Here is a 144179-nt window from a genome sequence, read left to right on the forward strand (position 1 = left end):
TAACATTTCTCTTTTGTAAGGAGGGAGAGCAACTCTTCTGAGATCTTCCAGGGACCTTCTAGAAAATCTCAAAGTTAGTTTGAGATCAAAAAAGACTTCACTTAGAATTTGATTTTGGGAGGTATGTCAAAAAATGTCAAAATGTTTAAGACAATTGATCAAACAGGATCACAGGTCACTGTGAAACAACAGTTAGTTATTCATTCAACCAAAGTAACAATTAAAAGAGTTCAAGGGGCTTCCTAGGTGGCACAGTGGTTGAGAATCCGCCTGCCAATGTAGGGGGCATGGGTTCGATCCCTGCTCCAGGAAGATCCCCCGTGCCGCGGAGCAACTAAGCCCATGCGCCACAACTACTGAGCCTGCGCTTTAGAGCCCGTGAGCCACAACTACTGAGCCCATGTGCTGCAACTATTGAAGCCCACACGCCTAGAGCCCGTGCTCCACAACAAGAGAAGCCACGGCAATGAGGAGCCCACGCACCACAACAAAGAGTAGCCCCCACTCACCACAACTAAAAAGAAAGCCCACACACAGCAAAAAAAAAAAAAAAAAAAGAAAATGACCCAACACAGCCAATAAAATAAATAAATAAGTAAATTTAAAAATAACAAAAAAAAATATTAAAAAAAAAAAGTGTTCAAAGGCAAATCCAGAAAGTTATATACAGTTGAGCCTTGAACAACATAGAAGCACAATCCTCTGTGCAGTCAAAAACCCACATGTAACTTTACAGCTGGCCCTCCAAATCCGAGGTTCTGTATCCTTGGATCCAATCAATCTTGGATTGTGTAGTACCCATCCATTGAAAAATATCTAAGTATAAGTGGACCCATGCAGTTCAAGCCCATGTCATTCAAAGGTCAACTGTAGTTGTAAAAAAAACCCTAGCTTTTTTAATAGAGAAGGCTCAGTTTTCTTAAGTAATCAGACTTGATAAAGACAACATGAGGGGGACTTCCCTGGTGGTGCAGTGGTTAAGACTCTATGTTCCCAATGCAGGGGGCCTGGTTTTGGTCCCTGGTCAGGGAACTAGATCCCACATGAATGCTGCAACTAAGAGTGCACATGCCACAACTAAGGAGCCCTTAAGCCACAACTAAGACCCAGTGCAACCAAATAAATAAATATTAAAAAAAAAAAGACAACGTGAAGCACAAGAAATTATTTTCATAAACAACAGAATCTTTGTTTTCTAGGCAGACTACTTAAAAAGTAAAGAAAAACCTTTCACAATCTTATCAAGAGCAGACTAAGAGTCTAATAAAACTTTGTCCTTTTAGCAGATGAAATAACATTATTTTAGTTTTACATAAGTACACTATTTTTTATTTTTTAATTAATTAATTTATTTATTGGCTGCATTGGGTATTCATTTCTACATGCAGGCTTTCTCTAGTTGAGGAGAGCTGGGGCCACTCTTTGTTGTGGTGTGGTGGCTTCTCTTGTTGCAGAGCACAGGTTCTAGGCTTTCAGGCTTCAGTAGTTGTGGCTAGCAGGCTCAGTAGTTGCAGTGCACAGGCTTAGTAGCTCACTGCATGTGGGATCTTCCCTGACCAGCACTCGATCCCATGTCCCCTGCATTGGCAGGTGGATTCTTAACCACTGAGCCACCAGAGAAGTCCCCTACACTATTTTTTCTTTAACAGACAATAAACAGCATATATTTAGAATGTACACTTTGGTATCCCAACCTCCCAATTCATTCCCCCCCAACCCTCCCTGCTTTCCCCACTTGGTGTCCATAGTTTGTTCTCTACATCTGGGTCTCTATTTCTGCCTTGCAAACCAGTTGATTTGTACCATTTTTCTATATTCCACATATATGTGTCAATATACGATATTTGTTTTTCTCTTTCTGGCTCACTTCACTCTGTATGACAGTCTCTAGGTCCATCCATGTCTCTACAAATGTTCCAGTTTGTCTACTAACTTTGGGCTTTGTTTGCTCTTCTTTCTCAAATTTCTTTAGGTATAAGGTTAGATTGTTTATTTGGGATTTTTCTTGTTTCTTGAGGTAGGATTGTATTGCTATAACTTCCCTCTTAGAACAGCCTTTGCTGCATCCCATAGGTTTTGGATCATTGTGTTTTCATTGTCATTTGTCTCTAGGTATTTTTGGATTTCCTCTTTGATTTCTTCAGTGATCTCTTGGTTATTTAGTAGCGTATTGTTTAGCCTCGATGTGTTTGTGTTTTTTACAGTTTTTTTCCTGTAATTGATTTCTAATCTCATAGCATTGTGGTTGGAAAAGATGCTTGATATGATTTCAATTTTCTTGAATTTACCAATGCTTGGTTTATCACCCAAAATGTGGTCTATCCTGGAGAATGTTCCATGTGCACTTGAGAAGAACGTGTAATCTGCTGTTTCTGGATGTAATATCCTATAGATATCTATTAAATCAAGCTGAAATATTGTGTCATGTAAAGCTTGTGTTTCCTTCTTAATATTCTGTCTGGATGATCTGTCCATTGGTGTAAGTGGGGTGTTAAAGTCCCCCACTATGATTGTGTTACTGTTGATTTCCTCTTTCATAGTTGTTAGCATCTGCCTTATGTATTGAGGTGCTCCTATATTGCGTGCATATATATTTATAATTTTTATCTCCTCTTCTTGGATGGATCCCTTGATCTTTATGTAATGTTCTTTCTTGTCTCTTGTAACATTTTTTATTTTAAAGTCTATTTTATCTGATATGAGTATTGCTACTCCAGCTTTCTTTTGATTTCCATTTGCATGGAATATCTTTTTCCATCCCCTCACTTTCAGTCTGCATGTGTCCCTTGGTCTGAAGTGGGTCTCTTGTAGACAGCATATATATGGGTCTTGTTTTTGTATCCATTGAGCCAGTCTGTGTCTTCTGGTTGGTATATTTAGTCCATTTACATTCAAGGTAATTATCAACATGTATGTTCCTATTACCATGTTCTTAACTGTTTTGTTGTTGTTGTTTTTGTAGGTCCTTTTCTTCTCTTATGTTTCCTGCTTAGAGAAGTTCCTTTAGCATTTGTTGTGGGGCTGGTTTGGTGGTGCTGAATTCTTTTAGCTGTTGCTTGTCTGTAAAGCTTTTGATTTCTCCCTTGAACCTGAATGAGATCCTTGTTGGGTAGAATATTCTTGGTTGTAGGTTCTTCCCTTTCATCACTTGAAATATATTGTGCCACTCCCTTCTGGCTTGCAGAGTTTCTGCTAAGAAATCAGCTGTTAACCTTATGGGAGTTCCCTTGTATGTTATTTGTCATTTTTCCCTTGTTGCTTTTAGTAACTTTTCTGTCTTTAATTTTTGTCAATTTGACTACTATATGTCTTGGAGTGTTTCTCCTTGGCTTTATCCTGCCTGGGACTCTCTGCACTTCCTGGACTTGGGTAGCTGTTTCCTTTCCCATGTTAGGGAAGCTTTCAACTATAATCTCTCCCAATATTTTCTCGGGTCCTTTCTCTCTCTCTTCTCCTTCTGAGACCCCTATGATGTGAATGTTGGTGCATTTAACATTTGTCCCAGGGGTCTCTTAGGCTGTCTTCAGTTCTTTTCATTCTTTTTTCTTTATTCTTTTCTGCATCAGTGATTATCACCATTCTGTCTTCCAGGTCACTTATTCGCCCTTCTGCCTCAGTTAATCTGTTATTGGTTCCTTCTAGTGTATTTTTCATTTCAGTTATTGTATTGCCTATCTCTGTTTGTTTGCTCTTTAATTTTTCTAGGTCTTTGGTAAACTTTTTGATCTTTGCATCCAGTCTTTTTTCAAAGTCCTGGATCATCTTCACCATCATTATTCTGAATTCTTTTTCTGTAAGGGTGCCTATCTCCTCTTCATTTCATTGTTTTTCTGGGGTTTTAGCCTGTCCCTTCATCTGGTACAAAGTCCTCTGCTTTTTTCATTTTCTCTGTCTTTCTGTGGCTGTGGTTTTCAGTTCCACAAGATGAAATACTGCTGATACTGCTTGATACTGCTGTTTGCCCTCTTGTGGAGGAAGCTATCTAGGAGGCTCATGGGTGCTTCCTGATGGGAGGGACTGATGGTGGGTAGGGCTGGGTGGGCAGAGCTCAGTAAGACTTTAATCAGCTTATCTGCCAATGGCTGGGTTCCCACCCTGTTGGTCATTTGGCCTGAGGCCACCTAGCACTGGGGCCCACAGGCTCTTTGGTGAGGCTAATGGCAGACTCTGGGAGGGCTCAGGCCAATGAGCACTTCCCAGAACCCCTGCTGCCAGTGCCCCTGTCTCCTCAGTGAGCCGCAGCTGCCCCCCACCTCTGCAGGCAACCCTCCAACACCAGCAGGTAGGTCTGGTTCAGTCTCTTATGGGGTCACTGCTCCTTCCCCCTGGGTCCTGGTGTGCATACTACTTTTTGTGTACCCTCCAAGAGTGGAGTCTCTGTTTCCCCCAGTCCTGTGGAGGTCCTGCAATCAAATCCCACTGGCTTTCAGTCTGATTCTCTGGGGATTCCTCCTCCTGTTGCTGGACCCCCAGGTTGGGAAGCCTGACGTGGGGCTCAGAACCCTCACTTTAGTGGGTGGACTTTTGCAGTATAACTGTTCTCCCGTCTGTGAGTCACCCACCCAGCATTTATGGGATTTGATTTTAATGCTATTTCGCCATTCCTACCATCTCATTGTGGCTTCTCCTTTGTCTCTGGATGTGGAGTGTCTTTTTTGGTGAGTTCCAGTGTCTTTCCGTTGATGATTGTTCAGCAGTTAGTTGTAATTCCTGTGCTCTTGCAAGAGGCAGTGAGCGCACGTCCTCCTACTCCACCATCTTGATCCTATCCGCCCCCTACACTATTTATTAAAGCTTATTTTTTAAAAATCCTTATATAATATATCTATTCAATTTTAACCAGCTTTGACCTCATATAAACATCCTGCAATTTTCTATATCCATTTATGTTATGTTTTTCCTTTTCTTATTCTGGAACAAGCAGTCATTTTATTTTAGACAACATTTTTCTCTTTTCCTTTAACAAAAACACATCCTATATTCCTTGTATACTCTTCATATGAAAATATATCCCATTTTCTTCCCAAATGTTGTATATAACTTGTTTCCCTTTGCTCTTATTGTTACTAGTAGTTCTATTTTTACATATTGATTATAAATTTTAACTATTACTATTCTTTAATTCCCACTGAAAACTAGGAAGCAGGCAGTGGTGAACTGTCTATCACATATTAATATCCTGTAGTAAATTAGCAAATGTATAAATACAGTCATTCCTCCATATCCTCAGGGTGTTTGTTCCAGCACTTCCATGGATACCAAAATCAGCAGATGCTCAAGTCCCTTATATAAAAAGATGTATGTTTGTGTGTAACCTACACACATTCTCCTATATATTTTAAATCATCTCTAAACTACCTATGATATAACTACCTAATACAATGTAAATGCTATGTAAATAGTTGCCAGCATGTGGCAAATTCAAGTTTTGTTTTTTGGAAATTTCTGGAAATTTTTTTCAACCCACAGTTAGTTGAATACATGGATGCAGAACCCAAGGATACACAGGGCCAACTGTACATAATTATAAAAATTTATACTTTTTAAAGACATGTTTTTCATAGCATACTTTTTTTAATGTGGCAAATGACATATTTATTAACAGACCCAGATATCCCTTGTCTCTCTATGAAAATTAAAAAGCCAAAAGTAGATAAACTTATCTTTATGTTTAGTGACCAGCATCTCAGTATACTATCTTATTTGGATATGACCTAGATATTCAAAGTATATCCATTATTTAGTTATACTTAGTATAAACTATTATCTTACTTAAATTTGTTTAAATTATTTATTCTTAACAATTATGCATAGATTAGACATCAAACAGCTAACCATCATCTTTTTTTAAGAGAATTTATTTTTCTATGGCTTTCATTTATTTATTTATTTAAGAAGGAATTCTTTTTAATTAATTGGCTGCATTAAGTCTTCATTGTTGCACACGGGCTTTCTCTAGTTGTGGCAAGTGGGGGCTACTCTCCCTTGCGATGCTCGGGCTTCTCATTGTAGTGGTTTCTCTTGCTGTGGAGCATGGGCTCTACGCATGCAGGCTTCAGTAGCTGTGGCATTGGGCCTCAGTAGTTGTGGCTCTCAGGATTTAGAGCATAGGCTCAGTAGTTGTGGCACACAGGCTTAGTTGCTCCATGGCATGTGGGATCCTCCTGGACTAGGGATCGAGCCCATGTCCCCTGCCTTCGCAGGCAGATTCTTAACCACTGTGCCACCAGAGAAGCCCCCAATATCCTGTAATAACCTATAACTGAATCATTTTTGCAGTACACCTGAAACATATATCAACTACACTTCAATTTTTTTTTTTAATTTGGTTGTGCTGGTCTTAGTTGTGGCATGCATGTGTGATCTAGTTCCCTGACCAGGGATCAATCCAGGGCTCCCTGCATTGGGAGCGCAGAGTCCCAAACACTGCACCACCAGGGAAGTCCCATACACTTCAATTTAAAAAAATAAATAAATAAATAAACAAACAAACAAAAAGAACCAGCTACTTTGGGCAGGGGGTGGAGGGATATATTTCCAGCTCTTGCTTTTAGCATTCACTAAGAATCCCCATTTCACCAGCCTCTTGTGTCTCCACTGAGGGCTGTTTCAGACAGACATTGTGAGAGCAGTTGGCCTGACTGTGGTGGAAGTAAGGATGGGAAGCTTGAAAACAGCAACTACAATATTTGATCTCACTCAGTCTTCACATTCACGTATTGATGAGGCTCTGCATCCGTCCAAACTTGGAGGCCTCAAGGAGCTAGCATTTGAATGAGAAAACCATAAAACTATCAGTCCTGGTCATCTCTTTATCAACACCCAGCCCAAAGCAATCATACCCAGAAGCCAATGGCATCCACAATTAAGGAAAATTGTCTCCAAACTCAACTAACAAGGTCAAAGACAAAGGCAAGTGTTTTTCGTAAAATCTTTTCAGCCCAACCTCTGACACTTAGGGAGAACAGCATCTAGCAGCTACCAATAGAAGCTTAGCTTCTGATATTCTTTCTGGCCCCTCTGTGGATTTTTCTTATCTCATCCACATGTTTCTTCAAGCTTTTACTGTAAAGAAAAAAAAATATTCGGAAAACCACCCAAAACAAATATGCAGCTTAGGATAAACACCCCCACATAGGCCATGACATAGCTTTGCTGCAGCCCGGGGATGCCCTCCAGGCCGCTCTCCCTTCCCAGGAAGGAGGCAGAAGTATCCTGGTGTCCCACTGGCTCAGGGACTGCTTGCAAGGGCAGGGGATGCTCCTCTTATCCCCCTGGGCCCTCCAGGGGCCCAGCGTCCTCATCCTTCTTCCCACTGGACACACCAAGAAAGGAGGATGCCATCCACTGTTAGAACAAACATGATTTGGGGGCTCAGTGCACCCATGCAGCCAGCACCATCCTGACACACTCGCAGAGGGCATATCTCGGGGTCTGGTGAGGAAAAGGAGTCTGATGGCTCTTGGAGGCAGTGAGATGGCCTCAAACCAGCCTTAGAATAACAGACATTGGTAGGGCAATGGCTACAAAACTAAAAATATGTGGTTCCAAACTCACTGCCTTTAACTTATGCAGGAATGAGAGTTACTAACCTAGTGCGACAAACAGACTCTGACAACAGTTGCCTGTGGGCTGTCTCCAAGCCCAATCTGGATCTCTGCCAGGGCTCCCACTGGCTGAGACCATGCCCCAAAGTTAGGAGACGCCTCACTTCCTTCATCTTCTAAGCCTGAAGGTAGGTTTTTTTGGAAGACACTCAACCAGCTGTTCTTAAATTGATAAGGGGCTTAAGCTGCCCATATGTTGTTTATGGAGGGATACTATTTGACACATTTTTATCCCAAATTGCAGCTGTTGTAAACCACACTCCTTTTTTTTAAAAAAAAAAAAAGAGAGAGAAATCACATGCATCTGCTTTTTGTTTTGTTTGTATGATGAGCCTTGCAATTGCTACAAGTGCCAGCTAAGACAGTGTCATGGTTAGACAGTAAATGCTGCAAAAGCTGCTGCCCCCTGCTGGGGGCCATGGTCTCTGTGGGGACATTTTTCCAGCTGAGCCACCTTTACAAACTTGCCTATTTCAAAGCCATATCCAAACACATTCAACAAGGTCGCCAGAGAGAGCAGCTCAGAGATGATATCACCCCTAATTAGCAGCCGAGAGAGGAGGGCATGAAAAACAGGATGATGCAGGTACAGGGAAAAAAAGATGCTTGAAATAATTTCTATCTTATTAAATTGTCGAGGCTTGTTTTTTGACCTAGTATGTGTTCTATCCCAGAGAGTGTTCCATGAGTGCTTGAAAATAATGTTTACTCTTTCTGGGTTGGTTTTTTTTCTTTTTCTTTTTTTTCTTTTTTTTTTTTTGGATGTAGTGTCCTGCAGATATCAATTAAGTCCAATTAGTCTATTTTGTCATTTAAGATCTCTGTTGTCTTATTGATTTTCTGTCTGGAAGATCTGTTCATTGATGTCAGTGTTCAAGTCTTCTATTCTTGCATTCCTGTCAGTTTCTCCCTTTATATTTGTTAGTATCCATATCATTTATTTAGGTACTCCTGTGTTGGGTTCATATATGTTAATGAGTATAATATCTTCTTCTTATGTTGATCCCTTTATCATTATATAATGTCCTTCTTTGTTTTTCTTTATGGACTTTGTTTTAAAGTCTATTTTGTCTGATATGAGTATTGCTACCTCAGCTTTCTTGTCATTTCTATTTGCATGAAATATCTTTTGCCATCCCCTAACTTTCAATCTGTGCATGTCTTTCACCCTGAAGTGAGTCTCTTATAGGCAACATATTATAGGTTCCTGTTTGTTTGTTTTTTTTTAATCCAATCTGCCATTCTGTCTTTTGATCAGGGTATTTAGTCCATTGACACAAAGTGATTATTGATAGGTATATACTTATTGCCATTTTCTTTTTTCTTTTTTATTTATTTATTTATTTATTTATTTATTGGCTGCATTGGGTCTTTGTTGCTGCACATGGGCTTTCTCTAGTTGCAGAGAGCAGGGCTACTCTTCATTGTGGTGTGCAGGCTTCTCATTGCGGTGGCTTCTCATTTTGTGGAGCACAGGCTCTAGGCATGCAGGCTTCAGTAGTTGCAGCACATGGGCTCAACAGTTGTGGCTCACAGGCTCTAGAACACAGGCTCAGTAGTTGTGACACACGGGCTTAGTTGCTCCAAGGCATGTGGGATCTTCCCAGAGTAGGGCTTGAACCTGTGTCCCCCGAATTGGCAGGCAGTTTCCCAACCACCGAGCACCTGGGGAGCCCTGCCATTTTAAACCTTGTTTTCCAGTTGATTTTGTAGTTCTTCTACAAAATTCATTTTTTGTTTTCCCTTTTGTAGTTTAATGGTTTTCTTTTTTATTATGCTTGAGTTCCTTTTTGGTTTTTGTGAATCTACTGTAGTATGTTTTTGATTTGTGGTTATCCTTATTTTCAAGTATGTTGGCCCTTAACTATATCTACCTGCTTTAGACTAATAATACAAGTTCAAACAAATTCTATATTTTTTTATTCCCCTCTCACATTTTTGTGATTTTGATGCCCTATTTTACATCGTCACATTCCTCCTTTTGCTGTTAATTGTAGTTAAAATTGCTTTTACAAAAAAAAATTTTTTTTTTTGAATCTGTGTACTAGATTACTTAAGTGATCTTCAATCCTTTTATAAATTTGCCTTTCCTATTGTGGTTTTCCCTTTCCTATAGATTCTTGCTTCTTTTCTATTTAGAGAAGACATTTCAATATTTCTTTTAGGGTAAGTTTAAGGTTGTTGTATTCTTTTAGCTTTTGCTTGTCCGAGAAATTCTTTATTGCTCTTTCTATTCTAAATGATTATCTTCCTGGGTAGAATATCTTTGGTTGCAGGTTTTTACCTTTTAGGACATTGACTATATCATGCTACTCCCTTTTAGCCTGCAAAATTTCTGCAAGGCAATCAGCTGATAGCCTTATGGGGGGCCCTTGTAACTGACTCTTTGTTTTTCTCCTGCTGCCTTTAGAATCCTCTCTTTAACTTTTGCCATTTTAATTATAATATTTATGTCTTGGTATAGGTCTGTTTGGGTTCATCTTGTTTGGGACCTTCTGTGCTTCCTGTACTTGGATATCTGTTTCATTTTTTTTTTAAGAACTTTTATTGAGATATAATTGAGATACAATAAACTGCATATATTTAAAGTGTACATTTTGATATTTTTTTCTTATTAGTAATGTATATATGGTAATCCCAATCTCCCAATTCATCCCACTCCAACCCCTCTCCCTCCACTTTCCCCTCCTGGTGTCCATATGTTTGTTCTCTATATCTGTGTCTCTATTTCCGCCTTGCAAACCAGTTGATCTGTACCATTTTTCTAGATTCATATATATGCGTTACTATATGATATTTGTTTTTCTCTTTCTGACTTACTTCACTCTGTATGACAGTCTCTAGTTCCATCCATGTCTCTAGAAATGTCCCAATTTTGCTCCTTTTTATGGCTGAGTAATATTCCATTGTATATACGTACTACATCTTCTTTATCCACTCACCTGTTGGTGGATATTTAGGTTGCTTCCATGATGTTTCCTTCTTTAAGTTTGGGAAGTTTTCAGCCATAATTTCTTCAAATACATTTTTGATCCCTTTCTCTCTCTCTTCTCCTTATGGAACCCCTATTATGTGTAGGTTTGCATGCTTTATATTATCCCATAGATTGCACATGTTGCTTTCATTTGTTTTTCATTTGTCTTTCTGTGTGCTGTTCTGACTGGGTGATTTCCATTATTCTGTCTTCCAGATCACTTATTTGTTCTTCTGTGTTATTTAGTTTCCTATTCACAGATTCAAGATTGGTTTTTATCTCAGCAATTGAGTTGTCTAATTTTGATTGGTTCCTTTTTATAGTTTGTAGTTCCTTGTTACAGTGATCTGCATTTCTATCAATAATCTATTTCCTTTAGCATTTTTATTTCCTGCTTTTTGAACTTGAGGTCTAGTAGACTTGTGAGGTCTGTTTCATTATTTGTTCTTTCATAGGATTTCTCTTATTCTCTTAATTGGTAATGTTTCCTCTGCTTTTTAATTTTACTTAACTTTCTCTGCCTCTATGACTTTAGGAGAAACGATTATCTACTGTGGTCTTGAAGGGGTGTTTTTATATGGGAGCATCCCTGTGTGGACTGTGTGAGTCCAATATTTTTGGTATGGATGCCAGCCACATCTTTTCTCAGTGTGTGCTGGCCATTATCCCCTTGATAATGGGTGTAATTGGTGTTGTGGTGTCCAGAGTCAGCACCGGGTGTTGGACCAGGCCTCCTCTTTGCTCCATGGCCATCACAGTCCTGCTGGGGTGGGCTCTGCTCCCTAGCTATTGGAGTAGAAGCCCTAAGGCTTGGGTTCAATAAGGCTCCATTGCCCTTGATTGCATGCTCTGTCCCAAAGGAGATGAGTGCTGAAGCTGGTGAGGTCCCTGTGGTCACAGTGAACCTATTCACCCCCTGCCCTGTGCAGCAGTGCATGGTTCTGCCCAGAAGCAGCCCAAGGTCATGTCCCTTTCTCCATTGTCCTCATCCTAGACCTAGTGCTAGGCTGGTGCTAGGGGCTGGAGCACTGTGGCTGCAGGAAATGAGGTGGTTGTGCTGCCACCTGGGACCTGGGCTGCCTCTATGGCAGGCCTCTCCCAGGACCTGTTCAGCCCAGACCTGGCTCCAAGCTGTGGTGTGTGTGTGTTGGGCGGGGGGCGGGGCGGCGCTCTGTGGAACCAGAGCACTCCCGGCAGGAAGGAACTGCTGCATATTCCTCCCCAGGGGCTGTCCTCCCAAGACATATGTTTCTGTGGCACCACCCATTGTGCATGCCAGCAAACTCTGCCACTGCTGGACATGTGCCCCAGTGTGCTTGTTCTGACAACGGGCTCCAATAGGGGACCACACCCACAATTCGTGTGCTGGCATCGGGCTCCGAGGTTTGCATCATATCACACCCCAGGCTCTCCAGGCTGTCTGTGCAGCTAGACCAAGTCTCCCAGGCCTGTCCACCCGAGATTCAGTGCCTAGCTGCTGCTGGTACTGAATAGCCCCACCTGGTATGCATTTTGGGCTGGGGAGTGTGGCAAGGTGGAAGCCCATCTCTCTCCGCCCTGATTGCTAGCAAGGTGGCACATGTGCACTCCTTGAGAGCAGAGTCCAGATCCCTCCAGCCCCTCTGTCTGTCCCAGTGGACCTCCCAGCAGGCAAGGCAGGTCCCCAGGATGAGTGCCTGTCTGTGTGGACTTTCCCTCCTATGTCCTTATCCTCTTACTCAGGGTCCTACTCTCCCTCAGAAAGACTTGAGTCCTTGGGACAGAACCAGGAGCGGACATGATGCCTGGGACTGCAGCACCCATTATGCTATCAGACTATAGGTAAAGTCAATCATGGAGGAAAGCAGAGGTGGTCCTGGTGTACGATATCTCATCACCGCTCCCCTTCTAAGAACCTTCCGTTATGGGAGATAGTCCATTCTTGTGTGAGCTGATGTTTTCTATCTCTGTTGCAGAAAACACCCTATATGGTGCTTTGTCTAAAATTTCTATCTTGTGTAAGCTATTATGCCAGATACTTTCCCTACTGAACATGATGGAATCACAGGCAGACCAGTCTGTTCAGAATCATCATTCGACAGGTGGGTCTAGTCAGACCTGAAGCACCTTCGCCCCTTCCTGGTTCACTCTGGTGGGGGTCACACCCATTCCCTATGACAGCCCCTTAAAGACAACCCTACAGGGGTAATCAGCCCACTTTAAAGGTGGAGATCTGAAGCCTGACCACTACGCCCTGAGCGACAGGGCATGAAGGCAGAGCTGAGTCCTTCGTTAGGACATGAAGAGAAATCAAACGATTTCTTGCTAAGAGATGACTAGTTTCCAGTGAGAGATCTAGAGTTCCTCATGTCCATACAGTAACCGTTGGCTCGAGGTGCCCGTGCCTGCTCTCTCCACAGACTCCCCAGCTACAGGATCCTTCAAGCCTCTAAGAGCACATGGCGAATGGCTGGCACTCTCTGGGTGTCCTTTCCTTGTAACCCCTGCCACTGTCTCTCTCTCTCTTTCACACACACACACACACACACACACACACAAGGCTGCAACCTAGCTTCCCTGCATCCCCATGCCGTTCCCCACTTGTTTTGCCAGAACACAACAGACGTTCTTATGCGGTTATTTTGCTCACAGAGTGTCCACTAAAACATAGGTCTCACACACCCCTCCCCCTACCTTCCCTCCTGCAGAGCTTTGGTCCACAGGCAATGGCTCTGTCAGCTGGGAACACTGTTTTCAGAAGAAGCCAATGGGCAGCGCCATACACCTTTGTAACTACAAATGGAAATCCTTGAAACATCTTGAATGAAGTAACAAAATGCATGGAGGGCTCTCTGATAGATCACGAATCCATGGCATGAGGAAGTTGGAAAGCCTTTATCAACAAGAGCTGACCTTACAAAGAAGTCTGTAAGAGAATTAAAACAGAGAAATACAGTGTGTGTGTGTGTGTGTGTGTGTGTTAGAGAGAAGACACAGGACACAATCAGGTGTTGCTCTTGCTGGCCCCTTTCTGGCTTGGCCTGAGTACATTGATAGTGAGCATTAATTATATAGTGGCCTGAGATGGTTGTTGAGACCAGACTTCACCCTGCCTGACTATCCCATTTCGCCTACTTTACCAGCCTCACTGCCCACCCTCCAGTTTCTCTAACGTAACAAGACATGCGGTTTCTCACCCCAGGGCCTTTGCACGTGCTGTTTCCTCTGCCTCTCTTCAGTTCACTAACCCTCCTCCCCCTTCAGGCCTCTGCTTAAATGCCCTGTCCCAGCAAGTCCACCTTTAACCCCTGGGACCCCATCAGGCCAGGTTAACTCAGGTTGAGCATGCTTCACACTGTAACCAATTAGCATAGTTGTACATGCAGCACATCTTTTATCATATGTATACACACATAATGCTGCAGGATAGTTAGTGTTACTAGTAGTTTGAGTCCACCCTCCCCTGTGGGTTGCGAGCTTTGTGAGGAGGGGCCTGTGGCTCTCCTATTCAGATTTGGGACCTGGGTGGCTGGCATAAAACTTCCATAGGAGAAGAAGTAAAAGCCCACCCTGCCAATCGCTGGGCTGAGAGAGCAGCCCCGGAAGGCCAGCTGCAGAATTCGTAAGAAAAGCATTTCTCAAAGGAAGCTGTGCCCTGTCGTGAGAACGCCATCTGTGAGGAACTGCTGCTGTCCCCACGGAGAAGCTTGAGTCTCTAACATCCTAGGCTGAAAAAAATAAAAAAATAAAAATAAATAAAAAATAAAATAAAATCCTAGGCTGTCAGACACTTGCTGTTTGGAATGAAAGCTGTGAGAATTAAGCAGCCCAGGGTCCCCAATGGACTTGGGTCTCTGACTCAGGGATGCAACCAAGACATACAACCCAGGTGCACAGCTTCAAACCAGCGGTCTCTGGACACATGTTCTTTCCTTTCTTACTCTGCAGTTCCCAAGGAGACCCACACAGCTCTACAGGGCAAGCCTATCAACCCATAGTGTCATTCCAATTTCACCTAAACCCCGTCCTTTACAAATCCCAAGAAGACTCTATTGGAAAGATGCCCAAAGATGCCTTTGGTGAGCAATTGGCTCACTGCCACAGGTCAATGAACAGGAGGCTGGTTGGTCCCCGGAGGTCCTGGGCGAGAAGACACACTGATCTGGGACAGAGTGTGGCGCCTCCTGACGGCCTGTGTGTTGTCCACGTCCCCAGCGCATGGCCAGTAGCCCCAACGTAGTGGCCAGGGCTGCAGCCTCTATCTTCTCCAGGTTCAATCACAGACATTTAAAAAATTGAGATATAATTCACATACTGTAAAGTTTACCCTTCAAAAGTGAACTTTTAATTCAGTGGGGTTTTTTTTAGTATATTTACAAGATTGTGCAACCATCACCACTACCTAGTTCTACAACATTTTCATAGTCCAGAAAAGATCCCCAAGACCCACTGAACACTCCCCATCCCCACCCAGCCCCTGGCAACCTTTGATCTGCTTCCTGTCTCTTTAGATTTGCCTATTCTGAACATTTCATAGAAATGGAAACTTACGACGTGGGCTTTGTGTCCAGCTTCTTTCATTCAGTATGTTTTCAAGGTTCATCCAAGTTGTAGCACAGACCAGTATTTCATTCCTTTTCTAGCTGAATAATATTCCACTGTGTGGGTAGATTGTATTTTGCTTATCTAGTCATCAGTTGATAGACACTTGAGTTTCTTTCTTTCTTTCTTTCTTTCTTTCTTTCTTTCTTTCTTTCTTTCTTTCTTTTTTGGCTATTCTGAATAATGTAGCTATGAACATTTGTGTACACACTTTTGTGTGGAGACATGTTTTCATTTCTCTTGGGTGTAAACCCAGAAGTGGAAATGCTGGTTTGTGTGGTAACCCTGTTCACCACTTTGAGAAACTGCCAGACTTTTCCAAAGCAGCTGCACCCTTTGCATTCCCACCAGCAGTGAATGATGGTTCCAGTTTTTCCACATCTTCACCAACACTTATCTTTTTGACTAGAGCCATCTTAGTGGGTATGGAATGAGTGTGAATATTTTATTTTTGAGTAAATAGGTTTCCCCTCTCACTATCATACTGAAATTCAAACGTCCCTTTAAGAACACACAATCCTAAAGAAGATGTGGCACATATATACAATGGAATATTACTCAGCCATAAAAAGGAATGAAATTGAGTTATTTCTAATGAGGTGGATGGACCTAGAGTCTGTCATACAGAGTGAAGTAAGCCAGAAAGAGAAAAACAAATACCGTATGCTAACTCATATACATGGATACTAAAAAAATGGTACTGATGAACCCAGTGACAGGACAAGAATAAAGATGCAGATGCAGAGAACAGACTTGAGGACATGGGGTGGGGGGATGGGGCGAAGGGAAAGCTGGGACGAAGTGAGAGAGTAGCATTGACATGTATACACTACCGAATGTAAAATAGCTATGGGAAGCTGCTGCGTATCACAGGGAGATAAGCTTGGTAATGGGTGATGACTTAGAGGGCCAGGACAGGGACGGTGGGAGGGAGTCGCCAGAAGGAGGGGATATGGGGATATATGTATAAATACAGCTGATTCACTTTGGTGTAACTCAAAAACTGGCACAACAGTGTAAAGCAATTATATTCCAATAAAAAGCTTTAAAAAAAAAAAAAAGAACACACAATCCTGACACGTGTCCAAGCATCCTTCGTGCTGTGGCCTGAGAGCTATGGAGGTAGCAGATATGTGAAGCAGATCTAACCACTTCATACCTGCATTACCTTGGGCAAGTTATTTATCATCTTTCAGCCTGTTTCCATGTCTATAAAATGGAGACGCTAATGTCTGTTGGGAGGATTTAATGAGATAATATATGTAAAGTCTCTAGAAAACTGCCAGGCAAATAGTAAGCTATTGTGTTTCTCATTATCATTTTAATATAAATTGATACTACTGACCTTCTATTAGCAACAGGGTGACTTAATTTGTTAGAGCAAATTAGACCATAGTGATCCGCTGACCATCACTTGACCTAACCACGTGACCCACAACCCAGGGATGATCTCTAAACACAGCTGGCCAAGGTGGGTCTGAGGCCTCAGATATTTGTGGCTGACCTCAAAGTGTGGTGTTACAGGCTCCAACCAGCTGGGCAAGATGGGTATTGACCACTTAGGATGAAGCCCAAAGAATAAAACCTCACACCACGCATTCCCAATTGTTTGCCGTAGCCCTCTGGAACCTCTTTCCCGGGGCCTCCCTTTGCAACCCCAAGATTGGCCTGGAGGACTGTCCAGAAAACACGTTCAGGGCAAGCCAGGCTTTCCGAAGTCCTTTCAGTTTTCAGTCTCTGATTCTTCCCTCCTCAAGGCCAATTCATCCTATCTGTGGAGGTTTCTTACGCTCCCCCAGGCCTGGTGACCTGTTTCTCCAAAGTTGTAACTGCTCAGACCCTCTCGTGGGTGGTAAAGCGACAACTGCAGTTTATCCAACCAGCATGAGGGATGTCACAGTGTCACAAGCTCACTGGTCCTTTAAGGCTCAGTGCAGAGCAGAGGCGCCACCCATCTCGCCATCCTGTCTCACGAATCACGGGGGGCCTCTGTGATTCTTACTCACCTTGCCCAGGCTACATCCTCTCCCAGCGTCTGGGGCAGCTCAGGCAGCCCAGCGTCTCCAGATTTCTCTGTGGAGCCCTGTCCTTTACACACCAGGCTACTCTGAGGGCAGCAGGCCCCCCTGGAGCTGGTTAGAAATGCAGACTCTCAGGCCTCACCCTACACCCGCTGAATCAGAATCTGCCTTTTACTTTCCAGAAGAATCGTGCTCTCACCCCACTAGCTTCCAACCAACTGACAAATCTTAGAGCCACGCCCTGGGTAGCTGTTCTTTTCTTTTTTCTGTCCTGCTTTTTGTTTTTTGTTTTTTTTTTTTTTTTTTTTTTTTATTTTATTTTTTTTTTGGGGGTACACCAGGTTCAATCAACTGTTTTTATACACATATCCCCATATTCCCTCCCTTTCTTGACGCCCCCCCCTCGAGTCCCCCCCACCCTCCCTGCCCCAGTCCTCTAAGGCATCTTCCACCCTCGAGTTGGACTCCCTTTGTTATACAACAACTTCCCACTGACTATTTTACAGTTGGTAGTATATATATGTCTGTGCTACTCTCTCGCTTCTTCTCAGTTTCCCCTTCACCCCCCGCCCCCTCCCATACCTCGAGTTCTCCAGTCCATTCTCTGTATCTGCTTCCTTGTTCTTGTCACTGAGTTCATCAGTACCATTTTTAGATTCCGTATATGTGAGTTAGCATACAATATTTGTCCTTCTCTTTCTGACTTACTTCACTATGTATGACAGATTGTAGTTCCATCCACCTCATTACATATAGCTCCATCTCATCCCTTTTTATAGCTGAGTAATATTCCATTGTATATATATGCCACATCCTCTGTATCCATTCATTTGTTGATGGGCATTTAGGTTGCTTCCATGTCCTGGCCATTGTAAAGAGTGCTGCAATAAACATTATGGTACAAGTTTCTTTTGGGATTATGGTTTTCTTTGGGTATATGCCCAGGAGTGGGATGACTGGATCATATGGTAGTTCTATTTGTAGTTTTTTAAGGAACCTCCAAATTGTTTTCCATAGTGGCTGTACCAACTTACAGTCCCACCAACAGTGCAGGAGAGTTCCCTTTTCTCCACACCCTCTCCAACATTTGTTGTTTCTAGATGTTTTGATGATGGCCATTCTGACCGGTGTGAGGTGATACCTCATTGTGGCTTTGACTTGCATTTCTCTGATGATGAGTGATGTTGAGCATCTTTTCATGTGTTTGTTGGCCATCTGTATGTCTTCTTTGGAGAAATGTCTATTTAGGTCTTCTGCCCATTTGTGGATTGGGTTATTTGCTTTTTTGGTATGAAGCTGCATGAGCTGCTTGTATATTTTGGAGGTTAATCCTTTGTCCGTTGTTTCATAGGCAATTATTTTTTCCCATTCTGAGGGTTGCCTTTTAGTCTTGTTTATGGTTTCTTTTGCTGTGCAAAAGCTTTTAAGTTTCATGAGGTCCCATTCATTTATTCTTGATTTTATTTCCATGATTCTAGGAGGTGGGTCAAAAAGGATGTTGCTTTGATGTATGTCAAAGAGTGTTCTGCCTATGTTTTCCTCTAGGAGTTTTATAGTGTCTGGCCTTACATGTAGGTCTTTAATCCATTTGGAGTTTATTTTTGTGTATGGTGTTAGGAAGTGTTCTAATTTCATTCTTTTACATGTTGCTGTCCAATTGTCCCAGCACCACTTATTGAAGAGGCTGTCTTTTTTCCATTGTATACTCGTGCCTCCTTTGTCAAAGATAAGGTGCCCATATGTGTTTGGGCTTACTTCTGAGTTCTCTATTCTATTCCATTGATCTTCCTTTCTATTTTTGTGCCAGTACCATACTGTCTTGATCACTATGGCCTTGTAGTATAGTTTGAAGTCAGGAAGCCTGATTCCACCAACTCCATTTTTCCTTCTCAAGATTGCTTTGGCTATTCGGGGTCTTTTGCGTTTCCATACAAATCGTAAGATTTCTTGCTCTAGTTCTGTGAAAAATGCCATTGGTAATCTGATCGGGATTGCATTAAATCTGTAAATTGCTTTGGGTAGTACAGTCATTTTCACGATGTTGATTCTTCCAATCCAGGAACATGGTATGTCCCTCCATCTGTTTGTGTCGTCTTTGATTTCTTTCATCAATGTCTTAAAGTTTTCTGCATACAGATCTTTTGCCTCCTTAGGCAGGTTTATTCCTAGGTATTTGATTCTTTTGGTTGCAATGGTGAATGGGAGAGTTTCCTTCATTTCTCTTTCTGCTCTTCCGTTGTTAGTGTATAGGAATGCAAGAGATTTCTGTGCATTAATTTTGTATCCTGCTACTTTACTAAACTCATCAATGAGTGCTAGCAGTTTTCTGGTAGAGTCTTTAGGGTTTTCTATATATAGTATCATGTCATCTGCAAAGAGTGACAATTTTACTTCTTCTTTTCCAATTTGGATTCCTTTAATTTCTTTTTCTTCTCTGATTGCTGTGGCTAACACTTCCAAAACTATGTTGAATAACAGTGGTGAGAGTGGACACCCTTGTCTTGTTCCTGTTCTTAGAGGGAATTCTTCCAGTTTTTCCCCATTGAGAACAATGTTGGCTTTTGGTTTGTCATATATGGCTTTTATGATGTTGAGGTAATTTCCTTCTATGCCCATTTTCTGGAGAGCTTTTATCATAAATGGCTGTTGAACTTTGTCAAAAGCTTTTTCTGCATCTATTGAAATGATCATATGGTTTTTATCCTTCAATTTGTTGATATGATGTATCACGTTGATTGATTTGCGTATATTGAAGAATCCTTGCATCCCAGGGATAAACCCCACTTGATCGTGGTGTATGATTTTTTTAATGTGCTGTTGGAGTCTGTTAGCTAGTATTTTGTTGAGGATTTTTGCATCTATATTCATCAGTGATATTGGTCTGTAGTTTTCTTTTTTTGTGACATCTTTGCCTGGTTTTGGTATCAGGGTGATGGTAGCCTCATAGAATGAGTTTGGGAGTGCTCCGCCTTCTGCAATATTTTGGAAGAGTTTGAGAAGGATAGGTGTTAACTCTTCTCGAAATGTTTGATAGAATTCGCCTGTGAATCCATCTGGTCCTGGGCTTTTGTGTGTTGGGAGATTTTTAATCACTGCCTCAATTTCTGTACTTGTGATTGGTCTGTTCATGGTTTCTATTTCTTCCTGGTTCAGTCTTGGAAGATTGTATTTTTCTAAGAATGTATCCATTTCTTCCAGGTTATCCAATTGATTGGCATATAGTTGCTTGTAGTAGTCTCTCATGATGTTTTGTATTTCTGAGGTGTCCGTTGTGACTTCTCCTTTTTCATTTCTAATTCTGTTGATTTGCATCTTCTCCCTTTTTTTCTTGATGAGTCTGGCTAATGGTTTATCAATTTTGTTAATCTTCTCAAAGAACCAGCTTTTAGTTTTATTTATTTTTCTTATGGTTTCTTTCCTTTCTTTTTCATTTATTTCTGCTCTGATCTTTATGATTTCTTTCCTTCTGCTCGCTTTGGGGTTTCTTTGTTCTTCTTTCTCTAGTTGTTTGAGGTGTAAGGTTAGGTTGTTTATTCGATCATTTTCTTGTTTCTTAAGGTAGGACTGTATTGCTATAAACTTCCCTCTTAGAACTGCTTTTGCTGCGTCCCATAGGTTTTGGGTTGTTGTGTTTTCGTTGTCATTTGTTTCTAGATATTTTTTGATTTCCTCTTTGATTTCTGTAGTGATTCCTTGGTTGTTTAGGAGTGAATTGTTTAGCCTCCATGTGTTTGTATTTTTTGCAGTTTTTTTCCTGTAATTGATATCTAGTCTCATGGCGTTGTGGTCTGAGAAGATGCTTGATATGATTTCAATTTTCTTGAATTTGCTGAGGTTTGATTTGTGACCCAAGATGTGATCTATCCTGGAAAATGTTCCGTGTGCACTTGAGAAGAAAGTGTAGTCTGTCGTTTTTGGATGGAATGTCCTATAAATATCAGTTAAGTCAAGATGGTCTAATGTGTCATTTAAAGCTTGTGTGTCTTTATTTATTTTCTGTTTGGATGATCTGTCCATTGATGTAAGTGGGGTGTTCAAGTCTCCCACTATAATTGTGTTCCTGTCGATGTCCCCTTTTATAGCTGTTAGCATTTGCCTTATGTATTGAGGTGCTCCTATGTTGGGGGCATAGATATTTACCATTGTGATATGTTCTTCTTGGATGGATCCCTTGATCATTATGTAGTGCCCTTCCTTGTCTCTTTTAATAGTCTTTACTTTCAAGTCTAATTTGTCTGATATGAGTATTGCTACTCCAGCTTTCTTTTGACTTCCATTTGCATAGAATATCTTTTTCCATCCCTTCACTTTCAGTCTATATGTATCCCTTGGTCTGAAGTGGGTTTCTTGTAGGCAGCATATAGAAGGGTCTTGTTTTTGTATCCATTCAGCCAGTCTGTGTCTTTTGGTTGGAGCATTTAGTCCATTTACATTTAAAGTGATTATTGACATGTGTGTTCCAATGACCATTTTCTTCATTGTTTTGGGTTTGTATTTGTAGGTGTTTTCCTTTTCTTGTGTTTCCTACTTAGAGAAGTTCCTTTAGCACTTGTTGTAAGGCTGGTTTGGTGGTGCTGAATTCTCTTAACTTTTGCTTATCTGGAAAGCTTTTGATTTCTCCCTCAAATCTGAATGAGATTCTTGCTGGGTAGAGTATTCTTGGCTGTAGGTTTCTCTCTTTCAGGACTTTCAGTATATCCTGCCATTCCCTTCTGGCCTGCAGAGTTTCTGTAGAAAGGTCAGCTGTTATCCTGATGGGTTTTCCCTTATATGTTGTTTGTTGCTTTTCTCTTGCTGCTTTTAATATTTTTTCTTTGTGTTTAATTGTTGTTAGTTTGATTAATATGTGTCTTGGTGTATTTCTCCTTGGGTTTATTCTGTATGGGACTCTCTGTGCTTCTTGGACTTGGTTCATTATTTCCTTTCCCATGTTGGGGAAGTTTTCCACTAGAACCTCTTCAAATATTTTCTCAGACCCTTTCTTGTTTTCTTCTTCTTCTGGGATGCCTATAATTCGAATGTTGGTACGTTTAAGGTTATCACCGAGGTCTCTGAGGCTGTCTTCTAGTCTTTTTATTTTTTTATCTTTTTCCTGCTCTGTGGCGTTTATTTCTCCCATTCTATCTTCCAACTCACTTATTCGTTCTTCTGCCTCCGTCATTCTGCTGGTTATAGCATCTAGAGTATTTTTAATTTCAGTTATTTTGTTATCCATTGCTGTTTGTTTTTCTGAGTTCTTATGAACTGTTTCTTGTACTTTCTCTAATTTGTTATCGAGATTTTGTATCATTTTTACTATCATTACTCTAAATTCTTTTTCAGGCATTTTTCCTATTTCCTCCTCATTTATTTGGTCTTGTGGGTTTTTTTCCTGCTCCTTTGCCTGCATGGTGTTTCTTTGTTTCCTCATGGTTGTCCAAGCTTTTGGGGTTGCTTGTCCTGGTGATAGAGGTGTTTATAGAAGACTGTCCAAGCCTCAGACTAATGTCCAAGTATTGGATTAGACGAATATTCAGTACGTCTGAAGCCGGGTCCAGGAGCAACACGCTACAGTGCAAAGCGGGTGGCGAGGCAGGTCCTGGCCTGCTTTTTGTTTTTAATTTTTATTTATTTATTTATTTTTGCTGCATTGGGTCTTTGTTGCAGTACGCAGGCTTCTCATTGCGGCGGCTTCTCTTGATGCAGAGCACTGGCTCTAGGCTTGTGGGCTTCCATAGTTGCAGCATGCAGGCTCAGTAGTTGTGGCTCACAGGCTCTAGAGCACAGGCTCAGTAGTTGTGGTGCATGGGCTTAGTTGCTCCTCGGTATGTGGGATCTTCCCGGAGCAGGGATCAAACCCACGTCCCATGCATTGGCAGGTGGATTCTTAAATTTTTAATTGATTAATTAATTAATTAATTGGCTGCTTTGGGTCTTCGTTGCTGCACATAGGCTTTCTCTAGTTTCGGCAAGGGTGGGGCTAATCTTCATTGTGATGTGTAGGCTTCTCATCAAGGTGGCTTCTCTTGTTGTGGAGCACGGGCTCTAGGCATGCGGGTTTCAGTAGTTGTGGCCCACAGGCTCAATAGTTGTGGCTCACGGGCTTTGTTGCTCCGAGGTATGTGGGATCCTCCCAGAGCAGGGATTGAACCCATGTCCCTTGCTTTGGCAGGCAGACTCTTAACCACTGTGCCACCTGGGAAGTCCCTGTTCTTCTTAAACAGAGGCCTTTAGTCAGGAACATTCTGTCCTCTGGGTGCCTGGTCCTCACCAGCGTATCAGCCTGTGGCCCTCCACACTGGCCTCCTCACTGGCCTCCATGGCCAGCCTACTCTTCCTCCATCCGGGTTCTGGTCCCCAGTCCCCAGAGACAGGCCTCCGCTGCCTGTGTGCAGGCACACTCACCCGTGTACACTCACCTGCATGCACATACACTAACACGGCCCACATGTTCCCATGCTGCACACGCATACTTTACAGTAGGTGTGTACAGACGCATGCACATTTAAGCACATGCTCTCATACCCACTTGCACACGCAGAGACACACATGCACACTCGTGTGCATACTTACACACTTGTAAGCACACAAGACCCTGTTCGCAATCTCTGGGACCAGCAGACAGAGGGAAACATGAGTGATTCCAACACACATCAAGACTCTCTGTAAAACTTATGGGTAAAATACATGATCGTCTCTCCTAAGATCAGGAATTTTTCAGCCCGACCTTTGAGAGCCTGCTTGTAAATCTGTACATACTGAGAAACAGTCAGTGGTCTGAATGAATGAAGATCAGCTGCACGGCTGCTGACTGACATGGTCAGGTGATGATCACACTGGCAGGTGTGAGTTTGTGGAATGACAAGGAACCACCCCCTCTGCACTGCCCTCCAATAGGCAGGTGTCCACAACTGGAGAGGCCCTTGACCTCGAGGTCCGCCCATCATCTGTAAGATGCGACCACCCACCTATTTCAGTCCCTGCACAGGGTCCCTGCTGGCTCAGCAGCAGAAACTGAGGCTTTCACAGCTCACTGATCGAGGGCCCTTCACACCTGAACTGAAGCCCCACAAATGTCACACTGAACTTGCGGGGAGAAACGTGAAGGAGGCAGATGCCCACCTTTCTAAGGCATGGAATTTACTGTACACACCAACAAACACATAGTACTTACCTGTACAGTTTACAGAACAGCAATGCGCTGCACAACCGTCCATGGGAGGTTATGCTAGTGCCTCGTCTGCACTGTCTGCCACAGCAGCTACAGGCTATTGATATTACAATGAAAAAAAGTTAAAAATTCAGTTCCTCAGCCCCACAAACCACATTGTGGGTGCTCAGAAGCCACGTGCGGCTACCACATTGGGCAGCACAGACAGAACATCCCCCGAGGTTCTACTGGACAGCTTTGTCTTAGATGCTCAGTGCAAACTCGCCTTTCTATAGGACAGGTCTGATTCTTCCTACAAGATGCTCAAGTGGTCCCATCTGTAAAATGGGAGTGAAAATACTGCCTCACCTTCAGAAGTTATTGCAAGGATTTTATATCTCACACATGAAACACACAGAGAGCAACCAAGTTCCCGACACGTGGTGTTCTGTTGCCTGACAAATCTGAGTTAGTGCTTGTCTTAGTCCACTCAGGCTGCTGTAACAGAATACCAGATACGAGGTGGCTTAGAAACAAGAAATCTGCTCACAGTTCTGGAGGCTGTAAGTCCAAGATCAAGGCACCAGCAGGTTGGTGAGGACCTGCTTCCTGGTTCATAAATGGATGACTTACTGCTCTCCACCATCACATGGAGGAAAGGGCAACGGAGATCTCTAGGGTGTCTTTTGATGGCACTAGTCCCATCAGGGGGCTCCACGCTCATGATCTAGTCACCTCCCAAAGGTCCCACCTCCTAATACCATCACCTCGGGCATCAGGATTTAACAGGAGTTTTGCAGAGACACAGCCTATAGCACTATGGGCTCGAATTTCTGCCAAGTGCCTTCATGCAGGCACACATGGTTCTCCCTGGAGTCCTTATTTTGTCAGATGTCAATAAAATATCTCTACGTTGTTAAAGGACTCAGGAAATCTGAATCTGAAATGTTTGCAATATTTCTGTCCTACACAGGACATCTCTGTCTTGGCTTCTTCCAAGGTATTCTCCTGAAGTCCAAAGCCAGAGCCGCGTTACCCTGGTTGGGTCTGCGTTGGCTTATTACCCACTTGGAGAGGGTTTATCGCTCACCATGGTGTCGGTAGCCATCAGCAGATGAGGGAGTATGTGATAACTGAGGGTCCGTGACATCTCTCCGCCAGAGTCTTCCCCAAGCCACAGGTCGCCAGCTTCTCTTTCTAGGTCCCCCACCCACAAATCCAAACTACCTTTGGTTCTTGAGAGACTTTCATTCAAAGATTGACTGATAAATCTCATTTCTTAGTAGCAACCACCAAGCAACTGTATTTCTAAAGATTTCTTTAGGATCAACTACTAAATGTGAATTTTAAAGGACAATCTCAAATTATCACAGAGTGACTAGGAGAAGGGGATGCACTTCTGGAGGAGGCCTTCCAATCCATCACGGCTGTGGGCCCTCGAGGACGAGAGGGATGGAGGCAATGATTTATTCATTAACCATTAATCCATTGTTGTGACCGATTTTTCCAAAATAAAGACATTATTACCTAAGACAGATGTCTGGCTTTATTCTTTTGTACAGAGTTTAGACAAGAATATTGCTGATATTCAGAGAGATGAACACATCTACACAGAAGATTTTGCAATAAAGCAGTTTGGAAATGGCTACCATCCCAAGGCTTCTGCTGGGGCATAAAGGAAAGCACAGCCCAAGGCCGAGGCCACAGCTGCCAAGAGGACAGAGCTGGGTGTGGCCTGCTTGCCTCAAAGTCTTATGTTCTTATGCTGTGCCCTCACGGTCAAGGCTGGGGCTGGCACTGGCTGACCACTAACTCGTGAGTACAACATCCAGACTGAGGAAACACCAGGAGAGCTGGGGCAGCTTGCAAAGCACAGGCAAAATGCCCAAGGGGAATAGTGAGGTGTTCCCAGTTATGACTGCGAAGTGGAAATCCACTTGCGATGACAGCAGCTGGAATCTGATGTGGAGAAACCTCATAAAGTAGCACATGCAGAAGTCGTTAGGCAACAAAAATGCAACAAAAGCAAGGCAATCTCTCTAGCAAGGAGACTTGTGAAATACTCAGATTCTTACCTCAAATAGCTTCCAGCAGGAACTCCCAGCTTGGTCCTCTGGTCCTCAAATAATCTTCCCTCTCTGAAGTGTTTTATCTGTTCTTCCTTCAAAGTCCAGGCGCCTTAGGCAGGAAAGGGTTAGACATCCTGTCTGCGCCCTTCTCTCATTAGTGTGCCCACCTTTGCAGGGGCAGGAGGCAGCAATGAAGAAATGCACTGAGCTACACACGTGCTCTGGCAGCGGAAGACATGCCGCCTGCCCACCAGCCCCCTGCCCGCCAGCCCCCTGCTGGACTGTGATGAAACATATTCCCACGTGAATTTGCCCCGGTGTTGGACTGACTTGTAGGATTTCCTCCATAGCTACTTTTTCTCAAAAAATGCTTTCACAAAACTCCCTAGGACCACAAATGTACACGTGACTAACAGTCTCCTGTCCCTCACACCGCCACCTGTCTGCTCTGACACCTGCTCCAGCCAACGCAGGGTTCCAAAGCACATGCACTCAGGCGCGCACAAGCACAAGTTTGCAATCCACCGTGAGGTGGACTCTGGAAGGGTCCTCACCGCAGCGGGCTGACCTCTGATGGAGGGACTAGTAGTGAGACTCAAAGGGTGACAAGAAGGAGTTCTCAGCCCAGCCTGAGTGACCTGGCTCCACCTTCCCACTTGCCTCTGCTTTCTGAGGGCATGCTCAGCCCCACAGCACGTAAGATGTGTTTAATTCGCAAGCTAGCCTAAAGCAGAATATTTCTGGTAACAAGCCACTGGCAGTGAAAATAAAGTGTACAAGGTCTCATTCTCAGCTGCTTTTGCTTTCGGTATTCTTATCTTTTTGGTTTTGCTTTTTGGCTTTTCACGCTGCCTTCTGGACGCCTCTTCTGGTTCTGCCTTTTTCATAGGCCTACCCCCTCTTCCAGGTTGAAAACCTGCTCTCCAGGAGAATCACAGGCCCCACAGGCCACATGCAAGCAGTCCCCCAAAGCGCCTCTCAGCCTGCGCCAAGAGCTGCCTGGCTCAGCGAGTATCAACACTTGTAGATTTTTCTCTAGTTTTCTCGCCCTCCTTTCAGCCTTTCAACAAGAGGCTCCACTTGTGATGATGAACTTATGGTTCCCACCAGTTATTTTCCTAAACTGAGAAATCTTTAGTTTGTCACGACTTTAGCGCTGATGCTGTTACCCAGCACTTGACCCAGAGGACAAAGGCACGTGGCTCTCACAACCCTCTTGGCTATCTACCTCGTCCAAACGCAAGTCACAAACTGAAACACCCCGCTTTTGGTCTAGCCCCTGGCCCTCCGACTGGCTACTAAAGCAACACGCACGAGGCCATCAGAAATAAATTCCCAGGCAGGCAGCCCAAATTCAGAAACACAAACTCTCCCTCCCACCTTTCCTTCTTTTTAGAATTCAGATCTCATCTCAGCAGTCTTCTAAAAGCTTTATTTTGAGGTATAATTCACATATGTATCATAAATCACCTACTTTCAAGGAGTAATTTTTTAGTAAATTTAGTATGTGGTCATACAACCTTCACCACAATAACTTTAAACAGTTCCCTCAACCCAAAACAACTCCCAGTATCCACTGGCAGGTGGTCTCCATTTCCAGCCCCGGCCTCCAGCAACCAACCAGTAATCTACTATCTGTAGTTTTTCCTCTGTAGGAAATTTCACATAAATGGAATCATAGAATGTGTGGTATTTTCCATCTGGCTTCTTCCATTTTATGTTTCTGAGGTTCATCCATGTTGTAGCATGTACCATCCATGTAGCATGTTCCTTTTCCTGTCTTAGTGTTCCATTGTATGGATATATCAAATTGCGTTTATCCATCCACTGGTTGATGGTAATTTGGGGTATTTCCATTTGGGGGCTATTGTGAACAATGCCCTATAAACATCAGTTTACAAGTTTTCGATAGACATGTTTTCTCAATTCTCATGTGTATTTTCCTAGGAGACTAGGGTCTTATGGTAAATTTGTACTTAACTTAAGAAACTGCTAGACTCTTACCCAAAGGGGCTGCACCAATTTCTCCACATCTTCACCAACATCTGTCATTGCCTGTTACAGTTATTTTGGTACTGTTATTTGGTACAGTTCTTCTGGGTGGGAAGTGGCATCCGCATTTCCCTAAAGACTAAGGATGTTGAGCATCTTTTTGTATTTATTGGCCACCTGTAGATCTTCCTTCGAGAGATGTCTATTCAAACCCTTTGCACTTTTACTTGGATTGTCTTCTTGTTAAGAGTTCTTTGTATATTCTGAATACCAATCTTTTACCAATATGATTCATAAATGTTTTTTCCCCAGTCTGGTTTGTCTGCTCATTTTCTTAACAGTGGCTTATTACACACGAGTTTTAAATTTTAATGAAGTCTAACTTACAGACTTTACCTTTTATAGATTGTGCTTTTGGTGTCATACACAAGAAATCCTTTTTTTTTCTTTTATTTAAAATAAATTTATTTATTCATTTATTTATTTTTGGCTGCGTTGGGTCTTTGTTGTTGCGCATGGGCTTTCTCTAGTTTCGGCGAGTGGGGGCTACTCTATATTGTGGTGCACAGGCTTCTCATTGTGGTGGCTTCCCTTGTTGCAGAGCATGGCCTCTAGGCGCACAGGCTTCAGTAGTTGTAGCACGTTGGCTCAGGAGTTGTGGCTCAAGGGCTCTATAGCGCAGACTCAGTAGTTGTGGCACATGGACTTAGTTGCTCTGCATCATGTGGGGTCTTCTCAGACCAGGGCTTGAACCGTTTTCCCTCGCATTGGCAGGTAGATCCTTAACCACTGCACCACCAGGGAAGTCCCACAAGAAATCTTTGACAAACCATGAAGATTCTTGCCTATAATTTCTTCTAAATTCAATAGTTTTAGCTCTTACATTTAGGTCTTTGGTCCATTTTGAGTTAGCTTTTTTTATATTATAAAGGGTCAAAATTCATCTTCTTGCATAATGGATACCCAATCCTTCCAGCTTCATCTGTCGAAAGGGCAATATTTTCTCCACTGAATTGCCTTAGTACCTCTGAGGAAAACAGCTGGCCATGAATGTAAGGATTAATTTCAAGACTCTCAATTGTCTCACTGAAATAACTAGATGTAACTAGATATAGCTTCATTCCAATACCACGCTATCTTGATTATTGTAGGTTTATAGTTAAGTTTTGAAATCAGGAAGTGTGAGTTCTCCAAATTTGTTTTTATTTTTCAAAATTCTTATGACTATTCTGAATCCTTTTATATTTCCACAAAAATTTTAAGATCAGCTTAATTGCTGCAATGAAGCCTGCTGGAATTTTGACAGGAATTGCCATATTAATAGTGAATCTTCCAATCCATGAATGTGGAATATCTCTCCATTTATAAGATCTTCTGTGTACAATCTCACACTTTTATTAAACTTATTCCTAAGCATTGCATCCCTTTTGATGGAATTATTTTCAAGTTGGATAGTTCACTGCTATATTGCATGTAGAAATGCAATTGATTTTTTAATATAAATCTTCCATTTTACAACCTTGATGAATTTCTTAGCTTTAAGGTTTCCTGTGTGTATCACTTAAGATTTTCAACATAGAATCATCTAATCTGCAAATAAAGATAACTTTATTTCTTCCTTTTCCATATGGATGCTTTTTATTTTTTTCTTGCTTGACTGTAGGGCTAGATCTACAGTATAATGTTGAATAGAAGGAATGAAAGTGGACACTTTTGACATTCCTGACTTTAGGGGAGAAGGTTATTCTTTCACCATGAAGTATGATGTTAGCTGGTTTTTGTTGTTGTTTGTTTGTTTGTTTGCTTTTAATAGACGCCCTTTGTCAGGTTGAGAAAATTCACTTCTAGTTCACGTTTTTGAGAGTTTTTACCGTGAATAGTGTTATACTTTTTCAAATGCTTTCCCTCTGCCTTTTGAAATGACTCATGTCTTTTGTCCTTCCATCTATTGATATGGTGGAATACATTCATTGGCTTTCTGATATTAAATTTCACCTGGTCGCATACCTAAACCTTTCTAAATGTCATTGGATTTGTTGAAGATGCTTGTATCTATATATTTATAAGGGATACTGGTGTGTAATATTCTTGTGATGTTTTTGCCTGGCTTTGGTATCAGGATAATAGGGGGCTCAAAGCATAGAGTGAACTATTTTCCCTTCTATTTTCTGAGTCTCTGAAAGATTGGCTTTCTTTCTTTACATGTTTGATAGCATTCACCAGTGAAGCTATCTGGCCCTGGGTTTTGCTTCATGGGAGAAGTTTAGGTTATAGTTCAATCTCTCCACTTGTTATTGATTTAATGAAATTTTCTTTCTTTTTTTTAAATAAATTTCTTTGTTATTGGCTGTGTTGGGTCTTCATTGCTGCACATGGGCTTTCTCTAGTTGCAGAGAGTGGGGGCTACTCTTCATTGTGGTGCGCAGGCACCTCATTGCAGTGGCTTCAGTAGTTGCGGCACTTGGGCTCAACAGTTGTGGCTCAGGGCTCTAGAGTGCAGGCTCAACAGTTGTGGCACATGGGCTTAGTTGCTCCTCAGCGTGTGGGATCTTCCTGGAGCGGGGCTCAAACCCGTCACCCCTGCGTTGGCAGGCAGATTCTTAACCATTGAACCACCTAGGAAGTCCCTTTATTTCTTCTTGACAGAATGTTGGTAATTTGTGTCTTAAGGTTTGTCCATTTCACTTGAATTGTCCATATGTTGGCATAAAGTTGTTCACAATATTCCCTTACAATTCTTTTAATTTCTGTAAGATTGGTAGTTATGTGACCTGCTTCATTCCTGATGCTGGTAATTTTTTTTTATAAATTCATGTTTTAATTATTTTTTATTGGCTGTGTTGGGTCTTTGTTGCTATGTGCAGGCTTTCTCTAGCTGCGGCAAGCAGGGGCTACTCTTAATTGCAGTGGCTTCCCTTGTTGCGGAGCACGGGCACGAGGCACACGGACTTCAGTAGTTGTGGCACACAGGCTTAACAGTTGTGGCTCTCAGGCTCTAGAGCACAGGCTCAGTAGTTGTGGTGCACAGGCTTAGTTGCTCCGCATCATGTGGGATCTTCCCAGACCAGGGCTTGAACCCGTGTCCCCTGCATTGGCAGAAGGATTTTAACCACTGCACCACCAGAGAAGTAACTGATGTTGGTAATTTGTGTCTTCTTTCTTCCTTGGTCAGTGTAGAAGGTTTGCCAAACTTGATCTTTTCAAAGACCCAACAATTGCTCTCATTGATTTTTCTCTACTATTTTTTCTATTTCACTGATTTTCCATACTAATCCTTATTATTTCTTTCCTTTTGTTTGCTTTGGATTTATTCTTGCTATTCATTTTCTAGCTTTTTTAAGGTGGAATCTTAGACTATTGATTTGAGATCTTTTTAATATAAGTATTTACAGCTATACATTTCCCTCTGAGCATGGTTTAGCTGCATCCCATAAATTTTAATATCATGTTGTGATTAACACTTATTAGGAAGTGATATTCAAGTTTTTCTTTTACAAACACCTCTGTAATCATCACTTATTGCTTTTGCAAAAGTCCAACTCCCAGAAAGGTAATAAGCAATTTAATATAAAACATAGGTTGTTAGTTAACCAATTCAAGTTCTGTATTGCAGATTCTGAAAAGCAACATTGAGCACATTAAGATCTATCTATGCAAACAACCCAGTAATCAGGCAAATGTGAGCTATCTGGAAGTCAAACATGGATGCATTTGGTATTAAGCCACTGCATACACACACCCATGTCACCATTCAGACGGTTTGAAGACTGAGTACCAGCCTCTTAAAGACAAACAAAAATTCTGTGAAACACACAGCTAAAAAGTGGTTACTCAGAGAAATTCCAAGTGTACATGAATAATGAATTGTAATAAAATACTATTGTTCCTATAATAGTTTAATTAATAAGCATCTTCCAAAGATATAAAATGACATCAATCCATTTTTCCAAAGTTAAGTCAATGTGTGAAAGCATGAGAGCATCCTGCAGGTGAAAATCACTTTGACACAAAGTATGTCCCTGTCCTGCAAGTTCTGTTTTTTCTTTTTTTTTTTTAATTACTTAATTTATTAATTTATTGGTTGTGTTGGGCTTTCTCTAGTTGTGGCGAGCGGGGGCTACTCTTCATTGTGGTGCACAAGCTTCTCATTGCAGTGGCTTCTCTTGTGAAGCATGGGCTCCAGGTGTGCAGGTTTCAGTAGTTGTGGGCATGGGCTCAGCAGTTGTGGCACATGGGCTTCAGTAGTTGTGGCTTGCAGGCTCTGGAGCGCAGGCTCAGTAACTGTGGTGCATGGGCTTAGTTGCTCCATGGTATGTGGGGTCTTCCTGGACGAGGGATCAAACCCGTGTCCCCTGCATTGGCAGGCTGGTTCTTAACCACTGCGCCACCAGGGAAGTCCCCTTCTGTTTTGTTTTAAAACTATTACTGGGTATCCTTTCAGGAATAGAACAGAGGTAATCTAAAATGACTTGAGTTTTGTTTCTGATGAAACTATCAACATCATTTGAAGCCTGAGGGTTGTTTTCCATCAGAAAGTCATACCTAAACAGGCAACAGCAGACAAGGGTCACCTGCCTGAGGTCTGAGGTAGAACTAACACAGCCTGGCTCATGAATGGGCAAATCACAGGAATGTCACGTGCTGATAACCTGAGCAATCTGGGAAACACATTCACAGAACTCCAAACACAACAACTTTAATCATTTCCACACTTCCAAAGTCTTTTAAGGAAATAAGATTCTAATATTGACATAAAACAATCTGGAGGTTTAAAACAGCAAGATTTAAGTCAAGATCATTAGAAACAGAAAAGCATTTTCTCACCATCCCTGAGATACAGCCATTCAAATATGAAAATACAAAAAACTGCATGACTTTGAACTACCCCAAAATGATAGGTCTCAAATTTGGGTGTGCACGTTACTTAGAAGTAGGGAAGGAGTGCTTCTAATATCGCAGTTTGCTGAGCACCACGTTGGTCTGCGTGAAGCCCAGGAATCTGCATTTTTAACACTTTCACACAGATGATCATGTACCTGACCCTCACCCTGCCCTCTGACACTAGAATAAGATGGGTTGGCAGTAACAATTTCTCAGCCTTACTGAACGTTCTCAAAGACCACCCATTTCTGATGATGAACAAAATTAGCAAGCAATAAATTCCTATTTCTTAGCTCTCTAACCCCTTTCTGCTCCAGAGGAGTAATACCTTCATGGTGAATTACAAGCAGTGTCAATGAGGATAAGAGCTACAAAACCTCACCTTTTAAATACATAATCTTAACATAAATAACTGAATCTTGTGTAAAGGCTTATTTGGGCTCATGACAGACCACTAAAAGTGTGTTAACTGTTCGTAGGGCAAGGAAAATAAAAGCACGAAAAGACTGGGGACTAATCTGTATAAGAGAAAGTGGTCACGTCAGCCAACATTTCATTACAGTGCACGATGCCTGCTTAGCCACCAGCTCCAACAGGCAACCAGGGGCTAGGCAGCTGCTCTTTTCTCTGCAATCCTGGTCACCAGTGTAGTGATAAGGTGAAAGGGAGCAATTAGACCCTCACTGGTCTCCCCAGGCACCACTTAGAGAAAGATCGCCCACGTTGAAAACTGAAAATTGCTCCTAGCTGCCACGGCAAACCCCACCATCTTCATTGACAGCCATGTAGGACCAACTCTCGAGGCTGTAAATCCGGCACGGTCACTTGGGATTTGGATTTGACACTTCTGCGAACGTTTTCTTCTAGGGCCTCCTTACCATTCACAAAGGAGTGTAACTGAGACAGTAGTTACAGATCTTTGTGCAAAGAAAGCAGTTCTCCCACTGCCTCTCCTTCTAGGAAGCAGCCAGAAGTGGAGCTGGGGTGGAGGGGGTCGGGCAGCAGGGTCCTCGGGAGCAGGTGGACATCGTGACCTCTGAAGTTTGAGTGTCATCTCAGTGTTCAGCACAGGATACAATCATCTTCACCAGGGACTATACTTGCCACTGGCCATCAGGCCTGGGCTGCTCCCTGTACTTTACGGATGCCATGAGGGCTGACGGGTGACAGCAGCTACAGTCAGGTAGCCTGTGACACCCAATCTTGATGTTATGGACATGCGTGTAGGCAGTCAAAGAGGCCCTGGTGGAGGCCAGAACATCGTGGGTCTCTCTGCCCAAGCACTCAGCTTCTCAAGACATTCTGAAGGCACTCAGGAGCTGGCAGGCAGCCTGAAGTGGAGAGCCACTTAAAGATGGACTCGCAGGTGAACTTGAGATGGATCTGCTCAGAGTGATTCTTCTAATGCTTAAAGGTACCCTAGGGCACTGTATGAATTAGCTTACTCCTTTTTTCAATTATGTACTTTCATGTACTTCCCTTTTGGGGCATTTTCTGCTCAACGTCACTCAAATCAGAACTTTTTCAAGATACTCTGGATAGTACTTCCCAGGGAACTAGGTAGGACTTAACCATCTGAAAAAATTCATGACACAAGGGTCATAAAATCTTGCCTTCACAGATCATAAAAGGTAAATAATTCAATACAAAATTATATTAACATGATCCTGAAATAAGATACTCAATAAAGGTATGACAATTTTACTTAAGTGCAAAAGAATTTTGGTAACATGGTTAGTTATAAAAGGAACTTAATTTTCTTGGAAAAATGAACAATCAGCCTCAGAATAAAGGCTTCTCAAATAAATTTTCAAAAATTTCTAATTTACCTTCAGTTCAGTGCTGAATGAGCACATAAACCATTAAGTCGAACCTAGGCTGCTTTCCACAGTATAAGGAAAACATCAAAATACCTTGGTATACAAAAGTCCCATTTTAATAGTGTCTTTCCTCAAAATATTTAAAATGTTTTGAAATCCAACATATCCTACAATATCACACCAGAAACATAAAGCTGGTAAAGTAAGTCTTTTCTCCAAAGGAGGTAGAGATGCTAGTACAGAGCTAACCGTTAAGATGGGTGTCTAGCCAAAAATCACAACTTCACCCATTCCAACTTGAAATTGTAATCAGAACTGTTTTTAAACACTTAGGAAATAAATCACAAACAATTTTAGAGTATTCTCAATTATAAAGACACAGAAACTAGGTGGAAATGGTACTGGATTTTTCTGATAGTAATGGTAAACAAGTTGAGACTTAACCTTGCACTTCATGATAAAACTGTAAGATAAGGTGCATGTAAAACCTGAGAAGCAGCAGGTTTTATGACAACCCAACCAGGCGAGTCCTGACCACAGCCAAATGGAGCCTGCTGGAACGTGGAACACGAGTCTGTCCTGCTGCCTCACAGAAAGCCCCTCCATGGAGGAGGCAGGGCAGAAACAGCCCTGGTGGATTCCAACGTATCAAAGGTCTGTTGGCCAACGGTTGGCTGGGAGAATTTTGACTATAGACTGAGGATATGCTGAAATTTACATTTTGTTTTCTCTTCCTAAAAGCTACATCACACCACTCTTTGGTGTCACAGAGAACTAAAATGCTTAAATGGCAGTTGCAGGCTCCCCCACGGAGCACAGTGTAGCAGGGAGGACACCGGTTAAGAACAAACACCTTCATCAGCTGCATGTTCATCAGCCAAAGTAACTGTTGGTATAAGGCACCTCACTGAGCCAGGTGAGCAGTGGAAGCCTGCAGTGTAGTAATACTTAGAACAGACAAGAGCTTATTCCTATCTGAATTACCTTGCTAGTTTAAATGCAGTATAGACTGTCACTTATTCTGAGGCATTTTTGCAAAAACAAGTTACGCTTTCTTAACTGCTTTAAAAAAACAGAAAATCATAATATTATTCTGCATAAATAAATTAGAAGTTCAGAGATGTTAAAAAAAAATAACCATGCAAAGAAAAACTGAGCACAGAGAGGCTTTAAAATAGAGAACAGGGACCAGACTCTAAATACCTGCCCAGGGCTAATTCTATCAGGCCTTGTGAATTTATCCAGCCAAGTCCAGCTGCTGCACCGCACAGTACCCTCCAAAATCCCAAGTCATAACCACCATATAACTCATGTACTGGTGAATTTTAACCACACAACAGTGACAAGTTTAGGAGCTGTTTCAGTGAAATGCCTGAAGTGGCAATACATCATATCAGTTTACATTACCTGGAAAGAAAGAGCAATCTTCCACATGACACTTAACTTCAGTATTAAAGGATGGAGAAATTTTTTTAAAATTTGTTTATTATTGGCTGTGTTGGGTCTTTGTTGCTACGCGGGCTTTCTCTAGTTGTGGCGAGTGGCGGCTACTCTTCGTTGCAGTGCATGGGCTTCTTATTGCGGTGGCTTCTCTTGTTGCAGAGCACAGGCTCTAGGCGCATGGGTTTCAGTAGTTGCAACATGTGGGCTCAGTAGTTGTGGCTCACAGGCCCTAGAGTATAGGCTCAGTGGTTGTGGCACACGGACTTAATTGCTCCACAACGTGGGATCTTCCCAGACCAGCGATTGAACCAGTGTCCCCTACATTGGCAGGTGGATTCTTAACCACTGCGCCACCAGTGGTTAAGTCCCAAAGGATGGAGAATTTTCAAGGGCAAAATAACTATGTATACCTATTTTGTTCCATAAAATATTTTAGGTAGCTTATAAGATTATTTGTATATTTTCCACATTTACAAAATATACTAGAGGCAAATGTACATTTTTGCTACTATCTGGAGAGTATTAAAGCTGTTAGGTTACAACTGCCTTGTTTACAGATTATAATAAAGACTTGCAAAATAGCAATGTCTGAAATTCCACTCAACAAGTTTTGTTTTTTTTCCCCCACTCTTAAGAAGTTTTATTAAACCCTCACCTCCTTTAGAGGAAGGCACACCCTTGACAGTCTCCCAGGCGCTCCGTGGAAGAACACAGACAATGTCACAGTTACACACCAGCTGCCGGCTACCACGCTCTGACAATCTTGATGGTTATTTCTTTTGAGCACACGTGTAAATAAAATAAAATAAAATTCTGTTGCAATTTAAATAAAGCAGCTGGCTTTACTTAAGTGTGGGACCAATGTTAACCCTCCATACCATACATTAATTAATGATGGGATATCAAACATTAAGGTGAATTTTAATACCCACAAGTCACCCCCCACGGAAACAATCAATTTTTAAAACTTTTCCAAAGAGGGGCTGATTTCAGATTATATTAGAGAAAGAGCAATGTCGGTGATTAACGACAGTGAGTGCATCAAGGCCTCACCTGGGGGTGGGGGTGAGGACAGCGGGCATTACTCTCCTATCACACACGACAGCTACGTTTCCTTGGGTGTAACTGTCCTGCTTTAAAGATGCAACTTCCCTCTTAGGCAGCAAAACATTCTCAAAGTAGACTGCTGTTTAAATTACTCCAAATCAGGCCGCTGGCAAACTCTAGCACCACACTTTACAACAGCACTACGGAGTCAGTCCAGTGTTCATGACCCCTGCAACAACGTGAGAACAAGCAAAACGCAGGTGCAGACCTTTACTCATGAAGGTTACCATTATAGTCTACTTCTCAGTCACAATGAAATGGAAAACGTGGAACATCCCACTAACCTTTCAACAGTGTTTTGTTTTTTTTTTTGGGGGGGGGGGTACACCAAGTTCAATCATCTGTTTTTATACACATATCCCTGTATTCCCTCCCTTCCTTGACTCCCCCACCCCCCGAGTCCCCCCCACCCTCCCCGCCCCAGTCCTCTAAGGCATCTTCCATCCTCGAGTTGGATCAACAGTGTTTTTTACAACCATTTTTACATATGTTGGGAGATGCGTGTTCTGAAAAAATATAAAAATGGAAACCTTCCTGACTGACTTCATGTAAGTGAAACTATGTGAAACTAAAAGTATGATCTCGAAGATCATAAAGTCAAAGCAAAACACGGCAAGGCCTGCTATGACAGAGCTGCTATCTTTGTAAGGCGCTACCACCAATGAAATCCCAGCACCAAGGAGACTCGTCCCCTCTGAATCAGGCTCAGGTTTGCATCACGTGCACGTCCAGCATCATTGGAAACTCATCTTTTGAATGAATAGGGCATTCAAAATAGGAATGCATAGGACTCTCCCCAATCACAGATAAGGAAAAGAAGTTAAAAAGGCTAAATTTGCCTGAGATAACACCGATAGGAAGTGGGCGACTAGAACTCAGAGATTTGGCTCTTCTTTCTATGCTCTTTTTAGTATACTAAATTTATCCAACCCTTTTATGTAAAAATAGAGAATTAGTATTATTTTGAAAATAATGAGTCTGTCAAAAATAATGCCTTGCCAATAAGATTTCTTTTCTACTGTAAGCTTAACAGTAAGAAATTCCAACTAAATTTTAACATGGTGCTATGGACTGAATTGCATTACTCCAAAATTCATCTGTTGGAATCCTAACCCCTGGCAACTCATAATGTGACTATATTTGGAGATAGGGACCTTAAAAAAGCAGTTAAGGTTAAATGAGGTGGTTACAATGGACCCTAATCCAACGTGACTGATGGTCTTACAAGAGATCTGGACAGAGACACACAGAAGGAACACCATGTGAAGACGGAGGGAGAAGACAGCTGTCTGTAAGCCAAGGAGAGAGGCCTCAGGAGAAACCAGGCTGCTGACACCTTGATCATGGACTCTCAGCTTCTACAACTGAGCAAAAATAAATGTCTGTTGTTTAAGCTCCCCAGTCTGTGGTGTTTGTTACGGCAGTCTGAGCTGACTGATGTATAGAATATGAAGAGCAGTATTAGAAAACAATTCTTCAGTGTCTACCACATGTAATTGATCAGAGTGTGACCCTTTTTAAAACATATAATTATCAAATTTTACAAAAGGGTCAATGACAATGGTTGAGATTTATTTATATATATATATATTTTTTTTTAAAAAACAAATGTGTGCAAATTAAAGAGATATCTGGGAACTTCCTGGTGGTGCAGTGGCTAAGAATCCACCTGCCAATGTAGGAGACACAGATTTGATCCCTGGTCCAGGAAGATCCCACATGCCAGGGGGCAACTAAGCCCGTGCGCCACAACTACTTTGTCCACGTGCTCAACTACTGAAGCCTGAGCACCTAGAGCCCCTGCTCTGCAACAAAAGAAGCCACTGCAATGAGAAGCTCGCACACTGCAATGAAGAGTAGCCCCCGCTCGCCACAACTAGAGAAAGCCTGCACAAAGCAACTAATACCCAATGCAGCCAAAAATAAAAAAATAAATTAAAAAAAAAAAAAGAGAGAGAGAGACCTGGTAATGCACATCAGTTTCCTGTGCTCTCTGGGACCTCTACCCCACAAACTGCTCAGAAGCAGTAATTCTAGTTGTAGGACAATGCAGACTGTGATCTCCATCCCTTCAGACATGTTTTTCAGTCCTTAACATAGTGCCACCCCCCGCTGGACTGCTCTGAAAATGATCACAATCTTGTCCTTCTAGCATGACAAATCAGATTTGGGATAAATTAAGACAAATCCAGTGGTTGTAACTACTTGGCCACAGTATTACAGGGCAACTCGAAGCCAACACTGCCCAAATCAGGTCTCCCGTAAGTTAACAGACAGACAGACACACACACACACAGAGTAAACACAGTCCACAACCAAGTACAACTCTTGGGAAAAAAACCACGGTTATCAGGGACCACTCTCTTGTTTTTCTAGTGGGAATGCGCACAGTGCACAAGCAGTCGTGTCCAGATTTCTAACAAATCCTTTAGGAGACAAATTTAAGGCAAAAGCTTTAAGGCTACATTCACAATCTATATTTGAAGACAATCAGAATGCTGAATTTCAATCTTCAGTTGTTAACTCTTCATTTTAACGTCAAGGTTTTTAAAAGGTCTTCCTCCTGTCCTTTTCACATCATAACCTGCTTTGGTTCCAACATGAAGACACAGAACTTATGTGTGCCAGTCCTATAAAAGATTTTTAAGTAGTTTACATGGTACTTCAACCTCTTATGTTCCCCCCAGAGCATGAATTTTTGAAGTGTAAGCTGAAAGTAATGAATGAGGATGGAGACAAAAGTGGAAGCAGGAATGCGCCTACAAGTAAACACAGCAGCCTACCCACCTACTGTTAACAGCCAATGTAAAAAAAGAAATGCACTGAAAGGGCCCACGTTTCTGTGTCACCATTACCAGAGATGACAGGGGTCAACACGACACCTAGTCCAGTGCCCTCACGTAAATATTAAGCAGAAAGAATGCAATGTCATTTTTAGGCAAAATGATGTGCCAAAGCAATACCCAAAGACCATCTGCCATTGAGTTACCAAAACCTAAGAGTTTTATGGCCCATATAAGGGCAGAGACTATCTAAGAATGCCTGGAGAAAGTTTACAAACTCACCTAACTTCCTGAAATTCAGCAGCCTAAAAGCTTACTTTTATATATATATGACACAGGACTAATTAACTACTATAAAAATTAAGTAGGATCATAAGAAGTCCAGGTTTTATAAGCATATTAACTTAATGACACATTTAAAGTATCTTTGAAATATAAAACAGTACCTACATTCTTGTGATGGAAATTATTTAAATATTTCCAGCATAATTTTTCTCCAAATAGAAGACATTTATTTTTATGTCTTTTATTTATTAGTTATATTTTTTATAACTTTGGATTATAATTCTCACTTTTATAAAGGGAGATTTCTACATTCTAGTGACTATAAAACCTTTTATTACACAACTTGGAAATAAGAAAACAATTTTTGCTATCAATGTATGAAATAAGGTTACAAAAAATTATCCATAGAAATTATTGGATTATAGACTACTCAAATCAAATCACTCCACTGAAGAAATTTAATTCTGAGGCATGAATACAACAGCTTGGAGCCTGGGTACAACACTGAGGGTCTAAGTCCTGATGGTCTCTGTAATGCTGCACAAGGTACTCAACCCTCACCCCTTTTTCATCAGCACAACATGGAAAAATGTTGTGCCTTCCTCATAGGATTAAGAATTAAATGAAGCAACTTCCCTGGCAGTCCAGCGGTTAAAATTCCATGCTTCCACTGCAGGGGGTGTGGGTTTGATCCCTGGTTTTGAGGAACTAAGATCCTGCACGCAACGAAGCACGGCCAAAAAAAAAAAAAAGACTTAAATAATGGGTGGAAAGTGTTTGGCAAGGAACTTATTAGGCACTTTTATTAGTGCTTTATTAATGTCAAATGCTTTTTTTTTATTATCACAGAGCTGTGACTGTACCAAGTGAAGAAACAATGGAAAGCAAGTCCATCCCTGCAATCCTCCAATAGTTGTGACTGCTTCAGACCCAGTTCTTCAGTTTACAAACAACAGTCAGCAAATGCCAACCTTTCGACTAAGCTTGCCTTGTTATTTTTTGGGTAAATGTTTCCTGAGCTGTACCTTTGACACTGCAATGAGTGATTTAACTTCAGGAAGAAGACTGTAAGATTGCCCAGGGTGAAACACCTGCGCTTCCAGGTTCACCTCCTCCCTACACTTGTCTGCATATCCTCCCACCAGAGTCTGAGAGAGGGTCCTGCAACCTCTTGGCCATGGCCTCGGCAGTGGCCACTGCAGCTGCCATGCTAAGGCTCCACTCTGGCAGCAGGAAAAGCAACCTGCCCCGTCCTAACTTTAACCTTGGTATCCTTGGACCAAACAGGGAAATACAAAAAAATGAATCTAATTAAGGGCAGGCATACCATAAACTCTACTTTTCCCCCCCTCACTGATAAAATTATCCAGGAAGATAAAACACAGAATACATATAGTTCCAGGATTACCTACGTCTTTGTCCTTACTACTGAAAAAAATGGAGACTTTTCACTACAGAATTTCACTAGTTGGTATTTAATAAAAGCAATATATAATTATAGCAAGAAAAGATGTGAAAGTATAAAACATATTACTTAATTCTATTCAAAACAATTCTTTTAAGTTTAAAATGTTATGATAAATTGAAATTTCTCATTAATTGTTAATTACAAACTTTAATACTTTGGACTATATAATATATTGGGGCTACTGATTATTGCCTTTCTTTTCAGGTAATATTAATTATCATTCAAAAAAATCCTATTTCTTTCTGTTCCTATGTATATCTGACATTTACTTTTGGTGAAAAGAGGGAAAAAAGGTTACTTAAAATCTTCAAGTAAAAATACATGAAAAGACGCTCAACATCACTAATCATTAGAGAAATGCAAGTCAAAGCCACAATGAGGTATCACCTCATACCAGTCAGAATGACCATCATCACAAAATCTGGAAACAATAAATGTTGGAGAGGCTGTGGAGAAAAGGGAACTCTCCTGAACTGTTGGTGGGAATGTGTGCTGGTACAGCCACTATGGAAAACAGAGGTTCCTTAAAAAACAAAAAATGGAACTACCATATGATCCAGTAATCCCACTCCTGGGCATATACTCAGAGAAAACCATAATCCCAAAAGAAACATGTACCATAATGTTTATTGCAGCACTATTTACAATAGCCAGGACATGGAAGCAACCTAAATGCTCATCAACAGATGAATGGATAAAGAAGATGTGGCATATATATACAATGGAGTATTACTCAGCCATAAAAAGGAATGAAATGGAGCTATATGTAATGAGGTGGATGGACCTAGAGTCTGTCATACAGAGTGAAGTAAGCCAGAAAGAGAAAGACAAATACTGTATGCTAACTCATATATACGGAATCTAAAAAAAAAGTACTGATGAACCCAGTGACAGGGCAAGAATAAGGATGCAAATGCAGAGAATGGACTGGAGGACACGGGGTTGGGGGGGTGGGGGGGCGAAGGAGAAGCTGGGATGAAGTGAGAGAGTAGCATACACATATATACACTACCAACTGTAAAACAGATAGCTAGTGGGAAGTTGCTGTATAACAAAGGGAGATCAACTCGATGATGGGTGATGCCTTAGAGGGCCAGGACACGGAGGGTGGGAGGGAGTCACGGGAGGGAGGGGATATGGGGATATATGTATAAATACAGCTGATTCACTTTGGTGTACCTCAAAAACTGTTACAAGAGTGTAAAGCAATCATATTCCAATAAAGAGCTTAAAAAAAAAAAAACTTCAAAAACTTTTTCAGTAGCAGGTTTAACACATCACAATTTGCTCATAAGCACAAAATTTACAGTCAAAAGTTGCACATAAAGGGTTTATTTTAAATGTTTTAAGGATAGGATAGAGTTACATCATAATTATAAAAATTACTTACAGAATTAACAGATTTATATTGTTTATACTTCTAAATGCAGAGAACAGGGAACTGTCTACACATTGTATAAAATAAAATTAAAATTAAAAATGAATTCAAGCTTGAAAGATGAGGTCATTTACCTAGTTTTAAAATGCGAACACGAAGACCTCTGAACTATACACATTCGTTCGAACTGCACTAATGATGGAAAATACAAAAAGCGCAGCATTTCCAAGGAACCACAGACATTTCAATCATAATTATTTTCTGTTATAATAATTGTTCCTGTTTTGTCTTTGGAGAACTTTCTTTTCTTTTTTCTTTTTTTTTTAAGACAATCAGCTTAAGAATGTTTTCAGGCACTACAATTTGTGACAATCAAAACAGCCTTCTAATGGGTCCACAGCGTTCAGAGATTCAAGCCCAATGCACTTCGGGGTTTGGCACATAAAAACAATAGAAATGAAATCTGGTTTAGAAGCAACTGTGATTGTTTTAAGAATGCACAGTCCCTTCGAATGCTGCATGACATACACAACTGGAAAATCACCTTCTGTTGGCACTAACATTTGCTTCACCAGTGCATTTTTATCCTACAACCACTAAAACAGTACAGTTAAGCAAATATACAGAAACTGAAAACAAATAAAAACAAAGAAAACAAAAAACCTAAATATATTTAACATGCAATTTTCGTTAGTTACATTGAACATTCTACTTAGAATAGAGCATGCAAAAAAGGATGGTCTGCTTTTAAGGTTTTCCTTTGAAGCTTTACGTGGCAGCCAGACATCACACACGCACACACACGACACAATAATACTATAGCAGGTCAATGAGAAAGGCCGATACATTTTATACAGAGATTCATGTCTTGTGTTGTCACAAGTCCCATGATAATTTTGGAAATTAATGTTGTATTCCTAGAACAAGGAATCAACATTCCAATACCAGGAAAATGCAAGCAATGCATGCAGATCTGAAACATGAGCCTAAATGAAGCCTGAAATACTTGGCTGGGGAGCAGTTAGTCATGGCGTCAGGAAGTGTGGTTTAAGCCACCAAAAGAAAAAAGAATGGGGAAAAAAAAAGGAAGAACGACAACAAAAAACCCCTTCCCCTTCCTTCAATCCTAAAGGCAATAAATGGAACAATGATTAAAATAATGATAATAAATCACGGCACATTCATCTAGAGAGTGGCAGATCATGTGGTATTAAAAGTTGCTAAAGGTACTTGCAGAAAAACCACAATGCAAGTCATTAAGTAATGCCAGAAACGTTTCAACTGACCCAACCCTTAGGATACCTCCAAAGGACTTTGTTTTTCAGTCTAAAGTCACCGTGTCCTGTTCATGCAGTGCACGTTGGACAACTCACTCTCTGGGCCACATGTGTCCACTTGGGCTCGGGGAGCTGGGCTCAGCCTGGAGAGTCACATGCAGGATCTCCTACAAGAGCCACCAGAACAGGTGACAGATCTGTAGCATGACACTTGTTTCAAGCACATGAGGAACATCTAAGACATGGGTACTCACTGCATGGAGAAGCTCGCCCCTGACTGCCCTCTGTGAGGCACTGGGCACGTTGGAGAGAACTGGGGTACTGTATCTACATGGTGCGCGAGGTTACCATCCACCAGCACAACAAGGCACAGCCTTCCTGAAGGCGAAAATGGGCATCACACAAACCAGGCATGGCGCGGCCTTGACACTACAGAATCTCTTACATCAAGAACAGCCACGACAGAGGCCACACAGACAGACCTGGTGTTTGATTGCCAGCATATGCATTTAAGCTTTCTGCCCAAATCTTAGGTACGGTTTTCAATCTCCACAAGACTAGTTTCACAAACCATTTTTCTCCTAGCTTTCAAACTGCCAGGGATCATCCAAAGCGAAGGGACAGACTGACATTTTGCTGCTAAACGAACCACTTCTGCAGTTCTATTTTAGTTAAAACAACCTTGCAGGAAAGGATTCCATGGCTAAGGGCTGCTATCAGTCACACCCACAGGCCAGTGCAGGTGACTGACCTTGATGTGGCAGGATCCACCAAATGGAATGAATCCACACCAACAGCACACCATGAGTGAGTGCATACAGCACCAACAAAGGTGTCAGGAACTCACGCTGTTATCTGTCTAGACATTCTTTGACGGGAAAAGTCTTTTGACCATAATCATATATCAGCAATAATAGTAATAAAGGTATCCCAGAGAACTTGTTAAAAGGCAACAATGCCATTCTTAAACTTATATTTCTAATATAAAAGCACTATGTTCTTCCAGGAACTTACCAAATACACATAAACCACCGATATACTGTTGCCTTTTAAATCTGTGTACTAAAATTCAGATTACTAATTTGTACAAATAATGGACCAAATGTGCCATCCAACTGCATTACACTACGTGGACCAAGTACCTGGGCTTTGCTTAAAAAAAAGTATTCATGAAAAAAAATGTAAACAAAAAAATGTACAAAGCTTAGAATTAAAGGCAGCCTTTTACCCAGATTTCTAACTGTTTGTAAAATTCTAAAGTGGGTCATTAAATGTTCATAAGTAATTCACGTTTGAATCTACAGTTTAAAGCCTCCAGACTGAAATGGTGCTCTGAACTTCTGACTTTCAAAACAAGCTGAATGTCCCTATGTGCTTCCTGTGCCCAAATTTAATTTTAAATAAACAGCGGTAATATACTAAATGACTTGGGTCAAGCACTCCTGTTAAACTGGAGAAAATTATTTAACCTCCCACCCCAATCCACAAAGAAAGGACTGCCAATGAATGTGTGTGTGTGTGTGTGTGTGTGTGTCTGTGTGTGTACACACAGATCTATGTGTATGTATATATATATATTATATATGTATACACACAGATGTAGATAAGTAGATATAGATACATATATATCTCAAAAAAAGGCAATAACAAAAATATCAAACTATGCTTGCATTGTGGAAGCAGAATAAGAGTGTTAAGCGTGAAGGGGAAAGTGGATAAGATCTATTACAGTTTTAAATGACTATGATACTAGCTTAACTTTTACCAGACTTGCCTGTAACTCCCTTCCAAATAGACAGACTTCTTTTAAGAGGAAGGAGTTCCTTACACAAAATGCTTTGTGTTCACATAAATCTGTACTATTCAGAACAAAACCAGTTCTGCTGGCAGAGATTGTGGGTTCGCAGGGACATTTAAGCTTTCATTAAACTGGAAAGCAATCAAGTCTTTATGTCTACAAATTATACATTTAATAGTTCCACAAATTTGGCAAAGTTCGTAATGACATCTAGGATGTTTTCACCAAATCGTAGACATAAATATGGAAATCATCATCAAACTTGATGAAATAGACAGATGGTTTGGCTTCTACTTGATGAATGACCATGCCAGTCCTTTTAGAGCCATCTTCTTTGGCATATTCCACTTGTTTGCCTACCAGGCTGTCCACAACTTCTCCTGGTTCCCTTTCTGCTGGAGGTGAATCATCTGTATTTAAAAGGAGATAAAAGAAAAAAGAATTTAGAGTCAATTTTTAGATACACACCAACTCACACATCTATTTCAATAATTTTTAAAAATGTTCTTAATATCCTGAATTCATCTTGATTTTCTAGCCCAAGAGTCAGCAAACTTTTCCTTCAATGGCCTGACAATAAATATGTTAGTCTTGAAGCCATATGGTCTCTGTACCAACTACTCAGCTGTATCACTGTCACATGACAGCAGCCACAGATGATACATACATGAATGATGTGGTTATGTGCCAATAAAACTTAATTTACAAAAACAGTGTGCTGACCCCCAAGATCTAGATGTGTAAATGATTTTGAAAATCATAACCAGAAATTCCTTTGGCTCATGTTTAATTATAGCTATAATTACCTAAAGAGGCAAGGACTAAAAGAAGGAAAGGGTCAAGAAAAAAACTAAATACAGTTGACCCTTGAACAACAGGGGTTTGAACTGCATGGTTCCACTCACACAGGGATTTTTTTTTCCAATAGTAAATACACCATCTGCAGTTGGTTGACTCCACAGATGCAGAGGAACCACAGAAACGAATGCCTGCCCATAAGTTATATGCAGATTTTCAACTACACAGAGGATCAGTTCCCCCTTCAGTCTCCAAGCTGTTCAAGAGTCAACTGTAATTAGATAACTTCTTTCTTTTTTAAAAATTTTATTGAAGTATATATAGTTGATTTACAATGTTGTGTTTTTATAACTTCTTAAAAATAAGTTTGCATTACTTTGAAATAATTTCAAAGCAGATAATACCTATTGGGATTACTGAGAATGTGCTACACACTTAAAATACCTAAGTATTCCTGTCTTATCCTGTGAACCCTTAAAGCTTTTTATCCCTCAACTTTATTTCATCACACATGGTCCTCCTAACCCAGTTTCAAAATAAAAGAGATGTCCCATGCTACAAAAGTAGGTACTAAGTGAAATGCATCCTTAGACCAATTACAACTGAATCTCAGAGGATGGCAGAGGCACCTGTACTTTTTAAAAAGTCCCCAAGAAAATCTGAGTGTTGCAAAACACTTGCCCACTCCATGACCTAGCAAGAACTCTGTAAATTCTAGGAATACACATAAAATGAGAGCAAATCATCACTGCCAACAAGAAAGAAACCAAGTACAAAAAAGGTGGGCTGGGGATGGAGCTAGGCAGTTACAATTCCATTTTACGAAAGCCCTTAGAGGTCCTGAGTAACTCAAGCTTTTTTCCATGTAGTAATAGAGGGCCTTCAAGTAGGACACCCAGGTATCCTGCTTTGCCCAAGACAGTCCAGGCTTATGCCAGTCATCCTGGCACAATGGTTAGCAGTGCACCTTTGTAAATGCATCCTGGTTTGGACCATATCATGTATTATATTAACAAGTAGTTTGCCTCTTTGATTGTAATAAATTCTCTCACTGAATGACATAATCCGAAACCTGCTATTCCAATCTCACACAATACAAATAATGTTATTTGTATAATGTTATCAGTTCTTTAAAAAAGGAAAATAAAGAGGAAATCTAAGCTGAACTCTTCTTCAACAGTGCTCTTCCGTCAAGCAGCAGCATCATACCACACCACACTTTCGTGGCACCTCATGTACAAATAAATTCCAAATACATGACTGTCATACATTTTACAGTAACTATGAGTGAAGAAGCAAGGGACTTGGACTTCCTAGGTGGCGCAGTAGTTGAGAATCTGCCTGCCAATGCAGGGGACACAGGTTCGATCACTGCCCTAAGAAGACACCACATGCCATGGAGCAACTAAGCCTGTGCGCCACAACTATTGAGCCCATGTGCCACAACTACTGAAGCCTGCGTGCCTAGAGCCCGTGCTCTGCAACAACAGAAGCCAGCACAATGAGGAGCCTTTGCACCACAATAAAGAGTAGCCCCCGCTCACTGCAACTAGAGAAAGCCCAGGTGCAGCAACAAAGACCCAACCCAGCCAATAAATTAATTAATTAATTAAAATTTTTTTCTAAAAAAAAGAAGAAACAAGGGACTCAAACAGAGGCCACTGCAGAGCTCTTTGTATCAGAACATCATGACTGTTTCTAACAGCAAATAAACTTCCATGCCACTCGAAAGAAAGGAGTGAGAGAATAAAGACGTGGTCGGTACGGGCAATGATTTAATGTGCAAATGACCTCATACTTTATATTATCAAGTCAACAGTATTTGCTTTGGATAATTCTCTACAAAAAAGTTAAAAATTTCATATAGGTTGGAGAAATGCTTTTAAGAAATGCTCTCATAATTAAATTCCTGCCTATATAAACAATTTCCATTACACATTTATAACAAATATACATAAACTTAAAAAAAAAATCTAGGGCTTCCTAGGTGGCGCAGTGGTTAAGAATCCGCCTGCCAATGCAGGGGACACAGGTTCGATCCCTGCTCCAGGAAGATCCCACATGCCACGGAGCAACTAAGCCCGTGTGCCAAAAAAAAAAAAAAAAAAAAAAAAAATATATAAGAAGGTAGAAGTCACGGCCAAATGAGCACATGAGTAGGTTCACTGAGTGGCTTGTTCACAGGAAGAACTTAAAAAAATAAAATAAAATAAAGGGATAGAGATGATGTCACATTGCTAACATATCCAGTGTCTGTAGCCACATTTGTCTAGGGCCAGGAATTCATGCATTTGAGGAAAAGCTATAGAGTAGTTTAAAAAAATAAAGGCTTACCCAAAAGTGAAATTAAGAAAATAATTCTATTCACAATAGCATCAAAAAGAATAAAATACTTAGGGATACATTTAAGAAGTGCAAAACTTATACTCAGAAAACTACAAAACACTGTTGATAGAAATTAAAAAAGAAAAAAATCTCAATGAACAAGAAAACATCCCACGCCCATGGGTCAATGGCTTAACATTGTTAAGATGGCAATACTTCCCCACCAAACTCATCTAGAGAGTCCACACAATACCTAACAGAATCCCAGCTGACTTCTTTGCAGAAATTGACAAGCTGATTCTAAAATTCATACGAAACTGCAAAGAACAGCCAGAACAATTCTGAAAAAGAAGAAAGGAGGAAGATTCACACTTCTTGATTTTAAAACTTATTACAAAGCAGTGCAATCAAGTGTGGCACTGGCATAACTACAGATATATGGACAAATGGAATAGTAGTCAAAGTCCAAAAATATCCCTACACATCTACAGTCAAGTAATTTTTATTACAGGTGTCAAATCATTCAGTAGAAGAAAGAAGAGTCTTTTCCAAAATGGTACTCAGACAACTGGATTACCACATGCAAAAGAATGAAGTTGGACCTGACACCACATCATAAACAAAAATTAACTCAAAATGTATCAAAGATCCAAGAGTTAAAAGAATCCACATGTAAGAGCTAAAACTGTAAGACTCTTAGAAGAAAATATAGTGGTAAATCTTCATAACCTTGGATCTGGCAAAGGATTACTAAATATGACACCAAAAGCATGAGTAACAAAAGTAAAAATAAACTGGACTTCATCAAAATTAAAAACTTCTGTACTTCAAAGAATACTGTCAAGAAAGTGAAAAGACAACTCAGAGAAAGTATCTGCAAGTCATATATCTGACAAGAGACTTGTACCTAGACTACTGACTCTTAAAACTCAATAACAGAAAGACAATGCAATTGAAAAACAAGCAAAGGACGTGACTAGATATTTCTCCAAATAAGATACACAAATGGCCAATAACACAAAAAGATACTTGATGTCTTTAGTCATCAAAAAAAAATGAAAACTGAAAACTGCAATAAGATACCATTTCACTACCACTAGGATGGCTAGAATCAAAAAGTCAAGGATGTGGAGAAATCACAACCCTCACACACTGCTGGTGTGAATGGAAAATGATGCAACCACTTTGAAAATTAGTCTGGCAGTTGCCTAAATGATTCAACACAGAGGGACCACTATGCCTCATCAATTCCATTCCAAGGCATATACCCAAGAGAACTGAAAACAAATGACCACTCAGAAACTTGTGCACAAATGTTTATAGCAGAATTCTTCATAATAATCAAAAAGTAGAGAAAAATCCAAAAGTCCATCAACAGATTAATGAATAAACAGAGTATATCCATACAATGGAGTTGTATTTGGTCATTAAAAGAGATAGGTATGAACACATGCTACAACATGGATGAGCCTTGAAAACACTAAGCTGAGTGAAAGAAGTGAGTCACAAAGGACCCCATATAATATAGTCCATTCATATGAAAATCTAAAGTCCACAACAGGGAAAGTAAATTATTCATGGCAAAAGCGTGAAAAATTTCACAACCTACGCTTGGTGCATGACTAAAAGAATAATCACTTATCCCTAATCATTAGAATTTTTAAATGTATCTGCATAAGAGGTAATCAAGTATCTTGTTCTAAAATTCAAATTCCTTTTGAATTATCAAAAATAAAAGTTGTCAACCTATACTTACTAGAATCAGGCATAATGCGAAGGTCGCCTTCTTTATAATCATCTAAGAGCTGGTACATGTACAACACAGGATCTTTTTCATAGGTGATGTAAAACCATGTGTTCATTATAGGTGCGCGTGCTAAGACCATTCCCCTCCACTCGTCTTTAGAGCCATCCTCGGTCTCAAACATGTGCTCCACTGCTTTGCCAATCATTGTGTCGGCTAGGTGTGCATCACTGATTCGAGATGTTGCTGGGGACAAAAAAGCAAACATGGTTTACAAAGGGTTTTACTAAATATGCACTGTGAAGACTGAACTTACTCAAAGAAATGACTCTGAAATACAATATTAGGCATCAGAATCACCTAGTGGGCTTTACGAAGGACAACCACCAAACTCACATTGTTAGCCCAGCCCAGGGTGGATTCCATAGAATCAATATGACCCAAGTCAGTTACTGAGAATCCATTTTTCTTTTTCTGAATTCATCTGCTCTTGGTACCGTACCTAATTAAAACTTTTAGTTCTTTACTCAAGGTATAAAGTGTTTCTTGTTATTATTTAATAGATAATTATTTTAAACTATGAGATAATTACAGACTTACAGAAGAGTTCCAAAATTAGTATTGTTCCCATATACCCTTTACCCACCTTCCCTTTATATTAATATCTTATATAACCACTGATCACTTATTAACCTTTTCAAGGCATAGGTTTTTACTCTTGCCCCTACAATCTATTTTTTTACAGTAATCAGAGTGACATCTGTGGCAGTTATACCAGATTGCGTTGGTCATTTGCTCAAAATACTCTAGCACTTTTCTTTCATAATTTGAATAACACATGCTTCTCCAGATCCACAGCCCCTCAGCCATCACCCTCTGCCGGCCCTCTGCCTTCCTGTTCTGTCACATTCCTCTTGACTGTCTACACCCCAGCAACATGGGCATCTTTTCCTGGGATACCCTTCGGCTGACTACCGCCCCTACATCCTCAGGGGCTGGCTCTTCCTGAGCAGGTATCCTCCCAGAGGCTTTCCAGGACCACGCAGTGAAAACAGCCCCACCAATCAGTCACCTAACCAACTTTTATTTCTTAAAGACATTTACCACTATCTGCAGTTATCCTGTTTTACATGTTTATTTGCTTTTAGACGGCACAGTGATGAAAGCAGAGGCCTTTCCCATCTTGTTTCCAATACTGTGATCACAGGAGTTCAAAATTTGTCATATAAATTAATTATTTCAAAGGAAAGCAGGTTGTTCTAGATAGCCTGTGTGGTTAGGAATACAGACCTTGCTACTGATGGATCAATAGCCATCTGCAGCCCTGCTCTACATTCCTTAAAGACATAAGTGAAAAATTACAAGCTTCATTTTTTTTTTAATATTGGGGAAATTATGGAGGAACTACTGATTTTTAAGGTTTTTCCATTCCTCACATTTTAGACAATTATCTTAAAAAAATTAACACTTCTATCTTACAAGTGCTTCTATTTTTGTAAAAATTCAAAGGAACAAAAATTAGAATTTCTTGGTAAAGGTACGGCTATCCAATTTTATCAGGACACTGTAAACACACATGGTAGTTTTCTTTGCTTAGGTATGCAATAATCACCAAAAATGACAAAGAATTCCCAAGTGTGTATGACACTAAAGCAAAATCCCACTAGTTTCTTCATACCAGAAGAATTTAGCAAGAAATGTCTAGCTTTGAAAACGGGCACCTAGAATCTCATATCTGTTTCAGCATTCAATCGACTGTTGTATGTACTTTTGGTTGATGTATAAAATTACACAGATATGCTGTTGAAAAAGAGTATTTTATTAGTCTTTTCAGATAATTCTAGATAGTCTTTCTATGATACCACATCAAAACTCAACAAGTGACAACTTTCCTTAAAGGTTAATTGCAATGTAGAATCTGGAAGCATTATCAATAAAGTTCTGTCACACTATTAAATTAAAAGTCATTAGTCTCCAGAATACATAAAGAACTCCTACAACTCTACAACAAAACAACAACAAAAAAACCCCAAGTAACCCAATCAAAAACGTTGGCAAAGGATTTGAATAGACATTTCTGCAAAGAAGACATACGAATGGGCAAAAAGCATATGAAAAGATGCTCAACATCACTATCATCAGAGAAATGCAAGTCAAAACCAACAGAAAATAACAAATGTCAGTAAAGATGCAGAGAAATTGGAACCTTTGCACACTGTTGGTGAGACTAAAATGTTAACAGACACTACAGACAACAGTATGTATGTGGGCTCTTCAGAAAATTAAACACAAAACTACCATATAATTCAGGAATTCGACTTCTGGGTAAATACCCAGAAGAACTGAAAGCAGGGCTCAAAGAGCTATTTGTACACCCATGTTCATAGCAGCACTATTCACAACAGCCAAAAGGTAGAGGGAAACCAAGTGTCCAATCATGGATGAATGGGGAAAAAAATGTGGTATACACATGCAATGGAATATTATTCAGCCTTAGAAAGGCAAGAAATCCTGTCACATGCTACAACATGGATGAACCTTGAGGACATTATGCTAAGGGAAAGAATCTAGTCACAAAAAGACAAATACTACATGATTCTACTTATGATGTATCTAAAGTAATCAAATTCATAGAAACAGGATGGTGGGTGCCAGGGGCTGGGAGGAGGGAGAAACGAGGGGCTGTTGTTTAATGGGGACAGAATTACAGATTTGCAAAATGAGAAACTTCTGGAAATCTACTTCATAACAATGTGAATATACTCAACACCTCTGAACTGCACACTTAAAAATTATGGTAGTAAATCTAATGTCTTGTGTTTTTACCACAACAACAAAAATCTGTCAGCGTTTGAATGGATCTTTCACCAATATATCATTTGGTAACATCATGTATTGTTCACATAGAAATACTGTATTAGCTGAGTTACAAAGATCTTCCAAATAGTGGGAAACACCAGTGTATGACTGTGACCAGATGAGAGTGAAAAAGGCAAACTATATCTTAAGATTATTATGAAAATTAATTTTGACCTCAGAAGCCTCCAGAATGGGCTTCAGGGAACCTCAAGGGTCCCCAGACTACGCTTTGGGAATCAGTACTCTGTGACATCACATGCTTTTAGGTTGAGTGACTTACTTTTCTCTCCACCTTTAGCTTAAGAAAAACAAAGCTCTAACTTTACTGCCTGAAGCAAATTAGGAAAGACCATTATCGTCCTACACAGAACACAAATGAAGTCCAAATAATTTTTCAGGCTAAAATATCATAGGGAATACTACAATTAACTGTTAATTAAATTAGGCATGTAACATATTGCTGGTTTGCACACAGGCCTTTGGATTTCCTTTTTTAAGTTCTTTTTCTGTTTACAAAAGCAATCCATGTCTACTGTTGGAATTGAGATGGCCCCGAACTAGATAAAAAACATTAAGAAGCCCTTAAATCCCATCACCAGAGATACTTACACTTATATATTTTTGGATATTTTGGTTTGGTCAACTCATTTTTTGATAAAAAAAATCTTGATAAAGATAAAAAGTTTTTTCTGTTCTATGATGACAAAAGAACTAACACAGGTCATGTGGCAGAATGCAGTAAATTCCAAATAAGCTATAAGTCTTGCCCCTGAAGGGGTCAGAAACTAAAATTCTGGGTTAGAAAAAGAATGTATGATAATTATTGAGCACAAATAATTGATATAAAGGTGTGGGTAATATCTAAGCCTTGAAGAGATATTCTTCTTCAATGTTAGTTTCTAACGGGGGAAATGCACTGACGTCAAGATCAAGAGGAAAGAGGATATGCCTCACGAGGAAGAATGTGTTCAGATGCACTTAGACTAAAATGTTTAAAATGCCAAAGATTTACTATCACAATTAGTTATCTTTGGTTAAAAAAACAAATTTAAAGAAAGATTTCTGTGAAAACTGAACCATACTTATACAGGATGAATAAAGACAGCATTTGCTATCTAAAGTGAAAATTAAAAAATAACTTGCCGCTCTGGCAAATTAACTTTATGGGAAAGCATGTGTCCCAAGAACGCAATGGCAAAAACAAAGGGGGAAAGGGGACTAGGTAAGCTTCTTCCCTTCACAATCTGATCCCAAATTTCTATCCTCCAAGTGCAGATCTGCTGAGGCTGTATTTGTAAATGTATAGGCTTTTAAGGACAATTCCAAAAGCATAAACCAGATTCAGGCAATAGCAGCATCACTGTAATAATAAGAAAACATTTCAAAGTAAATATTCTGAAGGAAGTAACCTCAATTTGGGTATATTCTACCGATCTTAAAAATAAAATCATATTTTATTTTATCCTTAAAAATAAAGCCTGTCATTATTATTTAACTGACACCTTAAGCCTTAAGGAACCTAAGGTATGCAAGGCAAAACTGATTCGTATGACATTAAAAAAGCCATTCATTTCCCACAAACCTTGAACAAACAAACCCTTAAAAAGGTAGTATAATAAAGTTCACGATTTGGTTGCTTAACTTTTGGCTGAAGGTTCAATTGTCACTGATGTAATAATATACAATGATAAAAATACACTTCATATAAAGACTCTAAAAGAAACAGATGAAATTTTTCTTAGCTACTACAATCTGATAAGTACATTGAATATTTGCGCTAACGAGAAATACTCTTACCCATCTGAGTCCAGCTAAACAGTGAGCAAAATAATCATATTAGAAATTATTAGATAGTCAGCTTCTTGGGGAACAATTTTATACATGTTTATATCCCTCACAGTTCCCTGAACTGTGGTTTTAGAACATCTGCTGAGCAGTTTTTGTGCTTTTAAGTGACTGATTTAAATGTGTATGAGAAGTGCTTATGCTCCAATAAAAATAAAAATACCAATAATGCAAATAATCAAAAAAGCATCCATTTTAATAATCATTTTTTAAGCATATAATGCACAAATAGTAAAGAGAACTTACCAACTCTATCAGGGAGGACTTCAAGCGCAGAAACTCTTTCATCTTTATTAAGTTCTAGTCCATATACACAGTCAAATCCATCGTATTTTATAAGATACAAAGAAGGATTTACAGGCACCTGGTCCAGAACGGTTCCTTTCCACTGGGTGATGGGGCCATTCCCCTCTTTCCACCCATGCTGAATCCTGCAGCCTACGATGTTCCGCCGGGGCTGGGAAACAGGTTTGCTTGGCCCCACACTGCTCCGATGTTTTCTGTATTCACACATATATACACGTAAGGTATCATCTCAAAAGTAGGCACTCCTACCAACACAACTACCACTAGTTAGCATGCTCTCATCACAGATGATCCCGGTCCTGTGCTAGCTAATGTTGCCACACTTGGGGTTCAGGGGGCTCCAGGTAGCCATCTCCCAATCCCACAGCCATGCAGTGGTGGCTCACGAGGGGGGCCCTTCTCTAGCAATAGGAGCTTCTTGTGCACCCTAACTGTGGACAGGCCAAAAAACACAACTAGTCAGTAGCAACTTAGGTCTAAAATTAAGTATCAGTTTATCAGCTTTCTGAGTTTCCCTTAATTCAATCAACTCACAATTACCCAAATTAATCAAAGAAAGAAAAGGGCTGACTACATGAAATAATTGCACATGCATATGGCTTTATAAAATAGAAGTCCATGTCTCATCAAAAAGAAATGTATAACTACTCAATTTCACACATTCTAATGCCCGCATAATTTTGTCCCCACTGGCTTAAACAGTAAGAATAAACTAGACATTTAACTTTTTCTCAAACTGGAGCCCAGGTGGTTTATATCCATGTATTTATACCATCATTACTTCTTTAGAAAACACATAACCTTCAATACTTAAATCTGTGACAAATAATGTAATATTAAAAATTATTGAAGCAACATCAAACTACATTTTCTCAGTTATAAGCAACTGAAAAATCTACATACAATGTTTATAAATAATACACCTGGCTCTTGATATCAGGGGAAAAAATCTTCGTTTCATGTAGAAATCCAAAGACAAGGGACAAGACTTCACTTGAATGCAAGCTGGAGGCCAAAGCCATGCTGGCACGTGGATGCTGCTATATGCCAAGAATGAAAAAATTTAGAGAGCAGAAAAGAACCCACTCCCACACTTTTATGGGCATACAGCTCTTGTCCAGTAAACCACAAATAAAAGTGGCAAACAAATGGCATAAATGCAAATAAACTTTAAAAAACAAGTAATTTATTGTAGGCTGTAATATTTAAAACTACAATTGTATATATTTTAAGTAGACCAGCTTGGTAAACTTAGAGGGTTTGTGAAACAGAGAAACAGGTTATAGCAAACCATTAAAGCTGCCTCAACAAAGCCTAGAATCAGTTGATGGACGCAGTAAGATAGGGAACACCACTTGGGAAACACCTCAGAAGGAAAGCTTCTCCAGTCAGACTGTAAAAGGGTTCAAGAGGTTACATGCAGGACTGTGAGACCAAACGCTGTGTCTAACCCAGCCCTTAAGGCTGTGCAAACACCCAGCCAAAAGGCCTTCCAGGAAAGGCAGAGCCCTGCACTGAGGACACATGCTGAGAATAAAATCCTAAGTAGGATGAGAGCTGGGGGTAAAGGAAAGATGAAGTTCAGATTCTTATGAGGTGGGCCCAAAGAAGGCAGACATCAACAGGTATCACAGAGGAGACCATACAGAGAAGCTTTATCAAGTATGCCATGGGAGTACTAAAGATCTCTGCAGCAAGGACATCTGTCCTGAAAAACTCCTGCCCCCTTCTCCAGTGGTTAAGGATCTGCCTTCCAATGCAGGGGATGTGGGTTCGATCCCTGGTCAGGGAACCAAGATCCTGCATGTTGGCCACGTGCCACAGCTAGAGAAGCCTGTGTACCGCAATAAAGAGCCTGTGAGCCGCAATGAAGACCCAGCGCAGCCAAAATAAAAATAATAAAATAAAAAAAAAATGGTCTCAAGAGAGGATTGTGGTGGCACCAGTGGGCAATGGAGGCAAACCCAAAAATATGCCCACAAGGTAGATGGAAATTATCACCTAACATGATGTACAGAACACAGGCCATGAAAGAGGAACTTACATCAGAAACAGAAGAGCCCAGATGAGGGACAGCTACACAAGAGAAGATGTGAGAAAAATCAGAAAGTCAAGAAACAAGCAGCAATTTGAAAACTTTTCAGAAATGAAGTACATGGAAGAAACTGACACCATGGGGCATTTAAGGAAAATAGATAATAAATAAAAAAGAGACAGATGGTAACAGATATGAAATTCCAACTTCCATATAACAGAATCACCCAAAAGCTAAAATCAGAGGAACAGAAAGAGTATTAAAATAATTCAAGAAAAATATCCTGAAATAAAAGACTTAAATGTACAAATACACCCTTGGGAAAACTGACCCAGAACTACTGACACTAACACATTCCAGCAAAACAAACTTTAAAGAAAATAATATCTCCTGGGCATCTAAGCAAAAGAACAGCATCATGTGTAAGGAAGAGAAAATCACAATGTGACAGTGACACCACGTGCCACCAGATAAAAGAGTGACAAACTTAAGGTTCTCAGGAAAGAAAATGTGAGGTGAGGGTTTATAGGCAGCCAAGAATTCTATACTGACCTCCAAGATGAAACTGAACATATAAGAACTCGGGGGAATACTGTTCTCACATGCTTCCTGAAGAAGTTAACAGCTGGCCATCACGTCTATGGGTTCCACATTCTCAGATTCAACCAAATGTGCAGAGAAAAATTCCAAAGTTCCAAAAAGCAAAACCTGAATTTGCCACACGCAGGCAACAATTTACATATCATTTTTATTGTATTTACAACCATTTACATAGTATTTACACCATATTAGGTATTATGAGTAATCTGGAGATGATCTGAAGTATATGGGAGGATGTATGTGGGTTATGTGCAAATACTGTGCCATTTTACATAAGGTTCTTGAGCATCCGTGGATTTTGTATGGTATGAAGGGTCCTGGAACCCATCTCCCTTGGATACCAAGGGACAACTGTATAGGACAGAGTTTCACATAATCAAGAATGCTTGGGGACTTCCCTGGTGGTCCAGCGGCTAAGACTCCAGACTCCCAATGCAGGGGGCCTGGGTTTGATCCCTGGTGAGGGAACTAGATCCCACATGCCACAACTAAAGGTCCCACGTGCCACAACGAAGATCCTGCATGCAGCACAAAGATCCCAAGTACTGCAACTAAGACATGGCACAACTAAATAAATAAATATTAACCCCCCCTACTCCCGCCCCCCCCGCCCCCAAACGTGTGGAAAAGTTTCAGCACAGGGCTGATAGTAAGCAATGAACATCTCTTACTGCAGAACAAACACAGGGACAAGAGAAACAGAGTAGCATGTAACTATTACCTGCTCTGACAAGAGAGTTAACACCACTGTGAAAAGGGAGAAGAAGAAAGAATATGTGAAGCACAAGAAGCTCCCTAAACAAAAGAGTATTACTTGGAACAAAGTACCTTATATTAAATGAAGAAAGGACAGAAGCAAGAGCTAAACTCAATACTGTTCACAGTAAGGAACCAATCTACATAACCTAAAATAAATAAATTAATTTTAAAAGACTGCAGTATAAAACATAGTGGAGAGAAAAAACCTTAACAACATACTATAAAGTCTGTAACTTGTAACTACTAATAATACTCAAACCAAAAGAAAGTGAACCTTAAGACCTCTTCGTAATCCCTGAAAATGTGCCACTACATCCAACTGACCCTCTGTGGGGATATGGCTGGTGAAGGTGATTACATTCCTCCTTCAGAATACAGGAATCTTTTCTAGCATTACATTTTTCTTCAAATAGACAATTACCTATCTTCTTTTGATCTTTAGGCAAAAGTCCTTGTGATTCATCCTGTGTATAGGATCAGGCTTTCTTCACAGCAAAGGCAGAGGTTGGTTCCCAAAACTCACTGAAGAAAGAATTCAGTCATATGCACCATTTTGTAATTCACAAAGACATTCCATTATTGCTACTAAAATTATAAGCAAATACAGCATCTTCACCAGTGTGATGGTTAATTTTAATGTGTCAAGTTGGCTGGGCCACAGTACCCAGGTATCTAGTCAAACATTAGTCTAAATGTTTTCTGTGAAGGTCTTTTTCTACATGAAACTAACATGTAAATCAGCAGACAGATTGCCTTCCATAACATAGGTGAGCCTCATCCAATCAGTTGAGGGTATTAAGAAAGAATGTTCTTCCCACACAGAGGCAATTCTGCCTTCAGACTCAAGCAGCAGTATCAGCTCTTCCCTGGATCTCCAATCTCTCTATGCACACATTATTGGTGCTGCTTCTCTGGAAAACACTGACTACAAACAGAAAAGGTTCTACCCTAGATTCAGAGGCACGAAATTTTCTACTACCATGATTCTCAACAAAACCTTTGACAGCAGAAAAGGGCAACTGGAGGACTCAGAGCAGTGATCTCCTAGTTCAGTCACTCATCGTTTCTACACTCATTAGTGGCATTCTTCTGTAACCTACAGCTGCTTCTGAAGAGGGAGACGCTTGACGCTCTTTAATCACATGGCAGAACAAGCAGTTTTCATGCTGATCACCTCCAGTGGTAGTACACACAGCTCTCCTCTCTCTTCTGAACAACACAAGGGACCCAAATCCAGCCAGCAAGCAACCCTATTCAAAGTGGCTCCTATAATCCTTTAATTCTGAAGAAACACAATCCCTCCTTTTTGCATGGACTTTATTCCTTCACTTTCTTTAATCATTAACTTTTGCTGTGGTAAATAATATGCCTGAACTATTCTAACATTTTGCTTTATGTTTCTGTTTGCAATGCTTCATCTCATTTCCTCACCCCTTTCTTCTTCTATTTATAGAGCTAGGGTGAGCAAGGTTTCTTTACACCAAATAAAGCTTCTAAGGGAAGTTGTAGGAAGCTACAGATCTTATTTCTAGCCTTACAGCAATTACCTCTAACTTTCTAAATATCCTATTTAAATTCCCTGGCAGTCCAGTGGTTAGGACTCCACGCTTTCACTCCCAAGAGGTGCAGGTTTGATCCCTGGTCAGGGAACTTACCACAAGCTCCACAGCATGGCCAAAAAAATAAAAATAAATAAATATCCTATTTAAGCTTACAATTTTCTACTAAAATCCACAATTAATCAAAACCTATACTTTCCTTTCCCTGACCCAAGCAAGACTAAAAATAATAAAAAAAAATTCTGAGTAAAAGAAGGAAAAAATTTAAAAACAAACACCTTAGCACCTAGTAACCCCTTCCTGGCCACTTTCACCACACTGCTGAAATTCAATCTTTCTTTATCTTCCTACTATCTTAAAAATCATTTTTAAAAAAATTTCCTTATTTAGAAGTAAACAAGGAGGATTTTTGCTGCTTTTTGTGACAAATTTTTGCAACATTTTATTTGTTTTTCTCCTCATGTATTGGCTTGGCCAAAAAGTTTGTTCCAGTTTTTCCGTAAACCTAATATATTTTGGCCAACCCAATATATTTGGTCTTTCTAGGCATGTCCTCCAGTGAGTCAGAGAGGGTTCACAAATACAAACTCCAAATTCTTGCAAGCTTCAAAATATCATTTTGTTCTCCACCCCTGACTTGCCTAGGTATACAGGCAGGCTCAAATTCACCTTCCCCTCAGTACCTTTACTACAAAAAGGTATTTTCATTGTCTTCTGTCTTCCAGAGTTACATACAGATAACAGATGCCAATCTGATCCTTGCTCCTTTGAGGGCAACCTGTCTTCCTTTTCAAGCTGCTTTTAGAATTTTGTTACTGGGTTCTGAAGTGTCACCAGGACTTGTGACATGTGTTTCTAATTATCCCTCACTAGTCTCTTAAGTTAGGTAAAACAGGCTTGGATTTCAGCCTATCTATTGAATATTTTACATAATATTTTTAATTTCTATGAACTGATTATTTCTTTATCTTGAATGATTTTTTTTTAATGAACACACCTTCTGATATTTGCGGATAATTTTTATTTTTCCTTATTCCTTATGAACTTCTGGGTTCAGCCTTGTCTTCGTTGAGTCTGCTGCCGCCGCCTGAATAGCAACTTTCTTCACACTTGTAGATTCCTGGTTAGCTGTCCTGTTCTATGTAAGATTTCCTTTGGTGCGTCAGTATTCCTCAGGTGCCTGATGATTCTTGGTGTTCACATTTCAGATGCAAGGAAAGATTAAGTGGTATCTGTAGCTGAGATGTATTTCTTCAGGCCAAGCCAGGGTCCCTGGTGTCTGAGTATTAAGTACAGGTTCTGATAAAGCAGCCAGGATCCAGGGAACTGCGGAGCAGCCGAAACTGAGTGGAAACTTCAAGTCGAGGGAGATAAAGGTGAGCATCTACTGCCTAATGCATCTCGTTTCTCACCCACAGTGACTCAGGTGACTGCAGCCAGCCTTTGCTCTCCCTGGCCCAGACAGATTCTAGGGGTCTAGTTTGAACATTCAACCTTTTCAACTTTTTGGAGGTCTTCCTTTGCAGCTCAAAGTGGTTGAGAGTTCCTTGGCTTAGCTTAATTTTTATATAAATCTACTCCCATCTGCTGATATCTTGCAGAGATTTTTTCAGTGTTCTGGTCTGCTGTTAGAATGATCTTTCTATACCAATAACAAAAACTATAAGTTTAACGCAAATTTAAATGCAAATTAGTGAAGTACTATTTTTTGATCTGCTCATAAACACAACCCTCCTAGTGAACAATCTGGCAATCCATTGTCCCAGTGATTCCATGTCTAGGAGTTTATCAAAAGAAAACAGTGGACAAGCACAAAGTTACAGCTACAGTGATGTTCTGAAAGGTGTTCATACCAGGGAAAACTGGAAATAAAAGATGCTCAATAGGTCTCACTGATTCAATAAGTAATAGTACACCTATATGATTACATAACTACATAGCTATTAAAAACACAGAAAAAATATAAAGACATTTTATTTCTTGGCTTGTAGACACATCACTCCAATCTCTGTCTTCACACAGCCTTTTCCCCTATAGGTCTGTGTCCTAGCTTTCCTCTTCTTATAAAGACATCAGTCGTTAGATTGGGGGACCTCCCTAACCCAGTATGACCTCATCTTAACTTGATCACATCTGCAAAGACCCTATATCCAAACAAGATTACAGTCAGTTCCCAGGTGGACATGAATTTTGGAGGACAATGTTCAACTCAGTACATACAACCCTCACAGAGTGGTCACAAAGAATAAATAATGCTTCTAAAGCACTTAGTACAGTGCATGGCTGGGCACACAGTAGGACCACTACACACATGCGTGCACATACACACACACAATTATCCATACAGATATGCAGAGAAAAACTTTTAAAAACACACATTAAATTATAAACTCTGGATGATGACATTAAAGATAATTAAGTTGTCTTCCTCTGAATTTACCTGTGTTTTCAAATTTTTCTATGACTTAAGTATTTTACTTTTACAGGCAGATAAAACAATTTTCAATTACTCTTAAGTTAATGCAATGGATGTCCTAATTCTGCAAGAAACTATATATAAAAAGATTTACACATATTAGTGTTATCAATTCCAAATTTTATTTGTTGCCTTTTTCTAGTCAAGGGTAATTCTACTTTTAGAACATAATTTCACTAGTTCTAAAGGAAGAATTAAAGGGAGTTCTAATATAGATACAATTTCTGCCCAATTTATTTAATAAACAACTTAATTTGAAAAGACAGAGGCAAGAAAGAATGAATGGATGGGAGTTCCCTGGTGGTCCAGTGGTTGACACTCTGCACTTCCACTGCAGGGGGTGTGGGTTTGATTCCCAATCAGGGAACTAGGATCCCACATGCCGCAAGGCGACAGTGGCCAAAAATAATAAGAGCAGTACAAACAGGGAAGCAAGATTAACAATTTAAAGCAACTAATTTAATTTAAAATAAGAGTTCCTTGACTATGGTGATTTCGCCTTATGTTTTCCTGGATACATTATTTTTAACAGCCTCAGTCTCTGGTATTTTCTTGGGAAAAAATGTCTAAAATGTTCTTAACTATCATGTAAACAAATACCAAGACACTTCATTCAACTGAGCACATATGGAATTCTATAGCTAAGGGTAAATAAAGGGCTGCACTGTGTCAAGATCCAAACAGTTCAAGGATAAAAGTAGAGAAACAAGAATTAACATCTGTAACTTTCCTTGTTTCTTTATCACCAGAAACTATAAATAGCTTTTCTTATAGTTTCAATGGGAGAAAACGGTGACCAAGTACATAGCATCCAATCACCTTTCACTGCTATAATTTTGTGTACTAATTTCCAAACAACTTGACTTAGTTATCTGATGTGCTTTAGGATATCAGTTCTGATAATGGTTTAGGTCACTGCTTCTCAAACTCTGGCATGCTCTGAATCACCTACAGAGCTTCTGAAAAGAGATACCCAAGCCCTGCCCCAGACACTCTGGGCTCCATTCTGCAGGTCTGGAAAGGGACCAAAGACTTTCTAACAAGCTTCCAAGGGCTGCTGCTGCTACTGCTGCTGCTGCTGCTGACCGAGGCACCGTATCTTTGGTAGTAGAGCTGATCCAGAACAAACACTAATTTCTATACACCCATGTTTCCAAAAAGGTAAACAGAGTGCAGAAAACACTCTTGTACTTTGCTCAATAAAAAGTTCTGAAAGTACCATTCCAATTATTTGTCATCAAGAAAAGAATTCCTGAAAACAAACTAGTGGTTACCAGTAGCGGGGGCGGGGGTGCACGGATAAAATAGGGACAGGAGATTAAGAGGTACAAACTACTATGCATAAAATACATAAGCTATAAGGATATATTGTACAGCACAGGGAATACAGCCAATATTTTATAATAACTATAAACGGAGTATAATCTTTAAAACCTATGAATCATTATGTTGTACACCTAAAACATATAATATAAATCATCTATACCCCAATTTAAAGAAAATCTGTGTTGAAAGACCTTTCATCTTTTATCTAGACTCTCTCGACAGGGATGCCATGAATAAATACTAAATGAGACTACACACCAGAGACGCGAGGAGGAGGAGCAGCACAGTGACAGTCTTGGTCAGTGACTAGTATTGATGTCTTATAAAATGAAAGGAAAACATTCCCTGGAAATCCTCAGTTTAGTGTATAATAGCTCCCTCAATTTTCTAAATGTATATTAGTGGGAAATATACCAAAGTCCAGCCATACCTTCCAACAGTACCCTGAAATGTAAACCTATCTACTGTTTAAATTAAGGAAGAAAAAGAGCCGGATTTACATTTGAAAAGTAAAACAAACAATCACTATAGCTAAATTCACCTTACATGTCCCCCAACTACATTTCCCTTCAAGATGTACCTTCAATGCAGATTTCCCAAACAACCTCCTGGGAAGCCAGGAAAGGCTTGTCCACCAGATTGTCCCCCAAACACACCAAGGACCCTGGCCCACAAGAAGTGCAAAAGTATGTTTCTATTTACTTTAAAAAGTGAGAACAAGACTCAGCTACACAATGTTTCTGGATGCAGAGGCACCTCTCCAAGCACTTTAGATGCAATTACCCGAATCCCCTAGCACCCACAAGGATAGGAGGTGCCGTTCTCAGGACGATGGCTCTGCCAGCATTTGTCTCCTGGGCGTTCCTGTGACTCTCTCTCAAGCAAGCAGAGGCACCTAGATGTACACGGAGTTATTAATGCTCAGTCCCCCTGTACTAACACAGGAAGCAAGAGGAGGCATGACCACAGGTCAGTGGCTGCACAAGAGGAGTCCTGAGTGCCTTACTCTCTGGAGAGCCACAGTGGAGGCAGGCAAGGAGAGTGAGGCTCCAGTTCTGCTTTCCTATATTTGTTTACTATAAACACTTCATCTGTAGAAAGGATTCTATAATAAAAAGCCAAAAACCTCGTTGTTCTAGTCCAACATCATGACTTTAAATGAGTTAAGCTGAGTGCCAGGCATATGAAAGACCCTGGTAAGGCCCACAGCTGAGCCAGTGGGCCTTTCCACTCCAACGCCAGCCTCTCCACCAGCCATCGTCCCCACTTACCCCCTCCAAGGACAACTATTAACAGCTTTCATTTGTGATATGTGGAAACTTTTGTTTCAGTTTTTTTCCACCCCACCCACCTTCAAATTTGCATTAAGGTCAGAAAAAATAGGAAAATGATTTGACAACTTTTCCTTTCAACTTCTCCCTTTTGCTATGTTCAAAACTTCTACTCTTTAAGTGAGACAAGCACACCTCATATTAAAGCACTAGATCAAATTCCCTGCATCATGGAATATACAGGATGAGAATCCTTTTAGCTGTACACATATGAATTTCAAAAACTGAAATAGGCAGGTATTTATGCCTTGTGTTTTGGGGGGAAAAGATGAACAGTTCTGGTTTTGCAAAGTTAACGTGTAATTTGCTTTTGTTTCCCACTGCATTTAAGTTTTCTTTCATTACCTTCTATTTGTGCCAAGAGGTGGTTTACCATGTATGGTAATGATATGATAATGAGTGGAGATACATTACATAAATTATCAGACTACTGGATATGGCAGAACTGTGAATATGATGGGCAAACAAAATTCGAGAAATGCTTCATTAAACCTCAAATCTGCCTTATCTTCATATTTTTACTTTCTAAATCATTTCTTAAGCTGAATATCACAAATATTTACCTTACATATCCAAGTACTCATTTAAATAGAGATATGTTTGGTTTAATCACCAAAAATTAATGAAAAGCACCTTTACTCATCCAGATCTTCCACAAAAGCCCAGAGGGCTCACACTCTTTGACCACTACAGTGTGGTGACCAACAGGCACAAACATTTCAATATGAATAATTTGAAAATAATTGCTATAATGAGGGTCCTGGGAGATGCTAGGGTCAAGGAGGGTCTCCCATATTTAACAATCTATGATTAAGACTCATACAATCAGAACTGATTTGTTAGATTCATCCATGGTCAGTAGCCATCACCAGTACTGGTGGTTACTTGTAAAATCTATTAAATATAATACAGTACCCGTGGATATTGTTATTTTAATTTTCTTTTTGGACATAACTATATTACACACAAAAAAAGATTTCAGGGAGGAAAAAAGTTGCTTCTACACTCTAGTACCTATAGAATTTAGGATTTATAACACATTTCTCACTTAAAATTCTCTCTCAACATACATATGCTTTCTCTAAATTACAAGCTCCTCATTCATGTGAAAATCTTATAAAGAAGTGAGTGTGCCTGGCAGAGTGCTAGCCAGGTCCTCAATGCACAAGGAGTAGACAGCACACCACTACCTCAGCATGCAGCAAGGCTCTACATGAGGCAGGCTGCTCTGAAGGAAAACCTCTGCATACAGGGAGAGGGCCTCACACGGATGACCTCATATCCCATGTAACCAAAGGCCACAGTTTGCTATCTATAAAGGCAAGTTTCAGAATTGCTTACTTGTGGGATGTCCGTTTCTTCATCATGCTTGCAGATACACCAGCATGGCCTAAAAGAGAATTGAGTATAAATGAAACCTGAATAAGAAAATAGTTCAAACTCAGAAAAAGTTAACTTATGAAAAACTGCTATATAAAGCATGAAGCTAAAATAAACCACAAGGGAATTCCCTGGGGGTCTAGTGGTTAGGACTCTGCTTTCACTGCCGAATGTCCAGGTTCAATTCTGGGTTGGGGAACTAGGATCCCACAAGCCACAAGGTGCGGCCAAAAAACAAACAAACAAACAAATGAACGAAAGAACAAAAAAACCCACAAACAGCCAACATGTAAGAAAACCATTTGTTTACTTATCTTTGAAATAGGAGATATAAGGGGTTGTGGGAAGATAAAATGACAGGAAAAGCAGTTTACCCCCTAAATTGGCCATAAAACACAAAATCAAAATCACATGGACAAAAACCACAACAACAAAAAAAATGACAACCCTAGTCATAAAGTACTAAAAGGTACAGAACTTGTCTTCCTGCCACAAACAACTAGAAAACAGGACAAGAGATATGAAACATCTGGAACCAGACATTGGAACAACAGGCAGCAGAGGACTATGGAACCAGGAGCAGAAAGCCCACGCAGGGGCCCCCACACCAACTGAGCACATCCCGAGAACAATTTGAGGACGATGGCACATGAAGGCGAAACCAACAACACTGTGGTTCTGCTACACTGACAGTCAGATGGGAGCTGGGGAGGGTGAGGTGGCTGGGAGTTGTGGATCTGAGCGCTGGCAAGGAGAAAGATCTGAGGGGGCTCCAAACATCTGGAAGGCAAGGGGTGGTCTTAAGTCTTTGGCTAGATACTAACCTGCAAATGCATGGGAGTTGTTCAAAGTCCATCTAGCCACGTCTTTGAACACATAGGGTCATCAGTAAAAACCATAAAAAGATAATCCCTTAGTAGGAAGGATGAAGCAGCCCTAAGAATAAAAGCTGCTACAGACCCATTCTAGCACCTGTTTGCCAAAACAAACTCCAATACTCACCAAAGAACATCAATAAAACCCAACACTCCACAACACACTTCAAATGTGCAACACTCCAACTAAAATTACTAAACCTGTGGAAAAGTGGCAGACTATAACTCCATAACCAAGCGGGTTACAACCAAAACGATGTAATTAGCAGGCTAAGATGTTAAAATAACAACTATGCTCAAAGAGTTAAAGAAGACATAAACACTTAAAACAGAAAAATACTGGGGGTGGGGTGGGGGGGTGGGGTGGAGAAAAGAAATAAATGAAACTGGTGGAAATACATGATCCAAAAATGCAAAAAATAAAAATAAAAAAATTACTGGATGTGATTAACAGCAGGTTAGACCCCACAGATAAAAAGGTCAGTGAATGTAAGGCATTCCAACATATCCAAAATGGAACACAAAGGAAGAAATTGGGGGAAACAAACAGCCTCGGTGACTAGTAGGACAATATCAACTGGCCCAACACAAATGAAACGGACTCCAAGAAAGAGAGGATAGAGGGGTGAAGGAAGAAAAAGTCTGACAAAAATAATGACAGAAAGTTTCCCAGATGTGATAAGTACACAACCACAGAGCCAACAAGCTCAATGAAGCAAAAGTAAGATAAAACAAAGGAAAAAACCACACCAAGGCGCATCCTAATCAAATTTCTGAAAGCCAGTGACATAATATTTTTAAGCAGCCAAAGAATAAAAGACACCTTAAATTTAGGGAAACAAAATACTGGCTGCAGATTTCTTGTCTGAAACAACATAAGCCAGAAAACAGAGGAATAAATCCTTAAGGTGCTGCTTAAGATAAACAAAACTATAAGCAGCAAAAATCTCTCCAACCCCAACAATACTGATAATTTCATCAAACATGTCTAAATGCATCGATTAAGAGACCATATAAAGGAGGAGGAGACAATCATTAACATCAGACAAATTAACTTTAGGACAAAGTTATCACGGATCAAAAAGGACATTCCAAAATGACGAAAGGGTCAATCAAGAAGCAGTAACAGGTAGTTCCCTGGTAGTCCAGTGGTTAGGACTCTGAGCTCTCACTGCCAAAGGTCTGGGTTCAATCCCTGGTCAGGGAATGAAGATCCCACAAGCTGTGTGGGTGCGGCCAAAAAACAAAACAAAAAAGAGAAAGCCATAACAATCTTAAATGTATATGAATCTAATTACAGAATACTGAAATATATAAAGCAAAAACTGACAGAATTGACAAGAAAAACTGACATAATTATATTTAAAAATATGAACACTTCTCAGTAACTGATGTAACAAGCAGGTAGGAATATCAGAAAGGATATGAAGACCTGAACATCACAAACAGCCAATTAGGCTTAGTTGATATTTACAGAACGCCAATCTGATAATGCCAAAATAAACACTTTTTCCAAGTTCACATGGGATGTTAACCCAGATGCACCATATGCCACTCAGAATACAAAACCCTCAATACACTTAAAATAGCTGGAAATTATACAAAGTATGTCCTCTGACCACATCAGAATTAAATTAGAAATAAATAACAAGATATTTGGAAACACCCCAGTATTTGAAAATTAAACTACCACCTTCTAAAACTTCATGGTTCAAATACAAAATCACAATGAAAATTCAAATATTCTGAATAAAAAAATGAAAACACAATCTATTAATATCTGTGGAATGCTGCAAAAGCAGTGCTTACTATATTGATCAAAATTCACAGTAAGTAACAAGATCCACCTGGGTGGAGGAAGAAGGCTTCTGAGTTATCTCCCAAGTTCTCTCTCCTTGGCCTTACATTAAGACATGCATGTTTTAAACATAAATTTCTATACTTACAATACATCTACAATTCTAAAAAGTTAAATTAAAAAAAAGATATATGGTCAATTGGCCTGTGGAAGATTGTCCATTCTACTTCATAATAAAAACAGCAGGACAGGGACTTCCCTGGTGGCGCTATGGTTAAGAATCTGCCTGTCAATGCAGGGGACACAGGTTCGATTCCTGGTCCAGGAAGATCCCATGTGCCACAGAACAAGTAAGCCTGTGCACCACAATCACTGAGCCTGCACTCTAGAGCCCGTGAGCCACAACTATTGAGCCAACATGCCACAACTACTGAAGCCCACATGCCTAGAGCCTGTGCTCTGCAACAAGAGAAGCCACCGCAATGCGAAGCCCACACACCACAACGAAGAGTAGCTCCAACTCGCCAAAACTAGAGAAAGCCCACACGCAACGAAGACCCAATGCAGCCAATAAATAAATAAATAAATAAATAAATAAATAAAGTTTATTTTAAAAAGAAAAAAGTAAAAAAAAAAAAAAAAAAAAACCCCACAAAAAACAGCAGGACATGACCCTGATGGCCTGGAGAGCCATTCTCCCCCACTTTCACCCAGCATACGTGAATGAGGTGGGCAGCTCATAGGTGAAGATAAGACACAAACTGAACAGAGAGCAAATCTATCCGAAGCATCACTGGAACATCCCTAGGCTTACGGTAGATGAGCATAAAGATATAAAAAATACAAAACAAGACATGAAAAAATACAGGATTCGATCAGGGTCTACTGAAATTGTACCAGGTGTCAGGATCCCCTCCCTCCCTTCCACACTAACTATACAAGGAAAGGGCAGCTGACTTCAGAATTTGGTACACCCCCGGCCTAACAACCATGCCCCTCCCTGCATCCTAGACACTTATCAGGCTCCACACCACATTCCCCACAAAGCTGACTTTCCCATTTAGATGAGTACTGTGACAGAAACAATCTATTGATCACTCAAGAAAAGGTAAGCTATTCATAACTAATCCTTAATTCTTAAGTATGAATGGATAATGATCAATAGTCATGCAAAAAAACACAAAAAACAAAACCACACAACAACAAAAAACAAAACAAAACAAAAAACCCCAGTGGTATGAGAAAGATAAAAACAAGCAGCACTGGACTTCCTAGGTGGCACAGTGGTTAAGAATCTGCCTGCCAATGCAGGGGACATGGGTTCGAGCCCTGCTCTGGGATGATTCCACATGCCACAGAGCAATTAAGTCTGTGCGCCACAACTATTGAGCCTGTGCTCTAGAGCCTGTGAGCCACAACTATTGAAGCCCACATGCCTAGAGCCCATGCTTCTCAACAAGGGATGCCACTACAATGAGGAGCCTGCACACCACAATGAAGAGTAGCCCCCACTCATAGCAACTAAAGAAAGCCCATGTGCAGCAACAAAGACCCAATGCAGCCAATAAACAAAATAATTGGAAAAAAAAAAAAAGGCAGCACTGTTTCTAGTTCCAAGAACTACAAAGATTAAATAAAAGAACGGGTATCCTCAGGAAAACTGAAGATACTACAGTCAATAAAATAGGAACAAGTAGCTATAAAAAGGGAAAACAAGAGCTCTTGAAAATTAAAAAGAGAGGACGTTCCTGTTTCCAGTCTGGCATGCTAGGAGTTTAGAAGTTATCACTCTGTCCTAAGAAGGGGTGAACAAGCCGAAAAATCAACAACTCTTCTTAGACTGGCGAGAGAAGTGAGGTCACAAGGAAAATCGTTGCCCCAAAATGGGAGACACAGACAAGCAGATACAGAGAACCACAATCCATGGCAGCAGAACCCGCTGCAGGAACCAGTACCTGAGCAGCAAAACCTGAAAGGTATCTGACGAACTGCCAGAGGCTCGGTGTGGACACGTCTGAGAAATAAAGACTCCAGGGTAGGGAAGGGGCTCCACATTTTTTAAGTTTTATCTCCAGAAGCACCATCAGGTTCTCACAGTGAAGATCAGAGAGAAACCCCTTTTTGCTTTCAGCAGAGGGAAGGGAGAAATACCCTTTTCAAATACACCAAAGTATTCTGTTCTTACCATGGCCTGCCCTTGAGAGAAACTATTCATCAGAGCCTTACACAGTACCAGGGCTTAAGTGACCTGAGGGAAGGGAAATACCCAACTCCAACTCTCTCTAGTTGTCCTCTGGTGCGATAGGAATTTCAAAGCTCAGCCCCCTAACCACCCTGTAGGACACAAGAGGGGAAGAAACTGAAAGGCACAAGTGAGGGTCACAGCCCAGTGGTTGCAGACTCACTGAAGGCTGACACCTCATCACAGAACTACACAGTGTAGCTCTCCCTCCCACATCATACCACCATATCACTTAAGGCTTATTTACCAAAGCTCCTTTTACCCAGAATATTATGTCTGGTTTTCATCAAAAAACTGTGAGGCACGTTAAAAAGGAAAAAAACACAGTTTGAAGAGACAAAGCAAATATCAGAACCAGACTTAGATATGGCAGTGATGCTGGAATTATCCAACTGAGAATTTAAGCTCTGCATGCCTGAACCACACAGACTCCTTTTTGTCAGCTCCACCTTAGGCCCGCAGTCCCACCCCCTTCTCCCTTTCCTGCATGACTGAGCTTTAGCTTACTCACAAGAGCTACACCCAAGCCAGTTAAGTTTCCTATTAACTTTTACTCGCCTTCATCTGATATGAAAACTGGAAGAATGTCTTTTGCTGATGCAGATGGATAGTGGACATGAGACACCTGAAGGGCGAGGAAAAAGCCCAGTCCTATCTGTGTAGGTGTGCTTCTCCCTTAGTAATCAGATTCTGTTTTTAGCTTTGGCTCCTTTAAATCCCCCTGTACCCCTTTGCGCAGTATGGAGTGCAGCTGCAAATGCCTATGATGGTCGTCCGGCTGATCCTGTGTGGGTATAAATCACCCCACAATAAACTTCATAATTGTACTTTATGCCCACTTCAAACTTTTTGGTCTCAAAGCTCCTTCTTAGTACAGAGGATATCATTCAATATCTCCACCTTCCAACAGGCTCTAATGAAAAAAGTAAATAACAAGCAAGAACAAATGAGTAATATAAGCAGAGAAATGGAAATTACAAGAAAAAAGTCAAAAAGACATGGCAGAGATCAAAAATACCAAAACAGAAATGTAGAATGCCTTTGACAGACTCATTAGTAGACCAAGTACACTCAGCTGAGGAAACAACTTCTGAGTTTGAAGTATGTCAAAAGAAACTTCCAAAACTGAAAAGTAAAGAGAAAAAAAAGATAAAGATGGGAAAAAAGACAAAACAGAATATTCAAGAACTGCTGGATAACAACAAAAGGTGTACTTTATGTATAACAAGAATATCAGAAAGACAAGAAATAGAGTAACAGAAAAAAATACTTGAAATAATAATGAGTCTCCCCCAAATTAATGAAACCAAACCACAGACAAGGAAGCTCAGAGAACAACAAACAGAAGTGCCAAGGACACAAAAACAAAACCTACATAGGCTTTTCATATTCAAACTGCAGAAAAATCAAAGATAAAGAGAAAACCTCGTAAGAAGACAGAGTAAAAACAAAAAAACTAAAAAACAAAAACAACAACAAAAACAACACCTTAAATACAGAGGAGCAAAGTTAAGAATTACATCCTACTTCTCCTAAGAAAGCATGGAAGCAAAAAGAGAATAGAGTGAAATATTTAACACACTGGGGAAAAAAAGAAAAAAAAAACACTAGAATTTTATATTCTGCAAAAGTATCCTTCAAAAGTGAGGGAGAAACAGACTTGATCAAACAAACAAGAGTTGAGGGAATTTGTTGCCCGTAGAGCTGCCCTCCAAGAAATGTTAAGTTATTCACAGAAGCAAAATAATATAGGTCAGAAACTCAGATCTACATAAAGAACATTAGAGATGGAATAAGTGAAGGTAATATAAAAACTTTTATTTTTCTCACTCTGAATTGATAACATTTGTTCAGAGTAATATTAGCAACAATGTACTAGATAATTATAGCTTACGTATAAGTGAAAAACAGAAATAATACAAAGGACTGGAGGAGAAGAATTATCAATAGAATACTTTAATGTTATAAGATATTCCCACTACCAGTGAAGCTCTACCATGTTATCTGACAGTGTACCAGGATTAGTTGTAAATGTATATTGCACACTCCAGAGCTAAAAAAGTTTTTAAAAAGTATAACTGATACACTAAGAAAAGCAAGAAAATGGAATCACGCACAATGCTCAATTAAAACCATAAAAGCCAGAAAAAGAGTAGAAGACAAAAATATGAACAATGAACAAGGGCAAAGAATAGAAAATATTAACAAATATGGCAGATATTAATCCAATAATCACCTTAAATACCAATGGTCTAAGCACCCCAATAAAAAAAGACTGTCATAATGAATCAAAAAACAATACCATACTGTATGTTGTCTATAAGAAGTCCACTTTTATAACAAAGATACACTTAGAGTAAAGGGATGGAGAAAGACATACCAAGGTACACAATGATCAAAAGAAAGCAGGAGTAGCTATATTAATTTCTGAGAGAGATTTCAGAGCAAAGAAAGTCATCAGGGATAAAGAAAAGCATTACATAATGATAAAGGTGTCAATTCTCCAAGAAGTCATAACAATCCTTAACGTGTACGCACCTAAAAAACAGAGCATCAAACTAGCTGAGGCAAAAACTGATGGAACTACAAGGAGAAATAGGTGAATCCACTATCAAAGTTGGAAACACTTCAATACCCCTATCAGAAATGGACACCTCCAGCAGTCAGAAAATCAGGAAAGACACAGTTGAACCCAACACCACCATTAACCAACTGGATCACTGACGTGTATAGACTACTTCATCCAACAGCAGAATACACCTTCTTCTCAAGATCCCTTGGAGCATTCTTCTAGAGGGACCATATTCTGGACCATCAAACATATCGTAACAAATTTAGAAGAATAGAAATATTCTCAGACCACAATGAGATTAAAGTAGATTCAATAATGGAAAGATAGCTGGAAAATCCCAAAATAATTGGATATTAAACAACACACTTCTAAACACATGGTTCAAAGAAGAAATTTCAAGACAAAAAATATTTGAACTAAATGAAAATGAAAATACAATTTACTAAAATGTGTGGGATTCAGACAAAGCAGTGCTTAAAGGGAAATTTATAGCACTGAATATATATATCGGAAAAGAGGAAAGATCTAAACAAAAAAAATCTAAGCTTCCAATTTAGGAAACAGAAAAAGAGCAAATTAAATGCAAAGTAAGCAGACATTATAAAACTTAGAACAGAAATCAACAAAATTTAAATTAGAAAATCAACAGAGAAACATCAACAAAATCAAAAGCTGGTTCTTTGAAAAGGTCAAGTTTACAAATCTCTAGCTGTGACAATTAACAATAAAAGAAGATACAAATCACTAATGTGAAAAATGAAAGAGGAGGTATCACTCCTGATCACATATACAAGATATATATGAGGTAAACTACAAAACTCTGATGAAAGAAACTAAAGAACCATATAAATGGACCCATTCCTTGTCCATGGATAGGAAGACTCACTACTGCCAAGACGTCAGCTCTTTCCAACTTGATCAATAGATTGAATGCAATCCCAATCAAAATCCTAGCAAGTTATTTTGTGGATATCAACAAACTGATTCTAAAGTTTATATGGAGAAGACACAAAAAGCCTTGGAGGACTGACATTATCTGACTTCAAGACTTGCTATACAGCTACACTAATCATGACAGTGTGCTATTGGTGAAAGAATGAACAAAGAGATCAACAGAAGAGAATACAGAGCCCATAAGTAGCCCCCCATAAATGCAGTCAACTGTTCTTTGACAAATGAACAAAGGAAATACATTGGAGAAAAGACAGTGATTTCAACAAATGGTGCTGCAACAACTGGACATACACATGAAGAAAAATGATTAGTGACTTCCCTGGTGGCACAGTGGTTAAGAATCCGCTTGCCAATGCAGGCAACATGGGTTCGACCCCTGGTCTGGGAAGATCCCACGTGCTGTGGGAACAACTAAGCCCGTATGTCACAAAGCCCATGTGCTGCAACTACTGAAGCCCCCATGTTCTAGGGCCCTCATGCCACAAGCACTGAAGCTCACTCGCCTAGAGCCTATGCTCCACAACCAGAGAAGCCCGTGCACCACAACACAGAGTAGCCCCCGCTCACTGCAACTAGAGAAAGCCCGTGTGCAGCAATGAAGACCCGACACAGCCAAAAATAAATAAATAAATAAGAATGTATAAAAAATGAATTTAGACATTTATATCCATCACAAAAATGAACTTAAAACAGAATGTTGGCCTAAATGTAAAACAAGAAACTATAAACTACAAAATTCCTAAAAGGTTACATAGGAGAAAATCTAGGTAACCTTGGTTCTGTTGAGGACCTTTTAGATACAATGCCAAAGGCACAATCCATGAAAGAAACAACTGATAAGTTTTATTTAATTAAAATTTAAAAATTTTGCTGTGTGAAAGACACTATTAAGACAATAAGAAAATATTTGCAAAAGACATATCTGATGAACTACTGTTATCCATAATATACACAGAAAATTTTATGAACTACTGTTATCCATAATATACACAGAAAATTTTAAGATTTTAAAATTCAGGAATAAGAAAACAAACTGATTAAACAACCTTTAAAAAACTGAACCAAAAACCTTAACATACACCTCACTAAAGAAGATACAAAGATGGCAAATAAACATTTGAAAAGATGCTCTATATTATATGTCATCAGGGACATACAAACTCAAAACAATGAGATACCACTAGCACACCAATTAGAATGGTGAAAATTCAAAATACGTATTGACAACACCAGATGCTGGAGAAGATGTGAAGCAACTGGAATTCTCATTCACTGCTGGTAGGAATGCAAATTTGGGAGTTTCTTACAAAACTCTTACCATATGATCCAGCAATAATCTTCCCTGGCATTTACCCAAAAGAGGTAAAAACTTATGTCCACGTAAAAGCTTGCGAATGGATGTTCAATAGGAGCTTTATCCACAAACTGCCAAAACATGGAAGCAATCAACAAGATGTTCTTCATTAGGTGAACAAATAAATAATCAGTACCATATCCAGACAATAAAATTACCCAGTACTGGAAAAAAAAAAAAAGAGCTATCAAGCCACGAAAAGACATGGAGAAAACAAATGCATAACACCAATCTGAGACTGAAAAAGATGGCGGAGAAGTAGGACACAGAGATCACCTTTCTCCCCACAAATACATCAAAAATACATCTATCTGGGGAGTGGCTCCTGGAGAACACCTTCCAAATGCCAGCAGGAGACCTCATACCGCCAAAAAGGCAAGAGAATTTCTACGCAACTGGGTAGCGCAAAGGAAAGAAGGGAAAAAGAGAGACAAAGAATCCTGAGGAGACCCTCAGGGAGCGAGCGGTGAGGTGGGGAAAGCTCCCACACAGTGGGGAGCCCCCTCACTGGCGGGGAAGGACAGGGGGGAACCTCAGAGACCCCAGAAGAGAATAATAGCAGGTCTGCCAAGGGCAGAGCGGAGGGATCCCCGCACAGAGGCGTCAGGCAGCATTCCCAAGCCAGAGAAGCTAATCTGCTCACCCAAGGCAGCAGTGGGGGCTGGGCACCGAGGCCTGGGCTTCAGAGAACAGACACCAGGGAGAGAGCTGGGGCTGGCTGCATGAGAACAGCCTGGGGGGCAGACGCACCAGCAAGCTAGGAGGGAGTTTGGGGAAAATCCTGGGCCAGATGGAGAGGCAGAGGACTTTTGTTTCAGAGAGCTTGGGAGGAAATTCCCTCTCCACGAACTCACAGGCTGCAAAGCTGCACCACCCTCAGCTGCTACACTGAAAAGCCCAGGTCCTGCACAACCCACCCCCCCCCCAACATGCACACTGCTCTGCTCCCCTCCCCCGCCATGCACAGCTGGGCCCACTGCCTGCCCACCTGCTGCCACTAAGGGTCCTGTGTGTAAGGCAAGTTATTGGCCACACCCTCCCATCACCAGGGGAAGCTTACCAACACCAAGGGTCCTGCAATCAGGATCAACTTCCCTGGGAGAATGCACAGCACACCTCAGGCTCACGCTGACCTCTGCTGCTGCAAGCACTCCCGCAGATCTCAGGTAGACTGCCACTTCCCTCCCTAACCCCAGAGCTGAAGTTGCAAATGAGCCAAAATCACCCTCTTTTGCCCCCTCTTGCCTGGGCAGAGAACCAACTCCTGAGAGCAACCCACACACAAAGTAGGGACCAAAACCAAAACTGATCCCCGAGGACTGTAGCACCAAAGAAGAGAAAGAGAAACAGCTGGAGGAGGAGCAGATTTAATGCCCACAACAGGCTTGATAGAACCTGTATCTGTGGATCACCTGAATAGACGAGTGTTTCTACAATACAGACTGTAGACATAGAGGACAACTGGGGACTGTAGAGACAAATACATACAGGACTAATACCAGATCACAGTCTGAGCTCTCCACAGTCCTTTCCACAGCAGGTGCAGAGCCCTACTTAGAAGTACTGGAGGACTTCTTGGTATGTCTGTCTTGTTTCTGGTTTTAGGTATTTGTTAGTTAAATTTTTACTGTATATGTTTGTATGTGGGTCTGCTTTTGCCATTATTATGAGTACTCTCTTCTTTCTTTTCTTTGCTCCCTCTTTTTCTCTTCTCTTTGGTGTCTTTTTCTCTTCTCTTTTTGCAAGTGCAAGTGTGCACATCTCCTTGTGTGATTTTGACTGATTAGAGTTGCTTTTACCACCACTCTTGGGGATCTGTCTGTCCTTTCCCCTTCTTCCCTTTTTTCTTCTGCTCTCCTTCTACCTCCTTTTTCTCCATGCTGTGCAGCTCCCAGAGTCTTGGTGCCCCAGCCAGGGGTCAAACCTGGACCTCTGACACAGCAGAGCACAGTCCAGGACACTGGACCACCAGAGAACTCCTGACCCTATGGAACATTAATTAGCAAATGCTCCCCCAGAGTTCTCATTCTCAACACCAAGCTCCAAATCCAACCAAAGGCCAGGAAGCTCCAGTGCTTGACACCTCAAGCAAACAGAACAGAGATAAGGGGAATTTCTACTAGGCAGTATAGGGAAAGGAGACAGCAAATACTATAAATTAGACAAGATGAGAAAACAAAGAAACACCTTGCAGGCAAAGGAACATGATAAAAACCCACAAGACCAAATAAATGAAGAAGAAATTGGCAAACTGCCTGAAAAAGAATTCAGAGTAATGATAGTAAAGATGATCCAAAATCTCAAAAAACAAAATAGAGAAAATATAAGAAACATTTGATAAGGACCTAGGAGAACTAAAGAACAAACAAATAGTAATGAACAATGCAATAACTGAAATTAAAAATACTCTACAAGGTATAAACAGAATACCTGAGGCAGAAGAACGAGTAAGTGAGCTGGAAGATAGAATGGGGAAAATAACTGCCACAGAGCAGGAAAAAGAAAAAAGAATAAAAAGAATGGAAGACAGTCTCAGAGACCTTGGGGATAATATTAAGCGTCCCAACATTCAAATCATAGGTGTCCCAGAAGAAGAAGAAAAAAAGAAAGGGTCTGAGAAAATACTTGAGGAAATTATGGTGGAAAACTCCTCCCAAATGGGAAAGGAAATAGTAAACCAAGTCCAAGAAGCACAGAGAGTCCCATACAGAATAAACCCAAGGAGAAACACACCAAGGCACATATTAATCAAACTAACGAAAATTAAACACAAAGAAAAAATATTAAATGCAGTAAGAGAAAAGCAACAAATAACATATAAGGGAAAACCCATAAAGATAACAGCTGATCTCTCTGCAGAAAATCTGCAGGCCAGAAGGGAGTGGCAAGAGATAATTAAAAGTCTTGAAAGAGAAAAACCTACAACCAAGAATACTCTACCCAGCAATAATCTCATTCAGATTTGATGGAGAAATCAAAAGTTTTACAAATAAGCAAAAGTTAAGAGAATTCAGCACCACCAAACCAGCCTTACAACAACTTCTAAAGGAACTCCTCCAGGCAGGAAATACAAGGAAAACACCCACAAAAACACAGCCAAAACAATTAAAAACATGGTAATAGGAACATACGCATCAATAATTACATTAAATGCAAATGGATTAAATGCGCCAACCAAAAGACACAGACTGCCTGAATGGACACAAAAACAAGACCTCTATTTATGTATGCTGTCTACAAGAAACTCACTTCAGACCTAGGGACACATACAGACTGAAAATAAGGGGATGGAAAAAGAAATTCCATGCAAATGGAAGTCAAAAGAAAGCTGGAGTAGCAATACTCATATCAGACAAATTAGACCTTAAAGTGAAAACTATTACAAGAGACAAGGAAGGACATTACATAATGATCAAGGGATTAATCCAAGAAGAAGATGTAACAATTTAAATATCTATGCACCCAACATAGGAGCACCTCAGTACATAAGGCAAATGCTAAGTCATAAAAGGGGAAATCAACAGTAACACAATAGTAGGAGGCATTCACACCCCACTAACACCAATGGACAGATTATTTAAACAGGAAATAAATAAGAAAACACAAGTTCTAAATAAGACATTAGACCATCTTCACTTAACTGATATTTATAGGACATTCCATCCAAAAACAACAGAATACACTTTCTTCTCAAGTGCACACGGAACATTCTCCAGGATAGATCACATCTTGGGGCATAAATCAAGTCTCAGTAAATTCAAGAAAAGTGAAATCATATCAAGTATCTTCTTGACCACAACACCATGAGACTAAATATCAATTACAGGAAAAAAACTGTAAAAAATACAAACACATGGAGGCTAAACAATATGCTATTAAGCAACCAAGAAGTCACTGCAGAAATCAAAGAGGAAATCAAAAAATACCTAGAAACAAATGACAATGAAAACACGACCCAAAACCTATGGGACGCAGCAAAAGCAGTTCTAAGCGGGAAGTTTATAGCAATACAATCCTACCTCAAAAAACAAGAAAAATTTTGAATAAACAACCTAACCTTACACCTAAAACAATTACAGAAAGAACAAAAAAACCCCAAAGTGAGCAGAAGGAAAGAAATCATAAAAATCAAATCAGAAACAAACGAAAAAGAAATGAAAGAAACAATAGCAAAGATAAATAAAACTAAAAGCTGGTTCTTTGTGAAGATAAATAAAATTGATAAACCATTAGCCAGACTCATCAGCAAAAAAAAGGAAGACGCAAATCAACAGCACTGGAAATGAAAAAGGAGAAGTAACAACAGACAACCACAGAAATAAAAAAGATCATGAGAGACTACCACAAGCAACTATGCGCCAATAAACTGGATGACCTGGAAGAAATGGATACATTCTTAGAAAAGTACAATCTTCCAAGACTGAACCAGGAAGAAATAGAAAATATGAACATACCAATCATAAGCACTGAAGTTGAGACTGTTATTAAAAATCTCCCAACAAACAAAAGCCCGGGGCTGGATGGCTTCACAGGCGAATTCTATCAAACATTTAGAGAAGAGCCAACACGCAGTCTTCTCACTCTTCCAAAATATAGCAGAAGGAGGAACACTCCCAAACTCATTCTAGAAGGCCACCATCACCCTGACACCAAAGCCACAAAAAGATGTCACAAAAAAAGAAAATTACAGGCCAATATCACTGATGAATATAGATGCAAAAATCCTCAACAAAATATTAGCAAACAGAATCCAACAACACATTAAAAAGATCATACACCATGATCAAGTGGGGTTTAACCCTGGAAGGCAAGGATTCTTCAATATATGCAAATCAATCAATGTGATACATCATATTAACAAACTGAAGGATAAAAACCATATGATCATCTCAATAGATGCAGAAAAAGCTTTTGACAAAGTTCAACACCCATTTATGATAAAAACTCTCCAGAAAGTGGGCACAGAAGGAAATTACCTCAACATAATAAAAGCCATATATGACAAACCAACAGCCAACATCATTCTAAATGGTGAAAAACTGAAAGCATTCCCTCTAAGGACAGGAATAAGACAAGGGTGCCCACTCTCGCCACGATTATTCAACACAGTTTTGGAAGTTTTAGCCACAGCAATCAGAGAAGAAAACGGAATAAAAGGAACCCAAATTGGAAAAGAAAAAGTAAAACTGTCACTCTTTGCAGATGACATGTTATTATACATAGAAAACACTTAAGATATACCAGAAAACTGCTAGAACTAATTGATGAATTTAGTAAAGTAGCAGGATACAAAATTAATGCATAGAAATTGCCTGCATTCCTATACATTAACAACGAAAGAGCAGAAAGAGAAATTAAGGAAACTCTCCCATTCATCATTGCAACAAAAAGCATAAAATGCTTAGGAATAAACCTGCCTAAAGAGGCAAAAGACCTGTATGCAGAAAAATATGACACTGATGAAAGAAATCAAAGACGACACAAACAGATGGAGGGACACACCATGTTCTTGGATTGGAAGAATCAACATTGTGAAAATGACTATCCCACCCAAAGCAATTCACAGATTCAACACAATCCCTATAAAACTACCAATAGCATTTTTCACAGAACTAGAACAAGAAATTTTACAATTTGAATGGAAATGCAAAAGGCCCCGAATAGCCAAAGCAATCTTGAGAAGGAAAGACAGAGCTGGAGGAATCAGGCTCCCTGACTTCAAACTATACTACAAGGCCATAGTGATCAAGACAGTATGCTACTGGCACAAAAACAGAAATATACATCAATGGAACACAATAAAGAGCCCAGAGATAAACCCATACACATAGGGGCACCTTATCTTTGACAAAGGAGGCAAGAAAATACAATGGAGAAAAGACAGCCTCTTCAATAAGTGATGCTGGGAAAATTGGACAGTTACACGTACAAGAATGAAATTAGAACACTTCCTAACACCACACACAAAAATAAACTCAAAATGGACTAAAGTCCTAAATGTAAGGCCAGACAGTATAAAATTCCTTGAGGAAAACATAGGCAGAACACTCTATGACATATATCAAAGCAAGATCCTTTTTGACCCACCTCCTAGAATCATGGAAATAAAATCAAGAATAAACAAATGGGACCTCATGAAACTTAAAAGCTTTTGCACAGTGAAAGAAACCATAAACAAGACTAGAAGGCAACCCTCAGAATGGGAAAAAATAGTTGCCTACGAAACAATGGACAAAGGGTTAACCTCCAAAATATACAAGCAGCTCATGCAGCTTCATACCAAAAAAGCAAATAACCCAATCCACACATGGGCGGAAGACCTAAATAGACATTTCTCCAAAGGAGACATACAGATGGCCAACAAACACATGAAAAGATGCTCAACATCACTAATCATTAGAGAAATGCAAGTCAAAGCCACAATGAGGTATCACCTCACACCGGTCAGAATGGCCATCATCAAAACATCTAGAAACAACAAATGTTGGAGAGGGTGTGGAGAAAAGGGAACTCTCCTGCACTGTTGGTGGGAATGTAAGCTGGTACAGCCACTATGGAAAACAGTTTGGAAGTTCCTTAAAAAACTAAAAACAGAACTACCATATGATCCAGTAATCCCACTACTGGGCATATACTCAGAGAAAACCATAATCCCAAAAGAAACATGTACCGTAATGTATACTGCAGCACTATTTACAATAGCCAGGACATGGAAGCAACCTAAATGCCCATCAACAAATGAATGGATAAAGAATATGTGGCATATATATATAATGGAATATTACTCAGCTATAAAAAGGAATGAGATGGAGCTATATGTAATGAAGTGGATAGCCCTAGAGTCTGTCATACAGAGTGAAGTAAGCCAGAAAGAGAAAAACAAATATTTCATGCTAACTCATACATATGGAATCTAAAAAAAAAAACATACTGATGAACCCAGTGACAGGTGAAGAATAAGGATGCAGAGAATGCACTGGAGGACACGGAGTTGTGGGGGCAGGGGGCAAAGGGGAGACTGGGACGAAGTGAGAGAGTAGCATACACATATATATACTACCAACTGTAAAATAGATAACTAGTGGGAAGTTGCTGTATAACAAAGAGAGATCAACTCGATGATGGGTGATGCCTTAGAGGGCCGGGACGGGGAGGGTGGGGGGAAGTCGCGGGAGGGAGGGGATATGGGGATGTGTTAAATACAGCTGATTCACTTTGGTGTATCTCATAAGCTGGTGCAAGAGTGTAAAGCAATTATATTCCAATAAAGAGCTTAAAAAAATAATACTGTATTACATACTTCCAAGTTGCTAAGAGAGTAAATCTTAAGTGATCTCTCCATAAAAATAAAGGTATATGTTATGTGATGGGGATGTTAGCTAACACTATGGTGGGAATCATTTTGCAATTTATAAGTGTATCAAATCAATAGGTGTATACCTTAAACTTACACAATGTTATATGTCAATCGTATCTCAATAAAGCTGGAAAAAATAAACAACACAAAAGATATGATAATCTGCAAACTATGAGAAATAAAGTTTTTTTAGAAGTGCAACTTATAGCCTCATAAGCATAAGCTACTTGCATCTATGAAATAAACAAATATGAAAACAAAAAAGCTCCTAGAAATTTTAAATGCTTATAATACATAAATTTTAAGGTTGGAAAATAAAATCAGTAAACTCCCTCAGAAAGAATGAGAAAATGGTGAAAGTTTTAGAAAAACAAACAAACAAAAAACACCTAACAAGCATAATATTAAAGTAGGATGTATTCCAGAGAGAAGAGAGGAAACGGAAGATCATCAAAGGAGTAACACAGAATTCCAGTTAAAGGATGAACATAAGGACTGAAAAGCCTGAAACAATAAATGAAAAAGAGCCAAACTAATATACACTGTCATAAAGTTTTAGAACACACAAAAAGACAATCCAAAAAGTTTCTAGAGAAAAGGGGAAAAAAACCACTGGACACATACAAAGGTTCAGAAATGAAAATGGCATCCAACTTCCCCAAATAGCAACACTGGGATCTCAAAGACAATGAATGGAGCAATGCCTGGAAAATTCTGAAAGAAAATGTTATTTCCAACCTAAAATCTTTTCCCTGACAAATACTGAGCATGAGAGTAGAATACAGACAGTGTTGATGCAAGGTCCAAAAAAACTTCCATCTTCTTTGCGCATTTTTAAAAACTGTTATTAGAGACAATTTCAGGAAATCTGAGAAGTGAAAAGTAAAAGGATATGAATGAATCACTGTACATTCCACCTGCAGCTTTAACAATCAACTCATTCACTGCCTACTCTTGAAACTTATGAAGTTGTACATGCTTTACCTAAGCAAGAGTACACACTAAGAGACAAAAATGCATGGCAACCAGGAAAAAAGAAGAATCTAACATACAAAAAAGGAGAAAGGAATTCCAAGGATGACAATATTGCAGTAGGTCGAGAGAATAATCAACAAACTAGAAAAGGACAGAAGGTTCTAGAAAAAAGTCTCTAAGAAAAACACAGACAGATGGATTATCTATCACATTTGGCATGCAGGAAATTATACTGAGAGGAGTTTTATAAAGCTGTTGGAGGGTTTAAGAGACTTCAACTTGCAAAGAAACTTACACAAACAGAAAAAAACTAAAGTAATTCCTAAACTCCAGGAAAAACACAATGTGCAACAAAAAAATAATCATACTGCATAGCTGACTCAAAAGTTCAGTATTTACGTAGTACTCATGATAGAAATGATAAATACAATTTTAGCCAAAACTTTTTTAGAAGGTTAAAGAAATAGTAAAACTGTCCCTGTCTGCAAATAACATGATACTATACATAGAAAATCAAAAAAGATGCTGCCAGAAAACTACTAGAGCTCATCAATGAATTTGTTAAAGTTGCTGGATACAAAATTAATATACAGAAATCGTTTGCATTTGTATATACTAACAACAAAATATCAGAAAGAGAAATTAAGGAAATAATCCCATTGACCACTGCATCAAAAAGAATGTATCTAGAAATAAACCTACCTAAGGAGGCAAAAGACCTGTACTCCCAAAACTATAAGACACTGATGAAAGAAACTGAAGGTGAAAGATATACTGTGTTCTTGGATTAGAAGAATCAGTATTGTTAAAATAACCATACTACCCAAGGCAATCTACAGATTCAATGCAATTCCTATCAACTTACCAATGACATTCTTCACAGAACTACAGAAAAAATTTTATTTGTATGGAAACACAAAAGACTCCAAATAGCCAAAACAATCTTGAGAAAGAAGAAAAGAGCTGGAGAAATCATGGTCCCTGACTTCAGATTATACTACAAAACTACAATAATCAAAACAATATGGTCCTGGCACAAAAACAGACAGAGATTAATGGAACAGGATAAAAAGCCCAGAAATAAACCCACGCACTGATGGTCAATTAATCTGCGATAAAGGAGGCATGAATATATAATGGAAAAAAGACAAAGTCTCTTCAGTAAGTAGTGCTGGGAAAACAGGACAGCTACATGTAAAAAATGAAATTAGAACATACTCTAACACCATACACAAAAATAAACTCAAAATGGATTAAAGACCTAAATGTAGAGGAAAACATAGGCAGAACACTCTTTGACATAAATCGTAGCAGTATTTTTTTGGATCTGTCTCATATGGTACTGAAAACAAAAGCAAAACTAAACAATGGGATCTCATTAAACTTAAAAGCTTTTGCACAGCAAAGGAAACCATAAACAAAAGGACTGAGAGAAAATATTTGCAAATGATGCCACCCACAACGGATTAATTTCCAAAATATAGAAATAGCTCACACAGCTTAATATCAAAAAACACAAACAACCCAGACCTAAACAGACATTTCTCCAAAGATGACATACAAATGGACAACAGGCACATGAAAAGAGGCTCAACATCGCTAATTATTAGAGAAATGCAAATCAAAAGTACAATGAGGCATCACCTCACACCAGTCAGAATGGCTATCCTCAAAAAGCCTAGAAATAATAAATGCTGGAGAGGGTGTGGAGAAAAAGGAACCTCCTACACTGTTGGTGGGAACATAAACTGATACAGCCACTATGGAGAACAGTAAGGAGATTCCTTAAAAAACTAAAAATAGAGCTACTATATGATACCACAATCCACACATCCCAATGTTTGTAGCAGCACTAATTACAATAGCCAAGACCTGGAAGTAACCTAAGTGTTTATCAACAGATGAATGGATAAAGAAGATGCACTACAATGGAGCATTACTCAGCCATTAAAAAAAAATGAAATAATGCCATTTGCAGCTACATGGATGGACCTAGAGATTATCATACTAACTGAAGTCAAAGATAAATATCATATGCTATCACTTATATGTGGAATCTAAAAAAATGATACAAATGAACTTATTTACAAAACGAAAATAAACTCACAGACACCGAAGACAAACTTACGGTTACCAAAGGAGATACAATAGGGGGATATAAATTACAAGTCTGGGATTAACATGTATACCCTACCATATATAAAATGGGTAAACAACAAGAACCTACTGTATAGCAGAGGAAACTATACACAATATCTTCTGTTTTTTAAATTTTTATTTATATATTTGGTTGCACCAGGTCTTAGATGTCACATGCGGGATCTTCGTTGTGGCATGTGGGATCTAGTTCCCTGACCAGGAATTGAACCCAGGCCCCCTGCATTGGGAGCACAGAGTTTTAGACACTGGACCACCAGGGAAGTCCCAATATACTCGATATCTTACAATAACTTACAATGGGAAAGAATTTGAAAAAGAATACATATATATGTATATATACCCAACTGAATCACTTTGTTGTACACCTGAAACTAACCCAACATTATAAGTTAGCTTCACTTAAATTAAAAAATTAAATATTCATTTCATTATCTTAAAAAAAAAAAAAAAAAGGCTAATGGGAGAAAAAGATGTTATGTGAAAAACCCAGAATCCTCAATAAGTTTCAATAAGTACCTAAATTTGTCAGATCAAGAAAAATTTCTGTACTCATATTATTTAGAGATTTCGAAGGTAAAAATCAAAATGAATGGAATGCCTAGTTTTTGATAAAAGTCTTTGGCACTACTTTGACATTTCACCCATGAATTTTTATTTGAATACAGCAAACATAGTTCTTAGTCTGAGTGTTAGGCACATGGATATCTATTATTACCATTCCCTGTACCTATCAGTATGTCATAAAGGGAGAAAACTTACAACCTTTGACAAACCAGTAAAGATGGAGGCTAACTCTATGGGGGAAAAAAAAAATGAAAAAAGTTTTACCATATGAAAAGACTTGCTACCCAACGTCATTAGGTATATATAAACTACCACTTTAGTAACCAATTAAATTCCTACATAATTATACTAATAAACCTAAGTTATTTTAAAAATAGAAATCCTTAATATGTTGAATTAGGTATATAAAGAGAATGTAAACATTCAATTTTCAAATTTTTATTGATCACTCACACCCTAATGTCAAACACTGTAGGGTAGTAGGAGTTGCCCACGGTGGTGGTTTTAAAACATGACCCCAATTCTCTGACCCTTCTCTCATGGAACAGAGTGCATGCCCACTCCCTTGAACCTGGGCAGACCTTTAAGACTGTTTCAATGAATAAAATGCAACAGAAGTGAACCTGTATGACTTCCAAGGCTCCAATAGAAGAGATCATGCCGGTGTGTCTGTTTCTCTTGGAATCCTTGCTCTGGGAGCCCTCATGTGATAAGTCCAGCTACACAACAGCCCACAGAGGAAGAGAAACACCCTAGGAGCCTTACCCGTTGAAGGCCCTCGCTTTAGCCTTTGAGATGGTACCAGACTAAGGGCATAGCTGAGCCACCATACCAACTCTGGAATGCCTATCTGGACTTCTTGCTGCATGAGAAAAAGAAACCCCCTTTTTGAGTGAATTTTCTTTATTTGTAAATGGGATATTTGTTACTGATAAAGGGATTTAAAAGTAACTGAGCCTTTGCCTATGTTAACAGGAAAAATGATTAAGACAATTTTACAAATAATACTGATTAAGGGGTCAGTAATCTCTCTAAAATAGAGTATAATACCCAACAGTGAAAAACAATAAATGACTCCAGGGCCTCACATGTTAAAATCTTTAACAACAGGCTGACCAGAATTTGCAGAGTACCTAGTCTGTCTTCAGCGCTATGCCATATGCTCTAAGAAATACCAATGAATAAGAAAACATAAGCTCAAAGTACTGGCTAGGATTAGACACTCTCTCCCTTAGACACCTCTTGGTTTAGCTCCTTCAATTACTTTACCATACTGCACATCACCTAAATCAATTCTCTCTCCTAACTAAGAATATGACTCTGAATCAGTAAAGAAAACAGGAGTGCTGACTTTAGAATGGTGTGCATAAAAAGAACCTGGGGGGTTCACTCATCAACAAAAACTTGACAGCAATTTTTGCAACTAATGAGATGAAATAAACATTTTGTTACAAACAGTATGACCAACAACCAAAAAAAAAAAAAATGCTTTTTGCAGAGCAGCTATAACCTGCCAGGCACCTAGCTAAGCACCTGACACATAAACACATTTATTCTTCATAATAACCCAAATAGGTACATACCATAACAGTCCCATTGTTTAGATGAGAAAAACCAAGGCTTAAGATACAAAATGCACCAATGTTTATACAGCTAAAGAAAGAGCAGTACAGAGCTGATGACAGAGTTGGCATTTGAACAGTAAACTCTCAGATGACTTACACTTCAGTCTGTCACCACTACTGCAAGTTAATCTTATTGACAAATATTTAACAGTTAATCACTGTTATCTTTATAAGAGAGGAACTAAAATCAAAGAGATAAGAGTAACTTAAAAACCTTAATCCCTGCAGTTCTTCTACAAAGGAATTCCACACACTAGCTAATAAATACAATAAATTCTAAAAATTACAAAGCAGCCATTTGTAAGATTAATAATAATTTTGCTAGAATTCTCAGATTCATTTATTAAAGAACCTTAACATGTTATGACAAGTTTTTTTTTCAATATTCAAATGTATTTCTGGAATGGAGAAAAATGTTAAGTCCTAAAGAAAATAATACTTTACTTACCTATTTTATTTTGTATCCTATAAGATTTTTACCTTTGTTTTTAGGGTGGACAAAAATCATGCAAAGTCTATCAGCTGTGCACCACAAAAATAAGAATTAATTTCTATTAAATATTCATTTCATTTCCATACATTTCATTCCAATAAAGTTCTTTCAAATAAATAAACAAAAAACTTAGCTTACCTCTTTTCCTATAAATATCCTAAACTTCAACAAATCTAATACTCATCTAGTTATCTCACTTTCATTTCTTCTTTCAAAAACAAATGATAAATCCTTTATTTACTATAATCTTGTTAAGTATTTACAATTCACTTGCTAAATTTACTGGACATCCATAACTTACTGCAAGAGACCACAGGAAAAAGAAATTAACATGATATCTTTCAAAAACCTAAGCCTGTTTTTTTCACATGTATATGTGTATAAAATACTGGAAATCACAAAGCTTTAAGAACAGCAAACCACTAGGAATTACACGAGAGCACCCCTCATTTCACAGCTGGTTTAAATTACTCTAAAGTAAGCATATAACTGCACTGCCTACCTGCATCAGCTCTGGACCGCTGGCCAGGTGTCTTCCCGAATGGGGTCTTCATTCATCTGTATTTAAGTGAGCAGCAGAGCTGCTGGACTAGGGTGAAAATTCAATATGCTCCAACATGAAACTTTTCACAGAATTTCAATGTTCTTGTTAATCCATCATCCCAAGCGCCTTTTTTTTAAAAAAGTTCAGCAAAAATACGTGAAATCCTAAGTACTCTGTAAAACAGTGAAATAATGGTTTATTACTAGAGCATCATAAGAGCAAACTTCTCCAAGTAAGCCCTCAAATGTGACATACATTTTAAACATAACATCAGCTAAAATGCACTCTGCCCAGAGGCTATTAACTTTATTTCTTCAGACCTAGGTGCCAGGGACAGAACAGAGCAGCAGGAGAAAAGGAGGTATAGACCCTTCAACAAGGAAAAGTGCAGTTCCTCAGGGGTCAACTGAACATAACACAGCACCTGGCTTCCCCCACTGTATCTCAACCCATTTTGCTGACAGCCAACCCATTTTGCTGGCAGAAGTCAGAAAAGGATAGACATGGTATGTCAGAAAAGATTTAGATTGGCAGGGCCCATCTTCTTGATGGGACACAAAAAGACCCAGCAAGGCACTGGAGTGGGCAACAGAGGTGCGGCAGGTGCATGATGGAACTACAGGTGGGGGTGAGGTAGCCCAGGAGCCTACTTCAAGCCTGAGCCATGGCTAGGTGGAATGTCGGTAAACCAGCAGCCTTGGGCAAGACAAGGGATTACAGCCAACAAGACTTTGCAGTTCCCTTTCTGCCCCCAAGCTTCCAGAAACCAGAGGGAAAGATCCAGAAACTCTGGAGGAGCCTCAAAGAAATTTCCATACCCATGCAAAAAAGTTGTAATCTTATGGAAGTGGTTTATCACTTAAACGAAATTTGGGTCCAATCTACAGTCCACGTAGTAAAACATACGTAAACATAATCTCATAAAACACAAAAATATCTACCACAAATTTTGCTGAACCACACGACTACATTCAGTTGTCATGTATGTCATCGTCTACAACTTACAGCCATGTGTTCACAGGTTTAAGAACTAAAGGGAATGCATTTTCAAGAGACTAAAATGTAACAAAATAATTAAAATAACTAAAAAGCATAAGCAACAAGGGAGAGAGAAATCATTTTAACTGGTAAAAATTTAACAGGGAAGAGGTAAATCAGACTCCATGTTGGATCTGTTTCTTTGCCTTTAACATTTGGTTTTCGTTGCTTTAGTTATTATAATCATACGCACTGGTCTGCCTCAGAGAACCCCGCCCACCTGTGAACGGCTGCAGAAAAGAAGAAATTAACACACCCCCTCCCTGAGTCTAATCGTTCCAGATGTTTTTCAGATGTCTTCCAGCAGACTGATAGCCCTTTTTACTTCACTTCCCCATGCCTCTCCCTTTGTGATTCTATGAAAGAAAATGGCAATCAGACCCCAATAAGATGGTTTTTCAGAGATGCTAGTCTGCCATCTTCTCAGTCTGCCAGCTTTCTGAATAATCGTATTCTTGCCTCAGCACCTCATTAGCCTGTCGTGCGAGAAGAGGGAGCTTGGACTCAGTAACAAATCTGGTGAGCCAGCCAGGAGCCTTACTGCATGAGGCTAGCCGGTCTGGTCAGGGAATATCGGGGCAAGGCCCTAGCAGCTGCCAGAACTATTTGTCCTAAGGATCTTCCCTTCAAAATTCCCTGAAGCAGCACAGCTACTCCAACACTTGGCAGTTGAAGCAAGGAACTGACTAACTTCTGCGAGTTCAAGGACTCAGTTTTGTAGAGTAAGCCCACCCAATTCAATAACGGGTTCCTTTATCTTGGTCTTGTCTTGGTTTGGTTTTTGTGTATCCTTTTGTATTATGAGTTGACAGACTCAATTTTGTAGGGTAAGTTGCTCCAGTGTGCACAATGGGAACATATTCACCTCTCAATTTGGACTTTTCCTTTATGGGATAAGCCAATTTGTTTCACTGGGGTACCCTGTTGGGAGGGATTGCTGTTGGACTCTATCTGATTTGGGGAACTAGTTCATTGATTTTTGTCTTGATTTTATGTGCATCGATCGTGGAATTTGTGCCTTTTGTGTTGGAATTCTGCATGTTTTGTGTTTTGTTGTTACCAAACTTATAAAAGTGAAAATACTGCATCTATCCCAAAGGACAGCCCTTTGGGGCATATATTTGATAAAGAGTCAAAACACAGCCATGAGCCTATGACTTAGAAAGGCATGATACACAACTGTAATAGGGTGTGGACCTAACATATGTTAGGATTAGAAGAACAAGAGCCCCTAAATGGCTCACTCAATTATTATACAATTTTGCAGTTAGAAGTGTTCTGCAAAAGATCAGAGAAGAGATGAGATTACATATATAGGAGCATGTATGCTACTGCATCAAGAGGAAAAGGCATCAGACGGCTCCCAGCTTATGGTGCAGTGATCTGAAAGGAAACCCAAGGAGAAATGTGTTCTACAGGGAAGAGGGAGAAAATGAGAGTGGGGACATGTTATTTTAAAACTTAAAACCTCCTTCACCCTATCCAGCTCCCCTAATGGCTGAGCAGGCTGCACTGGCAGTTGTTCCAACTGCACCCCTACCCCCCGGCCTTGCCACCATCATATTCACCACCTCCTATTTCCCCTACATGTGGGGATCAAACAGAAGTTTCTGTGTTAACCACTGGAGCACAGGGACCTGGTTTAGTTTCACCATCTAGGACCCAACAGGGCACCCAATTTGGACCAGGAGCCATTTCTGCAGCAGGGCAATTTCCCTTGCCCCGATATCCTGTAAGAGGCCAGGGGACTCCCTTAGACTTGAGGTGTCTGATTCTGATTTCCCCACAGGAGCCCCAGGTAACACTGACAATGGGGAACGAGTTGATTAACTAAATAGATATGGGTGCCACATATCCTGTGGTAAACACCAAGGTGGCACAGAAAACATCTTAGTCTATCCTGGTCATAGCAGTTTCTGAAGAAGTACAAAACCGTTCACTGTTACAACCTCTAGAAGGCCAACTAGGGGACCTCACCCTACAGGGCCATGGATCCTGAACAAACATGGACCCCTCCTCCCCCAAGGTACAGGTCCTTTTGGCTAGGCATTTCATGGCCCAGTCTGCCCCAGACATCAGGTGGGAAATTCAGAAAGCAACTGCCAGTCCTCAGACTCCAGTGTCCAATTCAGTAATAGGTATGTGGCCAAAAAGACTGAACCACTCAGAGAAATATGCAAAAGGCCCAAATGATTGCAGTGGCTTTGTCTGATCAGAAACCAACAAAGGAGAAACAAAGTCATCCTAGGAGAAACTTGCCTGTATCTTTGAGATGCAAATGTCCTACCTGGTCTTCTCAGAAACCCTTATCTCTGCCATCTTTTTAAAATATAAATCTTGAAAAAGTGGGTATAGTAATTTAGAACTTGACCTGTTTTCCATAAATATTACTAAAAAGGATTTAGCCATCTAGACAAGTGAGCTTGATTTGTTCCATCTGCCAGAAACCCAATCTTAATCCAACCTTTTGTAAACTGATGGGTTTTTCATTGCTGTATCTGACTCAGGGCTGAAATCCTGAAATGAGAACTATGATGTCTCTCTGTCTGTGTTTATGTGTCTTTGTCTTTGGATAACACTGCTGAGGTTAATCTGTAAATGAACTCTATTTAATTGGCTTAAAGAAAAGTAAGTGCTTACAAACCAAACAATTCTAAATACAAGATAAATTAAGCTAAATGAGTCTCAGGTTCATATGAACTGGGAAATATTTAGTATTAACGTTTTAAGTTTGTTGATCTAATTAATATAAACATGTCATTAGCACCATCAACATTAAGTACAGTACTTTCATTGTACCTAAATTTAATTAAAGTTAAATGAAATCTTGTTATATCTGTTGCAAATCTGTCAGCAAAAAAAAATAACTTGATATGATAAAACTTTAAAGTAAATGTAAATGAGATAAGAGCTTTGAGGTAAACTATAATAATTATGTTCTAAAAAAATCATCTAAAATAGTTCAAATTCTTCAAATTTTGGTAACTATTACCTGTCTCTTGGTTTTCACTAGAAATTAAGGTTTGTAAGAGTTGGGGATTCTAGTTTAAATATATAATTAAAGTTACTGAAAATAATAAAACATTTCAGTATGGTAAAATGTGTATTTTCAGTTAAGATGGTATGAGGAATGGAATTACACTTTACTGAGAAAGTTTTGTACATGGTCATGCTTAAATTTAGATTGATGTTAACTACGTAAATGGATTTTGTTAAGTAGGCTAATACAAGACTGCAATTTGATGTTAGAAGTGCTCCTTTTTGATAACAGATTGTATGAGTTTCTGTGCCCTTAGGTGATCTGTGTTTGTTTTCTTTCAATCAGTTTTGTGACTTTGGTTAAATGAATAAGTATTGTTTCACAGCGACCTATGATCCTGTTGTGTTTTAAAACCTTTTTGATATTTTTAACAAACATACCAAATATGAAAATCTGACTAAAGCCAGCTGACTCTGGAATACTTCGAAAGAACACCTCTGAGACATTTCAGAGAGAAATGTCAAACTAAGTTTATTTGGTATGTTAAATTACTTCAAAAACATTATCAAGTGACTGGAGATGAGCCTTAGGTTATAGTGTATGGATAAATATCATTCATATAGATACTCCAAAACTTATATGGAATTCCTAACATCTAATATGTCCTGATATGTTTTCGATCATAATACTAGTTACTCTAAAATGTTACATCCAAGTTTCCTGCTAATTGCATTGTACTCAAATCTTTAACCATGCTATTTTAAGTTTTGTCCTGATGCTTTTACAAAATGAAGATTGTTAAGAAGACTGATAAAAAGGAATTTTTTAACAAATAAAAGTTTCTGATAGCCTTTAGATAATATCACTGGACTGGGTAACAAATGACAAAACGGGAAACCTGATTATTTCATCCAGATCAATGGGAATTAATTACATGGGACTGAATAAACTCGTAAATATGGTTTATAACTTCATGACTCTGGGAAATATACTGGTTTTAATCCTTGTTTTTTGGAAAAAATCTTTTCTCTCATGCTATGACCTACAAGTTGATAAAGTATGCCTTTGTAAACAAAGACAAAACATTTATCTTTTTCTCTCTACCTGATCCTGCCAGAATTTGGTGTTTCCAGCTGGCTCTCCTGTGGACTTGATATTATGCTAATCATTGTTTTAATTTGTTCTTTGTTTCCTAATTGTTTGTGCTCTGTGTCTCCCTACTGCACTATGTCAATGTTACTAGCTGCATTACTTATATTGTTTATTTTATGACACTGTATTCTCTTGCAGTAGCCAGCCTGTAACCTGGCCTCCAACAAAATGTCTATGGCTAAACATCTTAAGGAAATAGACCACATTTATAACATAAAATAATTGTAACAGTGTAATTCTAGGTATGGGAAGAAGCAACAAGGGAAAATGTCCCCTGGATCATAATTAGAGAATCCAGAGAATCTTTAATTATCAATATGGCCTAATCCAAAAATTTGCACCTGGAGTGGCATATCAAGAATTTTCACCTGACCTGGGATGAGCCTCCCAGAACCATGGGATAAAATGTGATCATGAATTGTCTCCCAAAGACTGGTCAAATTCCTGACCAAGAGGAGATGATCAGTCATCGGCGGCTGCAGCCCTCCAACATGAGCCAGTGAACCCCAAGGAAACTCAGAGAGGAAAATACCTGCCACCTAGCACCCAAAAGACTGCAGCCACTCCCTATGGTGAGCCCCGAGAAAACTAAGGATATGAAAATACAGGATACAGGCCCCATACAGCTATTGTACATATCAAAAAAAAAAAAAAAAAAATGATTTCAGTGAGCCCAGACTCTTGCATCTTCCCATACATAGAAAAAAGCTAAATTCCTTAACTTGAGACGCAACCTTCTGGGCTTGAAGCCCTCAAAATTCCGAGTAACTCTCAACTTTTAGGTTGTGAATATTTTTAAGTCTACAGGTGGAAAGTAGACACTTCCAAAACAGAAAAAAAGACAAATCTCAACATTTGGAACACTGACACCAATGGACACTCCCAGAAAGATCCATCTGACAGAGCAGTTAGAACACTGTCACCCCTTTTCCCACAAGATTGTGGAGTGGACAATAGCAGTGGGGAATTGTAACAGGGAAGAGCTAAATTGGACTCCATGTTCAATCTGTTTCTTTGACTTTAACATTTGCTTTTTGTTGCCTTTATTATAATTATACAAATGACCTGCCTCAGAGAACCCTGCCCACCTGTGAATGGCTGCAGAAATGAAGAAGTTAACACATTCCCTCCCTGAAGCTAGTCATTTCAGGAAATGTTTTCCTGGACACTGATAGCCCTTCTTACTTTACTTCCCTGTGTCTCTCCTTCTCTGACTCTGTCAAAGAAACTGGCAACCAGACCCTGATAAGATGGTTTTTCAGAAATACTAGTCCACCATCTTCTAGGTCTGCTGGCTTTCTGAATAAAGTCATATTCCTAGCCTCAACACCTTGCCTCTGATTCACTGGCCTGTTGTGCAGTGAGCAGAGTGAGTTTGGACTCAGTAACAAAAATTCTTAACTATATAAAACTTTGTAAAACTTCATAAAACTTCAAGAGAAATTTAAAAACAAATGGATTTTATAATTCATTCAATGACTATTCAGAATGTCTACTGTTTCAAGCTTGGTAGGAAGGGAGAAACAGTACACAAGGAAAAGAGATAGCATCTCAAGTGGCAATAAGTTACACAGGCATCCCTCAGATATACTGCAGGTTCAGTTCCATACCACCACAATAAAGCCAAAATTGCAATACAGTGAGTCACACAAATTTTTTGGTTTCCAATGCATATAAAAGTTATGTTCACATTATACTGTAGTCTATTAAGTTTGCAGTAGCATTACAACTGAAGAAAACTATATATATACCTTGACTTAAAAACACTTTATTTCTAAAAATGCTAACCATTATCTACCAATGCCAGGCTGCCAAAATCTTCAATAAAACAAGCTATGCCTGTACTAAAAAAAACATGGAAGCAGCACCTTTTCTGAATGTGGCTTTTCCCCATGCAAGATTCACAAGCTCTTCCTAGGAGCTAAAACCAGTCTGCCTCCCCACCCACTGAGCTAAGGAAACCAAGTCTAGGCTGTCATTACAACAGACACCCATCTTTCCCAAGAGTTCACCCAACAGCCATGCAGGCCTCGTATCGCTCTACCCTCTTTCAGCACCAGAAATCTCAGCTTCCCCACTCAATTCTTCCCACACTGATGTACCTTTCCCTACTGGAACCCTACAGCCCTCTTCCCCCTATCCTCCCAAACTTCTCCACTGCCTTCTGAAAGGCAGTCTGTCTGTAGCAAAGTCTACCTTGGGTACCCTCCGTCCAGCAGCTCTCTCCAAAGTGGTTGTTTGTGTTCCCCACTGCCTTGCTTACACAATCTCTCCTACCCCAACACCCCAATGTGGAGGCATGTGCCACAATAATAAGCCCCCCTTTTTGTTGCAGTCATCTACCTGCTAATCCTCTAGTAACCTGCAAACACTTTTGAAGATTTCAGTACCTGGTTACTTGTCTTCCACCACATCCTTGGCAACATATGACCCTCTGAAGAACATGCCCCACCTTGGTTCGCTGACACCCTCACCTCAAACTACCTACCCAACGCCAGCCAACTATCTCCACAGTCACAACCTCAATCTTCTCATCACCAATGACTGCAATGACTACAATACCTCTGGAATCTTTGTTTCAAGTATCACACTCAAAATCACCTTTGATCATTCCACTTTTCTTACACCAACAGTCCCACTCCAACAATTCTTTGATGCAACCACTACCTCCAAACTATGGCTTGACCTTTACCTTCCTTGGGAACTAACTGCTCTCATTACTCAACTTAGATTCCACAGAAAGTCAACCTCTATAGTGACTCCCTCGTTTTTCTCTTCCTGTCACTTTTTGGCAAAATCCTAACCCAACTCCTTGCCTACTGCAACCACAATTGGAGCCATTAAGTGTGGCTGAAAAACTTCAAATTTATAATCTCCTATCTCAAGTGGGCATTGGACAATATCATGCCCACCCTCAGCAGATAAGCTTCCTTTTTGCTAGTCAGACAGAAGCAAACAAAAGAGAGAAAGCTACTCATCTTCCCACCACCAAATTCAGCGGATTGGTACCCTCCACTACTATAATAACAGGTGAAATGGGTTTAAATTCAACACTTTCATATGTTTTGTCAATCCCATCTCTATCTTCTCTATCAATTTCTCTCTTATCACTAAAATACTCTCATCGGTATACAATAAATGATGTAGTACTTCCCAGTTTTAAAAACATGCCATGACTCTGCTTCTTTTCTCTGACACTCTTTACAAAACTACTTAAGACTGAAGAATATTTTAATCTACACAAATACCAATGCTTCCTTACTTAATAAATCAACTTGGTTCTATAACACAAGAATTTTAGCTTACTGATGGTCTAAAGAGTGTGCACCCTTCTCACTAGCAAATTTAAGCTTATCTTGGTATAATTTTCTATTGCTTACCACTTCATTAAGTTTTTCAGGTTGAACTTGTTACAATACTTTTAAAAAGTATAAGACAGATTGAAAAAAAGAGTTGCAATAGGGAAGGATACAGGAGCTTTTTGAATAATATAAGAAAATGGTATTCCAGATAAAAGTCCTTCCCCATTTTTGAATTGCAAGTACTATTCCAACTGCTTGATCTTATCTTAAATCCTAAGACAGCAAAATTTCATTTCTAAGGTAGCAGGAATCATAATTTTTTTCATATATTACAGAATATGTTGTCCAATGGAGCTTAATTTGAAGGCCATAAAAAAGATAGTCCTGTACTTAGGACCAAACCCAACAGACTGCTAACACCATTACGTGAAAAGTTGCTACAGAATAATGTTGCATAGTACCAAAGAATCACCCCAAATTACCTGCTGACTATAAATGCTGCTTTACAATGGAGGGATCAAACAATTCAACACCACTAACTGTGAGCCAACCACACTTCAGAAGCTTCCAGATGTGATGTGATGCAAAGTACACCACATCAGGACTTCCCTGGTGGCACAGTGGTTAAGAATCCACCTGCCAATGCAGGGGACACATGTTCAATCCCCGGTCCAGGAAGATCTCACATGCCGTGAAGCAACTAAGCCCATGTGCCACAACTACGAGCCTGCCCTCTAGAGCTGCGTGACACAACTACTGAGCCTGTGTGCTGCAACACTGAAATCCAAGCACCTACAGCCCGTGCTGCACAAGAGAAGGCACTGCAATGAGAAGCTTCTGTGCATCACAACAAAGAGAAGCTCCCACTCTCCACAACTCTGCATGCAGCAACGAAGACCCAAAGCAGCCAAAAAATAAATAAATCAAAAAAATATATACATGTATCCTTGACTGAAATTAAAAAAAAAAAAAAAAAACACAAAGTACCCCACATCACTTATAAAACACTCTTGCCAAAAATGCTTTATTTAAATCTACTTGAGCCTCACAGGTAATACAAGAGCATGTGAGAAGCTTCTACAAGACAAATGGGATATACTCTTTAAAAGATCAATGTCATAAGAATAAAAGGTAGACATACTGCTCTAGATTAAAAAAGACTAAAAGCAGACAAGTAAACAATGAATGAATGGTTTGGAGGGGGAAAAGCTATACAAGACATTGAAGACTGAGGAAATTTAAAAAGGATCTATATAGTAGATGACACATTACAGAGTTACCATTAACCTTTAAAAGTTTAATAATGACGTAGTTGTGCATGAGAACATACTTATTCTTAGGAAATGGATGCTGACATTTCTAAGGTAGGCTATAATAACGTCTGCAAATGGATTTCAAGTAGCTCAGGGAAAGAAAGCGATACACACAAACAATACAGTGAAAATAACAAAATACTAATTTTCTAATCTAGACAAAGAACATACTAATGTTATTCTCTGAACTTTTTCAATTCATCATGAATTTAGTTTTGAAACTCAAAATATTTCTGTAACTATCTCAGAAGGGAGCACAAGATTCTCACAAACAAACAAGTGTCCCCAAGTACATGCTGTGTATCACACACTGCTATACATGCAACAACTCAGACTCCACAAAACCACCATGAGACACACGATAACTGTTCCACTTTGGAAATTAAAAACCTACAGCACTGAAATTAAAATAGCTCACACATGGGCATATAGACTGCAAGTAGCATTGCTGAGATAAATTTCTTATTTTAATAAACACTGGTGGTCCAGTGGTTAAAACTTAAAACTTCATGCTTCCACTGCAGGGTGCATGGGTTCAATGCCTGGTCAGGGAAGTAAGATCCCACATGCCACATGGTGTGACCAAAAAAACAAAAAATAGAAACAAACAAAATAAACCCACACAGAAGAAGAGAGCACCACAGAAAATCAATGACATAGTACTGTGTCTCCAAAAAGGTTAAGATATCAGTGTTTCAACATTTCAGACATAAAAGTAGTAATAAACACAAAGCAGAAGTTACCTATCAAAATATTTGCTGCCAACTGCCATCACCAAACAGGGCTATTTAGAAAAAGAAAACAAATTTCTAAAACTGCTTAAGCAAAAGTGCCATGTTCCAAAGAAAGTCTCAACACTAATGGAAAAGTACACGGAGCACTAATTGCCAAACACATCAAGTGTAAGCTGAAGTTTGGGCTGCCAACAAGTATCTTAAAGTTGTCATGACAAAGAGTCCAAAGTGTGGGGAGGAATGTATGTTATCACAAATATTTATGTGAAAAATGCCATATGGCTAAAACCTGTATAGGACCTGAATATTAAATGAAAAATAATTTCCTTAATTATGATACTGTAGTTACCAAGAAACATCCTCATTTTTAAAAAGTACCACGATGTCTGCAATTTACTACAACTTTCAAATGACTCAACAACAAAAAATGTTAGTACAAGAAAATATTAGCAAATGAATCTCAATGGAAAACATACAGGTATAACAGCTACCGTTTTAACTTTTCCATGTATAGGAAATTTCATTTAAAAAATTTGAGGAAAAAAACAGCAGTGAGAGGAGAACAGCAAAATTTGGAATTGGTAGCAATAACATGGATTTACTGTAGGTACTCAAAAGTCTGTAGCCTTTCTGAAGATGTGATTTTTAAAAATAGATTATGAAAAGGTGGCAAAATATTTGCAATTCCTGAATCTGGATGTTAAGTATACAGATGTTCAGCTGCCTATTTCAACTTTTCTACACGCTTGAAAATTTTCACAATAAAATGTAAAGAGAGGAAAAGGGTCAATGGTTTTATATTCTATAAATCGGGAAAGAAAAAGCAACTCAGACCTTCCTAAGTACCTAGAAGAATTTATTAGAAAGTCCAGACACAAATGTTTCAATGGATCGCTCATAAAAACAGCATTCTAGAGGTCTCCACTGTAGGCTGTCCCTTTGGCTAAAACCTCAACATTAAAATGAAAGGCTCACTCTGAACACAGCATTGTTAATTACCCAGTGTTTGGCTATAGTACACACCAAGTATATACCTGAAGGCCTTCAGAACCCCAAACTCTCATATCAATATAAACAAAAGTATTAAACAGCCCAAACACTAGACATCTAACCACCAAGTTCTAATACAGGAACTCTTAAGCATGGGCAAAATTCACTAGTATCATGAATTTAGATGAGAGAAAAAATTCTATCTCCATTTTCCTAACTTTCATCTGAATTATAGCAAGCACTTCCTTCCATCATGAGCATATGAAGCCACAATATGATTATCAGTACTCCTGAATTTCTCAACAACAGAAATCACAGATCTTTCCACCCCAGTGCATTTGTTACAGATCTCAAAATAGCTTTTAAACTCATCAACCACTTCTAAATTAAGTTAAGAGGGCTGCCACAGAAGAGACATGACCAGAGTGGATCAGCCATCAGGGCATTAGTCATCAAACTGTGAAAACAGAATTGGTGACTGTTGTAAAACAAAGAGTTTGGCTGGACCTTGTCCCAGTTCCTAGGAAGTACTTTCTAAATCCTTGGAATGTCCTAAGTGACAAGAGTGTTTGTGATTTATGGTGAGCCCCTAAATGGTGGGTCCCTTTTGCTAACAAGATGACTCAGAATGGGGCTGGCCAAATCAAAAAGACCAACCACGGGATTAGAGGATTGGGGCTTTGAATCCCCTGACAGTGGCCCAACTTTCAGGGAGGGAAAAGACTGAGCTCAACCTCATGGGCAATGATTCAATCAACCATGCTTATGTAACGAAACCCCAATAAACACTCTGGAGACAGAAGCTGGAGAGAGCTTCCCTGGTCAACAATACTACAACTCCATACACTGTAACAAATCCACGTACAGGACAGCTATACTCCCAAGTTCACGAAAGAAAACTAGAAGATTCCCATTTAGACTCTTCCACACCTCGTCCTATGTGTTTCTTCTTTTGGATGGTCGTAGATTTGGCTCCTTTTCTGCTATAATGAAACTATATCATAAGTATAGCACTTTCCTGAGTTCTGTGAGTTGTTCTAGTAAATTATCAAACCACAGGTGGTCACAGGAACCCCCGAATTTGTAGCCAGGTGGCCAGAAATGTGGGTGGCCTGTGAACCTCCAAGTTTATTGCTGGTGTCTGTAGTGAGGCCAGTTTTATAGAGGACAGTGCTTCGACCTGTAATGTCTGACGTCACTGACTAGCTAGTGTCAGGATTACACTGCTGTGATACACAGATCTACGATGCTCTCTTGTATTCCCTATCATCAACTATTTGCTGATCAATATGTGAAAGGAGATAAATCAAAGACCACCTCAGTTTACTTTCTTATAAACATCAAGAGCTGTCATTTTAGTACCTTAAAACATGAAACTGCTTCCATATGTCTTATCTATCACTTCATATAATTTCAAGTTAATTAATTAATTAATTAAGCTGCACTGGGTCTTAGTTGCAGCATGAGGTATCTTTCATTGCAGTGCACGGGCTCAGTAGTTGCAGCATGTGGGCTTAACTGCCCCATGGCATGTGTGACCTTAGTTCCCCGATCAGGGATTGAACCTGCATCTCCTGCACTGGAAGGTGGATTCTTAACCACTGGACCACCAGAAAAAATCCCTGCAACATCACGTATTAACAAAAAAAAGCCATGTTACTGAATCAAAATTGTTTTCATATTTTAATATTTAAATATAACTTATTTCTTCTTTGCTCCCTTGTATGTTATTGTATTCAGAAACATTCTGAGAAGGTATACGTAGGTTTCATCAGACTACCAAAAGGTCCATGGCACAATCCGTGCCTAAAACCACTGGCAAAAGGCAACTCTGAGTCTTTGATGTGTCTTTAAAGGCCACCTGCAGGAATCAATGCAAAGAATGGACAATCCTAGTAGTGACGGACTGGAAATTTGGACCACTCTCCTGAAAGCTAGAATATCAAAATAAAATGTAAAAGAACACTCTAACGAAAACTATTGGTAATCAGGGTTTCTTATAGGAATGGTTAATTCCAGATGAGGGGGAGGAAATATATGAAGAGCTTGGAACATCTTGCAATACCAGAAGCCAGGAAGCTACCAAAGTCAAGAAGATTATCATGGGAGTGGTGTCACAGAGACAACAGGGGTTCGTTTACACTATTACCTTGACTATTGTATAGTTCACCCTTTATATCTGTGGATTCCACATCCACAGATTCAACCTACCTAGAATCAAAAATATTCAGGGCAAAAAAAAATTCCAGAAAGTTCCCCAAAACACTGGCAACTATTTACACAGCATTTATATAGTATTCACAACCATTTACACAGTATTCATGTTGTATTACGTATTATAAATAATTTAGAAATGACAAAGTATACAGGAGGATGTGCATAGATTATATGCAAGAACTATGCTGTTATATGGAAGCGACGCGAGCATCCATGGATTTTGCTATCCTCGGGGGACACTAGAACCAATCCCAGGTAGATATCAGGAATGACTGTACATGACTGAAAATTTCCATGACAAAAACTTGAACACACACACTGACACATACACTAACCATATGCTTGAACGCATCAAAGAACTTGAAGACAGCAGTGCTTCCAGAGACAGGACCTAGAGTGGCAAACGCCACATTTGCAACCACTTTTATCCCTAAGAGTAACTGCCAAGTGTTAAGGGGCAGCTAAAGACTAACAACTTTGCAAGTGAGGGGCCAAAGACCAGAACTCAGGCACTTCCAAAGGATGGAGGGGCTGGTGAACCCACGTCTCTGTGAAATGGAATCCTGAATTGCTCTCAGCAGCTGGGGGAATGGTAAGAAGTCCAGACGCAACTCCTCTTCACCCTAAAACTTACCTGAGGTGATCCCAAGCTGCCTGCTCCCTCAGATGTCTGGCAGAGCAAGCATAAATCCTCTCGAGGAGCATCATCCTATATCACAAATTATTTCAAACAACTAAAAAAATGTCAGCTATTACATGTGCAAACGTGCGAGTTAGCCCACAAAGAGACAAAATAAAAACTAGCAGAAACAACAACAAAAAGCAAACCCACTGGGCTACCAGGTACTGCAGTTACAAAATCATACTTTAAAGTAAGCTAAGCCAGGGACTTCCTAGGTGGCACAGTGGGTAAGAATCTGCCTGCCAACGCAGGGGACATGGGTTCAATCCCTACCCCAGGAAGATACCACATGCAACGGAGCAACTAAGCCCGTGCACCACAACTATTGAGCCTGCACTCTAGAGCCTGTGAGCCACAAGTATTTGAGCCCATGTGCCACAACTACTGAAGCCCATGTGCCTAGAGCCCACACTCTGCAACAAGAGAATCCACCGCAATGAGAAGCCTGTGCATCACAATGAAGAGTAGCCCACGCCACAACTAGAGAAAGCCCGTGTGCAGCAATGAAGACCCAACACAGCCAATAAAATAAATAAATAAATAAATTTATATAAAAAAATACAGTAAGCTAAGGGAAGAAGGCTACAGGAATAAATAAAATCATTAAGTGAAAAATAAAACAGCTGTAACTATTGTGTTCAAAGAGATTAAAAAAATAAGTTATAAAACTTTGGTAAAAACTATCACAGAACCAGATTTTCCAGAAGTGAAAAAAATACAATAAACTCAATGGGTAGTTTATCAATAGGCTAGTCTTGTTAAAAATTAGTGAACAAAGAGATATCAGAAGAAATATCCAGAATGAAGCATGCAAAGGGTAAGAGACTGAGAAGGTCTCACATGTATTTAAATGGAGTAGAGGGTAGGAGGACAGGGCAGCAAAAATACTTTAAAAGATAATGCCTGCAAACTTCTCAAAAGAATAAAAAACATTACCACACATTCAGTAAGACCTACAAACACAAAATATAAAGAAATACATACCTAGACACAAACGTAAAAGCTGTCAAAAACAAGACCAAAAAAAAAAAAACTCATAAAAACCTGAAGTAAAAAGACAGATTCCATCCATGAGAGCAAATATTAAACTGACAGTTTACTTAAGAAAAAAATGAAAGCTGAAAATGCAATTCAGTAACTTCTTTCAACATCACAGAAGAAAACTGACAAGTTAGAACTCTATACATATCAAAAATATCCTTCAAAAAGGAAAATCAATTTGAGATATTTTTAGACTAACACATACTCGGAGACTTCACTATTATGAGTCACACAACAGGGAAGAACCGAAGAGTGTTCTTCACGCAGAAGGAAAAATGGAATTGGAATTCGAATTGGACTAGACTGGAATTACAGCAAGGAATGAAGAGCAATGAAAAGGGTAAATCTAAATGGCTATTACTTTACAAACTAATAATATCTTAAGATTAAGTATACACAGAATTAAAATAGCACAAACTGTGCTAAATAAGTGAAAATAAAATAAATGGAGTTTAAGTGTCTAGGAAGAGGGGGAAATAACCAAATATTAGATTTCAACAAGTCAAAGATGCATACTTTAAGTAACCTCAAGGTTAGCATAGGGAAAAAAAAAAGGCATCCAAAGAAAGGCAAGAGGGACTTCCTAGGCAGCACAGTGGTTAAGAACCCGCCTGCCAGTGCAGGGGACACAGGTTTGATCCCTGCTCCAGGAAGATCCCACATGCCACGGAGCAACTAAACCCATGAGCCACAACTATTGACCTGCCTGCTAGAGCCTGTGAGCCACAACTATTGAGCCCACATGCTACAACTACTGTAGCCCAAGTGTCTAAAGCTTGTGCTCAGCAACAAGAGAAAACTCTGCAATGAGGAGCCTCCACTCACTGCAACTACAGAACGCCCATGTGCAACAATGAAGACAGTGCAGCCAATAAATAAATAAATACATTTATACAAAGAAAGGCAAGAGCAGGAAAAGACACATGAAACAGATACAATAAACAGAAAACTCTTATTAAGACAACATACTTAAACCCAACCACATCAGTTATTTTGTTAAATATCAATAGACCAAATGCTCCAATTATAAGAAATGCTGTTGGACTAAATTTTTTAAATTCCAGCTATATACTGCTAGCAAGAGAAACATCCAAAACACAGTACACAGAAAGACTAAAAATACAAAGTTAAAAAAAGAAAGATATGCACTGCACCTACTGATCAGAGAAAAGATAACGCAAGTATATTAATACTAAGCTAATCATACTTTACCTCTAATAATACTTTTGCCTTAAGGAAAGACACAATTATTTTAAAGGACTCAACTGATAAGAAAAATATACAAAGCTAAACATGTATGCACCTAACAACACAGCCACAAAATCGATAAAGCAAAAATTATCACAAGTAAGGAGAAACAGACAAATGTGAAATCAGAGTATCAATGCACTTCTCTTGGTAACAAATACAACCAGCAAACCGAAAGGAAAAAAAAGATGTAGAAGAATTTAACAAAATTAACCAAGTTGAACTAACAAATATAGAACACTGCATCCAACAAATGCAGAAGCACATTCTTTCCAAGCACACACAGGACATTTACAAAACCTGATCATATGCTGGACCATAAAGCATAACCTATTAATTATACAGTATTCTGACAATGGAATCAAGATAGAAATCAGAGAAAAACAAAAAAGCAAAGAAGATTCTTAGAACAGTGAAACTACTGTGTATGATACTATAATCGTGTATACATATTATAAATGTCAAAACTATAGAATACAGAACACCAAGAGTGAACCCTATGTGAACTATGGACTTAGCATGATAACGATGTGTCAATGTAGGTTCATCCATTCTAATAAATGTACAATCTGGTGCAGGATGCTGCTAATGGGGAAGGCTGTGCTTGTGTGGGATCAGGAGGTACAGGGGAACTCTGTACTTCCTACTCAATTTTGCTGTGAACCTAAAGCCACTCTTAAAAATAAAGTGTATTTAAAAAAAAAAAAAGGTTTACCTTGCAGGAAAGATTAATAAGTATGCTATAGTTACAAACAACCCTATAAATCTTAGTTGCTTAAAACAAAAGAAAATTCCCACTCCCCACCCACAACCCTCCCCCTCTTTTCTCCACCACTGCCCTCTCCCCCACCCTCTGCTCTGTTTGCTCTAGACACATAAAAGACCTGCACTGCAAGAAGCTCCATTTGGAAACAAGATCACTGGAGGAAGAGAACGTGGCAAATCTCACCACTGCTCTTAAAGCCTGTGTGACAAGTCTCTTCAGCTCACACTTCACTGGCCAAGACAAATCACATGACCACACCTAACTTAAAAGGCAGGAACTAAAGCAAGATACTGCCACAAACTCACTGAAATGATTTAAATTTTAAAAGAGCAAATATCAGTGAGGATGTGGAGTCACAAGAATGCAGTCACTGTAGCTGGAATAGAAACTGATAGGTATATCCACATTGGAAGCGTGGCATTATCTACTGATACTGGACTTAGGCATAATACATGACCCTACAATTCTACTCCTTAAGTCTACAGAACAGAAAAGTATACAAGAAACATGTACCTAAACATTCACAGCATGTCCACTCACATAACCCCTGTGACAGTCATGGAAATGAACCTCTTGGATCACCTAACATGGGGACTGCTCCATTCTGAATCCATCATTGCCCTTCTCCCAGCCCAACACTTCCCACAGGCTGTTGTAGGCAATGACTGGCCATAGGTGGGATGCTAAAGCAACCCATTCCTGCAGGACAAGGGGCTCCTCTGACCCCAACTTTGGCTGGAAGACATGTCACCGACCTTGCTTAAACTTTCTTAGAACTGCACTCAAGTCCTAAGACTTCGCCTACCAGATGTTCCCTTCAATCCCTTACTCCTCTACATGCAACAGACCTGCAAGGGGCTATTGGCCTTCTCACAAGTATTTCTCCCAATACAGCAAAATCTAATCCCAACTTGCTGTCTTCTTGTCCTTGTGGGACCTGAACAGTCTCAAACTGGAAACAACCCAATATTTATCAACAGGAGAAAGAACAGCCATGGATAACACAAGAGAAATCATTACATGAATAAACTATAAGTGACTGAATGAAATTAATGACAAAATGAGTAGGAGTTCCACAGTTGGTATGTCACAAACCATGGACCTGTAACTACTTCTGTACTTATAGTATATTTCACCAGAAAAAAAAAGAAAGGTAAACTGTCCTTAAATCAAAGTATATGCGGTTGGACTTCCTAGGTGGCGCAGTGGTAAAGAATCCGCCTGCCAATGCAGGGCACACAGGTTCGAGCCCTGCCCTGGGAAGATTCCACATGTCACGGAACAACTAAGCCCATGTGCCACAACTAATGAGCCTGTGCTCTAGAGCCCGTGAGCCACAACTATTGGGCCCATGTGCCGCAACTACTGAAGCCCACGCACCTAGGGCCCATGCTCCACAACAAGAGAAGCCACTACAATGAGGAGTCTGTGCACCACAATGAAGAGTAGCCCCCGCTCTCAGCAACTAGAGAAAGCCCGTGTGCAGCAACGAAGACTCAACGCAGCCAATAAATAAAATAAATAAATTTATAAAAAAAAAAAAAAACAACAAAGTATATGCGGGGTTTCCCTGGTGGCACACTGGTTAAGAATCCGCCTCCCAATGCAAGGGACAAAGGTTTGAGCCCTGGTCCAGGAAGATGCCACATGCCGTGGAACAACTAAGTCCGTGCACCACAACTACTGAGCCTGTGCTCTAGAGCCCATGCTCCACAACAAGAGAAGCCACCACAATAAGAAGCCCTTGCACTGCAATGAAGAGTAGCCCCCGCTCTCCACAACTACAGAAAGCTCATGAGCAGCAATGAAAGACCCCATGCAACCAATAAATAAAATAAATAACTGAAAGAAATTAAAAAAAAGCTATGTGCAGCCAAACTGTTACTTTACATGGAGCCCTCCTCCCCCTTCCTTCACCAGTCATGCATTCCTCAGAGGTAACCAATGTTAAAAGACTGCTGTGAATCTAATGACATATGCAAATACTTAAAGCATAATAAGCACAGATACACAAATATCTTAAAATACATACATGCACACATATGGTTAAGTTCTACAACTTGCTTCTCTTACTAAACGTTACGTTTTCCATGCAGTATAGGATATTTTTTCCTCTTCTTTTTATTTCTCTCCTATTTTTAATAGTGACAACATTCCGGTGTATGGCTATAAAGATCACTTACTTTACTGTTAACCTCAATATTAGACAGGTGTTTCTAATTTTTCACTACCACAAACACTGCTATAACGAAAAACCTTATATACTTCTGCAAATACACCTATACAGTAAATTCCTAGCAGTGGAATTGCTAGGCCAGAGTACAGGCATTTTATAGTTTCAGTGAAGCCACCTTCCAAAAAGATGCTACCAAATTATAGTCCCACAAGTTATATAAATTATTTAAAGGCTATGTATTTCAGGTGAACCCTACTTTATGGACTAAAACTTGTGGTAAAGAGTAATTATGAACACAAAGTACATAAGATTGTTTTTATCTTCTACTGAGTTGACTTAAGGGAAAACTTTATAAGGTTACACAAAAATACCAGTGTAAACAAAAAACTACCAGTAGTTATAACCTAGACATTAACTCTAAATAAAAAAGACCATTTAATAGACCTGCTAACCCAGGACCCAACTGTCACCACAGCACCTGCAGATTCCAGTTCAGTGCCAGCAGTTCCCACTGTGATTTCTGACCTACAGAGAAGAGTGACCAGGGACCTCGCTGGTGGTCCAGCGTCTAAGAATCAGTGCTCCCAATGCAAGGGGCCCAGGTTTAACCCCTGGTCAGAAAACTAGACCCCACGTGCTGCAACTAAGAGTTCACATGCAGCAACTAAGACCCGGCACAGCCAAATATATAAATACTAAAAAAAAAAAAAAAAAAAGTGACCACAGCTCTCAAGGGTACTGGCACTCCCCTTGCAGACTCATGGCTGTGGGTAAGGCATGAGTTGTGAATCTTCCCAGGAAGGGTGAGCAACTCTTTCATAACAAAACCACTCCAATCTCCCTAAGCCTTTGGATACCTTCCTATCTCAACTCTACTTAGCACAGGCCACCCTTTGCTTTGTGTCAGGCAACCAAGCAGAGCCCTTTCTAACCCCTCAAGCTATAACACTGAATCCAGAATCTCTCCTTAAGGTCCACATTAGTAAATTTGGCCTAACCCAATTTTACATTCCCTCCACCATCATCTCACACCCTTAACAACCATTCCCACAAACATTCCCCGGTATCCTATTTCTATTATGGCAAACTAGACAATCCTTTGGACGTTAGACCCACCTCTTCATGGGTCACACTTTGCACCTCATCCTTTGGGGCCTCCTGGGAAAATCCTAGGGGATGCCAAATGCAGGTTTTTCAGGCAAAGGGAGATAAGTTCAGGCAGGGGATGGAAAGGCTGCTTCTACTGGCAAAGGTAGCCCAGCAGAACTTAGGTGTTCAAGGTCTCCAGCTGAATCAGAATCTGACCATATGGCTCTAATCCAATTTTCAAGATCCCATTCCTTACCAACTGATGTTTTCACTTACAAATAGCGAATTCAATTTGCAGTTTTAGGGCAGTCATAGAAACTTTCAGGTCCCTTATGTGGAACCTGAGCTAGTCATTTAAAACCCTGAAGTCATCTTTTTGCTTTGCAACGTTTTAACTTAGCCAGGCTAAACTGCATTCCCCAGGATTTCCCCTCCCATTTGTTTCCGGATTGGGCGGGCCACAAGAGAGACTACTGTGCAGCAGGCGGAGGGTACAAGTGAAGGGGCACATCTGGTAGGACATATATAGCCTGCACCACCCACTGAACTCCCCATTTGCCTCACTAATGTGAGGCTGCAACAACTAATCTACCTTCCCCCAGTTTCCCTGGGAATCTCTGCCTCCTGGATCAAGTGTGTGTGGTCAGCTCCATGACAAAAGTCCAACAACTCTTTCAGGATGCCCACACAACCAAGGTCAGAGGCAACAGAACTGAAACAGCTTTCAATCTGTCTTGCTGTGGCTTCCCGTCTGCATTCTCCCCAACTGTACATCCGCAATCCTTTCTCAAATGCCTGCCCTATGGACTGCAAACTCCAGCATCAGGCACGCAGGCAACAGCGTTATCGACAAGCTGCGTCGCCAACTCCTGCACTGTGTTAAGTGAGATCTCTGAATAAGACTGACAGACCCCTGTGCAGCAAACCACACATTTAACCACACAGCCTCAATCTGCCCTTGGACAATTCTAGCTGCTTCCCAGGGGATTTGAGCACTCAAAACCCAAACACTGAGCTAAAGACTAGAAAAGTAATTATGGACAAAAACAAGAAGATCTGTGCTTTCATGAAGCTCAGGCCTTTTTGAGAAAAGAAAAATCCATTAAGTCATGTGAACTAATGTAATCCTATAATTTTGATAAGCACCAGGAAGGACAGCAATGTCTCCAAGAGAAACATGACTTCAGTAAAGTCAAGAAAAAAATTCAAAAGCTTCAGAAAACTGATTGTTACTGTAGTGAGTGATGGGTATATGGAGGTTCCCTATTCTACCTTTATCATAAAATTTGCAAACTCACACAAAGTGAAATTTCGTAAGTGATGCTTGAGACAAGCTCTAAAAGAAGATTAGGAATAACTGAAATACGGACAAAAAAGCATTCCAGGAAGAGGGAAAGAACAAGCACCATGCTTCCTGGTGGCAGAGATGACAATGGGCACAGGAGATGTGAAAAGGACCCACATGGCTGGAGCAAGGAAAGCAAAGGGAGATGTGGTGCAGATGAGGTCAAGGCCCCAAAGGATAAAAATTATGTACACCCCTGAGGCCATGTTATGAAGTTTTGTCCTTAAAGCAAAGGGAAGCCACTGAGAGTTTTATGTAAAAGGTGATACCATCAGACTGCCTTTTTAAAAGGTAATTTCTGACACTAACAAATTACAAACATATTTACCTTTTACTCAACAATCTTACTATCTTGAAACTATACCTGCACAAATATAAAACAACATATCCACAAAGTTATTCACTGCAGTAATATTTTTAACAGCAATAGAACATAAACAACACAAGTGTTCATAATCAGGAAATGAACTAAAAGCACAAAAGAATGGAAAAGAGTGTATATGAAGTGATCTCCAGATTATATTAAGTAAAAAGAAGGAAAAAACAGTGTATGCAAACTTCTTTTTAAGAAAGGCACGTAAAAAATATATGTGTGTTTATATTTGCAAAAATGAAACAGTGGAAAAATAAACCGGAAACTAACAAAAATGGGGCAGGAGGGGAACAGTGCAGGGATAGAAAGAGAAGGGAGAATGTAAACATACTTTTATAATGCAGCTTTGAGTCTGGAACTATATAAATGTTTTACACGTTGAAAAAATACATTATATAAAACATTAAAGCAATCCCTAAAAGTTAAAGATTTCGTTCAAATAAACAAAACTAATAAACTGATTACAAAATCAGAGGAAAAATGTTTATAATTCAGAATGTCAACTGTATATCCTTACATGGATACATTTTTAAAAAAGAATAAACTATAAACCTACACCCTACTGTATTAATGTTTTCAAACTACTATATTTATACTGTAGGACAAAGGAAAGTAACTATCGTTGCTAACAATGCAAATTTTTAACATTAGAGAAGAGAGGATAAAGTCAAAGCAAAAACCCTATAAAGTTAAATGTGAATTAGAAATAACACAAAATCAAAATCTATTATTTCTCAAACCTGTCCAATGAAAGCAAGGGCATCTCAGTAGCACTAAGGACACACAGCACTAGATTTTGGTATCTAAATTCCACTGCCTAATAAAAAGAGCTAAAAGAACTGGCTGATACATACTGGGCAGGAAAAGCATAGTCTCAGGCATCTCATAACACGAGCAATAAACAGTTCAAAGATTAATGGGGTTGCATCCAAGGGAAGAGAACTAGTCTGAAAGGACCAAGCCATGCCCAAATTAGGACATGCTGAGGGAAAAAAATGATGACTACTTGATTAAAACACACTGAATACATAAAATTCCATGGGTCCACCATGATCCTAAGCGTGAAAGCAAAAAGAAACTCACAACAACAAATCAACCCTGTACATAGGATAAAGAACATTCTTATCCTTGTGTCAGGACCTAAAACCCATGTTAGGATTATTAATTTACATACATAGTAGGGACTTCCCAGGTGGCACAGTGGTTAAGACTCTGCACTCCCAATGCAGGGGCCCAGGTTCAAGCCTGAGTCAGGGAACTAGACTGCACATGCTCACAGCAACTAAGAGATTGCATGCCACGACTAAGGAGCCGATGAGCCTCAACTAAGACCTGGCGCAACCAAATAAATAAATATTCAGATATGTGATTAGTTAATACACAGCTATACAGGTCATACATACGTATCTATAACTATATAGATCATCTATAGATAAATACATAATTTGCCGACAGGTCCAAAAATTAAACCTAGGTTATAAGGATATAACTATAAGCAAGCTGAACAACAAATATAACAAATATAATCTAAGTTTAAAAAGTTGTCCTGCCTTTTTATTATTACAACCTAAAAACATCTAAAATGGTATAAAAGATGTTTTATTAGTCTCTTCATTTATGAATAAAACAACATCCATGATGAATGGATCCTTCCTCCCTCCACCACCCACCCCCACCCCCCAAAAAAGTCAACACATTTAACATTCTAATGACTCCAAATTGCCCCTGCTTCAAATGACTGCATCCGCCTTCTTCAACAGGCTAAGACTCTGCAAACTAGAGCTCCTACACTAGCAGATTCCTTCAATCCATCTTTCATAGGGTTTAATGCCTTTCAATGGCTCCCCCCACTTTTAGGATAAACACCAATCACCTTAATGTGATATGTACAATTACTTAAAATCTGGCCCCAAATTCATCTAGACAGATTGGCCATGCCAAACTATAAGTGGTGCCAGCAACTGTATGATCAATACCCACAGGGAACTTATGATGTCCAGAAGCCCCAGGAATCACTCACACAGGAGTAACAGGTAACACAGGGCAAACTTTTGGTTGTAGTTCAAATCCAGAATGGTCTCAAACACTCTCTTCATGACTCTGCTCCTGCTGTCCCTCCATCTAGACTTCTTCCCTCTTCTAATCTATATTCTTAACCCTGCTGGAACATCACCTTCTCTTCCCACGTATCCATAGCATGGAATTTCCTCATCATATGCATGGGTATCTTTCTTACCAAGCTGTAAGGTCTCTAAGGGCACATCTTTATGTATTATGCCCATACATGACTTATGGTAATTTTAAGGCCAGAGTAAGCAGCAATAAAGATTTAATTAAAAATTTAATTGAAGACACAAAACTAAACAATCTGATGTTGAAAATAAAAATGCTAATAACAATAGCAAAGTTCAAAAAGAGGAAGGAGAAGTAAATCAACAATGATTGGCACCAGCTGCTGTATTTCAGGAACTGTACTGGGAACTCTACAAACTCCATTTCATTTAACTCTCATGACAGCCTTATATGATAGGTTTCATCCCAGTGCACAGTTAAGGAACAGAAAGCTTAAAAAGGCTATGTGATGAATCAGGTATGTGGCCTTGGACCAGTAAGAAGTGGGGCTGGATTTCAACCCAGACTCTTCTGAGTTGAAGAACATGTGCCCTCCATGTCCAACTCCAGAGCTCATATCCTTTTCACAATTGATTCCCCACTTCCAATTTCTTTTCATTCAAGTAAAAGAGAAAGGAAAACTCAATTAAGCATCTAATAAATATAAGGAGGTATTTACATGATATATGTTAACTGTTCTTTCTCAGCAAATTAGAATCCTGCCAGCAGCTAATTCAAAAGAAATACCCAACAGCATTTATTTAATCTCTAAAATAATCCACAGTAATTCTTCAGGAACAGAAGTATACTTTTTACATGTTTCTAACATACCAGAGGAAAAAATGCTAACAATTAAGGCGTGCAGCCAGTGGAGTTTAACTGTATGCAATCAGGTAAGTCACTGGGACGTGTGAACACTGCATAATCAAATTTCTTCTAGTTAAGACTTCAAATTAATAACTCATAATTATATCCTATCAATATGATAAGAGCCAAATCTGAGGTACTCTTTCCCATAGGATGCACAGGCACACACAAATCACATCAACCTCCCAGTCACAATTTTGGGGGGGTACCATAACCTGTAAGGACACTAAAGGACACTAATGACCAACATTTCACCTTACCTGGATTTCATCATGAGTGTTACTAGATATTACACTAGAAACAAAACAAGGAGGGATCTGGGGCCAAATATGGAAAACACTGCTGGTACTACTTCTCAGAGCCCTTAACATGATAATGTGAATTGTGACCCTTGGGGAAAAGGAAAAGGACATAGCATTGTTTCCCAAACGGAGGTAACCAAGGACCCCTTTGTTTTTCCTATACTATTTCTTAGCACCAGCGTTACAAAGAATACCAACCTTAAACAATGCTTCAGATGCATGCTCCAAAACTAAGTAAACATTATTACTGTGTTCTGAATTGGTAAATAAAGGTACTGTCAAAAACAGTACTATCAAAATTCTGGGGATCATACAAAGTCTTAAAAAAAAAGGGAATTCTAAGTTAATCTCAAAGATGACTGAAGGCCTCTTTTCCTTACCTATTTCACAGCATTTTAAAATAACCATTTTGCTACTCAAAATAAAGAAATTCTATTCTCTCTCTCACAAGAAACACACATCTACTACCGATAATTTTGACAAACATATTTAGTAACTTTTACATATAATTACCAAGTCTGATAAAGATTCTGTAAATCAGTAGCTACTAGAATTTTCTCGTATTTGCCCATTAACCAAGGTTGGGGGGAGGGGGAGAAAAACCTCCTCACTTCAGTCGATCCCCATCTGAAATTTCACAGCCCCCGAAAGTTCACAACCTCTAACAATGTTCACAAACTCAATCTGTCCTGGTATACACCCTCAAGTGCAGGTTTAATTTTCACTTCCTAACAAAAGCTATGTAGAAAGCAATTACTGTACTCTCCATCAATCCTTTTAGACCGCAGAGTTCCTTCCAGAAAATTCCAACAGAAGTTACACAGGAATTCGCATTTTGGTGGCTATGTCGTCTTGGGCACAAGTCACGCTATACAGTGTAATCCGTTAACACTTAAATGTATTTGGCGTTGCTTTTTGACGTATAGCAAATCCGTATTTGCTACTTCAACGTGCATGGAAAACCTTCTCCAAAACCAAATCTCAAACCACATATCACAAAAAGCAAATAAGTGTAAAGCAACTGCGTAAACAGATTTGGGGTGCCTATTTCGTGGCATCTATTGCTGAGGCCATCACTAAAATCGAATCCGGTGAAGTCGAGGACGCATCCCCAATTGGAAAGACGAACAGAGCCAAACCGAAGGCACTGCGCAGTTTCCGCGCCGTGCAATTAATCTCAGCAAATGCTTGCGGAATGCGCTCAAGGTCACTCGTGATGAAAAAGAAGTGTGTGAGTGTGCGTGTGCAGAAACCCCGCCGTCCGCCAGTCCCGCGCGGAGCTGCCCAGGGCGCGCGGACACACAGCCAAGGGTGCGGGGGAAATGAGGCGGGGGGGGGGGGGGGGTGTTGCGGGGAGCCCAGAAAAACCACCTTCTCCGCCAAGCCTACTGCTACAGGACCCCGAGCAGACGCCGGGCAGGCTTCGCCGTCGTAGGTACACAGCCTTGGGTAGGAGAGCAGCGCCAGGCCTCAGGGGGGATCCCGATCCGGGAGAGCCCCCTCCCCTTTCTGAGGTCCCTGTCCAGAGCCCCTCTCGCTCCGGGGAACCGTCCCCCTTACCTCCCCCCCCACCTCCTACCCACCTTCCACCCCAGCCCCTCCCCACGCCCCGAGGGCCCGTTCCCCTGCCCCCCACCTGGGGGTCCAGTCCCCACCCCCGCCTCAGGGGTCTCCTACCCCTCCCCCTCAAGCCCCGAGGGTCCCATTCCTTCCTCCCCCGCCCAGCCCGGGTTATGCAACACTCACCCCGCCCCCCGCCAGGGCCCGCCGCAACGCCACCCCCCCTCCCCCCGCCCCGGGCCCAGCCGCCCCGCGCCCCCCTCCCGCTGGAGTGCCGAGGCCTCCGGAACAAAGCGCGAGAGGCCGAACGGCCGGGACGGGGGCGGCGGCCATGTTGGCGGGGGCGGCGAACAAAGGCGCGCGGCCCGAGCCCGAGGCCCCCGCCCGCGGCCCGGCCGGCAGGGGGCGCTGTGCAGGCGCCGCCCGCCGCCCGGACAATGCGCCGCGGCCCGCTGCTCCCCGGGCGCCACCGCCCCTCAGTGTGCCCCGCCCGCGACCCCGCTGTGGCGCCCGCTCCCCAGCGGCGCACGGACCTCACCTGCCGGCCACCTAGGCCGCCGTCCGCAGCCTGCGGGCCCTGCCGTCCCGCGCCGCGCTCCCGCCCCGGCCCGACCGAGCCAGACGGCGCCGCCCCGCCCCCGCTCCGCTCCGCGGCCGCCGCCGCCGCCCGCCCCCGGCCGCAAAGCGCATGCGCACTGCGCCCGCCGACTGCACCGGCCGCGCCCCCCGGCCCCGGCCCGACGGGCCGAACTGCGCAGGCGCCATAGTCGGTGGGCGGGGCCTGGCGGGCGGAGGGCGGGGCTTGGAGCCAGGACTTGGCTTGAGGCTGCTCACCTGGCGGCGGGGCGGGGCGGGACTGAGTGGGGCAGGGCCCGGAGATGGGGCGGGGCCTGGTGGCGGGGCAGGGCGGGGCCTGGCACCACTCACCTGGCGGCCGAATTGAGCCTAGCGGGGCCTGGCGCCGGAGTGGGGCATGGCGGCGGGGAGGGCCCAGGCGCGGCTCTCACCTGGAGGCGGGGCTTGGCCGCGCGGCCTGGCCGGGCCCCAGCTGCGCTCTGAGAGAGGCGGTGTTCAGGGCCCGGAGCCCCGAGAGGGGGGCGGCGCGGTCGCACCGGAAGTCTGGCATCCTTAGAAGTTTCATTTTCGCGCGGTGGGAGGGCTCTCACCGAATGCCTGGCCCTCCTTGTCCTTGAATTTAAGCAGCAAGTCGACCTGCGACGCGCACGTCACCCCTTCGGATGAAGCCGGATACACTGACAAGGCCACCCGCTGGCCGAGCCGCGGCCGCGGAGACACAGCGCCCAGCGCCGACCAGCTTCCTGCTCGGGCCCCTCCGCCGCACTGCGCCACCGCGGCCGGGACCCGGGCCGCACCCGCTCACCTGCCCTACCTGGCGGGGGAGGGTGAGCTCTGCAGCGCTTGACCCCGCACGCCTCCATGCCCATGCCCGGCCCCCACCACAAACTGGAGAACTCTCTCGGCTCTCCGCGGAAGCCAGGAGCCAGGCATTCTCATGGTCACTCGTGAACTTGTTTGACTGATGTTTCACCCAAGATGCCCTTTGAGTGTCAGGTTCATTGTTGGCATGAGGTGGGGGAGATAAAGGAAGCGTCCTGAACAGTTTTGACTACTGGAGGCTGAACCCCGGGTCTGAACTCCTACCCCCCGCCCCAGCCTGGAGCTCTGCCCCCTCCAGCCCCCTGCCTGCGGCTCTCCTCTCCCCTCATCCTTACTTCCCCCCCCCCCCCCCGACTCCTGCCCAGCCCTCTTCCCTCCCCCAGTCCCCCACCAGCCTGGTGTCCTCCAGCGAGCCACTGGGCAGACGTGGTTCCTCGAGTGCGAAAGCGCAGCCACTTGGTAATAAACCGCCTTCCCGAATGTTGTCAGGTCAAATGACAGACGTGTTATTGGAAAGCACTCTGTGTACTCTAACCTGCAGCACAATTGTCAGTTCGCAAGCTCTTTGGGATTTTACTGGCACCTTTTTCTTCCAAATAAGATTGATACGTGCTTGTTGAAACAATTAAAATGCTCATCTCAAATGACACAGTTGGCAAGAGCTGCAAGTTCACAGGCCAACTAGAGGGCCAGTTTAGATACAGATATACAAAAGTGTGTCACCGTACTTACCAGTTAGGAAGTGTCGGGAAATTGTTACTTTCCTTTGTGTTTAATGTCTATGATGCAGACAGTAGTGGAGCATTTCAGAGACAGAGATGGGAAGGAAGCAGGTACAAAGGAGTCAGTTAGTTGGAACACTTTAGTGGCATCCCCTTGATTTCTCAACCTCGCTACTGTTGACGTTTGGGGTCAGATAACTTTTTTAAGGGAGATCTTTGGCAGCATCCCTGGCCTCTACCTGCTGGATGCCAGAAGCACACCCCTTCCTCCAACATGAAATCCAGAAAATGTTTCTAGACAAAGCCAAAAATGTTGTCCTACCCCCCTCCCACACCTGAGAACCCCCGTTTTAAATTTTGCCTCTAGTGATGATCACTGGGAGCTATCAAGAATGCACAGGCCAGGGAGGTCAGCCAGCCCTATGTCAGAAAGGGCCACTCTCCAGAGAAGGTGACTACCAGTCTTTCTGCTAAAAATATCTCAACCACCCTCAGAAGCCTTGCTCACTAGCATGCTGAATGTCAAAAATGAGGTTTTACATCACCCATGTATTTCTGCCAAAAAGGTTTAAAATGAAACTAGTTACAGGGGGAGAAATAAGACAAATCCAGATTGAGAGACATTTTGCAAAACAGCTCCACCAGACTCTTCAAAAAATCAACGTCAAGAAAAACACAGAAAAAGCTGGGAATCGGTTCAAACATAAGAGACCACAACCAAATCCATTGCATGACCATTGATCCTACACTAGGTTGAAGGAAAGAAGCTATGAAAGAGATTTGGGAGGTAATTGGAGAACTTGATGGAAAATATATTAAAGAGGGTATATTGAGTCTGTTAAATGTTTCACTGTGATAATGGCTGTGTTTGAGAATATCCTTGTTCTTAGGAGTTGTGTGATGAATTATTTTGTCAAGAGTAGTGGTGGCTACAATGTTCTTTCAAATAGCTCAGAAACAGTTGTATTTTATGTACAGATAAAGCAAACGTAGCAAAAGGTTAACTATTGGTAGATCTAAATGATGGGTATATGTGTTTTAATTCTGCAATTTTTTCAACTTTTCTGGAAAACTGAAGTTTTTCAAAATAACAAGTTAGAAAAGTGGAATACAAATTATTTTGTGAATTTCTAGGATGCTAAATAAGCTACATTGCTTCAACTTCCCAGGCAGCCTCTGTTCTCTTCCAACTTGCTAACTAAGCTTTTCCAGAAACAATGTTTTTACAGTTGTTCAACCACACCGAACTTCTGGAGGTTAGGTCAGAAGGACATACATATATTTTTTCATCCTGCAGGAACTATATTGCTGGCAAGTATAAACTGGCATGTTAAAAGTTTCAACTTATACAAGGGGTATGTCTCTTTTAATGCTGGGTCACAGGGATCCCACTTGGGGAGAAGGGAATTTCTGCCCTAGTGATGAACCCACAGTGAACCTTGGTATATTCACCCCAGTGACATTGATGTGATCATAGGAAGCCTTTTAAAATTAGCTATATTTATTACAGAATTATTCAGTTATTCAACACAGCAAAAAGTATTCAGTATTCAGTATGTACCCCACACACAGGGATGATTCTTTGTATTAACTTAACCTCTAGGTGAGTGAGCCTTATAGGCCACCAGTTACCTTGTAAGTAAGGATGCTCCCCCACCCCCACCCCACCCCCAGTGTTTGCCTGGGTCAACCCCCAACTGGGTGATAGCCTGCTACCCCCAGCAGTGGAGATAAAGGTCATTGAACTGGGAGCACTCAGTGCTCTTAAAGTCTAATGTGATAGCCCTCATTATGATTGTGGCTCATGCTGGTTCCCCTGCTCCCACTTGTAGCCATAGGTTATGGCTGTGCTGGTTAGGCAGCCTTAATATGTGAATTCTGAGAAGACGGTGGCCTCAGTAGGACAGAACCAGCTCTTCTCTGCTGGCTCTGGGGCCAGATTTCTGACTAGAGCCACACTGATGCACATATTCTACAGGGAGAACATGAGGTCCAGGGCTGTCATCCAGGGCACAGGTGACCAGAACCTGCCCGGATGGCCAGCAGTGAGGCCAAAAAAAGAGGAAGAGGTAAGGAATGCTCAGGAAAGGGCAGGGTCAGCTCTGCCTGAAACCTCTCCAGGTATTTATCCTACTCGGGGCTACCAGAGGCTGGAATGGGTGACAATGGATTCTCCAAGCCTCTTATCATCCTGTCACATCATGTCTTCTTATGAACTTCTGGAGTGCACACCTTTGTTTCTATTCTCTGCTGTATCTCCACTGCCTGGACTAGAGCCTTCTGAGAGAATTGTTTCATTAAAGACTCGACAGAAGACCAGTTGTGTTTTGTAGACAGCTTCCCAACTTCAATGTAGAAGTTATTCTTCCAGAAAAAGTAACCAGTTAGGGGAGAAAAACCAGGTTTGCCAGAGGTGCTGTTGCAAGCTCTGCAGGAGCCACACACAGACCTAAATTCAACATCCTGGCTTCTGTCCCCTTCCCCCCACCCCCCACCCCCATGTCCTCTCTAAGGTCCACCTTGTTGGAGAGGGGAAAATGTCCCCCTCTGCCTCTCTTGAGTTCTTGTGGGTGGGCTAATAACAGAATTGACACACGACAGATTAACAAGAGAAAAAGAAACAAATTTTAATTCATGCGCATGTAGGTCTCATATAAATGGGATCTACGCAGTGGCCAAAGCAGGCAGATTATATACTTTTTAGACAAAGAAAAAATAATTTTGTGAGGAATTGACAGAACAAACTTAGGTTTTGGGTACTCAATTAGTGAAAAATCTAAACAGAATTAGGGCTTGGGGTAGTAAATTTAAAAAGTAACAGGGTTTGGACTTCCTAGGTGGTGCAGTGGTTAAGAATTCACCTGCCAATGCAGGGAATATGGGTCTGATCCCTGCTCCAGGAAGATGCCACGTGCCACAGAGTAACTAAGCCTGTGAGCCTGCACTCTAGAGCCCATGAGCCACAACTATTGAGCCCATGTGCCATAACTGCTGAAGCCTGCATGCCTAGAGCCTGTGCTCTGCAACAAGAGAAGCCACACTGCAATGAGGAGCTCACATACCACGATGAAGAGTAGCCCCTGCTCACTTCAACTAGAGAAAGCCCATGTGCTGCAACAAAGACCCAACGCAGCCAATAAATAAATAAATAAATTTATTATTAGTTTTTAAGGTAACAGGGTTTGTTTATACAGGTTTCTCAGCCTGATTTCCTTGTCTCTGGTGATAAGGATCTCTCTTTACCTCCTGATACAAGAAAGGTACCTTTCACATGGGAGATTTATTTCCTGTTTTTTCAGGGAGACAGAGGGAAAGGTCAGTGTGTCGCTCTTGCATTGCCCATTTCTTAACTTTAATTCAAAATAATCAATGTGCCATTGTGGTGTATTTGGAGGCAGCCTGCCCTGGGCCCCAACAACCTCAACCAGGAGAATATGAGTCCCTTCCTTTCCCATTCTGAATGGAGAGGTCTGGCCACCTTGCTCCCCAGGATGCCTCGGACCACGTGGACCCCACGCTAAAACATCTTTCTATTGGAGGGGGGGAGTCGGATTGTTGCAATCCTCTTTCTTTGGAAGTCTGGCAGCAGTGGGACCAGAAGAACCAAAAAGGACCACTTTCATCTCAAGAATTCTGTCTCTCAGAACGTACTCTCTCTCCATGATCATTTTTGGCTTAACTTGCTCCTGGAACTTCAGGAAAATCATAAATTAGAGCTCCATGCCCCTTCCAGGCTTCTCTCAAACAACTGAAATTATCACTGTCACAGCACTGCTGAATGAGAAAGAGCCTTTCTACTCCCTGGCTCAACAGATATCAAGTGGACCCTATTGAGCACAAGGTACTGCACTTGCCTCTGGAGGGGACACTACATCTGCATACACAAGAATGCTTACACTTCATAAAGGGAACATCACATGGTGCTAAGGAAATATTTACTGAATGAATGACTCCAAGAAAGAAACAGCAGGAGCAAAGTTCAGTCATCTGGTCAACTATGCAGCTTCCTCCCCTGGCTCCCACCTTTCTCCAGGTCATTCTGTATCCCACAGGCAAATATATGTTTTTAAATGTCACCTCCTCAGAGAAGCCTCTTCTCACCACCTGCACAAGTAGATTGCTCTCTATTCTCTTTTACTGACATCTTTGTTTATTTTTCTTTGTAGCACTAATTCTCTTTTGTAATTACATATAGCACTGACTTGTTTAGTCACCACCCACCCCATCATAAAGTCCACAAGCCTGAGACAAGCTTGTTTTCCTTATCAATATACCTCCTAGAGGACAGTAAGGGTTCAACAACTATTTATTATAAATCAATACATGACTTGTGTGAATATTGGATTATGTGGATTTCTTAGAACATAGGATTTGTGAAGGGCCTCATGTGCCAGGATATTCAGGAATTTAAACTCTTCTTACCTACTCACAGGGTTATATCAAGGTTCAACAGAAATCTTATACAGACCTATGCACATATGAGGGAGTTTCACCATCCAGTAGGAAACAATTGAAGATGTTCAGTCAGGTTTATGGGGTGACTTTTCAAAATCAATCTGGTGCTATCGAGAAGAGAATTTAGAGGTGGGAATTATGAAATTCTACATGGTCTCCTATGACCATGTAGAAGGCTACTGTAATAACTTTGGGGGACAGGATTTGAACTGGATGCAGTGCTTATGAAAAGAATAATATAATAGCAACTTTTTTTTGGAAAGGAAAGTGTAATATGTATGTACAACCAATAAACCTGATGCAGAAGAGGGGACTGGGACCGACCAGAAGTGGGTGTGAAGACACTGGGAAAGGGGCAGCGAGAAAGTGAAGGGGAATGAAGAAGAAGTGGGGGGTTCACCATGCAAACTGCCACTCTTCCCAGCCCCTCCTGGGGAGAAGGATGTGCCCATGTCTCCCCAGCCTGCCCTCCACTATTTTGCTCTGGTCCCAGAGATAAGATAGTCCCCTGACTAGGCCCCCTTGCCTGACCCACTCAAATTTAGTCCATATTCAGGTCTTCAGGAGGGAGGGTAGAATTCCTCCAAGAACCTGAGGCCCAAAACTGGGGCTCCCTCAACATCTGGCCCGTTGTGTTCTCTGCTACCCTTTCTAGGTTCCCTGGGTCCCTAGGACAGATTGGGTACCTCCTCTTTGGCTAAGGGAACATCGCCCAAATATTACTCTCTCTGTAGGGATGGTCCTTGGTCCCTAGGGAGGGGGGAAGATTCTCAACACAAGATGCCTGTACGCAGGAGATAACTGAGCCAATGATTGGTGCCTTTATTCTGAGGCTGAACAGCGATGGACTCCAGCCCTTATAACTGCTCCGTCCTCCATCTAGGGGGAGGTAGCAGAAGGAAACACTCAGCTGCCCACCCTCTTCCCTTCCACCCTAACCCAGGGCTCATTGTCATCCCTCTCTAGAATCACCCTCCCCTCTTCAAAGCTCTTTTCCCCACCAAAAGCTCCTAATGGCCAGGCAAGGCTAAACCCCCACTTCTGCAAGAGATGGAGCTTATATTGCAGGAATAAAAACTGGGGAGGCTCCATCTCTTTCCTCCCCATGACCATTCATTGGGAAGCTGTGTATGCTTGGCAGCGGGGGATAAAGGTACTTGGAAGACCCTGCGGATCACCTCCCACCCAGAGCTCTTCTCACCAGCACAGTCTTCAAAGCGCAGTGGGAAAGGCCCGCGGGGTGGACAAAGACAAAGGACCCGTCTTGAAGAGAGTTGTGGAGAGTGGCAAAGGGGCCCCTAGCCCAGTGGTGCCCCAAGGGGTGGGGAAGGCAGAGGATTGGCAGCAGGCCCCAGAGCCTGAGCTGGGGGTCGGCCTCGGAGATGGGGTCTGGATGAAGGGCAGGCCTGGGATTGGGCAGTTGTCGATGCAGATCACCTCCCCAGTTTGGGGTTCCTTCCGATGCAGCCTGTCTGACACTAATGCCCCCACCATTTCCTTCTCCTTCTTCACCAGCACTGGAGGGCCATTGGTGACGGCTGTGATGAAGGACCCTGCAGGCATCCTGCTGTAATTGGTGCCTGCATATGGGCTGACCAGCCAGTTGAGGATGCTGTGCTCGGACCTCCGAAGGTGCAATGGGGGTATTCGGGGCAGCGTGGTGGCAGGCGGGTCACTTCTGCCTTCATGTCTCTTGGTAACTCCTCCAGCTGGTTCAGAAGCAGCACTGTGGGCTCTGCAGCCCTTACCCTTGTGCAGGGCCACGTTGGCTGGCTTGTTCCTGGCCAATGACTCCTTGGAGAGGTGCTGGTCGCTCTTGGGCAGGCACTTAGCCTTGGCGAAGTGGGCATGGAGGGCCCTGGCGGGGTGCGCCAGCTCCTGTGATAGGTTCAGGTAGGCCACCCACTGCAGCTGTTCCTCAATCACCAGTGCCTGCTCCAGGAGCTTGAATCTCTAGGCCAGGAACTTATTTTTCAACTCCAGAGCGTTCCCCTTATTGGCTTCAGTTTTAAATGGCTCACTGATAATGGCAAACTGAGCATCGTCCACGATGTCCTGCCTCCTTGCGTAGCCATAGAGAACCACCTCAGCCAGAAGCCAATAGTCATGTCTTCATTGCCAGATCTTATTGAGAAAACAGCTGCCCGTTCCTCATTCTGCCACAGTGTGTGAAGCTCTGTGAAGCCACCGTCTGCAATATTGAACATGAACCTCGGCTTCTCTGCCTTCTCCTTGAGTCACCTGTTGGACCATGGCTCCTCTCAAGGGGGCCCAGGTGGAAGTTCCCGGTCCCCTTTTACATCTTCTCTTTGCCCAAATGCCCTGTCTCCCCCACCCCTTCGGCCTCTCCCTGTGTCCCTGTCCATCCATTGGCTTCTCCTCCCCCCTCCCTCCTGGTGTCAACTCCGTGGGTGACTTCTCTCTGTCCCCCTTGGTACCTAGGTTCAGGCTCCATCTCTCCAGGTACCCCTGGCCCCTCATTCTCTAGAGGAAACTTCCTTGGTTACAGCTGCTCCCCAAGTGATGGGGCTGGGATGGGGGTATCAGCCTCTGTCTCCATCTTCTCTCTAGTTTTGCTCCTCTTCTCTGGCTTCTTTTCCTGGTTTCTGCTTCATCCTTCTCCAGAGGTGTCCTTATGCCATCTCCTTTCTCACTGGGAGCTGGAGTAGCAGATTTTGAGGTGCAAGGACTGTTTGCAGCAGAAGCCTCAGGAGTGGTGGGAGACCTTTTGATAGGTGAGGAGTCCCTGGAGGCGCACTTGGAGTCAGCACTGGGGTCAGGCATCGACTCCGGCATAGACCAGCACCCATTGATGTGCTCAAACTCCTGTACCTTCTTCTTGATGAGAGACATGACTCAATGCAAGTCAACACTTGCTGTAGACTTAGTCCCTCCCAAGGGACCCCCTGAGCAAAGGTTTCAGAGTCATCTGCCCTGGGCTCACAGCGATGGCACATGAACAAAGACACATAAGCCTTTGAACTCTTTTTCAGTCTTGCCTTTGAGGTCCTGCAGCAGCCACTGGGTGGTGAAGGTGTCCTGCAGTGGCAGGCCCCAGCGCGTCACAGCATTGAGCAAGGCCAGCACCTCAATGTTGCCCTCAACTCGAGCCAGCAGTGGAGGCATTGGCTTGTGCTTTTCCTTCTGGAGCTGCCTCTTTGACTGTTTACGCCCTTCCGGACACTCATCAAGGCCTTCATCCTCCTTCTCTGATCCCACTGAGGATTCTGACTGGTTACCTTGGTCCTCCTGCTCAGCATCATTGTAGTTAACCTGCTTGTGGATCCGCTTGCCTTTGCTGCGGTTCTGGGTGAGGTCTTCCTGGCGCTGCTCACAGTGGCGTCTCAGCTGCTTCTCCCCATGATCAGGATCCACCTTCTCCTCCTGCTTGATGATCTATTGTTCGATTTCCTCAATCTTGTCTTCTTCCCTCACCACGTACTGGGCCACCTTGAAGGAGCTGAAATACTCACTCATGTTCTGCACATCCGTGTCCTCAGTTGCTTCCTGGTTCTGGTCCAAGAGCCGAGCGATGGCCTCATTGTCATAGTGAATCACACTGCCGTCCTCCTCCTTGTTCTTCCCCTCATGTTCATCCTCAAACAGCTCCTTGGTGCCAAATTTGAGGATGTCATCCAGCTCCTGCTTGGACATGGAGCCTGCCTTGGAGCCCAGCCTGGGCCACACCACCCAATATGTCAGCCTCATCTTTCTCTTTGCCACCTGTGTGATTCAATCTTCCACCGTTGAGAGAGTCACAAACCTGTGAATCATCACTTTGTTGGCCTGGCCTATCCGATGAGCACGGCTGAAGGTCTGGATATTGTTATAGGGGTTGCAGTCTGAATAGAAGATGATGACAGTGTCAGCAGTGGCCAGAGTGATGTCCAGGCCCCCAGCCCGTGTGGACAGGAGGAAGCAGGATTGTTGGGCCCAAAGAGCATTGAAGCGATAGATGGCCTCCTGCCTCAGGGCACCAGTGATGCCACTGCTGATGCGTTCATACTTGTAGCCTTCATAGTCTAAGAAGTCCATTACCAAGTGGAAGATTTCCAGCTGAAGCTCCTTGGCCCAGCAGCCGTGCCAGTAGTACTTGACAAGGAACTCTCGCTCTGATCTGCCTTGAACAGGATGTGGGGGTGGGGCATCTGCACTCCTGTCTGCCTGTTGTGAGGCTGGCACTGCCATGGGTGGCTCCCCCAACCCCCAGTGCAGGATCCTTTTTTTGTTTGTTTTTTCAGTATTTCTTTTATTTATTTACTTGGTTTCACTGGGTCTTAGTTGCGGCAGGCGGGCTCATTAGTTGCGGCTTGCCAGCTCCTTAGTTGTGGCTTGCCGGCTCCTTAGTTTTGGCATGCGTGTGGGATCTAGTTCCCCAACCAGGGATCAAATGCAGGCCCCCTGAATTGGGAGCATGGAATCTTAACCACTGTGCTACCAGGGAAGTCCCCAGTGAAGGCTCTTTTGCACGTGGCCGTTCAGCACGGGATATGTGAGTTGGGAACACAGCCATTCGCCATTGGGGATGTCAGGTGGGGGTGTGGTTCAGACAGTGAATGAGGTAGGAGGAAATGCAGGCATCACAGCACAGGAGCCCCCCACCATCCTTGCACCTGGGCAGTACTCCACGTAGTCGTCTTCTTCCTCCTTCTCCCCTTTCTCCTCCCCCTCCTATTCACAGTCATACTCCTCCTCCTTGGCCTCCCACTCTACCCCCTCCTTCTTACCGTGGAGGCAGTTCTATGTGCCCTCAGGAGCCAGGGTCAAGCTCAGGATCAAGGCAGACGAGGTGGTAGGCAGGAGGGCAGGTGTCACACAGAATAATTTCCCCACCTGCTGGCACACCTCACTGTAACCCTGGTGATCCCTCTCATAGCCATCAACCTCCTCCTCCCCTGCTACCTTCTTCTTCCTTCCTGGCTGACCTGTCTTTAGTTTCCTGGTGCAGACATGGCCATCAGGGAGGCCTGAGGCACTGTGGATGCTGCCACTGTCCAAGTCTGACTCCTCAGCCTCTGGTTCAGGGCCCTCACTCTGCAAAACATACAAGCCTCCCTTTTTCCTCTTGCCATCCAGCAGCCCTAGTTTGATTTTTCAGTGGTGCCATCTTCTTTCCCCAAAGCTTCTTGAGCCCATCAGGCAGTTAGGGGCTCTTACTCCACCTCTTAAGGCCTGGACTTTTGCCCTCCTTGGTTTTGGCTCTTCGGTTGGGTGGGGCTGGATATCAGCAGCAGCGGGTGGTGGAAGGGCTGGGGGAGGGGGGCTGGTCTGGAAGGTGCTGTGGGAGTGGCTAATGAGACAGCAGCTGACACCTGCCCAGCTACAGCTGCAGCCACTGCTGCTCCCACAGCAGCTGCCGACCCCTTGAAGGGGTGGTTGGCGCTGAACTCTCTCCACTTGGCTCCAAGGATGGTCATTATCTTAGATATTGGGATCTTAGGATTCTTCTTACCTATCAGGGGCCTCATGAACTGGCTAAAGGCTTTGTGGTTGGTGAGTGCGTGGTAATCCTCCTCGGAGGACACATGCTCCACATCCTCCAGGCCCCAGATCAGCAGCAGAGTTTCCAGCAATGACTTCTCTTCCACCTGCTTTTGCCCCCCATCTCCCTCCCCTTCCTCCCCAACCCCCGCCACCATCTGCCTGCCTCCCCGACCACTACCACCACTACCACCTCCTCCCCTCCTCCCCCTTCCCCTCCTCCTCCTCCTACTCCAATAAAATAATAACTTTGAATCAGCAAGCAAACTACTCAATGATAGAGGGGAGTTATTATTTTATTGAGGAGGGGATGATGGTGGCATTAGGGTTAGGTTGAGAAGGAGGAAGTCCTCATGACTTAAAGAAACATCCTGAAAATTTCTGATTAAATGATATGATGATACATGTCATCCCTAGGATGCATGAACATGAACTGGAAGATAGCTGCTCTTGGATATATTCCTGGAAGTGGGATTGCTGAATAAAGAATATGAATATTAATAGGAATATGAATAGATACCACACTCATACAATGATATGAAAATTTTAAATCTTTGCCAGTGCAGTAGGTGAAAAAAACCATATCCCATGACAGTTTTTATTTGCATTTATTTCACTTTAAGAGAGGTTGGTCTCTTTTCATATATTTAAAAGTCATTTGAGGGACTTCCTAGGTGGCACAGTGGTTAAGAATCTGCCTGCCAATGCAGGGGACATGGGTCTGATCCCTGCTCCAGGAAGATCCCACATGCCATGGAGCAACTAAGCCCATATGCCACAACTACTGAGCCTGTGCTCTAGAGCCTGTGAGCTACAACTATTGAGCCCATGTGCTGCAACTACTGAAGCCCACGTGCCTAGAGCCCATGCTCTGTAACAAGAGAAGCCACGGCAATGAGAAGCTTGTGCATCACAACAAAGAGTAGCCCCCACTTGCCACAACTAGAGAAAGCCCATGTGCAGCAAGAAAGACCCAACACAGTCAATAAATAAATACATATAAAAATAAAAATAAAAATAAATAAAATAAAAGTTATTTGAGCCTAAGAAATCCACTAAAAACTATTAGAAGTAATAAATGGGTTCAGCAAGGTTATAAAATCAATATACAAAAATCAATTGTATCTCTATACAGTAGCCATGGGCAAACCAAAAGTGAAATAAAGAAAACAATTCCTTTTATAATAGATTTCAAAAGAATAAAATAGAAATAAATTTAACAAAAGAAGTGCAAAATTTATACTCTGAAAATTACCAGAGTTGAAAGAAATTAAAAAGCTAGATAAGTTTGAAAGTATCTCATGTTCACAAACTGGAAGACAAGATTTATAGATAGCAGTACTCTCCAAATTGATGTACAGATTCAATGCAATCCTTATCAAAATCCTGGTGACTTTTTTGCAGAATTTGAGAAGCCGACCCTAAAATGTGTGCACAAATTTAAGGGATCCAGAATAGCACAAACAACATTGAAAAAGAATAAAGTTTGAAGAATCACACTTCTCAATTTTAAAACTTACTACAAAGCTACTGTAATTAAGACAATATGGTACTTACATAAGAATAGATATATAGGGAATTCTCAGGAGGTCCAGTAGTTTGAACTCTGAGCTTTCATTGCCAAGAGCCCAGGGTTCAATTCCTGGTCAGGGAACTAAGATCTCACAGGCTGCTGTGTGGCAAAAAAACAAAAAAACCCCAAAAGAATCGATATATAGATAGATGGAATAGAATTGAGAGTCCAGAAATAAGCCCTCACATTTACAATCAATTGATTTTCAACAAGAGAATTCAAAGGGGAGTCAGTGTTTTCAACAAATGGTGCTCAGACAAATGTATATCCACATTTAAAACAATGAAGGGGGACTCCCATGTCATACCACATGTAAATATTAACTCAAAAGTATCAAAGACCTAAATGTAAAAATAAAATGCTTAGAAGAAAATATAGGTGTAAGTCTCTTTGACCTTAAATCAGACAATGGTTTCTAATTCTAACACCAAAAGCACAAGCAACAACAACAAAATAGGTAAACTAGTGATCACCAACATTAAAACTTTTGAGCACCAAAGAACACCATCAAGAAAATAAGACAACCCACAGAATGGGAGAAAATATCTGCAAATCACATATCTGAAAAGGCACTTGTATAAGAATATACAAAGATCTTACAACATAATAATAAAACAACAAACAGCCCAGTTAAAAATGGGGCAAGGATCTGAATAGTTCTCCCAATAAGATAAGCAAATGGCCAATAAGAACATTGATGATGTTCAATATTATCAACCAACAGAAGGACCACATATTGTATGATTCCATGTAGATGAAATGTCCAAATGTTACCGAGCCCAAGCTTGCTCTGCCTGCCACATGCATCGAAGACAACGTGTTGAGGCAAGGAATACGACTTTGTTCAGAAAGCCAGCAAACAGAGAAGATGGCAGACTAATATCTCCTAAAAAACCATCTTATTGGGGTCTGGGTGCCAGTTGTTTAATAGAATCAGAGAGGGAGAGGCCGTGAGGAAGTAAAGTAAAAGGGCAGAATAGAGAGGGAGAGGCTGTGGGGAAGTAAAGTGAAAGGGCCATCAGTGTTACAAAAGATCTCTGGGAATGGCTAGCCTCAGTGAGGGGATATGTTAATTTCAGCCATTCACACAGACAGGCAGGGCAGATCGTCTGCCTGTGAGCTGAACAGTGGCACTTTAGTTTAACATTCAGGCAGAGGGTCAGTGTTCCCTGAGGCAGGCCATCATGTATGATTACAAAAACAAAAGCAACAAAAAGCAAGAGCCGAAGTCAAAGGAACAGATCCAACATGGAGTCCAATTTAGCTCTACGAGGTTACACAAAATAGGCAGATCTGTAGAGACAGAAAGTAGATTAGTTGTTTCCTGGGACTTGGGGCATAGAAAGATTGAGGGGTGATGACTAAGGGGTGCAGAGTTTTTTGGGGGTAATGTAAATGTTCTAAAATTGATTATGATGGACTTCCCTGGTGGCACAGCAGTTAAGAATCCGCCTGCCAATACAGGGGACGTGGGTTTGAGCCCTGTCCGGGAAGATCCAACATGCAGCAGAGCAACTAAGCCTGTGTGCCACAACTGCTAAGCCCATGTGCCACAACTGCTAAGCCCATGTGCCACAACTACTGAAGCCCATGCGCCTAGAGCCTGTGCTCCGCAACAAGGGAAGCCACAGCAATAAGAAGCCCATGCACCACGACGAAAAGTAGCCGCCACTCTCCGCAACTAGAAAAAGCCTGTGCACAGCAGCAAAGACCCAATGGCAGCCAATAAATAAATTAATTAATTAATTAAATTTTAAAAATTGATTATGATGATGGATCCATAACTATGGGAGTGTACTAAAAAGCATTGAATTTTACAGTTTAAATGGGTGAATTATCTGGTAAATGCATTAAATTTCAGAAAAAGCTGTTCAAAAATGAAACAGAAAAATGTCATTTGATATTTATTTCTTGTGAATTGTTTATGTCCTTGGTCAATTCTTCTATTTGGATTTTCGTTTTATTTTTTTCCCTTTATTTGCGGGAACTCTGCACATTAAAGAATACTTAGTGTTTTGTCATATGTGTAGCAAACATTGTACCCAATTTTTTATTTGGTTTTTTATTTTGTTTGTGATTTTTTCTCCTGCAAAGTTTTTGTTAACCCAAAAAAATAAAATAGACAGTTATTTTACCAGCAAAGCAAGTTTATTTGGGCGCAGAAAACAACTGCAATTCAAGACATGCAACTGTGGCAAACAACATGCAAGTCCAGCAAAGAAAGGAGAGGAAACTTTGTTGAGGAGAAGGGAAAGTTGGGAGGGGCAGTTATGAACAAAAAGTCCACTAGAGGAAACTGGGAGTTCAAAGTGTAGTGGCTTTTCATTGGCTAAGTTGTGACAGTCTCTCATCTGAGCTGTGGCCAGGCAAGAAGACAATCTCTCTTCCTCCTGCTGTCAGTAATAGTTCATTCCTGTAGGAGATGGAAGGTACTGCTTTTCCTATTGGAATCTTATTGACTTCAAGTGGTACCTGTGTGAGAGTTCCCCCTTCTGCCCTCACAACTCTATTTTAGTGAGGTTTCCCTTCATTAAGGGAATGAAGAATGTCACCTGCCATGTGAGCAAATAAAGGATTCTGGAGCCATCAAGCCATCAGCCACTGCCGCAGCCCCAGACTGTACACCATGAGGAGGTTCAGGATGGAGAAGAGCAGAATACTAGTCCTAGATAGTTACGGTGCATATCAAAGGAATAACTTTGATGAGCCCAGGCTCTTGCATCTTCCCATAGCTAGAAAAGGGCTAACTGGAGATGTCTGGTTCTCTTTAATTAGCAGTAATCTTTTGATGTTCTGACTACCTGGTTTTTGTTGCAGAAACTCCTATGTACCCTGGCTCCTCCCTTACCTCTTTGGAGCAGTCCCTCAGAGGGACTGTCTGAGAGGCTGCGGCCCAGGCTTAATCCTCAGAAAGCCCACCAAATAAAACACAACTGACAACTTTTAGGTTGTACTTTTTTTTTTCAGTCAACAAATTTTCATAGTTTAAGTATGTTATATAAACAAAATTGTCCTTCCCCTCTTATATTGCTTCTTCATTTTACCATGTTTAGAAAGGTCTTCCCAATACGGAGATAATGCATTCTTTTCCCTCTCATATGCAGAAACATTTTTTTGTTCTTTGACTTAAAATTATAGAACATAACTTTAAGCACTGTAAAAGATAAGTTTGACTTTGTCCTTAAATATTTTCCCATGTTTTTAACGTGGCTTACATTGTCAAATAGTCAAAGTCTTCCACTTTCGTTCTCTATCATGTTTAAATATTCTGTCATCTGCAGATGACTGCCCTAGAAATCAAAGACAAGGTTTCCTGAGGGTCACTAGTTCTGGGTGTGTACGTGCTTGTGAATGTCTGTCCCCATGTGTCTGTGTGTGTGTGTTGTGTGTGTGATTTTCCTTGTTCCTAGGGTGTACACCTTGCTTAGGAGACTATAGTAGAGAGACCAACCCCCTCTTCCTCTGTCCGGATTTGCCTTAAGAACATAAATGCTCACTTCTTTGATTTGAAAACTAGAAATAATTAGCATACAATGGAAGCAATTCAATCTGTTAAGCCACAATGCTTGCACACAATGACCCTGAGTGGTGATTATTTTCACAATTTCCCTTCAAGACTGGATCATCTGCCAACTTCAGTCCTGGTATAAGTGCTGGGCCTCTGGGTGTGAGGACGATTCAGAGAGCTGAGCAAAACCTGAGGCACGTACGGTGAGCATTTGGCATTCTTGCAGATAACATACATCCAGGATAACCCACAGAGGTGCAGCCTGTGGCCAGGACGAAACCAGCACCAATAGAGGAGGTAGCTAAAATGTTAGCCCCCAGGCATTGGCAGCCTAGGGGCAAGGAGGCTCCCACCAGGAATGATGTGTCCCAAGCCCTGACCACAAGGCCTTCTACCTTTGAATGCAATGCCAACTTCTTGGGAGGAGGAGGGCGTCTGCATTTCAGGAGGGCAGGGCAAGGCCAGTTTCATCTATTCTTCCTATATTCCCCAAATCTGTGAGTCCTTAGGGATTTGGCATTTGAGTCTCAAACCCAGTTTGCATACATCTCAAGTTTTTTGTCTCAAAGTAAAACCTGCCTTGTTAGAGAACAAACATATGGACACCAAGTGGGGAAAGTGTATGTGGGGGGTGGGGGGTGTTGGGGTAGGATGAACTGGGAGATTGGGATTGCCATACATACATTACTAACGAAAAAAGATATCAAATTGTATGCTTTGGATATATGCAGTTTATTGTATGTTGATTGTATTTCAATAAAAGTTCTTAAAGAAAAAACAAAAATCTCTGCCTTGAGACCGCAGAAGCCTACTTTGCAAATCAAAAGTCAAGAATTTTGTTGTCTTCAGTTTTTTTCTGATCAACTCTCCTGTAAAGCAGGATAGTTGGAATGTTCTAAACAGACGAATTTCAAATATGTTTGATTTCGAAGTTGAAAACCTTTTGAGCAAGCACCCCCATGTGTGAATGTTCTTCTAATGTGTGTCCATATATACTACTGCTAGTCTATACATGAAAAATTGACAAACCATAGATTTTCTCTCTGCCTTGGATGTCAATTAAATTAAATGCAAGTTTGCCCAGCTAGAGTGCCTGCAGTGACTGTGTGCTAATTATAATGTTGTGCTAGTAGGTGGTGGAGGCTAAGGGGAAGAATTTTTAATTCCAGGAGAGATGGTTTCTGGTTCTCAAGGACAGATGTCAACTGGCTGCTCAAGCTCTTCTTGGAATAGTAACAGGCAAATCATCCCATAACTATCCTTGTTCACCCCTTATGTTCCAGGCTATCAGCAGACACCTCAGTGGGCTTCAGACCCCTCCTCCATGATTGCACATAAAGAGCTAGACTTCTGAGTTTAAAGGGGAAAAAAATGTTGCCTGCTATTCCAGTTCTACAACGATCAAGCCATTAGCCACTGCAGTTGCCCAGACAGTGCACCTGAGGGGAATTCAGGATGGAGAAAAACAGGAAGCATTCTGTGCTTTGGATACCACCCTAGATAGTTAAGATGCATATCTAAGGAAAAATATCACTGACCCCAGATGCTTGCATCTTTCCATGTGTAGGAAAGCACTAAAATCATTAACTTGAGATATCTGTTTTTTGTGATTAGCAGTAATCTGATGTTCAACTATATGTTTGTTTGTTTTTAATTTTTGTTTGTTTGTTTGTTTTACCCAGCAAAAAACTCATTTGTATCCTGTCTTCTCCTTTACTGCTTTGGAACAGTTTCTCAGAGCTGAGAGGCTGTCTCCCAGTCTGTAGTCCTCAGTAAGACCTTGAATATATTCAACCCACAGCTCTTACATTGTGTGTGTTTTTTTTAAGTCAACATGAGTTATAGGTCACCCTTGGGAAGAAAGGAAAGATGAGGGATTCTTTTCTTGTTAAAACACTTTCTTATTAGAAAACTGATGCATACTTGCTGTAAAAGATACAAATAATGCCAGAAATATATAAAATGAGCTCTACCTGCCCTTTCATTGCTCAGGGAAGGCTCATATTGACCTTCAGAGTACTTCTTTAATGGAAAAGTTCCTTCTTTTCGAAGCACATTTTTGATATCCTTGAGAGTAGCTCTTTGTACACATTTCAACTACTTTGTGTGGCAAAATTTGTTTTTTAAATCAGTACTTGCTATGTCAAAGTTACAAATTTAAAATTAGTGAATTCTAAAATTGTGAAAACCTACTTCTTTAAGTAAACTTATAATTCATATTATTCTCTTTATATATCTAGCAAATCTTTAAATAAATTTTAAGGCTTTTATACAACTTAAGTCTCCTTAAACATTTAACAATATATTTGATTTCCATCAACTATAATAAAACAGCAAAATACATATATATGTTTATATGTAGATATGTATAGATATGTATATATATTTATTTCCTTTGTAAGTACTTTAGCTGTTTGATTAGTGAACAAAATTTTCCCAGTAGTCAGCAATCTTCATAAATTCATAAATTGTAAGTTCTTTTAAATGGTAATAATATTTACAAAGAGTAAGATTTTCTTTTAAAATTTAAAAAAGTCTTATCAGTTATTTAATTACACATTTTAAACTGAAATTACAAGATCATTGGGCCCCAAAACTCTTAAACTTTAAAAATACTTAAAATACTAAATATGCACTAAAATAATAACACTACATGTTTGGTTTATGAATCAGGTCTACACCTATTTTGAATGCATTGGCACAACAAAGACACAAGCATGTGATCCCACCTGAGTAGAGTGAAGTAACCATCCCAAGCAAGGTTATTCTCTCAGCTCCAGAAAATCCAGGTGATCCTTCTCAAAATGAGGGACATACGTCTGTATTAAAGGGTGTCCCAGCCCATTTCGGTCACTCAAGTTGTACATTATCTAATTCTCCTATCTAACGATCAGCAGCCTCCCCATTAAGATGGTACCTAACCTCTTTGCATTTGGGAGTTTTGTCTTTTTGTGGCTCTTAAGATATTTAAGCAACATTACTTGGATTCTGTATTTCCCAAGGCTGTGTCTAACTCTGCACCCACAAATTCTAAGGTCCTTTGAAGGAATTCAGGAACACCACCCCAGAATATGCCTCTTTGGTATATTGATTATTTTGATCTGAAGGCACTTGAGAAAAGCAAATGCTTATCTGCCTAAAGACAAATCCTCCAAAAAGAACTCAGCTGTCATCAATTCCCTTCCAGGAGTTTTTCACCCACCAGGGAAGATTGACACTTGTCACAGGAGAGGAGGTGGGAGGTCATCACCACCCTCAAATTTTGTCCTGAACTGCCATACCTTTTACCTCCTTCTTTCTTCCTTCCTTCCTTTCTCTCTTTTTCTTTCTTTTTTCCTTCTTTCTTTTCTTTCTTTCTTTCTCTTTTTCTTTCTTTCTTTCTTTCTTTCTTTTTCTTTCTTTCTTTCTTTCTTTCTTTCTCTTTCTTTTCTTTCTTTCTTTCTTTCTTTCTTTCTTTCTTTCTTTCTCTTTCTTTTCTTTCTTTCTTTCTTTCTTTCTTTCTTTCTTTCTTTCTTTCTTTCTTTCTTTCTTTCTTCTTTTTTTTAAAAAATCATTTACTCTCCTCTAAAATGCTCACATCTCTTCTCCCCTTCCCATAGTAAGATAGTATACAAGCTCTCAAATTTCATCACCTTTTTGGGTATGCACTTTTTTTCTCTGGAACGCCCCCATTCAAATGATGTTAAAAATAAATTTGCGTTATCTTTTGTTTTGGTTACTGTGCCTATTGTGTCAGTGTGTTTTACACACCCAGCCAGGGCAAGTCTTTCTTCCTCTACACCTTCCAAACACAAACTTCTTCAAAGACAGTTTGGAGAGATAGGTACATAGAGTGAAGGAAGAGGGTGATATCCTCCCTCCCCTGCCACTTCAGTAAAACAGAGCTTGCCGATCAAGAGTCAGCAGTGTCCCCTCCTGTCCCTCATAGGAGCTGGCCTATGAACTGGGCCCAGGAGGACAAATGAGGGACACAAAAGCATTCCAGGCAGAGGGTCCTAGGCCCACTGGCCACTCCTCCTTTGCCATCCTCAACTGTCTGTGCCCCTTGTTTTCCCAACACCAGAGAGATTTTCCTTCGTTACTCACTTTAAGCAATTTTATTATAAAATGCCTTGGTGTAATTTTCTTCATGATTCTTCTGCTTGGGGTTATTGAGCTTTGGTTTTTGTTCTATTTTGTTTGTTTGAGCTGTGGGTTTATAGTTTTCATCAAATCCCCTCCCTCCATACTTCTAGGACTCAAGTTACAAAAATATTAGGCCACTTATGTTGTCTCACAGTTCACTGATGCTCTGTTTCAATTTGGAATGATTTCTATTACTAGGTCTTCAAGTTCACTGATCTTTTCTTGGGCATTATCTAAAATGCCGTTAATTCTGTCCAGTGTATTTTTCATCTCAGACATTATATTTTTTATTTCTTAAGGTTCTTTCTATTTGGGTCCTTTTCTTTTTCCACATATTCCAATAACTCTTTTATACATATGCTTTCTTCTGCCTCTTGAACATTTAGAGAACATTCATAGTAGCTCTTTTAACATTCTTGTCTACTAATTCTATCATTGGTATCATTTCTGTATCTGTCTTTATAGATTGATTTTCCTACTAATCATGAGTTATAGTTTCCTAGATCTTTGCATATTTGGTAATTTTTTTTATTGGATGATAGGTACAGTAAATATACTTTTTAGTATTCCTTTAAATGTTACTAGCCTTTATTCTGGTACATGCTGAGGATACTTGGAAATAGTTTGATCCTTCCAAGACTTGAGTTTTACTCCAAGGTTAATCTGTCCCTAATTCTAAGACAATACACTATTGACTACTTTTCTCAACATCCTGTTTCTTGGAAGTCTTTCTGGTCTGGCTGGTGGAACATGAATTATTCCTGGACTGTGTGAGCCTGGGGATTGCTCCCCTGGTCCTTTCTGGTGATCTTTCTCTGGCTTGCCTCCTCACATACTCACATTTTGCAGAAGTCATTCAAGTGTCTGAAGACTGATTTCTGGAGTTCTCTGTTGGAGACCTCTCATCTGGGGCATTCTCTCCTGTGAAGTGTAGCTGCCTTGGGCATCCCCATCTCTGAGCCACGTCTCCTTAACCCAGGGGTCCTGTCACTGCTGGGCTACATCTGGGCACCCTTTATGTCCATGGCCAGCAAACCATCCAAGCAATAATCCAAAGTTTTTTCCTATATTTGGTCTGTTTTCCAGTTGGGTAAGGCAAGAGACAAATTCTGTCTCCTTTACTCTGCTCTTACTGGAAGGAGAATCACTCCTATTGTGATCTTTGAATGGCCAGTCCTCTAGGACCTTCATGTTTAGTGAATGTGGGGCTCATGGACCAGCAGCAGCCTCTGGGAGACCCACTTTCTTCCTTTTAACCATCTCTCCCAGTGCTTCATATACAAGTTATGTGCTGCCTCAGGAAACAAGCTCAAGAACAATACAATTCACATTCTAGCTTAAATAATACACTAAAAACAGTGGAATGCAAGTTAAATAACAACCCCATCTATACATGGCATGAAAAATGCTGTATTGTTTAGCTTGTCTTTGGTCTAGAATGATTACTGCAAAATTATCATTACCACAGGGATCCTTGATCACATATTCTTTTCATTCAATTTAGCAAAAGATCTCCTCTTTTGGGGTCTCATTTTGGTTTTAATATAAAGATATCCTTACTTGTAAAGCTTTTTTAATCCTAGAGTGAACCCAACACTGAGCTTCAGATGTCTTTTCATTTCAGCCACAACACACAGTGCCTGTAGCCAGAGAGCCTGCTTCACACTCAGGCAAGGAAAATACATGACAAATGTGTAGGTTATTCATTTGGTATTCTAACTGAACTAAAGAGCAATTCATTTTTGGTCAAAAAAATTTTAAATTACCTGGTTTCTCAGACCTGGCTATCAAGCAAACAAAGGCATAAAGTAGGATAGAAGATTCGTTTGGACATACTCCAACAGCAGGTGTTTTTAATGTGGGTAAGTAGCCAAAGCTCTCATCTCTTAAAGCATATTACTAATAAGTTCAGAATAATATCAAAACAAATGAGTGCATAAATACCTGGAGGTCACTATGTACCTATTTTAATGATTCATTCATTCATTTTCTAGATGTAGTAATACTTCTGATATAATTTGACTCATTCAGAAATGTGACCCCCACACTTTAGGTGATCAAATTCTTTAGACCACATTTACACCCTAATGGTGGGATTTTTATGTATTCATTGAGCATCTACACTGTGTTTAATTATGCTTTTTTCTGATAAATTTACAACTTGCACACAGGGGAATTAGAGAGTCAGAGGCATAGAACTAGTGAACAATGACCAAGTAAGTTGGTGTCCATTCACCAGCAAGAGAAAGCTGCTCAAAGCTAGTGACTTTCCAGGTTTAATAAAACACTAAATAATGTATCACAAGTTTCCATATCACAGTGAGTAACATTTCACAAATTTTGTGACTCTAAAAGTCTTGTTTGGAAAGCATTTTAAGTAATTTAGTAATGTTCTTGGTAAGCTATTCTGTGTAATTTACATACCTATGGTCACTGTGTCTGGAGATGGAGAGCAAGACTATTCTCAACTGAAGGAAACCATCATGACAGTGGTAACAGGAATTCTTTAATGGGGCAAACACCATTCTGGCAAATCCCACTCTAAACCCATCACAACATGTAATAACAGCAAAATACTAAGACGATTTTAAAAGTTAAGAAAAAAATTCCATTGTAATTCAAAAATAAAATTCCCTGGCATGGAGGTCCCTACAAGATGCTGCCATTTTAGTTTTTATTTATTTATTTATGTATTGGTAGTTGTGCCAAAAGTGTACAAAATAACAAGAGTCTGCAGTTTATGGTTACAGACATCAGGTTTCCCTCCCTGCCCTCCTTCCCTTATTCATTTAACAAATATTTATTGGATGCTTACTGAGTTTTTAGGCACTGTTAGATGTCAGGGATATCACGCTTAATAAAACATGAATTATGCCTGAAGAAAATGAAACGCAACTACAACAACAAAAAGAGAAAAACCAGTTTCCATGAGTGAAACGTGTGCAAAAGGTGTATCCTTTCGTGCCAGAAAGTCTGCCCAGTTGAGTGACATGATGAGGCCATAGGGCTCAGGCATCTAAGCCTCAGAGGTAGGAAGCCACATTATGCCAAGTGCAAATTCCCAAAAACTGAGAGCATGTGTGGTGCAGATGAAGCATTCTTTTTGTTAGTCTTTAGAGTGTTTGTCTAGGTTTAGATAAACTTGATTTATCTTTCTAAAAAGATTTCATTGTATTTTTCTCTTTTTTTTGGCCTCGCTGCATGGCTTGCAGGATCTTAGTTCCCCAACCAGGGATAACCCAGGCCCTGGAAGTGAAAGGGCAGAGTCCTAACCACTGGACCTCCAGGGAATTCCCTCACTGTATTTTTCAGTTAGGAGGTCTGGCATTTTGAACATGGAATGATACATGAGAAATGTCCAATAGGACATTTTGGGGCATCCTAAGAAGTCTTTATAGTATGTATTGAGATATAATTCACATAGTATATTGTTTACCCATGTAAAGGGTATAACCATCACTACAATTGGTTTAAAAAATATTCATAACCCCAAAAGACTCCATACCCTTAAGCAGTCACTCTCCATTTCCTCCTCCCTAGGCAACCACTAATTTACTTTCTGTTTCTATGGATTTACCTCTTCTGGATATTTCATGTAATTGGAATTATACCATTTGTGATTTTCAATGACTGGCTTCTTTTACTTAGCATGATGTTTTCAAAGTTTATCTTTGTTCAGTGACTGGCTTCTTTTACTTAGCATGATGTTTTCAAAGTTTATCTTTGTTCAATGACTGGCTTCTTTTACTTAGCATGATGTTTTCAAAGTTTATCTTTGTACCTAATGTAGAGAATCACATTAATTGATTTTTGCATGTTAAACCATCCTTATATTTCTAGCATAAGTCCCAGTTGGTCATGATAAGCCCAATTCTTTATATATTACTAAAGTAGATTTGCTAATATTTGTTAAGGATTTTTGCATCTATCTGTAATTTTCTTTACTTGCAAAGTCTTAGTCAAGTTTTGGTATCAGGGTCACATAGGCCTTAGAAAACAAGTTGTGAAGTATTTCCTCTTCCTCCATTTTCTGAAAGAGCTTGTATAGTACTGATGTTATTTCTATCTTAAATGTTTGATAGACATGACCAGGAAAGCCCTCTAGGTCTGGGCCTTTTTTTTATTATTATGAATTCTTTACAGATTTGGGGCTCTTTAGAT

At 40.7% G+C, this 144179-nt stretch overlaps 1 protein-coding gene and 1 pseudogene across 1 annotated transcript; both read right to left on the reverse strand.

The window, feature by feature from the left end:
- Positions 1 to 42587: 42587 nt before the first annotated feature.
- SPIN1 (spindlin 1) lies at positions 42588 to 119426 on the reverse strand. Its single transcript, XM_057721654.1, is given in 7 exon segments — positions 42588 to 46835; positions 46838 to 47023; positions 51493 to 51726; positions 56431 to 56684; positions 67918 to 67966; positions 91428 to 91642; positions 119295 to 119426. Coding segments are annotated over 6 exon segments (834 nt in total). The 5' UTR covers positions 91480 to 91642; positions 119295 to 119426; the 3' UTR covers positions 42588 to 46776.
- A 7117-nt stretch (positions 119427 to 126543) lies between these two features.
- Positions 126544 to 130970, reverse strand: LOC130844415 (chromodomain-helicase-DNA-binding protein 3-like; annotated as a pseudogene).
- Between the last annotated feature and the right edge of the window lie 13209 nt (positions 130971 to 144179).

Source organism: Hippopotamus amphibius, chromosome 2, assembly GCF_030028045.1.
Source record: "Hippopotamus amphibius kiboko isolate mHipAmp2 chromosome 2, mHipAmp2.hap2, whole genome shotgun sequence".
Taxonomy (NCBI): Eukaryota; Metazoa; Chordata; class Mammalia; order Artiodactyla; family Hippopotamidae; genus Hippopotamus; species Hippopotamus amphibius.